The 134,507-nt window shown below is 34.5% G+C and overlaps 2 protein-coding genes across 2 annotated transcripts; both read right to left on the bottom strand.

Annotated features, from left to right (window-relative positions):
* Positions 1–32,590: 32,590 nt before the first annotated feature.
* LOC125809061 (uncharacterized) lies at positions 32,591–33,851 on the bottom strand. The gene is made up of 4 exons (XM_049488732.1): positions 33,347–33,851; positions 33,081–33,274; positions 32,810–32,954; positions 32,591–32,709 (listed from the first exon to the last, which is right to left on the bottom strand). Exons 1-4 carry the CDS (start codon positions 33,849–33,851, stop codon positions 32,591–32,593), a joined length of 963 nt encoding a protein of 320 aa, XP_049344689.1.
* A 30,938-nt stretch (positions 33,852–64,789) lies between these two features.
* On the bottom strand, positions 64,790–108,858 carry LOC125809027 (E3 ubiquitin-protein ligase UPL6). Its single transcript, XM_049488700.1, has 26 exons — positions 108,505–108,858; positions 102,456–102,553; positions 102,133–102,260; positions 101,208–101,319; positions 99,074–99,254; positions 94,888–95,067; positions 94,460–94,639; positions 90,802–90,883; positions 90,534–90,643; positions 90,092–90,396; positions 89,877–89,973; positions 88,562–88,705; positions 88,347–88,430; positions 88,174–88,260; positions 87,463–87,603; positions 87,191–87,316; positions 79,759–79,857; positions 78,926–78,993; positions 77,847–77,913; positions 76,205–76,375; positions 75,978–76,067; positions 69,827–69,907; positions 67,546–67,619; positions 65,742–65,813; positions 65,558–65,647; positions 64,790–65,345 (listed from the first exon to the last, which is right to left on the bottom strand). Exons 1-26 carry the CDS (start codon positions 108,661–108,663, stop codon positions 65,279–65,281), a joined length of 3,093 nt encoding a protein of 1,030 aa, XP_049344657.1. The 5' UTR covers positions 108,664–108,858; the 3' UTR covers positions 64,790–65,278.
* Between the last annotated feature and the right edge of the window lie 25,649 nt (positions 108,859–134,507).

Here is a 134,507-nt window from a genome sequence, read left to right as displayed (position 1 = left end):
GAAAAATAATGTATCTTTACTGCTAATGTATCAATTTATTTCGACATAAACATACTAAAATGCCATATCAAACACAAAAGGTCAAAAAAGATACGAAAACACATACTTTGGATAGTAAAGATCGGGAAATTACAGGTGCTGCTTTTCTTCCCCTTTTTTGGAATTTTTTTTGCTACATTTGATTTTGGAGAAGAAGGAACTTCCTTTTTCGAGTTGTCATTACTCTAATTCTTCATTGCTAATGTGTCATGCAAAAGTTTGGATTTGTTTTTAGCCCAATTTTCATCATCAGAATCATATATACAATTAGTATTACAAGAATTTAGTTGAGTAACACCAATACTAATGAAGGAGTCTGATCCATATGTATCATGAAAAAAAAAACTGAAAAATAAAATAAAATTGAAGAAGACAACAATGGCGACTAAAAATTCTACCTATTCAGATGTTTGAAATTGTTTTGATTTGAGAGAGAATATGTAATGACCCTAAAGGTCATTTTTGGAAATTTTCATAAAATGACCGTTTTACCCCTCCCGATAGTTGCCCCGAGCCCTAATTGTTGTATTTTCGAAGTTGCTTTGGAGGAAAATTGATGAAAAGTTGAGTTTTTGGAAAGTTGAGTTTTTAAGAGTTAAAGTTTGGTTAAAAGTGCTATTTCGAGTCATTTGGAGTTTCGAGACTCGAATCGGATTTCCGTCGATTTCAGCAGTTTTAGAATGTCGAAACGGGTCTATAAAAATTTATGGAGTCGAATTTGGAGTTAAAACGAAGATTTGAGGTCCTAAGTTGCTATAATTGTGAAATTTTGATCAAGAGTTGACTTTGGTCAACAAACGAGGTTTCGGTGCTCGAAATGGAATTTCGAGGGCATTGTTGGATTCAGGGGTGATTCTAAGTCTAGAATGAGTCTTGGTTGAATTTTTAGAGGCCCCGAGTGCGTTTCGAGTTTTTGAGCCTAAAGTTAGTTTCTTGACGCCTTATCGGATACCGGGTCAAGGAGACCTCAAATTCAAATTCCGACGATTTCATTTAGTCCGAAATGTCCTTTTCAAGCTAGTAGCATATTTGGTTTGTGTTCGGGAAGTGCCAAATGAGTTTTGAATGAGCTTTTAAGCTTCTTGGATGCTTTGACACTATTTCAGCAAATTGTGGCAACTAAAGGGTTCATTACTAGTTTTAAAGGTCCAAAAATTATTCCGAAGGTTTTGAAACTTTGAGCATGAATTATAGGACTTATCTACAAATTTTGGTGCATTTTCGCTAACCCGAGATTGGAATTTTATCGCAAATAAGAAATAATTGTTTACCGAGTAGAAATTATATTTGACTGGGCAAACGAGCATGAAATTGAGCTCCAATTGAACGAGCAGGTCCGTATCATTATTTAAGACATTTACAAAAAAGAATCGGGTCATTTCACTATCGTATGAGGAAATTACGGTCTTTTTAGTGAAAGATTAACTGCTGTTTTTCTGGTGCATAACAGTCATGCACTGTTATAAAAATCTCAGACTGTGTTCATTTGGTATTTTGAGCATATCGGGAATTCTAGAGATCGGAATGGAGTGATTCTTACGGGTTTCTTCTTGAATTAATATGAGGGTTAGTATTCAATCTTCAATTCGACATTTTCTCATAATTTCTTTATCTGGTTTTTTTTCCCTATCCGTAAACCTCTTGGGAAAAATTGGAGTTTTATCGATTTGGACTCCCTTTTTGATGAAAAAGGTATATTTACGATCCTTATGTTATGGGTAAATTGATTTTAACATAAAATTATTGATTCATCGATTATTTTCATCATATTAACTGCGTACAATTTGGACTTTCCCGGTAAAGTTAAAGTTTGATAAATTGAGAATTTCAAGGTCGATCTTAACTCCATTTTTGATGAAATTTCATATCTGAACTTATCTAAGCATGGGTAAGATGTTTTTCAAGAGATATCTCATTTTCGAGTCGGGGTTTCGGATCCGAATATTTTAGGCTTCTTCAAGAACGTGGATTTTCCTTCAAATTGAGTTTGTGAATTGATTTCAACTCCGTTTTCAAATTGGCTTTCACCATTAGCTTCCAAATACTTTAAGGATCATTTTACATCAAAATTTTTTAGATTTGGGTATTATTTTTCGGTATGAGACTTTTGGACCGTTTTGCCCTTTTCCCTAAATTTCTTGATTTTGTTGTCATTGGACTCGAATTGTGATTGTGAATAATTGTTTGAATAGATTATCGTGATTCGGATTATACTCGGAAAGGAAAGGCTCAAGTCAAGTAACTTTTGGAGTTCGTTTTAAAGCAAGTGGCTTCCAAACTTTGTAAAACTCTTAGACTACGCATGACTACTTTCCTAATTGTGTTGGGGAGTAATGGGGATTGAGGATGGGTTTTATTTGTTGATTGAAATTGTTGTAAATGAAAGATGGGGAATAAAACGAGCTAAATGTGTTATATGTGACTTGAATTTGTTGAATAAGTCATGTGATAACTGATATTAAGGGGATAGAAGAGCATGAGTAGGCTATGATTGATACATACATTGATGTTGAGACAGATGATGTGTAATACTATGATGTGGTCGTGATATGGTTGTGATTGAGACAGGTGATGTGTAATACTATGATGTGGTCGTGATATGTGATATGGTTGTGATTGAGACAGGTGATGTGTAATACTATGATGTGGTCGTGATATGGTTGTGATTGAGACAGATGATATGTAATACTATGATGTGATCGTGATATGATTGTGATTGATGACATGTGCATATTCATTATTCATCCCATGTGTGAACTATCTGTTGCATGAGTTCTGAGACACTGATATGAGGATGGATGGATATGAGACACAGTTGAGACTAGCTCCGGCTAGAGATATATGAGATGGACTAGCTCCGGCTAGCGATTTGGATGCCGATGGGATCTGGTTCCGGCGATGATAGATGGTCCATGTGTGGCCCCCATGGGTTATGATTTGAGTATTCAGCACAGACTGATTACGTCAACAGATGTGTATCGTAGGACAGACATGCATCACGACTACATGACATCATTATTGCATTTTGCATCGCATTTGCCTTATCTTTGTCTGTGATGTGTGGATTGTATCGGTTTACCCTTCTTATGTGGAATTTGATCTACTTGCTCTTATTTGTTGATCTGAGGTTGATGAGAATATACTGTTGGTTCTGCCTGTTGAATATGATATGTTTAGTATAGGTTGGTTGGTTTGCTGCTAGATTGAAGTTTCGGTGGTTCGGTTGGGATTGAAAGAAGTTGTTTGTAGCTGCTAGTTTTGCTTAGTTTAGAGTTACTTGCGAGTACCTGTGGTTTTCGGTACTCACCCTTGCTTCTACACAATTGTGTAGGTTGACAGCTCTCTCTCAGATTCGGCTTAGTAGTTTCTTTAGCAGATTGAGCTTCGGGACATACTCGAGAGGTAGCGGTTCATTCTAGACGTGCCATTGAGTTATCTTTACTTTCAGTTTTGTTCTATTCGAGAACTATACTCTGAGACTTGTATATTTTTATTCGAATTCTGTATTTAGAGGTTTGTACATGTGACAACAAAATTCTGGGTAGTGTTGAGTCTTAATTAAAGTCTTCCGCTTATTTATTATCTTTTATTCTCGTATTTCTACTTCTCTATCGTTGTGGTTGGGTTAGGCTGACGTGTCCGGTGGGAAATGGACACGTGCCATCACATCCGGATTTGGGGTGTGACAGAATATCGGTTGAAAATTAAATTGATTTGAAAACTGTAACTGCTACGAATGTGGAGTGGATTTAGGGAGAGAAAAGAGGAGTGAAAAGAGGAGTGGATAAACATGAGTTTTGGCTGACGGATTTTATGTATATGGAAGTTACAAGAATTGGGAGAAATAAGGGATTTATGAAATATTTTAAAAAGGTAGGGAAAAATGAAAAATAAGATAAATAAAGGTGTGTATATAAGTAATTTATCCTTAATTAAATTAATTTTAAAAAGAAAATAATTTTAAGGAGTGCAATCTTAAGAGAGTTGCCATTTAATTTTAGGATAATTAGAAAATCAATTAATAAAAAATGTCTAAGAAATCAATAGATTCTAGGTAAGGATTCAAGTGATCTCGAAGAGAAGTTATTAGCATCTCTCAAAATCCATAACTATGGGTCCCGATTAAACTCATTTATTCAAATTGAGAAGGAGATAAAAATAATGTACAAGTATAATAAACATGAAATATAAAAAAATAATAAATTAAAACAATAATGTGAGTAACTGCCTAATGTTTGTCTAACGACAATAATATATACAATAATGAATCAAAAAAAAATTATTCGAACTTCATTCGAATAACTTCCTCAGGAAGCAACTCTGGGCACTATTAGTGATATCTCTTGATTGATATTAGGATATATCTTGATTGATTTTTCATATCTTAGTATCTCATTAGTGATTTAGTTTCTATTATGATTAAGAGAAGATCACAATACTTTATTAGATGAATATTTCCTTATTTGTTGTTTACTCTCTTGTATAAATACTCATACATATTAATAAAATACACACTTCTCTCCGACAGTAAAGTTTATAGGCACCTGTAAAGACACTTAGTAAAAATATTACTAGTGGATAAATATGAACCAAAATAAATGAAAGAAGTAATTGCTCAAACATAAAATCCGTCTTATTAACATGGGAGGCCTTGACAATCGACCGTAATTTCTTCATCTGCCAATTTAAATTATAATTAACGTATATGAACTTAGACTAAAATTTTCATCTTTTAAAATGGGAAGACCTCAAAAATCGACGAAAAAATTCTTTCATTGATAAATTTAATATATCATTATAAACCCAAGAAACTATAAGACAAAGAACGAAATTGTCCAAAACAAACACAAATGACAAACTAAACAATAGCATAAAACTGAAACAATCATCATTCCAATATAATTAACAATATCAAATCCAATAAAAAATGTCAAACATTGATGAATGGTTATTGAATAAATTAATAAAAACAACAGTTACAACATAATCAAATGGGCAAACAAATTAATAACAAAATTAAATAATATAAACTACTCTCTTCCTTCCATTTTGTGTGGCACTTTTCGAATTTCGAGATTCAAACAAGTCTATTATTTACTGTAAGTTTTTCATAGATCTTTTAAACATAGATTGTGACTTATAATACTTTTTACGTAGTTTACAAATATATAAATTTCATTTCAAAAAAATTGAAGATTTCATGCGCAAATTTTCGGTCAAACTTAAATTGTTTGACTCTCGAAAAACGAAAAGTGTCACATAAATTGGAACATAGGGAGTATGTTACAAATCCATTTAATGGTGGATGTTTCTCTTGATCTATTCCTAACGTAATGTATCTATTTATTATATTAATTAAATATTATACTAACGTATTTGTCAACTGTTGTAAAAGGATGGCTTGAATATCCTATAAAAGGGTAGTCTTTCACCCTTGTGAAATACAACTTGAAGAGATAAAATAATAATCTCTACTCTATACTTTTCTATTCCTTACTTGTTTAATATTATTATATTTTGCTCTCATTTTACAACACGTTATCAACACGAGTCTCTAACCAATTAAGACCTACTTAATTCGGGATTATCTTTTTTCCAAAAAGTTAATCAATTTTCTTTCCGAGTCAGGTATACATTTATATTTTATATCATATCTAATAGGACTTACATAAGTCTTTGATCAATGATTTAATTACTGCATACATAACTTGCTTTAGGTATTTGTATGATACTTTACTAGGTATAATAATCAATATGTTTCAGGTTTATATTTGTATGTTGTTGATATGCTAGTAACTTATAACTCTAAATTAAATACTAGGGCATATGATAACATGCTAGTTAGAATAATCGTAAGTATTTTCTTGTCATAAATTTATGATAAATATTGGTGTGTCATAAAGAAAAATATTATTGTATTAAATATGACTTGAAACTCATAAAAAATGGCGTTAATATCTACTTTAACTTATAATAAATATTGTAAAACAATTTAAATTACATATTAAATCTACTGTTTCAATACTTCATGAATTTACATGTTTTTAAAACATTCCATATGCATGCATATTAATTTATAATCATATTATATTTTATTATTTGAACATTAATTAACCATTCATTATAAAGAAACCAACATCATAATATTAACTCAGCTATTTTATGATAGTTTTCATCATGTCGAATTTGTCAAAGCTTGAATTTATGGCACTTGACATTTTTGGAAAGATCTATTTGTCATGGGTACTTGATGCTGAAATTCACCTTACCGCTAAGGGTCTTGGTGATAGTATAATCGAAGGAAATAAGGCATTAAGTCAGGATAAAGCGAAAATTATGATTTTCCTTCGTCATCATCTTGATGAAAGCCTGAAGGTTGAACACTTAACATTGAAAGATCCACTTGAATTGTGGATAGGTTTGAAAGGGAGGTATGACCACCTCAAGGCAACAATATTGCCAAGGGCTCGTTATGAGTGAATGCATTTACGATTTCAAGAGTATAAAATCGGAATTGAGTATAACTCTGTTGTATTTAGAATCACTTCCCAATTAAAATTATGTGGGGAAACTATAAAAGATGAGGATATGTTAGAAAAGACACTAACTACTTTCCATGCCTCCAATATGATATTACAACAACAATATCGTGAAAAGGGTTTTAAAAAATACTTTGAATTAATCTCATGCTTTCTGATGGCTGTTGACACCTAATTTTGGCTCTCCACAATTGTATTTAACTAAAGTTTTAATAATAATAATAAAAATAAAATAAAATATATATACGTTATGAAATTTTTGTAGGTATACGAAAGGATTTTTAATTATTTTTTTTATTTGATAAATTTATTTCATAAATATTATTTTTATAAAAATTAAATATATTATATAAATATTACTACTTATTTTCTCATTTTTAGATTTCACGTCAAATGAATATTTTTTCTTAACGGTCAGCTCGATTTTTCCAATTAAATATAATTTATATTATTGCGATGAGTATTTTTCGACATTTTTCAAATTAGGAAGACTTAATTAATTATTGAGTTACTAATTTATATTAATTTTATTTTTTAAAATGACTAATTTTATCAAATAAGCTAGTTTTGCAAAATAAATATTTTTAATTTAATAAATTTTGGTTATTTAATAAAGAAGAGGTTATAATTTAAATAGATTTAATTTGAGGAAAACTTGGCAATCCAAGTCTTTTTAATTCAGCCAATCCGCGTGTGACACGTAGGAAGCACATGGATTGTGTTTTTTCAACTTAAATCTTGACCATCCGATTTAATACGACGGCTTTAATTAATTCATCTTTTTTTAATATTTATATATATATATATATATATATATATATATATATATATATATATATATATATTATTAATTATTTTTAAACCCTTTATTTAATTAACCGTCCGATCAAACGATCGAACTATACTCTGTTTCCCAAAAAACTCATGTTCTTCTTCCCCATCACCGCCCATGGCCACCCACCTTCTTCCTCAGACTACCTATGCTAGCTAGCTTTCCCTACAGACACCTATGGCCGCCCCAGGCTCCTCTCCCATCACTGCCCCACGTGATCCCCCATCCCCTTCGTTAGAGAAACGACTCTGAGCCGCCGAAAATTGCCCCATCAGTCACTCAGTCTCTCAAATAGACCTGAAAAGGTTGATTTTTGAGAGATTTTTTTGCTCCTTCATGATTTTTTTGTTTCTTCCTCTAAGATTGGCGTATCCAAGAATTCAAAATTTGAATTCTTGGAGCCTAAATCAACTATAAAAGAAGGACTCTGGTTCTCAACGAAAATGATCCATCAACATCCATGAACGAGTAAGAACATCCAAGAATTGACGAAAAAAATAATCCAAGAATCGATTGAAAAAAAATCCAAAAACAATCCAGCGAGTCTGTTTTTAATGTTGAATTCGAGTTGAAGGAAGTTCTAAGTTGAATTCTTTACGTCGAAGCTCTTGTTTGCTGCCTTATACAAGGTCAGTAGTCATCATTATCTTTTTTATATATTTTAACTTTTGGTTTCTCAAACTTTATGGCCGCTTGAATATCCTCACTTCATATAATCTTGTATTTCTAAATGTTTCCCAGAATCTGCCTCATGTAGCTTTGATTAAAAGCATCCTGTAAGTAGTATGTATAAAGTTATGATGTTCATATCTTGTTAGAATTGTGAATTCGAGAATGACTAATGGTCTGTCTTTCACTCCATTAACGATCAGTACACAAATGAGTTAACATGAAACTATTCCCTTTTGAGAAGACTATATGAAGTGTTAAAATAAAACCATACAGACTTGGACATAGCTGTCTTGAAATTAAGTGTTAATACCGTAAGAAATTTATCTTTACATGAGCTTTGTTGGTGAATAAGCATTTCTTTATGTCGGTAAAGTATTGCTCTCGAATCTACTTCAAGCTATAATTAAGTAGGCGTGAAAACTTTCTCCCTTGAGATGATTGTTGCTTGAATTGGAGTATGTCTGAAATCATTGCAAAGTTCGATTGGGGAGCATAGTCTTTTGTATTTTCAGTCGTCTCGACTTACTGTTTCACTTGTGTATGGCTTGTTAAGTAATGTTGTTCATAGACTTCTACAATTTGTGGTTGTTCTACCTAATTACACTATAAGCATAACTATTATGTTCTAAAGTTTACAACGATAATAGAGGAGGTGTCTGGTTAGTATTTGTTACTTGTTGTTTATCTTATTCTTAACTGATAGTTAAACGCTAGTTTATATCTCTGCCTCTCTAGGTATTTGTGTTGGTTCTATTAATTGCTGCAAATAATTAGTAACTTCATATGAAATCATGTGTCTCTGAAATCATCTATTTGCCGTCAACAAGAGTTGGTTCAAGACTAAGTTGTGAGGTTCAATAAAAAGTCATTGTCTAATGGGGCTGCAAAACTTGTTAAAATGATCAATTCTAACTTGTTTCCTCCTCGTTTTTGTCAAGCATATTGCATGCTTAGCTTCAAATTAATCTAGTTTTGGATTAGCTATTCTCCAAAAAATCAAATTTAAGAGCTTTGCATTGGCTGTCTGGTTGTTCTTTTAATTTCCTGAAAAACTTCCTCCATTTTTCTGAATGAAATTTTTATAAGTTTCTCCCTTTGTTCTCACATCTCGACAAAGTGATTAGAAAAATTCTACGATAGCTTTGTAATATGAAGGATTAGATGGCTGCATTTTTCTTTCTTTTCCTCTCAGAAGTGTTGACACATTATAAATTTGCCTTTTGTTTACGTAAAATCAAGGACGTTAAATAAACATTCACTTATTAACTTGAGGCGGACTGAACTAACTAGAGTATACTTAATCTTGATCTATTTCCCTTCTAGTATTTCATTTCTCTGGTGATACTCTGTTTTTGCTTTATAACGTGGTTAATAAGGTCATTACTCACATTCTTTATTTTGGCTACTCTAACACAAAACAAATTTTTTTCAAAAATCAGAGTGTCAGTCATATTATGTTGTGAACTGTTTCGGCCAGCTCGAAATAGGGGTGCGGCGGTGGCTGAGCAGCATAATGACCTTTTAATGAAAAATCATGAAGCCCGTCCTGCTAGAAGTGCTCCATTATCGGAGGCACACGGGGCTGAAGCATACGGCCAGTCTGAAATAAGACAAAATAATCGGGGCCATGATACGTGTGTGGGCGTGGCAAGAGCAAAAGACAATATAATAATCGTCGAGGTGGTGGTCATAACAAAAGGGAGAACAATATGGGTTCTCAAAATAATCCTTCTAAAGGAAAGGGTAATCACTGTCATCGTTGTGGCCTTAAAGGTCACTGAAAAAATGAATGTCGAGCACCTGAGCATTTTTTCAGGCTGTATCAAAATTCTTTCAAAAGGAAAGGAAATAAAAGTGGTGCCTCCTTTTCTAATGCCCGAGTAGAGTTACATTTTACTCTCAAAGATAATGCTCAGACAGGGTCTTCTCAAAAATATGATGAGAATATTGAGGCAAATTTAGCATTGAAAGATGATGCTTTTGATGGGATCGATGATATCACTCATCTGGAAGCTGAAGACTTCTTTGGGGATCACAATTGAAGATTGATAATTGAACTGGGAAATGAATAATGTTGTTTTGTGTTTTAAAGTCTTACTTAAAGTTCATGTACTTAAATTTTCTTTTGTTAAGTTTCGTACTTCTTATTATGTGTTTTTATTTTTTATGAAGATAAATAAAATTTCTCAATCTTCAGTTGGATCCAAGATGTGTAATGAAAATATGTGCCTTCTGGACAGTGCCACAACTCATACAATACTAAGAGAAAAGAAATATTTCTCTCATTTGATTATGAAAAAGACATATGTTAATACAATATCCGGTTGTACAAAGTTGATTGAGGGCTTAGGAAGAGTGGCCTTATTACTACTTGGAGGAACATTATTGGAAATTAATAATGCATTGTATTGTAGTAAGTCTCAAAGAAACTTGTTAAGTTTCAAGGTTATTCGCCAAAATGACTATCATATTGAGACTGCAAATAAAGAAAAGGTGGAATACCTTTATATTACTACGATAAATGCAGAGAAGAAAACTGTGCATGAAAAATTGTCTGCACTTTCATCTGGGTTGTACCATACAAATATTGGTACGGTTGAATCACATGCCATAGTAAACAAAAAGTTTACTGGTTCTAATGATTTTATCATTTGGCATGACCGATTGGGCCATCCCGATTATAATATGATGTGCAAAATAATTGAGAATTCACATGAGCATACTTTTAAGAACCAAAACGTTCTTCAATCAAAGGAATTCTCTTGTGCTGCTTGTTCACATGTAAATTTGGTTATCAAACCATCAACGACTAAGGTTGGAGTGGAATCTCTCGCATTTTTGGAACGAATACAGGGTGATATATGTGGGCCTATTCACCCTGCCTGTGGACCATTTAAATATTATATGGTCTTAATAGATGCATCTACAAGATAGTCTCATGTGTGTTTATTATCAATTCGCAATATGGATTTTGCGAGGTTGTTGACTCAAATAATAAGGTTAAAAACACAATTTTCAGATTATGCAATAAAAATAATTTGTCTTGATAATGCTGGTGAGTTTACATCTCAGGCATTTAATGATTATTGTTTGTCCACTGGAATAACAGTTGAACATCTTGTTGCACATGTTCAAACTCAAAATGGTTTAGCAGAGTCATTGATTAAACGTCTTCAATTGATAGCTAGACCATTGTTGATGAGGATAAAGTTGCCTATTTCGATTTGGGGGCATGCTATTTTGCATGCATCGGCAATTATGCGTATAAGGCCAACCAATTATCATGACATCTCCCAATTACATTTGGTTTTTGGTCAGGAGCCAAACATTTTCCATCTTAGAATCTTTGGTTGTGCGGTATATGTTCCAATTGATCCACCACAACACACAAAGATGGGTCCCCAAATAAGATAAGGGATATATATTGGGTATGAATCTCGTTCTATTATAAAATATTTGAAACCTAGAACTGGAGATTTATTTACGACAAGATTTGGTGATTGTCATTTTGATGAATCAGTATACCCAACATTAGGGGGAGAACAAAAGTAGTTGGGAATTGAGATAGATTGGAATGCACTTTCACTGTCCCATTTAGACCCTCGAACAAATAAATGTGAACAAGAAGTTCAAAACATAATTTATTCGTAGAATATTGCAAATCAACTGTCGGATGCATTTTGCTAACCTTCCACGGGTTACTAAATCATATATCCCAACTGCTAATGCTCAAGTTCGAGTTGATGTCCCTATAGGACAAAATATTAAGGCAAATGAGTCTGGATCACGCTTAAAACGTGGTAGACCAATTGGTTCCAAAGATAAAAATCCTCAAAAAAGAAAAAGAATAAATGATCGAGATGATCATAATATGGAGGCAATTGCTCATGAAGAGCTCCGAGACATAATAAATGATGACACCACAGAGGAGGTCCATGTACCTGAAAATAATGAGAATGCGAAAATCTCTATAAATTATGTCTCGACGAGAAAAAAGTGGAATCAAAATAATATTGTGGTGGATAATATTTTTGCATATAATGTTGCAGTTGAAATAATGCAACAAGATGAAGATTTAGAACCAAGATCTGTCAATGAGTGTAGACAGAGAAATGATTGGTCAAAATAGAAAGAAGCAATTCAAACAGAATTGGCTTCACTTGAAAAACATGAAGTTTTTGGACCAATAGTTCTAACACTTGAAGGTGCAAGCCAGTGGGGGCACAAATGGGTTTTTGTGCGAAAACACAATGAAAATGATAAAGTCATAAGATATAAAGCACGACTTATGGCACAATAATTTTTGCAAAGGTCTGACATTGATTATGAGGAGACGTATTCTCATATGGCAGATACAATTACCTTTAGTTACCTAATAAATATGACAGTCCATGAAAAACTTGAAATGTATCTAATGAACATTGTTCAACCTATTTATATGGCTCACTAGACCACAATATTTTTATGAAAATTCCTAAAGCACTCAAAGTGCCTGGAGCATATAAAAATTCAAAAGAAAGTTATTCAATAAAGCTTCAGAAATCCTTATATGGATTGAAACAATCAGGGCGAATGTGGTATAATCGTCTTAGCGAATATTTGCTAAATGAAGGGTATAAGAATGACCCTATTTATCCTTGTATTTTTATACGAAAGTCAAAATCTGAATTTGTAATAATATATGTTTATGTTGATGACTTGAACATCATTGGAGCTCCTAAAGAGCTTTCAACAGTTGTTAAGTGTTTGAAGAAAGAATTTGAAATGAAAGATCTTGGCAAGACAAAATTTTGCCTTGGCCTTCAGATTGAACATTTGAAAAATGGAATATTTATCCATCAATCAATATATACTGAAAAGTTTTTTAGGCGATTTTACATGGATAAATCACACCCATTGAGTACCCCGATGGTTGTGAGATCTCTTGATATAAATAAAGATTCATTTCGACCTCAAGAAAATGATGAAGAGATTCTTGGTGATGAAACACCATATCTCGGTGCTATTGGGGCACTAATGTACCTTGCCAACAATACCCGACTAGATATTTGTCTCGCAGTAAATTTATTAACGAGATTCAGCTCATGTCCAATAAGAAGACATTGGAAATGTGTTAAGAATATATTCATATATCTTCAAGAAACAATTGATATGGGATTGTTGTATTCTAATGCATCCAAGTCAGAATTGATCGGTTATGCAGATGCGAGATATTTGTTTGACTCATATAAAGCTAGATCTCAGACATGCTATTTATTCAAATATGGAGGTACAGCTATATCATGGTGTTCGATGAAGCAAACAATAGTTGATACTGAGATAATAGTCATTCATGAACTCAGTCGAGAGTGTATGGTTGAGATCAATGACTCAACACATTTTGCAATTATGCGGTCTTTTTGTGCAAACAAAGACTCCAGCAATATTGTATGAAGATAGTGATGCTTGCATAGTTCAATTAAAGGGAGAATATATCAAAGGAGATCGAACAAATCATATTTCACCTAAATTCTTTTTCACACATGATCTTCAACAAAATGGTGATATAAATATTCAACAGATTCGTTCGAGTGATAATCTTGCAGATTTATTCACTAAGGCATTGCCAACGTTAATATTTGAGAAGCTAAGATATAAGATTGGAATGCGTCGTCTCCAAAATATCAAATGAGTTTTTCATCAGGGGGAGTAAATACGCGTTGTATTCTTTTTTCCTTAACCAAGGTTTTGTCCCATTGGGTTTTCCTGATAAGATTTTTAATGAGGCAGCACTCAAGGCGTATTACAAGATGTGTGTACTCTTTTTTCTTCACTAGGCTTTTTCCCACTGAGTTTTTCCTACTAAGATTTTAACGAGACACATTATCTATAAACATCCAAGGGGAAGTGTTACAAATCCATTTAATGGTGGATGTTTCTTTTGACCTATTCCTAACGTAATGTATCTATTTATTATATTAATTAAATACTATACTAACATATTTGTCAAATGCTATAAAAGAATGGCTTGAATTTTCTATAAAAGGATAGTCTTTCACCCTTGTGAAATACAACTTGAAGAAATAAAAAAATAATCTCTACTCTATACTTTCCATCACAATTTTGTCTTCCTTACTTGTTTAGTATTATTATATTTTGCTCTAATTTTATAACAAACTACCCATTATAGATAAGAACAAAGCAATAATCAAAACACTTTCTAATTATAAATCTTCTTCCGTGACATAAACATATCCAAACAAATAAGTGCAAAACTCAACATAACTGGTTAAAGAAAACAAACTTTACCAAAGAAAAATGAAAATGGAAATAACATTGGCCGGAGTTTGAACCCCTCCGGCCATATCTGAAAAAAATAACGAAGTAAAAGAGGGATTGTTTTTATACCGAAGCTAGAGAGAGATCGATGGTTTGGAGCTTTGGCTCACTGACGGTGATCTGATTCGCGATGGTCGGCGTTCTGATTTTGAAGGAATTAGAGTTGGGGTCTGATTTGACTCGCGAGATCGCCGGGATTTGCAACTTGGTGGAGCTGTTTGGACTCGCCGGTTGCAGTAATGGAGTTGCCGACTTCTAATTCGTCGGGTTTATCGCGATTTTGGAGCTGATGGTGTTGCTCACGACTGGAGCTCTTGTGGGGTTGTTTGGCTATTGTTGTTGATCGGTTTAAGTGGGGTTTTGGGTCTGGTCGGAGATGGCTAATAGAAGAGGGAACAGTGATGGTAGGCTTCTAATTTCACCGGAGAAAGTAGGGAACGGAGGTTGTTATTTGGGGGGAGATCTGGTTCGCCGAAGAGGTAAGCCGGCTTGTTTATATAATTCACGGATTTGTATAATTCGCGTGTATATTTATATAATTCAGTTATTTTTGTATAAATTTAAAATAACGAATTTATACAATTACAAACATCAAAAGTGTAAACAGTTATACAAATTATATTATATAAATTTTGAATTATACAAAAGTTATACACATTATATTATACAAATTTTAAATTATACAAACGTGCGAATTATACAAAACTAAAAAGTTGAGTTAGGCTTCTTTAGCCGCTTCGATTGTTAGAGCTCACTTCACACCAACAGAATCATAAGCTTTCTTCTCCGACGTAATTATATTTAAAAGTGGATCAAAATTGTAATTAAGACTAACTATAATTATATTAACTAATTAACTATATGTTTACTTATATGCATAATTTTTCCTTTTTTAAAATACTATTACTAAACTTAGTGACGCTTTACTCGATTGTAAAACATCAAAATTAACAAAATATCTCAATCATAAGTTTATCCAATATATAAGAGAGATTTTATATCTATGCATTCCAAGTTGATTGTATAAATTACTAAGAAAATGGTCTGAAAAATGCTTTAATTTTAGTCAAAATTGTTGTTACGATATCAAATTTTATAGAGGATCTTTCACCCCTTACACTATTTAATAGTGTACTTTAAAGGTATATATGTGCTCACGTGAACACATTACTATTTATAATGATATAATATTTTATGATGTCCACGTGGACACATATATACATTTAACATATACTAGTATTAAATAGTGCATAGATAAAATGTTCTTTCCAAAGGTCGGTATTGTTACAACAATTTCGATCAAAATTCGAATATATTTTAGACTTTTCCCCCTAAATTAATTAGATTACATATATTTATTTTCATTTAGAATCTTTGTTATATAATATTTATCTATTTTAATTTATGTGATATTTTTTTCTATTGAAATTCGATTTGAATCATTTTTAAATTTATTTGAATTAGATTAATTTAATATTTTAAAATAAAATATTAATAAATTATGTGAAAGTACTATAAGTGCAATTTTTTCATTGCTAATGACATATAATGAAAAATACATCCAAAATATTTATCAAAAGTTTACCTAGTTTATCTCGAAAAACAAAAAGTAAAATATATATTTGAATAAAAAGAGTACCCCGACAGTACCAATATTCCGAAGTATAAATTTTTAAAATTTATTCAACAGTAGTAGTACTTTTTAAGCATCCAATCATATTTTTATTAATATGAAATTTGTATAGATATTTCTAAATAAAAGATCAATTAATGAACTAAAAAGTAAGAAAAAAAACTGAAAAAGAAAATGATAGAACGAAATTATCAAATCAAATCTTCACATTATAATTTATTTCTTTACATTTTTTCTTTATACCTTTGTTTTCTAGTTCTTGTTCCATTTTCCTTTATTTCTCCTACGTTAATTCTACATATTCCTTATTTATACTACAATCAATACAATTGAAAAAGAAATTAACTAAAATTTTCTCCCGGAAAATAATTTCCTCCTTTTCTCCTTTTTAAGAATCTTTAAGTAATTTCTCTTACCATTTTAACAATTCGTCACTATTTTATATATTTGAAGAAACTAAATATGGAACGCATTGAATGAATCATTGTTTTCAATTTAAATTTAAATTTCAGTGATATTTTATGGCATCTTTTTCTTCTTAATATTCTCTCTTTTCTTTTACTTACTCATCTATATTTCTTTTCATTTTCCTTCCATCACTGTAGTCGCTATATATTGCTCACTCCACTCAAACTACTATCTATATATATATATATATATATTTAAACTAGGGTTAATGAAGTACACATTACACAATTTCACCTCAATCTCAAATTACTTTGGTTCGGCTATACTTATCATCAATTATCGATTTCATTTCATCTGCCCGTTAAAATAAGCTATCGGAAACTGCACAATCAATTATAAAATTGATAAAGAAGAACGAAACCATAAAATCGCGTTTTCAGCTATTTCTCTATGATTTTTCAAATATAAAGTGAAATTTTGGGATCTGAAACATACCCTTTTCCAGTGATTTTATTAGTTTTTTCTCCGGTGATGATCGGAAAATCATGTCCGGTGATTTTGAGTCGGAGCTCCCAATTTCGAATTGGGAATAGTGAAAAAAAAGGAAAAATTTGAAGTCTTATCGCAAATAAAATGCTTTTACGACTCGGAATGGCGCCGTTGAAGTGTGGGTCAGTGAGTCCCCTTTCCCCTTTTCCTTTTTTTCTTCCTTTGATATTTCAAATTTAAATATTCGTTTAGCCGTAGTTGAATTAGAGGATCAGTATGACAATAGCCAAAAACGAAAATAATTTATTTGATATTATGGATGATTGGTAGTAGAGTGATAGGTATCAATATCTAGATAAAATAACACGCACGAAGTAATATTTATATCTAAATCTAAAAATTTATAATTATAATTTAAAAAAATTTCATACAAGATTAAAAATTCACAATATATATAAATTAGAGCTTAGGATTAGGAATTTAAAATTTAATATTTATACTACAAATATTAAAATTTGGACTTTTACCTTCAAGAAGAAAATTGATGGATTAAAATGTAGTAATTTTTCGTCCACTTTTACTTGTTATATTTGTACTTAATACACTTATTAAGGAATTAATAATTGATTTAACTATTTTATAACACTATTTTTATTATTTGATGTTTAGTAAGAACTCTGGGCTTGAGAAATAATTTGTAAAATAAGTAATTAATACTAAGGATAAATAATTAATTTTTTTCTTAAAATATTAAAAGTAACAAGTAAAACTGAAAATCTATTTTTAAAATAATGTTCAAATAAAAATGATCAGGCAAGTTGTAGCTAGGTGCATTTAATTTCACAATTTTAATTCATTATTGAAAGACACACGGAGTCACTAATTTTGAAAGAAAAGTTAATTATTAAATTATCATTATTTTTCATATAAATTACAATTAAGCACACATGTTGATACCACACATCACTCACTCACTCACTCTTTCTAATTCTAATTATCAGATGGTATAAGCCCGTGCAAGCACGGGCCCCATGGTGTAAAAATATACTATGCTATTAGCATTTGCAGAATAGATTTGTACTTTATATCGTATTTTATTGTTCCATAATCAAAATGAGTTTCGTGTTATATATGTGTCACGATACATTATATTGACTAATGATGAACCACTATTATATTGTTATTTTAAATTTTTAATACAAAATAAAAGTTTTGCATGAAAATGATTATAATGGTGAATACACCCTCATGACTTCCAATTTTTCTTTCTTTTGGGTTGTTTTGAAAGTAAATTTTAATTTCTTTGCCAATCTGGCACTACAATTAACTCAAGTTGGCCAGGAAAGCAAAAAATCATCCAACCTTGTGCAAATTACTATATATATGTAGAATAAATATACATAATTCCAATGACCAGTTAATAATAACGGGAGGGGAAAAACAGAAAACAATTTTTTTTATTCCCATGCCACTATTAAGCTATTACTTAGCTTCATGGACAATAAGTTAGTAGTATTCATAATTATTTGTACTATAATTGTCCTTAATTAGTACAATTCCTTAGATCTATAGTAGTTAATGATTTATCGTCGTCTCTAAAGCAACTTCAAGAACTAAACTGTATAGGTAGTTGTGATGAAGTTTGTAACATAGATCAAGCTTATCATCAGTTGCCATAATATACTTTTCTATATTGTTAAATGAAGTTACAGTTGATGGCTACAATGACACCAACATAAAAAGAAAAAGAAAATAGAATTGCAAATTGGAGCAAGTTCTTTACCTTATAAATAATGAAATTAAATGCTCAAATAATCACTTCTACCACTTCAAAGAATTTGCATTTCCAATCTTGAAACAATGTTCTAGAGTCAAGGGAGTATATATCAATTGAGACAATTTGTAGTTGCGAGTTGGTTATTCAATAACTAAAATAAATTTCCAACAACAGAGTAGCAATAAGCTGAATATGGAAGAATGAAAAACTTAAAGATTAGATTTTTGTCACACCACTTCAAACTTCCTACCCTTGTAAAAAAAAAAAGAGTATCCCTCTTAATTCCATACATCCTAAAAGAGTATCCCTCTTAATTCCATACATCCTAATGCAAATAAAGTGAACTTGTTACCATCCAAATAAAAAAATTTAGACACAATATTATTTTTTATGATTAGGAAAATTCGCGGCCGCTATCCTTTGAGTGCGCACAGGATAAAACTCTGCTCCTATGGAATAGCTTAGAAACATATGGATATGAAAATAATTCAAGTGCAAGCTAATGAGGATAAAACTTCCTCTCTTCCTTTTTTTCTGTGCTAAACTGAAAGATAATCCAAAAAGCTAATTCAGTTCTTTATAAACTTAATGGTCTTAAAATCGAGTAATATACCATAATCTAATTTGTTGGATCCGTGATTAATTTTCCAATCTTTATTACCAAATCTCCATAAGCAACCATATATTATATTGAAGTTTGGTTCGTTTTATTTTTTTTGTGATTGATTTATTTTTTTCTTTTCGAAAAGGGCAAAAAATATCCTTGAATTATAGGAAAAAGGTCTAAAAATACCCTTCATTCATCTTTTGGTTTAAAAATACCCTTCTATTTATCTTTTTTGGTTTAAAAATACTCTTCCATTCATATTTTGGCTCACTTATACCTTTGAAGCTAACAATCCTCTCTTTATTTAATTTTTTAAAAAGTATTTATTATGTGTCATTTTCTTATTGGATGTAATAAAACCCCACCTCTGCTAGATTTTTTATCATAATTCATCCAAGCCAAAATAATATACCTCTTCAAGACCCAAAAAAATAATTATTAATCTAGTAGTTTTTTTTATATTTGCTATAATTTTTTAAAGTTAGTTTTATGGTCACGAAGAAGGATATTATTTTGACTTGGATAAATTATGAGGAAAAAATAAAAAGATATTTTGAAAAAACTAATTGTTTTATGTAGTTGTTGTAGCTTATTTTTTTGGACGACATGAATGTCACGACCCAATTCACTGGGCCGTGCGGACACCCACTCTGACACCTAAGTAGGAGAACCTTCATATTCCAAAGGATAAAACGTGCGAAAAGTTTACGAAATACGAAATTAAATGAGAAACACAAATCCTTTTTAAATAAAATCTCTTGAAATAATTACTAGTTAGTACTTGTAAAGTAAATAACACCCCCAAGAATCTAGTCTAAACAGGTACAAGAGCTACTAAGAGTACAATTTGGACAATATAATAATCGACACAACTCCCACCATGCAGAAGGAAAAGTAGAAGCTGTTGGAGATTTCTTTGCCTTCACCTAAGGAAACATCACTGATCCTGCAACCAGACTATGTCAAAGGACATAGCAAGAGTAGTATTAGTACAAAACACACGTACTGGTAGGCATCATCGGTCAATTCGATGCCCACCACATAATATAAGAAATTCAACAATAAGAACATGCTATAACACCCCTCGCTTCTCCACCCTTACTCTCTCTCGAAAATACCTCCAAATTCCACTAGCACTGCAACTACTAACCACTTACCAACCAACCTACATTCGTCGCACCCTTACTACCCCTTCATAATTTCCAGACTTGGCCACATAATACATCACGTCAAGCTTTCTACTAACCACAACACCTTTATCTCCCCAAAGTGAATTCCACCTAAGTAGTTACGTCACGAACACTAATCCCACTCCTTGTCAATACTACACATGACACCTTTTTACCCAGTTATTAACAATTCTTGCAACCTTCACTTCCCACTTACCGTACTACGTCTTGATTTGGGTGTTCCCCTTTCGGATCACCCGACATCAAGGTACATATCCCGTTACTCAACATATAATACCCACCAAGCACAAGACTTCATAACTATACAACAACTTCGGTAAATACAATATCAATTATCACATGCATGGATTTGAACATATAAGATATTAACAACATGCTCAACAATATACAACTTCACATTCCTTAACCTATCACAATTATATCACGTCGTTGGTCCTCTCATGGAATCCAAACCCAAACAATTAGCATACTGAAACGTGGTACCCGACCCAATAAGTTATGCCGGAACGTGGCAACCGATCCATTCAAAACACCACAATCACAATCACAAGTATATCCTCATGATCATACATTTAAGTCATGATTTCATGGCATTCATCAATTATCTATCTCATTTACAGCAAGTGTGATCAACATTGCAACATTCATACATATACAAGTATCATAATGAAGCAAGAACAAGCATACATCACACAATCATAGAATCACAACCATCACCTACGGATTATTCATCAACACGCCTCATGCAAACCCTAATTCAGCCATACTCAGCCCTAATTCATCATCTAAGGCTTCTTTCTAGGGTTTGGAATCATAAATCATTCGATGCCCGAAGGTCTACGCATAAATCCTACCATTGATTTACATATATTACATGGTGAGCACAGATTTAAACTACTCAATTCATAAAACCTAGCCTACCTGGGCACCAAGCAGCTGTACGGAGGAATTGGCTTCGCTTCGGGTTTTTCGGGCTTCGCGATGGTGGATTTGTCCAAGAATCCGCAAGATTTCCCCATCCTCACGCTAGAAATCTCCTTCTCCTTCCTTCCCAAGCTTAGAGTAGCTTTTTTGAGGTTTTTAGGGTGTTTTACGACTTAATTAGGTATTTTAGGAAGATGGAGAAAATAAGATTCCTCGTAATTTACGTTTTGCCTCGCCTATCCCGCTATGGCGCCAACTTATCCCGCCCTAGCGCCGCCGCCCTAGCGGCATCATGCACGCTGTGGCGAGACAGTGGCCCAAATTTTTTTCAAATTTTTATTTCTCCTAATTAACGACGGTTCGGGTCGTTACAGTATATTATTTTGAATTGGATCAATTATGGAGAAAAATATACAAAGAAATTTTTAAAAAAATCTAAAGTTACAACAAAACATATTTCGATAATTTTAAGAATATTGCTGCACATACTTATATTCCATTTAGACAAAAAGAAAATCAATCTTGTAAGAATCAAAGTGATCTTTTTAATACCGTATTAGCTTTATTTAATTTTCATTTCATGAAATTTGAATAGTTTTCTTTATTTTTACCATAACATTAATTTACAGAAAGGAAAGTGCAAAAAAAATATTATATTTACTTAAAAAGCTTTTATAGATTTTTCTCCTAATTTGTTCAAACCAAAATAATATATCTTCTTCATGACCCTAAAAAAATTAAAAAGAAAAAGCTATAGCAAATAAAAAAATTACTAGTTTTTTTTTGAATTTTTTAAATTATGGGAAAAAAATCTAATAGAGATGGGGAATTTATTTCATCGAATAAGAAAATGAAACATAATAACATTTAAAAAAAGAAAAAAAAAGAAAGGGTTGCTAGTTTCAAGAAAAAAAAGAAAGGGTTGCTAGTTTCAAGGGTATGGGTGAGCTAAAAAGGTGAATAAAATGATATTTTTAGATAAAAATAGATGATTAGAAGGGTACTTTTAGATCAAAAAGTGGATGAAGGGTTTTTTTAGACCTTTTCCTATAGTTCAGGGGTATTTTGACCCTTTTCCGTTTGCTTTTTAATGGGTCTTCGAATATTCATTATGTCATATTGGATTCTTCTCATATATCAAACTACATCAACTCATAATTGAAGCCAACAAGAAAACCAAGAAAAATGACATGAAAATGAGAAATTCAAACAAGGGATTGAAGTGAGCCATAATAGGAGCACCCATACTATCTCTGACAACACAACCTTATACGCTTTCATGACAATGAAAAAAAGCAAACAATAACTAAGATATATTTTAATTCATATGTGCATAGATATTCTTAAAGTTATTTAGTTTAAACCCTAATTGTAAGGAGATTATTATTTTATAACTAGTATACGTGTCCGCGCATAGTGCAGAGATTATTAAAAAATATTTAATTATTTGAATGCACTACACTGTTTTGATTTTATAAAAATATAATCACCCTCTTATTTTCAATGCAATGTGCTTAATAACATACATTTTATATAAGCAAAGGAACAAGTCACATAAATGCATACACACGATCATCAAATAACATTTTTTATAAAAATAAATACTATAAGTATATATTTCTTATACAAACATTCCAAAAATATTCCTTGGTTAAAAATAAATAATAAGAATATATTAATTAAGAAAATGTGTGTGTAACTCTCTCTCAAATTAAAATATGAAAAATATATATATTTATTTTTCTTTCAATGGAGAGAGTTCGAGTAAACTAAATAATTTCTTCATTTTTTATTTTTTCTTAGATATTTTTAAAATATTTATCTTAATAATGATTCCTTATGTTAATGGTTAATTAAAAGTTGAGTACAACAATATATCGCAACTCTTTGTTCATTTCAAATTGATCAAGTTTCTAGAACTCTTCTATAGTTCTACCTCTCTAATTGTTATATAGATAAAGCTAAACATAAAAAATATAGTTTTTTGAAAACAGTTATAAACTCCACTCTTGCATCTAACATTGGATGTACATGCAATTTCTCTTGCAAGACCATCAAAAGCTATTTTTATTTGTTTAAACAATTGTTAGTCCTCGCATATCATATGACATGAACACTCATTATATAATTATTATAGGAATTGAGCTTGAACTAATATTTTTTTAGTCATCTTACAGTTTTACAATTTTAAGTTATTATTAGTTATTGTCATATTTACTGGCCTTTTTAGCTATTTAGTCAGTCTGAAATATATTTTTAAAAATCATAATAAAAAAATTATGGTAAAAGCATAACTAATAAATAATTTTAATAATAATGATATTTTTAATATCTCATGTCTCTTAAAAAATATTTTACTTCAAATTCTAACCTTCAAATATTTAGGATGTGGATAAGGATAAAAATTGAAAAGATATTTACTTTTGAATTAATAAGGATAAAGGTGATGAAAAATTATAACGATAAAAACTTGAAATTCTCCTCTTGTAGTATTCACTTGCCCAATAACAATAATTAATAACTCTTTCTTAAATTGGAATTATTAAAAGTATTTATTTTTTTATTAATCGGGTCCAAAATATGTATTAAACAGAAGTGAAGAAGTAACATTTGAATAAGATTTGACATGCATCTACATTTTACAAAAGCACGTTATTTTAACCCAAAATATGTTGTAATTACATTCCATCTCTGTTAGTTTGAATATTTTCTTCATCTTATTTTTTTAACATGATATGATTTTTGTTTCTTGTTAAAATTTCAAAAGAATCAAAATCTTAATGTTGAAAAGTTCTATTAATAGATTTATATCCTCAACAATAAGATTTGACATGCATCTACATTTTACAAAAGCACGTTATTTTAACCCAAAATATGTTGTAATTACATTCCATCTCTGTTAGTTTGAATATTTTCTTCATCTTATTTTTTTAACATGATATGATTTTTGTGTCTTGTTAAAATTTCAAAAGAATCAAAATCTTAATGTTGAAAAGTTCTATTAATAGATTTATATCCTCAACAATAAAATGTTGTTTCAAATTTGAATTTTACGTCTATCTTGTTGGAATGTATGCATCCACTAGTCTAGATGGGACCAGGTCCTCAGCACATTTACAATAACAGAAAATAAACAAAGTGCTGAAAGTAAAGATTACACAATAACTTTACGTGGAAACCTCCTTGCTCAAGGGAGTAAAACAACGACCTGGCCTGCCAGGACTTTTCAAAAACTGCTTTCACTAATCTTCTCAAGCAAAAGTAAAAGCAAATTTACAAACTGAGATTAGCCTACTAATCCCAACTCTAAGCAGTACCTCCTATTACTCAGATGAGCCAGAGCAGATACAACACTGCCCACTAAGCTATCACCCCTTGATAACTTAGACTTTGCTAAGCGGATACCACACCGCCCACTAAATCAACTAGCTCCTAGATGATTTAGACTTTGACTAAGCAGATACAACACTGCCCACTATACTAATCTTGACCGATTAATATAGACTTTAGAGTAAGACCCTAAGTTACCCTTAACCTAGTTCTTACAATGATTCACACAAGTTTGAAACGTTTCTTTCACAAGCGAAACGATTCCTACAATGTAAGCACGATTACAAGCAAACAAAATTAACAGCTGGTACAGGAAGCACTTGAAGCAATTGATCAGGTCCCTGCTGTTTTTGAAGCTTGAAAAATCTCTTTTGAATGAATGAATAATTTGTTGTTTGTTCTTGGATATATATTTAGACATGAAAAGTTATTATCCAATGAACAAGCAACCTCGTCGCTTCTGATTGGTGGAGTACGCTGCATTCACCATCTTTCTGACGCAGATAGCTTTCCAGTTGTTCAACACTTTGACCATTGGACGAGTATGTTATCTCCTGTATTCAGGTTAGTCAAAAATACAGAAACAGAAAAAGATGAAATTGACAGAATAATTTTTAATCCGAGTCCACAGAAATCACTGTGTTTCCTTAAGAAATTTAATCCCCTCACTGTACCCGAGGTTGCAGATTAATTCTGTAATGACCCGGAAAATGATAGAGTGAAACTAGAGCCTCACATGTGAGTTTGGAGTCGAGAACTTAATGAAATGATTATATTTGAATTTGACCCAAAAAGTTCTTAAAAATGTGCTTCAGAAGTTACCGGAAACTTGTTTAGCTGTATATAAAAAGATTCGTTTCGTTTTTCAAAAATCCGACTTCATATTCTTGTTTAGGGGGTCAAATTGAGTGGGAAATGGGTCTAACCCAAATTTTAGAGCAACCGTATCAAAATCCAAAATTTCCAAGTGAAGCCTTTTTCGAGGGTCTACTTTGGAGGGTCATATATCCTAGCACACAAATTATTTGGGTGGCAAATAATATATCCATGGAAAGCCCTTTGAGTTAGCTACCTAACGCACTTCGTTTCATCTCATTCGGAGTTCGGACGAAGAAGTTATGCCCATTTTCGTAAAATCTGTTCGGCCGGAAAAAGGCAATTTCCAGTAGGCGTGGTTACTGTTCACCCGCCTCATTTTTTTTCTAAGTGTTGGACCATTCTTCCAAAGGACATATATTATTTCCTAGATACCATTAGTTCAATTCTCATCCCTAAAACATTTCCCTCTCTACAATCCTCCATTAAGAAGAAGAAGAAGTGGGAGCTAGGGCTTTGGATTCAAGGCTTTCTTCATCAAATTTCGTGGGAGATCATAGCAAAGGTATGGTGACCCTTGATCCTTGATTATCTTTCCTTCAAGGAGTCCATTAAAAAGGGTTTCAAAAGTCTTCAAAGAACAAAACTTCTATTTTCCATTCTAGGTATGGGTTCATGGGTAAAATGTTTTCAAAGTCATTATTGGTGAATTGAAGTTGTATTTATGATTTTAAGATGATTTTATATGAAACTTCTTCAAGAACCCATGTTTTCATTAAAAGCCTCGAATTTGCTTATGAAGTGGGTTTAATGCCTATGATTTAATGTTGATGAAATTGTGTTTAGATCGGATTGTATTGTTGATTTATATGGTTTTGTATATCTATTTATGATGAATTGTTGGTATATGGATGAATTGAGGATTGTGGACTTATGGGCAAATTATGGGTGAATCACCTTGTGGTGATAGAATTGTTGGGAATTGAGTAATGGTTATTATGGCTTTGGAGGATGGTAAGTTGGCTTAATCTCATATTATGGATAAAAATTGTTCTTGCTTGGTTTGATCCACTTATGGTGGAGGTGTTTAATTATGGAATGTATTGTGACCATGGCCTTAAAGGTATAGTATGAGAAATTGGAGTGTTATCATGACATTATATGAATGAGAATTCAATGAAGATAATGTGATCATGTTATGAATGTAAAGGTGTTGCTATTGAAAGATTATTTCTCAATTTGACACTCATGAATGTTGATGATAGAATATGAAGGATTCTTCAATATAAAGTATACCTTGAATTGGTAGGGCTTATGCATCATTTTCTTGTATAAATGATTATATTGTTGATTGTTGAATCCTCGGATCGGTAGGCTAGTGGCACCCTTCCACACGAGCTTATAATGAACCTTGGAATCGGTAGGCCTATGACACTTTTCCATGAAGGTTAATGATGAGACTTGAACCGGTAGGCCCATGACACCCTTTCAAGAGGAGTTAATGAGCTTTCCTAAATGAACCTTGAAACGGTAGGCTTAAAACACCCTTTCACGTGTTAATAAATGTAATTTGGAGTTGGTAGGCCAATGGTACCTCTCATATGTGATAATGTCAAGGTAACGAACTATTCTATGGGAATGTAGGCTAAGCACCGAGTGAATTTGGTTAGATGGAAACTCCCCCAATGGTTAGGCATGCGTTTCAATGATCGTCTACCTTATCCCATAAACTATGTGCCCGCATAGGTAGCTAGTGGATCCATTAAGCTATATACCGGTCTTTCTTAGGCAAGTAGACCACCTCTTTACGGTGTGGGGACTTATGACACCGGATTCCATGACAAGCTTTCATGGTCTATGTCGGTTAAACGCTTACTTCCCATCATGCGATATTTCATTATGGTTTCTTGATAGGTTCTACAAAGTGTAGGTAGTAGTATGGGATGCTACCTATACATTGCACGAGTAGGCTTGGAGAGGGTCATAGTGAGTTTCTCTAAATCCTAATGTATGTGATACAATTGTGGCCTAAATGAGGTTATTAAAGAATGTTGGCTCTCAAATGCTTAATATGAGATGCATGCTATACTTGAGTTATATTACGAGTTATTTTCCCTTGTCATGTCTTAATTAATGATATACCTCTTATGTATGAATATGGTGCAAAGGTGAAAGAAAGGAATGATAAGTTACCTTAAGTGACCTTAATATGGTGCCTTAGTATGGATGGGGGTATGGGACGCCATCCATACATTGCACGAGGTATAGCATAAGGGTTTCTTGAGGTGAAGGTCCAAGGTAAAGGTTTTCATGTTGAAATTGTTTAAAGGTAATATTATGACTTACTTGATGTTTATGCTTGTATTGTACGTCTTTTATGCAACTATTCATGGTACTTCAAAAAGTGGCATAATGCATGGTTTCTAGCCAAAATGTCCCTTTTAAAGCATGTTTTGCATGGTCATCATACTTAGTACATTTTGTGTACTAACCCATATTCTTCATATTTTTACTATAAATGTAGGTTCCGGCAAGTGATCCCTCCTAGCTAGTTTGAAGTGTTGGATTGCTTCCTCCAAGACTTGGTATGTCCTCATGGATTCGAGGATAAGACTTTTAAGTTCTTTTGTTCATGTAATAGACTTAATAGACTTCTTTTGATTGTAAAGGGTCGTGTCCCTACTTATGTTTTGTGACTGTGTCTAAGATGGCCATGTGAGACTTAGACTTCCGCTGTGTGTTTTTAAAGTTGCTTTAATGAAGTTTAAATGTGTGGATGTAAATAAGTTTTTTTTTTATTCCGCACTATTTTCATTATTGAATGCAATGAATGACTATGTGGCTCGTATAAGACCCCTTCGGGGTCGAATACGCCATGTTACGACTAGGGGGTACTCTCGGGTCTTGACAAATTCCTCCCAAGATAAAACAGATTTACCTGTTAAAGAAGTAGCGGTACCTCAAACTTCAATAACTTCAGCGAATGCAAGAACAGCAACAAGAGCACACACAGACTCAGTCGATCGACAATTTTATTTATGTAAGAAAATGTATGCAGAGAGGAAAAATTTCAGTGTTTGAAAAAATGAAAAAGACCTTATTTATAGCCATTTGCAGCAAGGAACGTGTCTGTTCAGAAAATCTGTTCAGACCCATTTTTTCCAGAACATTGTGTCCTTTTGGGAAAAGTAACGACTTTTCGGAAGGAATACCGTTTGGAAAAAGAAACGACTTTTTGAAAGGATTACCGTTACACGTGAATTTCAAATAAATTCAGTTGCCCCAAATTAATTCTGTTATTTAATTAACACTCTGAATTAATTTTTAAGAGAAAGGAAATGATTTAACAAGATTGATTAAATAAATTTTGTCCAAAAATATTATCAATCAATCACATCATTTGCCAAATCCAAATCCAAATCCAAATCCAAAGCCAAAGCCAAAGCTGAGGCCGAGCAAGCGAGCGACGACGACGGCGCGAGGGGCACCTTCTTCTTAACCCTTTAAGAACTAAAGGAAGTGTTTCCTAATATAAGGACAACAATTTCCTTTCTTCTACCGATATGGTAAAAATGACCTTTCATTTGCACTTTTGCAATGATGACTTTTCATTTTCCCTCCAAAATTGGTTCCCCCACTTTCATTGGTTCTTCCACTTTCCATTTTCTCTTTTTTTATTTCCCATTCACACCTTGCTAAACCCAACAATCCCCCACATGAATGGGGAATGGCTATTGTTAAAACATATGCATGAAAAGTGTGTCTTGTAAGTAAGGGTTAATCGCATCTGGATAAGTAGGTTTCCCTTTAAACTTTCCGTAGTGAACATATATCGGATATACTCGGTCAATCGGTAGATTTGATATCTTTGAACCGTCGAGCTTTAGTGTATACCTAGACAACATAAGTCACACAATCAACCCTTAAACTGTTTTTAGTTCTCATTGTTTTGTTCGTTTCAGCCATGAACACATCTCGGTTAATAAGTGCTTAGAGAACTGGCCTTACCGGATTCTCCTTGAAGCGGCTTACACTTCACACTTACATAAGTGATTTCTAATTGTGTTATCCCGTAGATACACTATTTGATATACCTTGTATCAAACTTAGAAACCACTAAAAAGTCCTTATGCCTTTATCCTGGTTACTGAACATTGTCTCATCATGAGAATGGACCATCAAATATGTTTTGACAATGTTGAACCGTCATCTATGACTTTGTTTTATCTCCTTGAACCTAGATCTTGGGATCTCCAGTCTTCTAGGTAGAGTTACCGCCACGATGACTTGTTCTCGGCCATAGTCCCATTCCCGTCGATGATCTCTCAACTCCCTCTCTAGTTAGGCCTTTTGTAAGTGGATCCAACACATTATCCTTTGACTTTACATAGTCAATTGTGATAATTCCACTAGAGAGTAGTTGTCTAACAGAGTTATGTCTTCGTCTTATGTGACGAGACTTCCCGTTATACATAACGCTTCCAGCCCTTCCTATTGCAGCTTGACTATCGCAGTGTATGCATATAGGGGCCATTGGTTTGGGCCAAAACGGAATATCTTCTAAGAAATTCCGGAGCCATTCAGCTTCTTCACCTGCCTTGTCTAAGGCGATGAATTCTGACTCCATTGTAGAGCGAGCTATACATGTTTGTTTGGATGATTTCCAAGAAATTGCTCCTCCACCAATAGTGAAAACATATCCACTCGTGGATTTCGTTTCAGTTGACCCAGTAATCCAATTTGCATCACTATATCCTTCAAGAACTACTGGATATTTGTTGTAATGCAAAGCATAGTTTTGAGTATCTTCTAAGTACCCCAAAACTCTCTTCATTGCCAACCAATGATTTTGATTGGGATTACTTGTGTATCGACTCAGTTTACTTATAGCGCAGGCTATGTCTGGTCGTGTACAATTCATGACATACATCAAGCTTTCTAATACTCTGGCGTAATCCAATTGAGATTGACTCTCACCTTTATTCTTAGCAAGATTAAGGTTCACATCAATTGGGGTCTTTGCCTTTTTGAAATTCAAATACTTGAACTTTTCAAGTACCTTTTGAATATAATGAGATTGAGACAATGCTAGACCGTTAGGAGTTTTGTGAATCTTTATTCCCAATATCAAATCGGCTACTCCTAGATCTTTCATATCAAACTTACTAGCAAGCATACGCTTAGTAGCTTTTATATTGGTAATGTCCTTGCTCATTATCAGCATGTCATCCACATATAGGCATACAATGACTTCCTGACCCGTAGTGTCTTTAATGTAAACACATTTATCACACTCATTGATCTTAAATCCATTTGACAACATGGTTTGATCAAACTTTGCATGCTATTGTTTCGGTGCTTGTTTTAGTCCATAAAGTGACTTAACAAGTTTGCATACTTTCTTTTCTTTGCCGGGAACTACGAAGCCCTCAGGCTGTTCCATGTATATTTCTTCCTCCAACCCTCCATTTAAGAATGCGGTTTTCACATCCATTTGATGGATTTCAAGACCGTATACTGCAGTTAGGGAAATTAACATCCGAATTGATATAATCCTAGTCACTGGCGAGTATGTGTCAAAATAATCAAGACCTTCTTTCTGTCTAAAGCCTTTGACAACAAGTCTTGCTTTATATTTGTCAATAGTTCCATCATCTTTCATCTTCTTTTTGAAGATCCATTTAGAACCCAAAGGTTTGTTCCCTGGAGGAAGATCAACCAACTCCCAGGTATGATTGCTTAAGATTGATTCAATCTCACTATTGACAGCCTCCTTCCAAGAGGTTGAGTCGCTAGACAACATCGCTTCCTTGAATGTTTGAGGCTCACTTTCAAGAAGGAATGTTACAAAATCAGATCCAAATGAAGTAGCTGTCCTTTGACGTTTACTGCGCCTTGGACTCTCTTCATTGGTTTCATTCTCTTTTGGTTCTTTTCGAGGTTGTTTAGACCCCCCACTAGATGACTCAAGTCTAGTTTTATACGGATAGATATGTTCAAAAAATTTAGCATTATCTGATTCCATTACCGTATTATCATGAATTTCCGGATGTTCGAACTTATGAACTAAAAATCGACATGCCTTACTATTTGTGGCATATCCAATGAATACACAATCCACAGTCTTAGGCCCTATTTTCACCCTCTTAGGTATAGGAACCTGGACCTTGGCAAGACACCCCCACACTTTGAAATATTTCAAGTTGGGTTTTCTACCTTTCCATTTCTCATATGGACTAACATGTGTCTTCGTATGAGGCACTCTATTGAGTATTCGATTTGCTGTAAGGATTGCCTCCCCCCACAAGTTTTGTGGTAAACCTGAACTTATAAGTAAGACATTCATCATTTCCTTTAAAGTTTGGTTTTTTCTTTCTGCAATTCCATTAGATTGTGGAGAGTAAGGAGCAGTAGTTTGATGGATTATTCCATTTTCCAAACATATTTCTGCAAATGGAGATTCATATTCTCCACCTCTATCACTTCTGATCATTTTGATCTTTCTATCAAACTGATTTTCAACTTCAGTCTTATATTGCCTAAATGCATCTATTGCTTCATCCTTACCATTTAGCAAATAGACATAACAATATTTAGTACAATCGTCAATAAAAGTTATGAAATACTTTTTCCCACCACGTGTTGGTGTTGACTTCATGTCACAAATGTCAGTGTGAATCAGTTCTAAGGGATATGAACTCCTTGCAACAGATTTATAAGGATGCTTAGCATACTTAGATTCAACGCAAACTTGACATTTTGATTTATTGCACTCAAATTTAGGCAAAACATTTAAGGTAATCAGTTTTCGCAAGGTTTTGTTATTAACGTGTCCCAAACGTTCATGCCATAAACATTTAGACTCAAGCAAGTAAGAAGAAGCATAATCTTTATTCATATCAACTGCAATTACATTGAGTTTTAAAAGGCCCTCAGTGAGGTAACCTTTTCCTACATACATCTCATTCTTACTTACTACAACTTTATCAGAAACAAATACACATTTGAATCCATTCTTAGTCAGAACTGGTATAGAAACTAGGTTCTTTCGCAATCCCGGAACATACGAGACCCTGTTCAAAGTCACCACCTTGCCTGATGTCATCTTTAGGAGGATCTTGCCAGTTCCTTCCACCTTTGCAACAACGGAATTTGCCATAAAAGACTTCTCGTCTGTAGGTGCTGGAGTATATGATGAAATAATTCTTTGTTGGCACAAACATGGCATGAGGCACCAGAATCTATCCACCATTCTCTTGGATTTCCAACCAAGTTGCATTCTGAAAGCATTGCACAAAGATCGTCCATCTCTGCTTTAGATTCAGCCAAATTTGCTTGATCCTTCTTCTTGTCCTTCTTGGGACCCCTACATTCAGTAGCCTTATGACCACGTTTGCCACAGTTGAAGCAGCTTTCATTGAATTTCTTCTTAGGAGGATTGCTCTTTGGACGAGATGCTTTCTTTCTTTTATTTGATTTTGTGGGATCTTCTTCAACAATATTTACTCCAGATATTGCTGAATTACCACGCGATCTCTTTTCTGCTGCCTTGTTATCTTCTTCGATTCTCAGCCTTACCATGAGATCTTCAACAGTCATCTCCTTGCGTTTATGTTTCAAGTAGTTTTTGAAGTCCTTCCACAATGGAGGTAACTTCTCAATAATTGCAGCCACTTGAAACGCATCATTCACAACCAATCCTACATTAAAGATTATGTGAGTATTAAGAATAAGCTTAATATTTCCAACATAGGTATTAGATAAATTTATACCTTCAGCAAGGAGATCATAAATTATGACATGCAATTCTTGAACTTGGGTGACGACGGTCTTACTGTCTATCATCTTATAGTCCAGAAACTTTGCCACAATAAACTTCTTCATTCCGGCATCCTCTGTTTTGTACTTCTTTTCTAAAGCATCCCAGAGTTCTTTTGAGGTTTTCATATTACTGTACACATTGTACAAATCATCCTGCAGGCCACTCGGAATATAATTTTTACACAAAAAATCAAAATGTGTCCATGCTTCTGTTACCAAGAATCGTTCTTCAGGCGGAGTTTCATCCGACATAACAGGAACGTTCTCATTAATGAACCTCTGCAGACTCAACGTAGTCAGATAGAAAAACATCTTTTGCTGCCATCTCTTGTAGTCGACTCCAGAAAACTTTGCAGGTTTCTCAGCCGGTGCTAGGGCATCATTTGAACGATTGTGTGCAACCGATGTTGTTGCAGCACTTACTGTTCCAGCATTTACTTGACTTGAATTAGTCATTTTTCTACAATTTAGTATGTGAAATACTACCAGTAAAGACTAAATCCTTATACAGACTGTTTCTGATTTAACGATAAAGTTTTTATGTTCTTTTAATCGTTAACCGAATGAATTTTAAAAATTCAAACAGAGTAGAAAACCATAAAGGTTTTAATCTCCAGAAACCTCAAATACAGAAACTATTAAATTTCTTAAGATTGTTATCTCCTGTATTCAGGTTAGTCAAAAATACAGAAACAGAAAAAGATGAAATTGACAGAATGATTTTTAATTCGAGTCCACAGAAACCACTGTGTTTCCTTAAGAAATTTAATCCCCTCATTGTACCCGAGGTTGCAGATTAATTCCTCCCAAGATAAAACGGATTAACCTGTTAAAGAAGTAGCGGTACCTCAAATTTCAATAACTTCAGCGAACGCAAGAACAGCAACAAGAGCACACAGACTCATTCGATTGACAATTTTATTTATGTAAGAAAATCTATGCAGAGAGGAAAAATTTCAGTGTTTGAAAAAACGAAAAAGACCTCTTATTTATAGCCATTTGCAGCAAGGAACGCGTCTGTTCAGAAAATCTGTTCAGACCCGTTTTTTCCAGAACATTGTGTCCGTTGGGAAAAGTAACGACTTTTCGGAAGGAATACCGTTTGGGAAAAGAAACGACTTTTTGAAAGGATTACCGTTACACGTTAATTTCAAATAAATTCAGTTGCCCCAAATTAATTCTGTTATTTAATTAACATTCTGAATTAATGTTTAAGAGAAAGGAAATGATTTAACAAGATTGATTAAATAAATTTTGTCCAAAAAATATTATCAATCAATCACATCATTTGCCAAATCCGAAGCCGAAGCCGAAGCCGTAGCCGAGGCCGAGCAAGCGAGCGACGACGACGGCGCGAGGGGCACCTTCTTCTTAACTCTTTAAGAACTAAAGGAAGTGTTTCCTAATATAAGGACAACAATTTCTTTTCTTCTACCGATATGGTAAAAATGACCTTTCATTTGCATTTTTTCAATGATGACTTTTCATTTCCCTCCAAAATTGGTTCCCCCACTTTCATTGGTTCTTCCACTTTCCATTTTTTCTTTTTTTATTTCCCATTCACACCTTGCTAAACCCAACAGAGTATTCATACTCTGCAGAGGACCAGATTCCTGCACTTGAGAGGAGATCATCAAAACATCAAGGAGCATAAGCAATTATCATATCTATATATTATATAATAGGAGAAGAGAAAAAGTGACACATGTCAAATCCAAATAAATTCTAACTTTTCACGTCTATCTATTATAACTTCTCAACTGATTACAACTTTTAAGTTCTACATCATGATTTTATGACAATTACAATTATTAATAACTTTTCAAATCCAAATAAATTAATATATAAATAATAAATAAAGTTAATATATAGTTTATGAATATAGTTAATGATTTTAGCCTTTTGTAATAGATGTTCCTTCTCCCTATATTCCTTTTAATTAGTTGATGGTTTGATATTAATTTCATACTTTATTTAAAGAAGGTGGACGGAGAGTTTTTAGCTATTCAACATAATGAGACTTCGACATTCATCTTAAGATTGCAACGACATAAATTTAAAATTAATGAGATTGGACAGACACTTCTAAAAGGAAAACGACTATTTCTTATTTTCTTGAATTGAAAGTAGTTAAGGTAGTTTATATAAATATATATAAATTTTGAATTAAAAGTTGTTAATGTAATTATTTATCCATTTGCATTGACATGTATTATTTAAAAAAATTCACTTTGAGTCAATTCAATTTTACCTATATTTTGGGTAAAACATTATTTAAATGATAAAAATAAATTGTGGCTTATTTAAACATGCTTTTTTAAATAAATTTTCATCTTCAACCTTTCTAAACAAAATTATCATAAAAGTTGTCTCCAAAGACATAACGTCGGTCAAAATAGAAAGAAGTCTTATTGACTCTAATAACATGATTTAGTCCCATTCAAAACATATTTTTTTATACGTCCTATAGTTGAAATAATGTCACGACATGTCACGACCTGAGCCTACACCTTGGACATGGCCGACACTCGAGAACCATTACTGGTCCCCAAGCGAACCCTCATCATGGTTGACTTCAAGCGGAAGACTAACTCAAGCATACAAAGCTTAAAAACTGAATAAATATTCAAGAAACTTAAATAGAAAGCTTTAACTCAAAAGAAAACTCCGAATAAAACAAATTATTCTACTCGCCACAAAATAGGCAACTTAAGTCTTTAAAACATTTAATAAAATAAATGAACAGACTTCTGAAACTCTACTGTCTATCTATGAAGCCTCTAAATGACAATGATGGAAGTCGGGACAAGACCCACGACCTCCTAACAACTGAAAGTAAATGAAATCCTCTGGAAACAAGGAGGCTCACCATAGCTAACTCGAACTCCCGGATGTATCAACGAAGCTCCTATTGATGATCTTGAATACCATTGTCTGCATCATGAGAAGATGCAGGCCAAATGGCTCAGTACGTGGAATGTATGAGCGTGTAAGGGGAATTCTAAAGCATAACATAAGCTTGAACTTGATAAAAAGGAAACATACTTACCTCCTTTCAAACTCACTCAACTCAACTCAACTTAAGAATAAGATACTCAACTCAAGGATTAGATACTCAACTTCAAAGATATGATACTCGACTCAATGAAGCACAAATCAACTCAAGATACTCAACTTAAGGTACTCAACTCGAAATACTCAACATAACTGGACTCATTTCAATATAAAACAGTTTAAAGACATGTGCAATATAAAGAAAAGCTGTTTAAAACATGGTTTTTTTTAACTCTGTGTATTTATAAATACAATGATAACTCTGTATGTATGCAACGATACAATATGAACTCTGAGATGTATGTAAAAATTCAAAATAAACTGATGTATATAAAATACAATAACTTATGTGGGAGTTTCTCTAACCGACAACCATCACATAAGAGCTATTGTGATGATACAACGATCTTCCTCACACTGCCAGCGCATCCTATACCCGGCCAAAGGTATAGTACCTGAACTACTAAGTGGATCCACTAGTCTATTGTGAAAATGATTCATCTAAAAAGTATGACCCTTTTCTACCCATGGTGGCTACATGGTTTATGGGGGCTGTGAGTTGTCTGAATTCTCCCCCATATCGGTGCTCAATACTACTCCCAAAAATATACTAGCTCTTATGTTTTAAAAACATACTTCTTTCTGTGATTTGAGATTAGTGCTAAAATACTTAGCTCAAAGGCTATCTTGGAAATCAAAGTTTCCTCTCTTGCTTAATTGTGAAATCATTTACTCTTTAACTGAAAACTAGCCCAAAGGCTCTTGACTAAAAAACTAGCTCAAAGGCTCTTTATTGAAACACTAGCTCAAAGGCTGAAAATCCCAGTTTTCCATTCTTATTTAAATGTGAAAACATTTTAAACACTTTTTGGAATACATAATCCCTATATACCTTAGAAGAAATGAACTTCAACTTTACTCTTTACTGAACTCAAAACTTAAGTCTTCAAACAAAGTTAAAACACTTGTAAAAGACTTTTTAAAATATGGTTCATGCCGAATTATTGACGTGAACGACTCGATGCAAGGTTTTCAATAACCATAGATAGATCTCAATACTTGGAATTCAAGAACTTCACTAATACTACTCATTTCAAGAATGCTCAACTCAGAGGGCTCATGCAGAATTATGATCATGAACTACTCACTCATGGACTCAAATATACTTCTCATCTCAAGACTGTTCGACTTACAAGGTTCATGCAAAATTATGGGCATGAATAATTCAACTCAAGGACTCCATGGGTAACATGTAATAGTGTCATGATTATAAATATAATCTCATAAGGGATTATGAACTCAATACTTAAAACTTGGAGATACTACTCCTCTCGAAGGTACTCAACTGATGAAGTTCATGCGGAAGTTATGGACATGAACGACTCGACTCAAGGGTCAAAATATCAATAAGGAACTCATGTATACGACTCTTCTCATTCTTATACTTACTTCCTCAAATCGATGATGGATCTCAAAGGATTAACAATTGAACTCAAAGAATTTCTTGAAGTTTACTCTTAACTCTCTCTTGAATGTGAATTATGAATTCAAGAATTATGGTTCATGGTAGGAAGGATATCGTGATGATAAAGTGGACTCATGAATACATTCTCCTCATTCTCATACTCACTTGCTCGAGTCTTGAAACAAGTTATTTGAGTTTGTAGAAGGTTCTTCAAAGAAAACTCAAAGGGACTATCTCAAAATGATCGAAAAAAACTCTCAAGACTTAACTCTTAACTCTACCTTGAATTTGGATTTATGGATTCAAGGTTACGATTCATATTCATGGATGATTTCTAGATGTTTAGAAGTCATTTAGAGTAGTTAGAATCATTGGAAAGTGTTAGGACACTTTAGAATAACTTAAATAGGCTAAACGATGAAAAACTTGTGAAAAACACCGATCTGAGCGCGTCCCTGGCGCGGCGCGCCAGGCCTCAATTTACTAGGGCTCATTTATGGTGCATTGCTGGCGCGTCACCCCAGCCTTCCTGAAGCAACGGGGGCGCGTCGCACCAGCATTGCCCCAGGCAAAACTGACGAACTTTTCCTCTCGTTTTCTGACCTTAAATCGCTTTAAATCAATTTTTTTTCTCAAGTTTTCCTTAGATTCAATTACCCAACCGTAGTACACACTAATCTACTAAAAAAAACACTCAAAACAAGCACTTTTATCTCGAGAAATCATCAAAACCCCAACAAAACAAGATTAAGGATGAACTTCAAGAACACCTATCAAGAACTTAAATCCTTCAACTTTTGAGAATGAGTTTACACTGAAAATAACATGTTTGGCGTGTGGGTGAACTAACCCAACACTATGGAAGCTTACATACCTCTTAGGGATCAAACCTATGGCGACAATCCACAACAACTCTCAAGAATTTCGACGAACGCTTCGATCCTTTCTCTTTTCTCCTCTTCTCTCTTCTTCTTTTCTCTACTTGAACTCTCAACTAAAAACCTAGGTGTAAACTAGGATTATAAAACTAAACCTAATCAGATTATACCCCTAAAATATTACTAAAAATGAATTCAATTTTATTGGGTAAGGAAAAGACCAAAATACCTCTCTAAAATCCGGATTTGACTTTCCTTATCTAGACAGCCCAACTTCGAATGGACATATCTCTCTCATACGATATCGAAACTTAGAAAAATCGGTGGCGTTGGAAAGATAATTCAAAGATCTTCCCTACGGTATATGGTAGAACACCTAAATCATTCTGAGCTATGAGTTATCATCGTTTGAAGTTGACCCAATACTCATACTTAGCTTAACTTGCAAAATTTCAGATTTTGCTATTTCCAATTTAGTTCTTTTTTGAACTCAAGGTTCTACATCTAGTGACCTGAACTTAATACCAAAGAAATTTTAAATTCCTTGGTAAAATCTCACTCACTACGAAGAACGGTTCGAGTCTTAGTTCAAAATTTTTTCTGGGGTGTTACAATATCTCTTCTTGGGATCATTCGTCCTCGAATGACGACTGGTCTGGGTATGGAATGGGGTTAATCTTACTAAGGTTTGAGTCTAATGGTATGCTCTTACTATATTCAAGCGTAACCCAAATCCTTAGGTTCGAGTTCTATACCTCTCTATAGGAAATCTCATCCCAAGACTATTACTCTTTAACACCACATTCAAGCTTAGTATTCTAACAACTCCATGGACTCCTTCTAACTAACTCCTTCGGAACCAACTAAGGGCTCTCATTTAACTATTTCTCATAGCAAAATCTCATATTCTTCTTCCTCCTCATTAATAACATTTGACAGAATTATCACACCATCATTATCACGATAGGATCATCAACCTCCTCTTTCTAACATCACTTAATTACTAAAAGGACCTCTAAAAAGATATCCCCCAAACTCTTTGGAATTCATTACCATCTCAAACACTTGACTCGATTTCTCATCTTGCTATCTCCCCTTAGATCTAAAGCTGACACTTGAAAGCTATGGACACATTCTATCATCTCTAACTGGTCTACATCTTCTTTTACTCTAACACTCGGGAGAAGTTTATCTCATGACTACCGAACTCTCAATAAGCAGGTACTAAGACTTATTTCTAAGGTGTTTACATACCCTCTCAGTACACCTCGTAACGCTCTTATTACTCTTGTGACTTAGCCACACTTCACTGCCCTTATCTAAAGGTTAGGGTCTCTCACTTGTACCACTCATATCTATTGCAGCTAATCACCTCAATTTCTTCAAGTCTTCTAGATCAAATCTTAAGACTAACATCATCACCCTCATGTTGCCGTTCCTTTTATCATGACACTCATCTCAAATTCAAGCTTAATGTTTATGACTAAACCCGAATATTAACATGATTTCTCTCTTACTATACTAACTTACAACTACTAGATACAAATTCAGAAGCACTCGTCCACTAGGACCTTATGACAAATAGGCAATCGTCACCTCTTAGTCTTCACACTTACAATTACTATCACCTTCGACTTCACAACATAAGTACTATTCACTCATTCACTATATATCAATGCCTAATTAGTTCTATTACACTTTGAATATTATGGGCTTTCCCTCAAAATCATAAGCCTAGCTTAGATCTATAAACTCATGAATACTCTTTGCTTCTATTCAACACATGAATTTAGTCTACTCTAATACGATGGCACATCGACATCACTGGTAACAAACATATACTCTATCTCATCTTGACTAGAAACTCTTACTCTACCCGTAACGAAAAGCTCCTCATCAATAACTTACGGGGTGCATGACTATAGTAATATCGCTCTTCAAAACACTATATTCCTTTCTTAAATCACTAAACCTCTGCATACTTTCCTCTAACTTTGGGCTCTATCACTACTACTTCTCATGATCTCGTCGCTCATGCTACCTTTTCGGGTGAAAATACTACCCAAGCTCTAAACATACCACCTCATAAGGATCTCAGTTGAAATAAGGCTTAGGGAAAAGAGTACAACTCACTATCAGCTCAAACGCACGATTCATATAATTATAGGGGAATTCCTCTGAAACTGTACACTTAACTTACTCTTGGGCTTCGCTCAAGCCCCTTTGGAGTCTCATGACTTTCTCAAGACTGCTAAGAACAACTCATCGACAAAGAACTGACTCTATTTTTCAACCACCTCTAGTATGATGGGTAGTCAAATGATTCTGAGAAACGCACGAGTTACAATAAGTCTCTATGACATAGCTCTATTGCACGATTAAGAATTTAAAATAAGGGAAACTTTTCTAAAAAATGTCTGTACTCCCTCATTTATAGAAGTGGGGCCCTCACAACCATAAATAAAATCCTACTTGACAGGGCTTCATAGACACCCTAGGACACTTGAACTATGTGCTCTGATACCAAGTTTGTCACGACCGAGCCTACACCCTGGACGTGGCCGGCACTCAAGAACCATTGCTGGTCCCCAAGAGAACTCTCATCCTAGCTGACTTCAAGCGGAAGACTAACTCAAACATACAAAGCTTAAAAACTAAATACATATTCATGAAACTTAAATAGAAAGCTTTAACTCAAAAGAAAATTCCGAATAAAATAAATTATTTAACTCGCCACAAAATAGGCAACTTAAGTCTTTAAAACATTTAATAAAATAAATGAACAGACTTCTAAAACTCTATTGTCTATCTATGAAGACTCTAAATGACAATGGTGGAAGTCGGGACAAGACCCATGACCTCCTAACAACTGAAAGTAAATGAAATCCTCCGGAAACAAGGTGGCTCACCATAGCTAACTCGAACTCCTGGATGTATCAACGAAGCTCCTATTGATGATCCTGAATACCTGTGTCTGCATCATGAGAAGATGCAGGCCAAATGGCTCAATACGTGGAATGTATGAGCATGTAAGGGGAATTCTAAGGCATAACATAAGCTTGAACTTGATAAAAAGGAAACATACGTACCTCCTTTCAAACTCACTCAACTCAACTCAACTTTAGAATAAGATACTCAACTTCAAAGATATGATGCTCGACTCAATGAAGCACAAATCAACTCAAGATACTCAACTTAAGGTACTCAACTCGAAATACTCAACATAACTGGACTCATTTCAATATAAAGCAGTTTAAAGACATGTGCAATATAAAGAAAAGCTATATAAAACATGGTTTTTTTTACTCTGTGTATTTATAAATACAATGATAACTCTGTATGTATACAATGATACAATATGAACTCTGAGATGTATGTAAAAATTCAAAATAAACTGATGTATATAAAATACAATAACTTCTATGGGAGTTTCTCTAACCGATAACCATCACATAAGAGCTATTATGATGATACAACGATCTTCCTCACACTGCCAGCGCATCCTATACCCGGCCAAAGGTATAGGATCTGAACTACTAAGTGGATCCACTAGTCTATTATGAAAATGATTCATCTAAAAAGTATGACCCTTTTCACCATAGCTAACTCAAACTCCATGTGGTATCAACGAAGCTCTTGTTGATGATCCTGAATACCTGGATATGCATCATGAACAGATGCATGCTAAATGGCTCAGTACGTGGAATGTACGAGTATGTAATGGGAATTCTAAAGCGTAGCATAATCTTCAAACTTGATAAAAAGGGAAACGTACTTACCTCTTCTCAAACTTAATCAACTCAAGGAATACTCAAGGATAATCAAAACTACTCAAACTTAGTCAACTCAGAAGTACTCAAGGATAATATACTCAATTCAATAATAAGGTTCTCAACTCAGTGAAATGGGGCTCAACTCAACAATAAGGTACTTGACTCAATGAAGCACAATTCAACTCAACATACTCAACTCATGATACTCAAGGATAAAACAATAGTAAAAGATGTAATATATATGGAAAATTGTAAAACTGTAGATAGCAACTAAATGTATTGAAAAATACAATAATACTCAATGTGTATATAAAAATACAATAAAACTCTATGAGAGTTTCTCTAACCGACAACCACCACTATGAGTCTAAGTGATGATACAACGTCTTGCCCATGCTGCCAAAACTGTCCTATACTTTGCCGTCATATAGAACGCCTTAACTAAGTGGATCCACTAGTCTATGCTGAAAAGCGCTAAGGAGTCATCTAAAAAGTATGATCCTTTCTACCCATGATGGATACATGGTTTATAGAGACTTGAGTTATTATGAACTCGCGTCCCCATATTGGTGCTCAATATTTCTCCCAAAATATACTCAGCTCATTTGTTTTAAAACATAACTCTTTATCTGGTTTGAGATAATTGCTCAAACTACCTTCTTAAAAGAGGTAATTGCTCTTGAAAATTCTTTCCCAAAAACATATCAAAATCATATTTTAATATGAGCATTGATGACTCGGAAAGTCATAATATATAAACATTGATGGGATATCTAGATATCATACTGCTTAAACATTGATGACATACTCGATTGTTATACTAATCATGTTTTAGAAACTCTTCTCAAAACTCATTTTTTTCTTAAAAGTGGTGGTACTCAAACTACTCAAAACTCTTTGGGAAATATCAGTTTCCTCTCATCTTAAATGTGAAAAAATTTCTCTTGGGAATACTTAGTTCCAATATATAATTTAAAAGAAAATGAACTAAATTCTACTCTTTCTCAACTCAGTGTTCAAGTCTTTAAAATATGTTTTAAAACAATTTGTAAAAAGCCTTCTTAAAATAGGGTTCATGCCGAATTATGGATGTGAATGACTCAATTCAAGGTTTTCAATAACTATGCATTGAACTAAACAACTCCATAACTTAAGGAGTCAATGATACTACTCATTTCAAGAATACTCAACTCAGAGGGTTCATGCGAAATTATGAGCATGAACTACTCAACTCAAGGACTCGTAGATACTTCTCATCTCAAGACTGTTCGACTTATAGGGTTCATGCAAAATTATGGGCATGAACAATTCAACTCAAGGACTTCATGGGTAACATGTAATAGTCCCATGATTAGAACTATAATCTCAGAGGGTATTAGGAACTCAAAACTTAAGACTTAGAACTTGAAGATACTACTCCTCTCAAAGGTACTCAACTGATGGAGTTCATGCGAAAGTTATGGGCATGAACGACTCGACTCAAGGGTCAAAATATCAATAAGGAACTCATTTATGAGACTCTTCTCATTCTCATACTTACTTACTCAAAACTTAGCTCAAATCGATGATGGATCTCAAATGATTCACAATTGAACTCAAAGGCTTTTTTGAACTCTACTCTTAACTCTCTCTTGAATGTGAATTATGAATTATGAATTCAAGAGTTATGGTTCATGATATTAACGATATCGTGATGACAAAGTAGACTCATGAATACATTCTCCTCACTCTCATGCTCACTTAATTGAGTCTTGAAACAAGTTACTAGAAGTTGTAGAAGACTCCACAAAAGGACTCAAGGGACTTTCTTAGAATGTTCGAAAGAATTCTCAAAACTTAACTCTTAACTCTACATTGAATTTGAATTATGAATTCAAGGTTATGATTCATGTTATGAATGATTTCTAGGTGTTTATAAGTAGTTTAAAGTGTTTAGAATCACAAGAAAGTAAAGGTACCCTTTGAAATAACTCAAACGAATGAAACTATGAAAACGGGTGGGGGTAAGCGACCCTAGCGCTCTGAGTGGAGCGGGGCGCGAGAAAACTTCAGAGAAGTGGTTGGGGCGCTTTGGCTAGCGTGGGGAACCATGCCCAACCCATAAAACTTCGACAACTTTCTTTGCTCGTTTTCTCACCTTAACTCGCCTAGAATCGAACGATTTCTTCCCCAATCACTTGGATTCGATTACTTAACATAATTAAACTCTAATGTACTCAAAAAACACTCAAATCACTAAATTTCTTCTTAAGAAATCATCAAAATCCCAACACAACAAGATTTAGAATGAACTTCAAGAACACCTATCAAGAACTCTTCAAGAACTCTAATCTTTCAACTTCAAAAATGAAATTTCACTGAAAATAACATAATTGGTGTGTGAATGAACTAACCCAACACTATGGAAGCTTACATACCTCTTAGGGATTAAACCCATGGCGAAAATCCGCAACAAAATGCAAGACTCTCAATGAACCTCTCTTCTCCTCTTTTCTCTTCTTGAGCTCTCAACTAAAACCCTAGACGTATATTAGGATTATAAAACTGAACCTAATAGGATTAGACCCATAAAAAATTACTAAAAATTAATTAAATCAGATTGGGTAAGGAAAAGACAAAAATACCCCTTATTATTTTCGGGTAACTTTCCTTAACTGGACAACCTGTCTTCAAAAGATCATATCTCACTCATCCCACCTTGAAACTTAGCAAACTCGGTGGCATTGGAAAGATAATTTAAAGACCTTTCATTGGGTACCTTGTAGCCCACCTAACTCATTATGTACTGAAAGTTATGGTTGTTTGAAGTTGACCAAAACTTAAAGGAAATTAGGAATGACTTACATCTAGTGACCTTAACACTCAAGAAATTTTAATTTCCTCGATAAAATCCTACTCGCAATGAAGGAAGGTTCGAGTCTCAATTTGAAATTTTTTTGGGGCATTACATACAAATAATGAAGCCATAACTTAAGTATAAAGACCACAACTGCCAACTCTAAATCATGAGTAGGTTGGTTCTTCTCATGGGCCTTCAACTGCCTAGAAGCATAAGCAATCACCTTCCCCTTTTGCATTAATACACCACCCAAACTGACTCTTGAAGAATCACAATAAACAATAAAGTCCACACCCTCCTTAGGTAGAGTCAACACAGGGGCCGAAGTCAACAACGTCTTGATCTTTTGAAGCTCTCCTCACTTTCATCAGACCTCTAAAAAGCCACACCATGTCGAGTCAATCTAGTCAATGGAGCTGCAATGGTAGAGAAACTCTGGACAAATCATTGATGACAGCCTGCCAATCCCATAAAACTCTGAATCTCAGTAGGAGAAGTATGTCGCGTCCAGCCTCTAACTGCCTCAATCTTGGCTGGATATACTCTAATACCTTCCTTGGACACCACATGTCGCAAGAATGCTATAGAATTAAGCCAGAACTCGCACTTTGAGAGCTTGGCATACAACTTCTCTTTCCTGAACCTTTGAAGTACAATCCTCAACTGTCGACATGGTCCTCCTTAGTCCTGGAGTAAACCAAAATATCATCGATGAAAACAATCACAAAAGAATCAAGGTATGGTTGAAACACTCCGTTCATCAACTTCTAAATGCTGCAGTGGCGCTAGTCAACCCAAAGGACATCACTAAGAACTCATAATTTCCATATTGAGTTCGAAAATGTGATGCCCTAATCTTCAATTGATGATACCCAGACCTCAAATCAATCTTAGAGAACAACGATGCTCCGTGTATCTGATCAAATATATCATCAATATGCGGAAGATGATACTTATTATTCACTGTTACCTTGTTCAACTGTCTGTAATGAATACGCATCCTCATAGTCCCATCTTTCTTCTTCATAGACAATATAGGGGAACCCCAAGGTGACACACTAGGGCGAATAAACCCCTTACTCAACAAATCCTGCAACTCTTTCAACCATGCTGGAGCCATACGGTAGGGAGTAATAGAAATGAGCTTAGTGTTTGGCTCTAAATCAATAGCAAAATCAATATCTTTATCGGGGGTACGCCTTGAAGATCAGAAGGGAATACATCGAGAAACTCCTGGACCACGGGAACGGAATCCATGGGAGGTGGTTCAATCCTAGTGTCCCGAATGAAGGCTAAGCAAGACAAACACCATCTCTCCACCAATCTCTCAGGACGGATGAATGAGATGACCTTGCTAGGATAGAGCCACTAGCACCCTTCGACTCAACCCTCGGAACACCAGGCATTACTAAGGTCACAGTCTTAACATTACAATCAAGAATATCATGATAAGGAGAAAGTCAATTCATACCCAAGATAACATCAAAGTCTACCATCCCCAGAATGATTAAGTCTACCTAAGTTTTCATACCCCGCCAGAGAAACAAGTCTTGATCGATACACTCGATAAGGGCTCACCCACAGGTGTAGAAACACGAATAGGTACAAGCATGCTATCACACATCATATCAAATTTCAGCAGCAAGATAGGTAGACACATAAGATAATGTAGACCCCTGGTCAAACACTACAAACACAGATTGATGTCATACTGGGATGATACCTGTAATAACAACATCAGAAGTCTCCGCCTCAGGTGTCCTTGGGAAAGCATAACAATGGCCCCCTCTGCCACTCCCAGCCTAGGTGGTACCTCTACCCCTACTCTGCTGAGCTATAGTACCACTACCTGAAGCTCTATTGCCTTTACCTGGTTGAAATCTGCCTCAGCCTTTACACTATGGTATTAGTGGTCTAGTCTAAAATGAAGAATTAGGCAGGGGTCCTCCAGGACCCTTCTAGAAGGTACACTTTTGCATCAAGTGATCGGGATCTCCACAACTAAAGCAAAACCTATAATTCGGGAACTGCTGTGTGGATCCTGAAAATCCACTATAATTGCCTCTCCCTGTAGGTCGCTGCTGTGAATCGTATGAGCCCTGACCTGCGCTATAAGAACCCCAAGTATCTGACCACCCTCAGATGTTGGCATAGATGCATGAATGGGTCTCTCATGCTGAAAATAACCACTCTATCTGTGTGATCCCCTGCCTCTTGATACGTCCAAACTTACACCTCAATTAAGAAGTATATACTGTCGAAGTCAATTTTATAGAACTCAACGTGAGTTAAGGTCGATCCTACTGAGAATTTCTTTACATAAATGATTTCACTGTTGCGTTTACCCAAATGTTGTTATTATTTCCTAGAGAAAATAATTACAGAATATAACATGGGTTTAGCTGTAAAGTTCTAGTAACCAAGGTTGTTAAATAAGATTCAGTTTAACAATTAATAGAGTGTTGATTTTAAAGTTGTTTTGATAGTTAAATGAAACTAGGATTGTGTTCCCAATAACGTTGCATCTAGTGTTCTTTCGTAAATAAGTTTCAGGGAATTCATCTCTACAAAGTACAGGAGAGTCAGATATATCTAACACTTCTCAGTCTAGTTAGATAATCTTCACTCAAGTCCTCTCTGTCCTAGAGAGTTAACATGTTTTACTCTCACTTATAATGGTGTTAAATTCCTCTTCTCACGAACTTGAACTTTGACTCCATTTCATCAGGATAATTCAGCTTTTTCCTAACTATCACTTTTCTCTCGAACAATTGACAAGTATAGGGTAACTCTAATACGTGCACTCATTAGAATACATGAATAACAAAAACTGAATTATGATTTGCAAAAATAAATCGCCTTCTACTCGTCTTATGAAATTACACTTAGATTTTCGTCATAGATTCCACAATCCCAGTTGTGGTATTTAGCCACTCATGATTTCAAGTAAACACACAGAAGTATGTAATGAAAACATGATGAGATAGTACTTACGAAAATATGCAAAATCAATAAGCACTTGATAATTCAAAACCAAAAATCCAACTTCGCAACTTGATTCAATGTTAATCGTTCAAAACCAAAACTAAGAATATTTGAAACTTCGTCGCTCGTTCCAGATATCACGAGATAAAAATGAAAAAATGACCTAATTAATTCAAATAAAGTGTCCAAGAAAAGAGTCCTACTCGAAGTAGGACTAATCGATCGCGCAGCTTCACGAGTGCTTTGACGGTCCATCAAGGGATTCACGGTCCGTGAAGCCCTTTGTGGTCTTTACTTGGCACTTCTCCAAACTTGGGTCTTCAAGGCCTGCACCCTAGAAAGTCACCATGGACAACACCACGAATCGTGACAATGACCACGGTCTGTATAGGTGCCTGTAGTCTTCACTTGGCCAATTCACTCTCCAAGTTTTTTATGCATATTCACTGGATCTCCTTCACGGGCTCCATGACGATTCGTGACATGGACCACAGACCATCAAAGGCGTCGTGGTCTTTACTTAATACTTTTGGTCTGCAACCTCAAAAACTCTATGCACACTCTTTCATCACCACGAGCATCTTCACGGCTCGTCAGGAGGACCATGACCCGTCTAGGGCCCCGTGGTCTTCACTTGGACATCAGAATCCCAAATTCCAGCTTGCATTTTCTTCTTTTCTTTTCTCTTTCACGTCCAACTGCTTTACCTATACAAACATCACCAAACACATCATATCCACATAAATACACTCGATTATCGCGATAATCCTTAGTTTTGAGCATCAAATGTGCTAAGATCTCATGCCACATCAACACCCTCAACTTAGAACCATTACTTGTCCTTAAGTGATGAGAAAAGCAATACATTTAGCAATAAAACCTTCAAAACCTTTTGAAACTATGAAGCACCCATCTCAACCACAATTTGTATCCAAAGGATCAATATATTACATCCCATTACTCACAGTCGATCATGCTTATGCATGTGCTCTATTAGCTAACACAATTTAACTATCAAATGCAATCACTGTGTCCTCACACCAAAGAAGTCCCCCACTCATGGTAATTGGGACTAAGTTCTACGCTCACACTCTCAAAGAACTTCTAACACTAACAACAAAAGACCACAGACTTGCCCTTGATTTCTACGCTCTATCTTTCAAACAATCAGAATAGGATCATTGTAGGACTTTATCAGCTTGTAACATAGGCTCAGGCTAGGGAATGGAGTTTTGGTTTCGTGAGTGACTAGAACCTTGGTTCTCCAAAGTTTTGTTTGCACACAACTTTTTCTGAGTGATTCCCTATTTTTTTTCATTTTAGTACATCCCAGCGACAATTCTTTTTTGTTTTATTGCACATTTTGTGCTTTCAAGCTAACTAAATGAACCTTCTTTTTCACCTTTTCTTTCTGCTCGGGTTGTAATCACCCTCAACTTAGGCTTTTGGCCTGAGTTGTGGCATCGTATCTTCGGAGACTCAAGGATATGATATCAAGTGGGTAAGAACAAAATTAGTTATCAGGCTCAAATCGAGTTCAAGTGGTATGCTTGCTATTTGGTTGTTTTATTTTTGGTTTTTAAATGGGTTATTCTCAAATTTAAGCAAGACTACTCGGGCAAGTTCTAGTTTTTGCTCATAGCGTTAGACTACAAGCAAACCTCACACACACATGACACAAGACTATATTTTCTAGTTTATTAGTTCACCAATTTATTTTCCAGACTAGCAATGTTCAACATGTAAGTACCTAAGATGTCATCTAAAGAGCCTAACAGTCAAACTTCAGATCAAGGTCATCATTTCAAACAGACTAGCTGTTGCACAACCCAACGATACATACCCCCTGTCTCTCAAGTATAGTGATGCATGTATGACCTAACGATACATACCCGCTGTCTCTCAGTCCGGGACCCATAAGGGACATATCTGTCTATGCATCCGTCGCAGTGTGCGATATGACCCTTGATAATAAAATCTATCGCGGCGTGCGACACGTCCCTCGATAATGAAATCTGCCGCGATGTGTGACATGTTCCTCAAAATATAGTATCTGTCGTGGCGCGCGATATGTCCCTCGAAATGGTACATCCTATTTAACATCTTACTCTTACTCAATCCACATAACACTTATCAGAACCATGTCTCCGAACCAATGCAAATGACAAGTTCACACAAATAATGAAGAGATGGCCATTTTCATAACAATGCACAATTCACAACAACACAATCGTGATACAACATCAACAATGAATCAATAAGTCTTTGAAACCATTCTCAACATATCACACACCAATAATTAATAACATAATTAATTACATTGCCTTTTATCACCTCTTTTTTATCATTAGAATCATTCAATATGTACAATTCAACCCATAACCAAGTCCCATTACTCCCAAAGACATACTACAAGGAAATACACGATTCTATAGACTTAACAAGGGTTTAGAAATCCACTTGCCTATAACAATCGAATAATTACTCCGGAACTTTAGTCTTCCCCTTTCGTTGGGCTTCCAAATCAATGCAATCTATTCATGTAAATAATCACAGTAAGATTTCTAACCCAACAACACCCATATTATAATATATCTAGAATAGACCCAAAAATATCACCCAAATCTATAATCAAGTTCTTAATCTTGATACCAATTAACATGTCACCTCTCATATTTTCAAATTTTAAGCCTAGGGTTATGTCTTAATTCTTCTCAATACCATAAAATTTAATAATATTCATATAATTTAATACCCTTATGTGAATTTAGCTTAATACTTAAGTCATCATTATACTATAATATTCCACTGTTCCTTGTCCCCTAAATTTTGAAAGCCGCCAAAATGATGCAACAACTAGGGGTGTACAGACCAATCCGTAAAGTCAAATTGATACGATGAACCAATTCAAACCGAAAAAAAAACCGACTTATGGTTTGGTTTGATTGGTTTGGCGTTGAAAAAAAACTGACCACTTTTTGTTTGGTTTGGTATCAATAAAAAAAAGTCAAATCAAATCCAACTCAAACCTACATAATAAATATGTAATTTTAACTTTATATACATAAAATATATTCATATAATCTATTTTGTAAATATTTTAAAATTAGTTTTATTAATTTTCAATATGTACAAATTAGATATATATTCAGATTTGGGCTTATAACTTGTAAGTTATAATATATACTTGTCCATTAATTGGTTAAATGATCCAAGCCCAATATAAACTTAAAAGTTAAAACCCTAGAAACTAGTCACTATTCTCACTTTCCACTTTCCAATCTTTCAACTTTCCAGAGAGCTCCTCAATCCTCATCTTCTCATTCTGCTCATTGATCAGCTCATCTATTTGGTGATAGTCAGGTTTGTTTTCCTCTTTTTTTTTTCTTGCAAATGTAAATTTATAAATGAAAATCGTCAATTACAATATCTTCAAACAAGGCATACTATTTCACAAAGAGTAACCTTATTTTGAACGGTTGATGGTTGCTACTACGATAAGTCTTAATTTTTTATGTTTCACTTTCTTAGATGGAGACTACGACTGGAGTAGATGTAGGAACGATTATTGACAGTCCTCCGGTTGTATCTATACCTCAAAAGAAAGGTAAAAACACTCTTCATCTCCACACTCCTCCTAAAAAGTAAAAAAGAACAACCCCGATAGATTCCAATCCCACAGATGGTAATACTGAAAGAGAACGTCACAGGTCTGGGATCACTTTGCTAAATTTATTGCTAAATGAGGTAAACGAAGAGCAAAATGTAACTATTGTGTAAAACACTTTGCTACTGAGACAAAAACAAATAGAACTTTTGTATTGTGGTCACATTTAAATGACAAATGTCTCAAAAGAAGGAAAACAACTTAAAAATCTGTACCTTTCAAAGTAGGGTATAAGAAAATGGAACAAGTTCTATTGAAAAGGTTGTGTACAATATGGAGGATATCAGGAGAGCCATCGCCAACTTTATCATTATTTATGAACAACCATTTAAAGTTGTTGAAGGGGAAAGTTTTAAAAAATTGATGGCCAAAGCTTTGCCTAATTTTGAATTACCTTCACAGGTAACTGTGGCTAGACATTGTTTGAAGAATTATCAAGAAGAGAAAGAGAAGCTTAAAAAACTTGTCAAGAATCAACATATATGTATTACTAGTGATACATGGAAATCACTTCAAAATTTGACTTTTATGATTGTGACTGCTCATTGGATTGATAATGAATGGAACTTACAGAAGTAGATTCTTAATTTTTTCCAAATTCCGGATCACAAGGGTGAGGCTATAGCTAAATGTATTGAAGCATGTTTGTTGGATTGGGAAATTGAAAATTTGTTTACAATGACTATGGATAATGCATCTGCCAATGATACTGCCATTAAGCATTTGAAGGCACGTATTGATGATTGAAAAAGGTTCATATTGAGAGATGAGTTTTTAAATGTTAGATGTAACGCTCATATTTTGAACATAATTGTAAAAGAAGGTTTAGATGAACAAATTGACCAATTTCTCGCATAAGGAATGCAGTGATATGTCAAGTCTTCTGCCTCTAGGTTTGCCTCTTTCAAGTCAAATGTTGAGAAGGCTAAGCTAGACACTCATGGTCTCTTAAGTCTTGATGTTAAAACTAGGTGGAATTCTACATATACGATGTTAGAAATTGTTGTAAATTTTGAAAAGGCCTTTGCAAGAATGTACGTGAATGATCATAACTATCGAAAGTATTATCTTCAAAGTGAATTGAAAGGACATCCAACTACAGATGATTGGAAATTTGTGAAAGGTTTTATAAAGTTCCTTAAAATCTTCTATCAGTCTACTTTAAAATTTTCAGGGAGCTTATATGATATCTCAAATTTATTCTTCCATGAATTTTTTAATGTTCGAAGTTTTGTACTGAAATACTCTTGTAGTGAAGATCTTATTTTGATTGACATGGCTGAAAGTATGAAGGTTAAGTTTGATAAATATTGGGAGAATATTGAGAAACCAGAGAATTTGAACATGTTGTTGTTCATCACTATTGTGTTGGATCCTAGGTATAAGATGCGATATGTCAATTTTATTCTTAGCAAATCATATGGCTCTTTACTGGGAAAATTAAAGGTAGACAATGTGGAAGGTATCTTGAAACACTTGTATAATCACTATAATGATTCTTCGACTGAAACTTTATTGGAGGTGACACTAACATGATGGGTGAAGTTGATGATATATTGCATTCTCAATCGGAGAAACATTTAGAAGATGAGGTTAACATTGGAAAAAAACTGAGCTTGATCAATATTTGATGGATAATGTAGAGAAGCCAAAAGATTTGAATATCTTGACTTGGTGGAAAGCTTCATTGAGTAGATATCCAACTATTTAGAAAATGACAAGGGATGTTCTTTCTATTACCGTGTCCACTGTTGCATCTGAATCAACTTTCAATACAGGTGATCGTATTCTTGATTCATATCGGAGTTCTTTATCACCAAAGACAGTAGAAGCTCTTATTTGCACTCAACAATGGATATAGTCACCTTCTAAAGAATGGAAGGTTCAAGATTATTTGGAGGAAGTTCAGAAAATTGAGGAAGTTGAAAAAGGTAATTTACTAATTTAATTCTTAATTTTTTATTTTTGCTATTAATTTTCTACTTTGAAAACAACTTTATGCTAGTTGCTATCTAACAAAGTTTATTTGACAAGTGATTCAATATCTAATTACTCATTTATGTGCTAATAATTCTTTTCCTTTCAGAATGTCCAGGTGCTCCTTTGAGTATCGATTTGTTTAATGAAATAGCATTTTGCATTTCTTTTGATATATAGGTATTTCGTTCCCCTTTATTCAAATAGCGTTTTACAGTTCTTTATTATCTAACAAAGTTAATTTTACAAGTCTAGTTACTTGTTCACGTACTGATAATTTTTTTTTTCCAGAATGTATGTCTATGTGAACTTTTGAGTATATATTAGTTTCGATGAAGAAAATATGCATCTGCATCATAGTGATTGAAGTTATTGGAGTAACTTTGTAGTTCTTTTGTTGGTAGGATTTTTTACAAACATGATGTGAACTTTTTAATTTTCAATGCTAAATAGACTTGTTTTTGATAAAAAAATTTGCTCATACTGATCATGTGAGGATCTTGATAATCAAAACTTGTAGAAATCAGATTGAAATGAAATGGTTATTGAGAAGTTGTCAGGATGTTGGGTTATGGAGGTACAAAGCTTGTTCATTTGTACACTCCTAAGTCCTAATAAACATATTGCAGATGGGTAGATAAACATATTGCTACATTGAGTGCAAGTCATATACTATGATAGTTGTCCAAATGTAGAATAAAGTCAATTCCATATACTAAAAACACAAGATGGATAGATGAATATTGACTTCTCCTATCGTAAAACTTATATATTTTTTAAAAAAAATGAGAAAACCAAAAAATTGATAAAAAATCAAAAGAACCAACTAAAATTGAAAAAAAAAACCAAATTTATTTTGATTTGATTTGGTTTATAAATTTAATAAACTGACATAATTAATTTGATTTTTTTAATAAAAAATTAAATCAACTCGACCTATGTACACCCCTAGCAGCAACAAGATGTGGTTTCACAATTGCCAAACTTTAATTTAATATACCCATTATATTAATAAAATAATAATAATAATAATAATTGATCGCCTCAACTAAGCCCCAAAAACCCATGAATCACTATAATGGTCAACAAATGAAGAAAACCCAATTCCTATGCTAATTAATTTCATATAGAATTGAATTTAACTATATATATATATATATATATATATAAAAGAAAATCCTTGGTCCGCCTACGTGGCGCCACCACAAATCGGATTCCCTTTTATTTAATTTTATTTCCAAAACTAGTCTTCCCCTTTCATGAAAAGTTGTGACTTTTATGAAGATTTGTCACTTTTATGAAAATTTGTGACTTTTACGAAAGGTTGTGACCTTTTCTGAAGGGTTGTAACTTTTTCAAAGAGTGGTAACTTTCCGATAAGACACAATAACTATTTGTTCATACTACCATTTGTTGTCTATAAATAGAGGAGTTTTCTCTCATTTTAAAACAACAAAAATTTTGAACTTCTTCTTCTTCGTCTAGACTATTAAATATTTGTGTATTTTGCTCCTGTTGAATGGCTCATAGACATCATTTGTTTTGTATCAATACACTGGTGAATCGAATTGTTCTATCTTGAGATGATCTATTCCTTTAAACACCGGGTACTAGAGGGGGATAATTTCCTTAAGGGGACACTGTGCATTCAATGAGCTCAATTTTTTCCGTTCCGTTTCATTCTATTTTTGAAGATCCTGGTATGTTTTTTTACATTCATTAATTTATGCTTATACTATTAATTGTTGTTTTTGAATACATGCTTTAAAACTTTGTTGTTTATGTTTATGCAAAGTTATTGTTAGTACAAATTAAATAACAACCGTTAATTGAGTATTCAAGAAAGTTTTCTCTACTAAAATTGTTGAAGGTACAATAAAAAAAAACCCTTACAAATCTCTAATTTCATCATCAACAACGTTATTCCTTCAAATACAAGGATGCGATGTTGTGTTCTTTAGAAAATCCTCTGAGAGTTAATAACTTTGCATGCCCGTATTTTTTGTTTTTAAGTTGTTATCTATTTTTACTAAATTTTATCATTGGATATTATGAGTACTTTAAGGATTGAAAGTTGATTGAAGTGTTAGTAAATTTTTTGAGGTATGTTATTTCAAAAGATAGGAACCTTTCTGGTTAGAATGATTTGTTATCATCACTGAATATCTCATACTTCCTTTAATGTATGTTTTTTCTCACTATTTTGTTGTTTCCTTAAAATTATATTAATTATTTTTCGTTTGGTATCTATATGATCTCACTTGAACAAAGCTTTTCGTCCTTTTAATGTTTTTCTTTTTTTCCTTCTCATTCTGCCTTCTAAATATTTTTTTGTGTGAGTTATGAATATTTTCGGCAAACTTAATTTGAACAATATGAAACAAAACCTACTCTAAATAAAAGTAATATCTTAAACTACAAAAGATATGTCTATTAACATAGATTTGTTGTCCTTCATGTCCCAAGTCATTGCTGAGCGTTTGAGTTATCCAGGTTAGACTCATTTTTAATTTTTTAATGTTCGAGAATATTTCTTTAACATGAGTCTATAATCCAACATTTTGATCTACATGTCCTTTCATAATGCAACAATTATACATACATATTTCTGAAAAAATCATAAAGTTGCATTGATGAAGCATTTACAAGGGCCTTCAGAGCAGCAGTTTAATGAAAAATGAATTTCTAAAAGGGTCAATAATATTATTTTGCTATTGCTTCAAATTTATTTTCTCTTTCTATAAATTTTGTTACAGTAACAAAGTAACAATAACGAAAAGTGGTGAACCGTTGACCTCAAACAAGTAGATTGTCTCTAAAAAAAAATTATGTTGTTGTGGTGTACATATTTTAACGGTCTTAACTTATTTATAACTAATATTGATTATCAAAAAGTTTCACATGAGTTTTTTTCACAAGGAGTTATTCGAACCATAAAATTATCAGATTCTATATTTTTCATATACAAAAAATAGAAAAAGTGATGTTTAATCACTACATAAAAACATCACTCAATTTTAACAATACAATTATATCATCAAACATATATTATGATAAATTATGTAAAAGATAAAAATGATTAGATATCAAGATTTCTTTAATCATTAATTATATATTTACAATTCTTGAGATATGTGATAATGTCAAATCATTTAATTTCTTTTGAGATGTTCTAAAAACCAACTAAAATTTACTTTTTTTCTTCTTATAACAATCGATTATTGGATAGGTTGTTCAAAAGCATAAAAAGATTATTTATGCCCACGCGAAGCGCGAGTAAATTACCTAATTGAAAACTGATGGTTGCAAGTGTAGAGTTAAACTCAATTACAATAAAAAAATTGCTTACTTGAATGGTGGCGCCGATCTATGTGTTCGTGCTCGCCGTAGGCACATATGGATTTATTTTTTCTCTTTATTCTCTTCTAAATTAATTATTATTAAAAGTAATAATTTCTACTAACTTATTTTAATATTTCAGATTTGGCCCATTATTATTAACAATAAAAAAATTACCCGTAAATTAATTAACTATAGTTAAATGACTATTCAAAAATATCAAAAATGACCTTTCGGGTTCAGGTCATTACACAATTTTTTTTCCGCAAATACTCACGATGCATTCAAATCAATAGACTTATTATTTATTAACAAAGAGACAATTGATGAGAAGATTGCAACAATGATATAATTTTACTTACGTCGACACTCAAAAAACTTATTGTCTAATTAAATTCAAAGTACAGTAATTCTACTATACTTATATTAAAAATTTATATCTTTGCTTGAAATATATAACGAGTATCGATTATGTATTTTTAATAAGCAAGAAGACTACAAATAATATAATGAGACTACTAACAAAATCAAAATTATGTTATGCTCCTTTGTGACTATTGTATTTTCAAGTAATATTTTCTTATGATAAATTAATAGTTACTATTTTTTGCGCAATACGCGAATATAAATACTAGTTGTATAATAAAAGAGCTTCATGAAATGCACTAATGAAAAGTAGGGAAAATGTAGTACTCTATTATATTATTAGTGAACAGGAGAGTCAGGTTTATGATAGGGTCTTCTTTAATTTTGTTTTGTTTGTGGAATTTATATTTTCACGACATAAAAAATTAATTTATTTATCACGTTAGATATTTCTTATATAAATTTGATCGAGTGATTTTATAAGAAAAAGGAACTAAGTTGAGTGGCTTTATTGTTACATAATTTTTCATAATTGAATAACCTTTTGAGTTAATTACTCTTATTTGAGATCTAGAAGAAGGAAATAACTCAATTTCAAATAAAAAATACAAAACGTTCAACCAAAAGAGGTCCTAATTAAAACAACAAAAAATAACTTTATATGTTAACCTTACATAGTGTTCGTAATGATATCATTTTGAAGAACCAATTTGAAAAAGAAGTAAGTTTTAAGCCCATACACACACAAAATCAAACTGAAGTACAATGTACTATACCTTGGACACCAATTTAGATCGTCACAATTTCTCTTCTTGTCTTGTACTGTAAAATTTTAGAATGAAAACATATAGTCGAAATAGGATACAAACATGAGAGGATGTTTAAATTCTTTTGAATTAGCAGTTTTTTAGTCTAATATGATGTTTCGATTTTTTTTAAAAATATATTTTTAAAATGAAAAAATAGTAAGGAAGTTAAAATTCTTACCAATTTCAAAAATATATGTTACAGTAAATAATATTGCTTATTTAAGCGAAGATTTGAATAATAAGCTTAGCAAAAAATAATATTGCAAATTCTTTTGTGAATGTTCAATGTAGATCGTCATATATATATCTCTTATTCACGCAAACCTATGAAGATGGTCAATGAAAATTTTTATTAGTTAAATGCAATTATGTATATATTTATTTGAATTTGATGAGGTTCAATCATGTAATTAGTCTTATCTCACTAATATTTACCTTATAGACAATATTTGTTTTGTATTTTTGTTATTATCTAACCAGTTGTGCTTTGCATGTTAAATTTTTTAGATGTAATATGAACATGTGAAGAGAACAACTACATTTTATATATTCACATATTTTCACATTTGCTATGAGTATTTTTTTAAAAAAGAACTCGGAACATTTTAAAATAATACATTTTGAAGTTGGAAGATCTCGACTTGATAATACATTTGTGACATATATAATACTTTGATTTAAATACAAATACCTACCCAAATATAAATAAATATTTGCATTAATGAAAATATTTATCTCATAAAATTAGCTATTAAATAAATAATAAAAATTAAACTAATACAAACTTCAACTGGTGTTATTACAAGTTATGTGAACTTTTCTTCGTCTAAAATACTTAAATATTAAGAAATAGTAAATAAGTAAAACAAAAGGGCAATATTTATATAGTAATAACAATTTTGAAGCAAACTTCCGAGAGTCTATATCACATAAGTAATATTGATAAATAAAGTCACTCTTTTGTCTTAACCATCAAAAACAAATCGTGACAATTCTCTAAATTTGAAAAAAAGATATTCAGAAGCATATATCTACATCACAAGAGGAATTGTTAACAAAAACAAATAAATTTAGACTACATCATGTTAACTTCATATATTGGAACATTACATACTAATCATATATATATAAAAGAGAACCCTAGATCCGCCTACGTGGCGCCACCACAAACCAGGATTCCTTTTTAATTTATTTATTTCTAAAATTAGCCTTTCCTTTCATGAAAAATTGTGATTTTTATGAAAAGTTGTGACTTTTACGAAAAGTTGCGACTTTTATGAAGAGTTGTAACTTTTATGAAGAGTTGTGACTTTTATGAAAAGTTGCGACTTTTATGAAAAGTTGTGACTTTTATGAAAGGTTGTGACTTTTCCAAAGAGTTGTGACTTTTCCGACAAGGCACAATAAGCATTTATTCACACTTCCCTTTGTTGTCTATAAATAGAGGGATTTCCTCACATTTTAAAACAACGAAAATTCTGAACTTCTTCTTCTTCTTCTGCACAATGAAATATTCGTGTACTTTGCTCCTGTTGAGTGACTCACTGACACCATTGTTTTTGTATCAATACACTGGTGAATAGAATCATGGGGTACTAGAGGAGAATAATTTTCTTAAGGGGATAATGTGCATTCAGTGGGCTCGAGTTTTTCCTATCTGTTTCATTCTATTGTTACCGATCCTAATATGTTTTTTTACAGTCATTAATTTATGCTTATGTTATTAATTATTATTTTTGAGTACATGTTTTAAACTTTGTTGTTTATGTTTATGCTTTTGATCATTATGTTGAAGTAAATATATGTTAATCAAGAGTTTGATGTAATCATTAGACTATTGGTGTCATGTAGATTAGAATTCTTAAACTTGTAAAATAAATGACATTGATCTTTATAGAGTTTTCAATGGCTAAAAGATCCATGGAATGTCCAAGAAGGGACTTTTGAGTGTTCAGAAGTTATGGTGGTTCCACACTACCTTGAAGTTTTAGTTATTTAACTTTCTATCTTATAGAGGCATTCAATTGATTAGTGACATGCAAAAAATAAAGGAATATGAGATGGTAAGTATTTTACTCAACCTTAATCAAAAGTTTGGAGTTCACATGTTGGATTGGAGTCAATGAATTACCCCTCAAAGTAGGATGAATCCATATTAATCAAATATTAAAGAAATAATTATCTCCTTATAAACATTAGATTAAAAGTCGCAAAAAAAATAATTATGTTTTAACCAATTGATCGAAACATAAATAACAAAATATGCCTTTTGGCTATCAAAGTAGTGTCATCGACTGCGAATAATTTTGAATAAGGGACTTGCCAAGACATCATTTAATCCAAATTATTTGAGCAACATACGTTATTCCATTGAACTCCAAGAGATGTGTTTTTAAATTTTAATCAACTTACCAAGTACACAACTAATTATATAAGATGTATAATAGTTAGATTCTGTATGTAGAGGCCTTGAATAGGAATAAAACTCTCGTGATGAATAACTACAATTAGGAGTTCATGCTTTTAAGGTAACTAGTTTCATGGCACGTGCGTTGCACGTGTATATGTATATATAGTATACGATGTTGTAAAATAGAACTAATATTACTAAATTAAATATTTTTAGTAAATAATTATAGTTTAAAGAGCATATGACAAGTGCTCTTAAATGATTAACACAAACTGTCATAGAGTTACTTGTATTTTGAGATCAAAATGATCATATATCATTGAAACATTTCAAAATACATTCAAAGTTTAAATATGGGAGAAAGTGACATTTCTTTAGTATTATTATTTTTTACTTTACTAAATTTTGTAAGCAAATCTAACCAACAAAAATTTTAAAAAATATCAATACAAAAAATGTCACCAATAGTCTTTCCTCTTGAGGTTATAAACATAAATTATGGACACAATTTAAGTATAATTTTTCTCTTAAATATTCATACTTGAAATTTAGTATATCTTTTACTTGTTGTCTAATGAAAGTATCTAATATCTTATAGAAGTTGTATCGTGATATAAAATATTAAACTTTTAAATTATAAAAATTAATAATAAAATTTAAAGTCTTGTTTATAGAATCTTTAATTTGATTTAAGATCACTATTTTCTTATCTATTTTATATAGCTAGCAAGGAGTGTATCTTGTGACATACTATTTTCTCAAATTAAAATGAACACAAAATAATAGGAAATTCATACTTAAAAAATTTCATACTCAATATAAATATTAAAAAAAACTGGAACGATACATAGCCAATGAAAAAGGAAGACGAAATTATATGTTCATGCTATATTCACTAGTGTTCCATTTGATTAAAATCTCTTGCCACCACTACTTTACTTTCTCCGTTCATTTTTACTTACATATCTATTAAAAAATAATTATTATCATGACTATATTATCATATTATAAGTAAAAGTGAAAATCTATTTTTGAAATAGTGGAATTAACATCAAAACTAAAGATTCAATAGACTACATTGATGCCCGTTGTTTTAGCAAAATTAGAAAGAAACTCCTTCATTGGAGGGTAAAAAAATAATTAAAAAAACAAAGAAGAAATATCTTACCCAAATCATGTGATTATTATTGTCTTTCCCACAAATTTTCGTCACTGTTAACTCATGAAAATTGTAAGAAAAATACGAGTGTGAATTTATGAATGATTTGCTATAATTTGTTCACCAACTCTTTCTTATGTGGTACCTCGAATTTTGTTGAACTTTGACTTAATCAACTGTTGCAAATAACCCTGAGATTATTTAAGAAGAAGAGTAGAAAACTTAAAAAAAATCGTAGTTTAAAAGTGAGAGGAAGACCCTCAATTTTTAGCTAACAAATAGTATTATGAATAGGTGTTAATTGTGCCTTATCAGAAAAGTTACAACCTTTCTAAAAAGTCACTGCTCACCGAAAAAGTCAAAACCTTTTGCAAAAGTCACAACTCATCGGAAAAGGCACAACCCTTTGAAAAAGTCATAACCCTTTGAAAAAATCACAACCCTTCAGAAAAGTCACAACTCATCGAAAATGTCCAAACCGGTCAAAAAAGTCACAACCCTTCAGAAAAGTCACAACTCATCGAAAATGTCAAAATCTGTCAAAAGAGTCACAACCCTTTAGAAAAGTCACAACTCATCGAAAATGTCAAAACCCGTCAAAAAAGTTACAACCCTTTGAAAAATTCACAACTCTTTAATATGAAAGGGTATCTACTTTTAATATAATACAAATAATTAAATTAATAAATAAAATAAATTAACTATTTTTAATTAGGGATATTATAGTAATTTAACATTCAATTTAGGAGTTCATGTTTTTAAGGTAGTATAGATATAGATATAGATATAGATATGTAAATAAAAATGTAAGTAGTGAGGTCAAATTTAATAGTTTTTATTATATAACTTGATAATATTGAGGACAAAATACTGGGACATGAAAAATAAATAAAAAGGACATGACTTCTAGACATTGCATATTATTTTAGAGATTATCATCTGTCTCGATGCGATTGTTGTTGTTGTTTATGTGTACTCGTTTCACACATGGTTGGTTCGTATGACCTTGTTGGTCTTCGAGGGTTGTTAATGTTCTGCAACATTAAATTTATTTTTGTTAATTGTTTTAGTATTTTAAAAATGTGAATATTGAACTTTAGTCTATTAAAAACATCACAACATACATATTGTTGTGATGATTCATCTTCATCATCATTTTGACTTTGAGACATATCATGCTGCAAATAAGACATAAAATTATTATCACATAATTTAATATAATTAAATATTTCAACAACCATTTAAAGAATATATTACTTACCATCGAAAACTTCAATCTCCTAGCACCAAATGATGAGTTTTGAAATTCATTTTGGTAGGTATTTTGTCAAATAATTCCACCGCTAAAATTGCTCTAAACCCAGAATTTTAATATTAGGAGTTTGAAAGTCACTACCTTCTTTTTGCATGTAGTTGAGCTCACTCGTAGATGCTCAAGCTTAGTTTGTCAAGTATAGGGGTATTTTTCAGCCTATCAATAGTTCGGAGATGAAACCAATTATCCGCGCCAAGTTTGCGGGTGTTTTTAATACTTCTCTCTATTAATTATGTAAAATTATTAAAATACAATCAAACACCGTATAAAATTAATACATGAACTTTTATATAACATTACCAACCAAACATTATATAAAATTAATACATGAATCATTTTTTCTATTTATAAACTATTCAATTTTTAATACATAAACAACCAAGTTATTCATGTATTAGGCTAAACCTTAACCAACTACCAAATGCCGTCAAGTCTAACAGAAAAGTGACCTAGATCACTAATAGCGAAAATGCCTGCTTAACTTAAGCATTTAGTCCCTCTGTCCTATAATATTTGCCCATTACCGACTTTGCACAATTCTTAAGAAACTATAAATAAAAAAGTAATTTTACTATATCACCCATTTGAATATAACAAGTACAATGTTTTGAAAAATGTAATAGAAAAATGACTATAATTAATGATAAGGATAAATTATGAACTAAGGTGTTGTTTGGTATAGTGTATAAAAATAATGCTCAATAGAGTATATTAGTAATGCATGTGTTGTTTCGTTTGGTGTATTAAAAATAGTATGCATTGTATAAAAAAATTATTTATAAAAAATATTCTCTACAATTATGGTGGAAAAAATGTAAAAGTACTTTTGAGGAGCAATTGGGTCTTTAACCATGCTAATGCATGAATTACATTCCTATGCATTACTAATAGCTAGAAATCCATTGTATTAGTAATACTCTTAAATACAACAATAGAGTGGCCTTAGTTATACATAGCATTATAAAGTGTATCAAACAAGGTACTCTACTATTACACATACTTAATGCATGCATTATTTTTGCAAATACACTCTACCAAACGACCCCTAAGTGTGAAATTATTAAAGTAAACAAGTATTGTTTGATATTCCAAAATAATATAGTTAACAACTATTATTGGACAAAAGGAATAGTATTATTTATGAGGTAAACAAAAAACCCCAACCAAACATTATATTAACTAATGCTGATATTTATGTCCTCAAATTCCAACCAATCATTGTACAAGTTGGTACTGATTTTTATGTGTATTAGCTCTAACTCAAACCAAATAAATCATTAATGGACTAAAATCTAAATGATTCCAGATCCATTCGTCAACAAGGTACAACACATCATAGTACAGATATATATATATATATATATATATATATATATTAAGTATGCAAGCTATCCGTTCAAGGATATTACAACTAGCAGCAGTTGGGCACCTCGTTAAAGAGATGCATAAACTTGTACAATGAATACAAATGGTTGACAACTTCCGGTGACTATGATCATCCTAACATATAAGCTTCCACAGGTTTCAAACTAATTTTTAACTACAACCTCGCTTTTCAACGAGCTTGAAATGTCTAGCACGCGCGCCATTCACTTCCCAAAGGATGATATACATTGCACCTGGGGTATGTATGCACATCTAGTCAAGGGGCAGGTAATGGGTTCTTATTTACACGTGCTTCTTGACCATCTGTTGACTGTTTAGCAATTAGCAGTTCCTTTCCAGTATGCTCCCATGGTGGTGCACAGATCATACCATTTCATGTGTTTTCCTTTATGCCAATGAAGAACACAAGCTGCTTCAGATAGAAAGCGGATACTCCAAAATTGCATGCACAGATAATTCCATCAGCTTAAATCGAAACCAGCATCAGCATTTATGGCGTATAACAATTTCTGCTCCATCTGCTCTTTGCTGCAGCATAAAAGGAAATTACAGTTACTAGCACTTCTTTGTAGTGATAAAGGAAAGCAAAGGATGTACAATAATTTAGAAGCACCATATAAAAGAAACTACTTTTTTGAAATTGACCACTCCAACTGCATAGCTATGTCTTTTGGTTTTGAAGTTTAAAGTTTGTATCATATAATTGTAACAATAATACATATCACTGGAACAGAGCAAACCTTCTGTATGGTGGAAATTTTAAAAGATTCATGCAAGTAGCTGATGTCGGCAGACGATCAAGAGCTTCATCAGAAGCATGCCCACCCGCTCTAATCAGAAGGCAAAAACCAAAATAATAAAAATAAAATTGTATACCAAATCAAATGCTTCAACAAAAGACATCATATAAAGAGTTAGACTAACCTCTGTATGCAGAACAACGGCTCCAAATATTTAAATCCGAGTAAGGGTCCTCGTGAACACCCAGTCACAAACCTGGCACCGAAAAGGAAAAAGTGACGAGGTTGATTTAACTCCTACTGAACATTAGAATCAACACGAATAAAATGTCTGCATAACTATCTACAATAAGTAATATTCATTTCATGTACAAACTGTCCATCAACATTCCATATTGAGTGTTGTAAATTTCTAAATACAATTTGAACACCTCGTTTTACCATAAGGGGTCCAAAGACCAGCTACAACATAGATATATATAAGTCATTTTCATACATATCCGCTTTTTCTCTCTAGGAGATGTTCAATACCAGGACGTAGGATCAACACATTTAAGTGGAAAACTGTAGTTTTAACCTAAAGGAGACACAGGATGGTTAAATGCACTAAAGATCATTTAAGCAGGTGCTCCTTTTATGACGTAGAGTAAATCTATGGACATCCAGGAAGATGAAAAACAAAAAAAAAATACTAAAGAAGGTTATTTTAGGCCAGACCGACCACCATATTATCAGTAACAACAGTTGCTTAATCCTTGGAATGCTATTCAGAAAAAAAGATCATTCATAAGATATGATGAGAAATAAGAGAATCTCATAGAGGATGACATAGTGGTGTCTTTAACTCATTTCTTTTACAGTGCTATAGCTTAGGACTCTGCCAAATGCCAGATCTTATCTATACTACTCTCTTCCTATTTTCTGTTTGAACGAAACCCTACTTGTTTGCAGGCATATTCTAGTGTCCAGGAAACAGTCTGTATCTTCAGTGCTGAAGCATTAATAGTTTCCACAGACTTCACCCAAAGAGTGAGTAAAAAGAAGGGATTCCTAGAAATCCACATGGACCTCTATACAGAGCACAGAACAGACACCCCTAGCACTAATTACTTAAAGATTTGGACTTAGTTTTGGATGATTAAATGTTTTTCACTCAAGAAAGGTGCTCAATGAGAGTAAGTTGCTTTCTTGTCAACTTTCCAGCATTTGGTAGACACTGGCAGAAATATTTCTTAATTATTTTTCAAACCCAATTGGATTCACTGTTAACACAATAAAATCAGCTTTTCCTATGAATTACTTCACCTCAAAACTTAAATAAATCAAACTTCCGTACCTGCACCTAGCTATTCAACAGGACATATGGAGACAAAAAAAATTACACTGCAGACAGTTTACTTGGGACAAAAAACAAAACAAGAAAATCAGGGAGAACATTATAAGATGGAAAAAACAAAAAAACAATAGAACCTCAGATTTCCCCTTCCACCCCTTTCCCGCTAACATGTTAAGCTATATTAATTAAGGACGTTCCAAAGTAAACAATAATGGCTATACAGTGGTTGATCTCAGAAAAAATAGGCAAACCTTTTCAAACTTCCGAGTTAAAGATCCATTGATTGAAAAACTTAAACACGATACTCAAATGTACCAAAGAACCGCCAAAATACAGAAGTTAAACAGACCTTTTCAGACCTCAGAGTCAGAAATCCATCGGATGAAGCTAACTGAAAGCAATTTACTCGGTGAAAATGAAATACCAAATCACTTCCCAAACTCATTTTCACCATGTAGCGTAAGCATAATTTATCAGAACATCATGTTTAAAGATGGAAGAAAAGAAGCACCAAGTCTCAGTCATCTATTGCATCCTAAGATCAAGTTACTTCAATTACATCCTATGGACCATTTAAACCAGAATAGCTTTAGCAGTTCCCTATTTCTGAACAAGAATGAATCAAGAAACATATGAGAAGGGTAAAACTTACTTCAGAAATTTTCTCTGATTTTCCAAAGAAAAGTTTTTCACAACCTCCCAAATCATATCGATAACATAGTGTTCCTGTGAGAAGTACTTCAGTTAATTATGCACAGTTAAAGGACGTATTCAAACTAATAGAAAATCAGAAAGCATTTATTTGATGAAACCACAATGTAACTCATTAACTTAAATGACTGTCATATATGCTCAGCTTCTAGATAATTAGAGTCTAGCTTTAATCCAAGGTACATGAGCGGTTTAATACCCATGACTACTATACATATAAAGAAAAATACCTATTACTATAGTCAAGAAGACCTACTAATCCATAAGCTTTAACATTTCATCATCTATAAGAAGAGAAGGATACACATCAAATTTTTTGCATTACTTTTCCGCAAGTGATCTGTCACAAACAAATATATGGACTGTTTTGAGGAGTTTTTTATTGCACCATCTGAAACTGGTGAGTTTCTAAGTTCTGACCATCATTTATTGATTTTGTTCCCGACTCATGGCAATGATGGCAACATTCTACAGGGGGGCTTTATTGGTTTTGCTACAGTAGAATGTTCAAGATTGTTCTCTTTCAGAATACCATATATGGGACACATTTTCTTGTCCTCTATGTTGTGTTAGGTTATAGACTTCATGATTAGACTTATCCAGTAAGTTGGAAAAAACTATGGCTTTGGTTGCCTTCGGATTGGAAAATGTTCCATGTCTAGTTTGGTTTGGGGAGAACAGGTTTTTCTGTTTCTTATGAATTTTTATTGCAAGCAGCATGGTGAGTGTTTCAAGTTGGTTCAAGTTTACTTTGAAGGAAAGTCTTGGTTTGGTGTTTCTGGAAGGAAGCAGTGTAGCTATTTAACAACCTTTCAGAAGCTTTTATATGGATAAAATTAACAGATTAAAACAGACTTAAACATTTTTACTGGCTACCAAACCATGTTTTTTAATAGAGTTTGTTTGTCAAAGGAAAACTTCTTTCTAAAACGGTGGGAGATCCAGACCAGCTTGCGTGTATCTTGACTATTCCACTGAGTCCCACCAGCACATTTACCAGATAACTTCGCTCACCAAGACTTAGGCATATGGGAAGAGAGAAAACATGTGAAGAGAGGGAAAAGAAAAGTGGGGGCTACCAATGAAAAGAAAAAGAGCAAGGGCAAAGTGCAGATTGTTAAACTGAAAACATTATGGATTCATGCTGTTTGATGTACAAGGACAAATAATACCAGCATATAGCTTTACATTATTAATATTACAACTGATTTCTATTTTAAAACTTTGCATTATTTGCGTTCCTAATACAGCGCATAACTTCAGCAATAAAACTCAGAATAACTAATATCTGCTTAACTTCTTGTAGGAAATCTTTCTATGATTTTATATGGGACAGAAGATTAAATAAAGATACATGTATTAGAAACATTAGGATTAAGACAAGTTTCCACTTTGGTATCATAGTCATAACAATCTATGCATTATTTATTTGGTGTGCACCAAACCAAAGTATTATCCACTACATAACAATGCCCACATACTATGTGTGAACCAAATAGTTCCTAACTGTAGAATTTCCAGGGTGTGGCCCCATGCAAGACGTACACTTTTTTGGTTCAGAAAAATCTTGGAGGTGATATTTAATTTTGGTGTGGCCTCCAGTTATCTTTTGAAAAAACAGAGGAATCAATCAATCAGACAAGCAGTTTTTTCCAGTAGCACCCACGAAAGATTGTTGGGATTAATTTTTTCAGAACATCAACTTGGTTTCTCCTTAGAAGATGTCACCAGATCATGTTTGATTTAAAGCAAACATTACCCTTAGAGGATGTTTGGATTGGCTTATTTTAAGTGCATTTGGCTTTTAAGCTCCTTTTCTATTTTTTGTCGTGTTTGGGAAAGATAAAAAGTGCTTTTAAGAACTTACTTTTAGACCAAAAAAGTACAAAAATAAGCTAAAAGCTAAAAGTTTATAAGCTTTTCTTTTTATTAAAATCCAATACAAACACCCTCTTAGCCTATTCTAACCTGATGCACATTGTGCTCTTCCAAACCTTCTATCATTCTACTACAACTTATTTTTAAAAAATAAATGAACTTAAAGATATATACTTCTGCTATTAGTTTTAGAGAAACACACGCAATATAATTTCTTGAGGCATTTCCCTCACGAAAATGAGGGATACAATCCTCTGCAGACATGTCCAATTCAATCAAACAGGAAACCATTTTCAAGAGAAACCTTTAGAGAAGAAACTGAAGAAAATTGCAGAAGCAGTTACCTTATGGTAACCTCCTGTATAATTGGTATGAGCTCGAAGGTCATCAATATCAATGCCATCAAGTGATCCAGAAATAAGAAGCTGAAAATAGGGCCAAAAAGTGAGACACAGAAAACTAGACCTCTTACTAATTAAGAACATAACAATTATAAGACATCTAGACTAGAAGAACACAAAACAATTCTCGCCCATTGGATAATTTTCCAGCGTACAAGTAATTTTATCTTGTCCAGGCTTCTATTGACTTTCTTCTTCGCGATTCTCGTTTTCTTTTTTTTTATCTTCTTTAGGCAGCATATGACAGCTAGTTCTCAATAAGTTGGTGCTTGAAATTTAAGTCATTCAGGCTTCACGCAAATCCTTCTTTTTCTAATCTTGTTCTTTCATAATTGCTCAGGTTTTATATTCAAATCATATATCTCAGCAAAATATCTTGACAGATTAAGGCATTACTAGCTCTTTGTAAATGGCTAGGCGGATCTCAATAACTTACTACAGATAAAAAGCCTTACAAGTAGCTTCATCCAGAGTAGTCTATCATGCCTCAGAGAAGTTAGGAGAGTGACTCGGTTTACTTTGTTAAGATGTGCAGTTGAGATGGAAGGGATAGGCAACTTTCCTGAATTTCAAGTGCTGCCAGGATATAGCCTATCTCGGGATATGTTTTAGACAGGCTTGCCTGTCATTTACCTTCCTTTCTTCTAATAAAATGATACTACCTCTGTCTGAAAAGGAATGGCACTTCTATATATTTGGAAACAATTTAACTTTGAACTTCCCATTTACCTTTAGGGGTCGTTTGGTAGAGTGTATTAGGAAAAATAATGCATGTATTAGGTGTGTGTATTAGTAATACATTGTTTGGTACACCTTTTTATGTCATGTATAACTAATGCAAGCATTAGTTATACACTATATTGTGTATTAAGTTGTGTATTACTAATACCAAGAAATTCTAGGTATTAGTAATACATAGCACTTTAACACTTGCATTATATTATATAATTACAAAACTACCCTCAAAGCCTTTTAAAAAAACATTTTCCATTGTACTTGTTTTAGTAACTTTTTCATCTACTCTGTACTTTGTCAATGGAAAGTCAAGGCTGAGTTTCTTCTTCCTTCTGCTCAATCAAACATTATTTGCTCATCTCCAAAAGGTTAGTACTCTTATCTTTCATTATTATTTGATTTTTCTACCTCTATTTCACAATTTGGGTATAATTCTTTCTCTATCAAAATCAACGATTTAGATTTTGCCAACCATTTTGGAATGCAATCAAAGTGTTTTGTTAATTTTAAGTTAGCAAATAGTTGTGAAAAAGTCAGTCGTCCAAAGTTAATAGATCTGATGATGATATTTAGGTTTAGCTTGTTTTTTAATATGCTTTGAGTTCATCTATTTCACTTTTTATATGGTCGAAAATTATAAATTTATGCACATAGCTACTTATTTAAAAGCTTTATATGTGTTCATTTTTATTTTTATGACAAATATAGGTGTTATTATGGATCTTCAACCATTAGCAGGTATTGAATATATTATTCTTATGGAGATATTGTTTCAGCAAGTTCTTGTTCTCCTTATTTGTCTTTTCATGGCTAGTTATAGTCATTCTCTAAGAAGACAATGTCAAAACAGACGTGAAGTTAGGTATCGTATGAGTGTTCGAGTTCCGAAAATCATTTCTCACTTACACTATATCATAAATGATAATGGTAGTGTATGTATCGATAAGTTAAGAATGGATAGAAATGCCTTTCACACTTTAGTTCTCTTAACTAAGGATATTGGAGGTCTGACTGATAGTAAAAGTATGTCAAGCAGCGAAAAATTAGCAATGTTTTTAAATATCTTGGCTCATCATGAGAAAAATAGATCCATCAAGGTTGATTATATTAGATCAGGATGGAGCGTAAGTCAGGCTTTCAATGAATGCTTGAGTGCTATTCTCAAACTAGCTCCATTGCTACTTGTTAATCCTAAACCGGTACTTGAGGATGAGATTGAAGATCGATGGAAATGGTTTGAGGTAGGTGAAATTGTCGTTTAGCATCTTTTAACTAATATACAAAATATGCAGTTTTAACAGTTTATGAAAAATATTATATATTTTGAGATAACACTATAATTTATCTTAAAGGGTTGTTTAGGTGCACTAGATGGTACTTACATTCCCATTAGAGTTCCAATCCAACACAAACCAAGATATAGAACAAGAAAAGGAGAGATAGCAACTAATGTTTTGGGAGTTTGTGATAGAAATCTCAATTTTACTTATGTATTACCTGGATGGGAAGGTTCAGCTGCCGATGGTCGTGTATTACGAGATGCTATAGTACGAAGGAATGGTTTGAAAATTCATGAGGGTAGGCCTTTTATATGCTTTCAAGTTACATTATAGAATGAATGGTACTAGTAACTAAATTATATGTTTATATTATAGGTAACTATTATTTGTGTGATGGAGGATATACGAATGGAAAAGGATTTCTTTCACCTTATCGAGGTTATAGATATTGGTTAAAGGATTGGCGTGGCGATAATCCATTGCCTCGATGTAAAGAAGAGCTTTTCAACATGAGGCATGCTAGAGCTCGTAATGTAATTGAAAGGGCATTTGGTTTGTTGAAAGGACGTTGGGGAATTCTTAGAAGTTCTTCATGGTACTCGGTTAAGATTCATAGCAGGATCATTAGTGCTTGTTGCTTGATTCATAATTTCATTCGTAGAGAGATGGAAGTGGATCCCTTAGACATTGATATAGAAGAACAAATGGAGTATCAACATGAGAATATTGATGTTATTGAATCGTCGGAGGAGTGGACCACTTGGAGGGATGAGTTGGCTCAATCAATGTGGAATGCAAGATTTAACAATTGACATATTGCTACATTTTGAACTATATTGCTACTTATTAGCTATAGAACCTTTTTGGACTTCATTTGCTCTTTAGAACTGGCCTAGTATAAATAGTTTAACTGCCAGAAACTTCTGATTTTTGTGACCTTAATTGCACACCCTTATGTACTCTTCACATCTCTTTTGTTGTATGTTTTAGTTTATAGTGAATCTTATGATATTTGGTTCTTTATGATTTTTTTGATAATCTGCCGCACAAGTTCTTACAGGCGAAATGAATAGTCAAACATCATCAAATAAGAAATCAAAAAAATCAAGCAACACAACACCTTCAACACGAAGGACATGGATTCCAGAAGAAGAACAAACTCTTTTAGATGGGCTTAAAGAGTTGTGTGCTAATGGTTGGAGAGGTGATAATGGAACCTTTAGACCAGGGCACTTGATGGAGTTAGAGCGTTATATACACAAATATCATCCTAGAAGTGGATTGAAAGGTGAACCACACATCAGAAATAAAATGAGATATTGGAAAAGATGCTATGGAAGTATAGCTTTGTTGAAGACTCGAAGTGGTTTGGGATTTCAATATAGTGATGGAACTATAATAGTTGACGATCCAAAACATTGGATTGACTTTATAAAGGTAATTAATATGTTTTTGTTATTTCATATGGTACTTTCCTTGTTAGTTACTTTAATTATTCATAGTTGACGTGCCTTTAAACTAGTGATCAAGTAAATTGTTATCATCACATATACAGTAGCATCTAGCCTCTCTTTAGATCCTTTTACAATTAATTAATATCATATTGTTCTATTTTATTTTTTAATTTTCTAGATTGATCCACTAGCCAAGAAAATGAATACTAAGAAATGGCCACTGTTTAAGGATTGGGAAGAAATCTTTGGTAAGGATAGAGCAACAGGAGAGTTCGCTGAAGGGCCGCTAGATGCTACCGAAGAAATTCAAAAGAGTCAAGCTCCACAACATTCTAATGACATGAGTTTGGGATTTCTTATTGATGTTGATCTTGATGATGATGAAGAAGAAGAAGAAAATGTTTACCATAACTCTAAAATTGGTACTGAAGAAGCTGAAAATGCCACTGAACAAGATGAATTTGCTACAGCTGAAGATTTCACCAAACCTAGTTCATTTACTGGAGCTGAAAATGTCACTGGACCTAGCGTATTTAATGAAGGAGAAAATGTTGCTGGTTCTGAAAATGAACATGATGGATCCCGAAAAGGTCATAAACAAGGTGAGTATTCTAAAAGATCATCTTCTAACGTTAACGAGAAAGAGAAAAGCAAGAAAAGGAAAAAAATAGTAGAGGATGATAGTGAGACATTTCTTAAGGGTATGATGGAAGTTATGAAAAACTTTACTGAAAGTCAAGACAAAAGAATTGGTTCCTTGATTGAAAAGATGGGGGATCGTGATCGATCTGATGTTCGTGGTCAAGTTTATTCTATCCTTGAATCTCCTGCATTTGAGTTGTACACCACTGAGCAACGTATAAAAGCTGCAATGATTCTCTGTAAAGACGACAAAAAGATGGAATTATTTTTACGTATGGGTGAACATGATCGTCAGACAATGATGTGGATGGCTGTCCATGATAAACTTTGAAGTACGGTGAACTTATGATATAAGTGGCTACACTAGTTTAGTAATTTTTGCTTGAAATCACTTCAAAGTGTGACAACAGTGGCTTTTTTTTACACCTCTGATTTTTAATGTGCGCATGAGCATGTTAAATCTTTTTGTGTAACTAAGTTTTATCAAAATATCTCAACTCTTGTGTCAATGCTAAGTGCAGATGTAATTATATAGTCGTCATTACAGCTCTTCAAATTCTCGTGTAGCCATTTAATTTTGAGATTCTGAAATGCAATTATATAGCTGTTATGATAGTTGTTTAATCTGTCTTATATTTCTCTGTCTGGTCTCTGTTTTTTATTGTTAATTTATATATGAGTTGATGAATGTGTGTGATAGAAGAGGTGAATTCTATATTGCATGGGGATGGAATAATCACGATTGCATATTTATGTTTACATTGATCTCTGCTCAATTAAATGAACAAATAATCACTTCTACCACTTCAATTTGCATTTCCCTTGAAACAGTGTTCTAGAATCAAAAGACCATATATCAATTGAAACAATTTGAAGTTGCAAGATGATTCTTCAATAACTAAAACAGAACTCCAATAACAGAGGATTGTAATAAGCTGAATGCGGAAGAATAAGAAACTTAAATATTAGATTTTTGTTACACCAATTCAAACTTCCTACCCTTGTAAAAAAAAAAGAATGTCCCCCTTAATTCCATACTTCCTAAACTGCAGATAAAGTGAACTTACAATTCAAATAACAAATTTTAGACACAATATTTTATAACAACATTGTAAATTCTTGAAACAATTCGTAGTAGATAATTCTTCAAAGAACATTATAGACATGAAAAAAATTCAAGTGCAAGCTGATGGACAAGACTCTCTTTTCCTTCTTTTCCCTTTTGCTTATTATAACAATAATTTTTTCACATAGGAATTGATTAAAATACAAAAAGAAGAAAAGAGGAATGGAAAAGGAAATGCATGAAAGCCACCTGTTATAATGTGGTGGCAATCAAAAACAGATGGCACAATATTGAGAATTGAATAGTTAATGGAAATGACGACAGTATCCTTTCTAAATTGAAATTTGACAAAAAACACACATGTTGATACCAATAGGGACTGACTCTTCTAATATAGTAGAAAATCTTATTTCAATATTGTAACAACTATTTAATTTTATATTTGAAAAAAAATAAAAGAATAGGAGTAAATAATGTTTTAGCAAAGAACCTTGTTGTAAAGGAAGTGTACAAAGAAATAAAGTGTGAAGGGTATTTTTGTAAACATACATTTTTTTAATAGAAATTATGTCAGATTTGTTATTTCTAATACATCAAACCAAACAGTGTATAAGAAATAATACAGCATAACTAATGCAAGCATTACTAATGCAAGCACTACTAATGCAAGCATTACTAATACACCTTATTTTGTATTGTTCTTATACACTCTACCAAACGACCCCTTAATGACATGATTTTATAGCCACAGAAATCTCTATGGGATGTTTTCACAGCAAGTTTCAGAAGTCTTTCTTTCTTCCTTAAAACTATATTCCCAGTCAAACATCACATAAAATGGGACTGAGGGAGTATAATAGGTAAACCAACAATGTTTCTGATGTAAAAAAGTGTAACAGAGGTATAAATACTAGCACCTGAAGTTCATGTTCATTAAACATGTCAATCCACTCCTTTTGTATTAGCTGTTGGAAACCCCTCAGAAAATGAGAACTTTGTTGACGGATCTACATCATCACAAGATAGACTAAGCAACAACTATGAAATGGATATGCATCTCACAAGGATAAAAAATCTTGACAGAAATATTGTGACATTGCAATAAGCAGTAGGTTGGAAAAGAACAGAGTGAAGGGTAAATAACCTGAAAGTTCAAACGATGGTTAGCAACAAGATGAATAAAGGTGATGACATTTTCATTAGTAACACGTGTGCTTTTACCACCAGGAAGCAGCTCTTCTTCAGTTTGCTCTCCATATTCATTGTTGAGAATGACAAAGTATAACTCAAGATCTGAAACATCACCTTCGTAATGCTGAAATTTGAGAAAAAGTCAAAGAATGAGCTAATAAAATGAGTAAAAGTAGAAGAGAAAAGTGATTTTCAAGAGATGAAGAAGACACCATGTCAATAGCACATGGTTAAAATCAACATGTATGCCCCCCACCATATTCTTTTCTAAATTTTCTTCATAAGGCTCGCCTACTATTTTACAGGGCCTGGGATTTTCCCCCTCTATAAGACTTTGACTAACAGAAGTAAAAGAAACGAGGAGCATATTCAAATCCCTCATCCCTCACAGGCTCAGAACACTACAAAAGGAAAGATATGTCAGTTTGATTTTATGCCTTAGCAAGTAACGCAGATAATAATAACATTTTTTATATATTTTTTTTTACCCTCCCCTAGGAGCTCCCACCCCTTTTACTCCCTTGGTGACTTGAACTCGCAACCTTCGGGTTGGAAGTGAGGGGTGCTTACCATCCGAGCAACTCCCTCTCGTCAGATAATAATAACATAATTTTCATTTTCGAAGGAAAAAAAAATAGTCATTAGTGTTAGTGAACCCCTAGTTAGTCTTGAAAGACAAATTACGGATATTGGACTGTAGTGGTTTTAACTGGCACGAAATGGATATTGAGGATTCTTGTGGACCCCACCTAGTTTGGCATTGATCATAATATTTGTGGCTGTTAACTTCCAAATTTCTAACACAAACAACCAAATTTCTTACACAAACGATTTGTTTGTGGTCTTTCGTGTAGTTATGGATCCCAACCTATTTTCTGACCTGCAATACTCATGTGATTTGGACTACAATGAATTATCTCTACCATCTATTCTAACTATTTTGGCTTAGCCAGGGGGCTAAAAGACCCTTCAAAAAGTTGACCAAACAAAAAAACAGAAAGCAGGGAAGGATCAAGGCCGAAAAAAACAAAGGAACATGAATGCCTCAAAATCTTTATCAGTCAATACCACTCTTAGACATGGTAAGATTTTTTTGATAGTTCTTAGACATTGTAAGATCTTATAACAAGATTCCTTGATAACTCTAGTTTACCAATTCAAGGAAAAGGCGCATGTACTATAAAAGTATAAACAGAAGATGGAAATATGGGATAAGAAGTGGCAAGAGCCTGAAACACTCTGTTTTTTAACAATATAAAAATTGTTTCTCACCGTGAGCTTACAGGGATATTGTCACTCCCAATTACAACTTCCTTCGCAAACTTTTGCCTTGAAACAAAGCACTCATGGTTTTCCAATTTGCATAGTATAAGAAAACTAAAGCAGAGGAAAGAAAGAAAAACAGGGGAAAGGGAAATAAATTTAAAAAAGAACTTCACAAAACAAATTGTTATTTCTCAAAATTATAAGTTGCATTGCTACTTATCCACAGAGTGCAACCGAAATAAATTTAACCATCTTTACCATACAGAATGCATCAAACATAAATATAAGAACCGACACTAGTATAAATAAAGGATATTAAGAAACATCACCTTCAGGAAGATGAGATGGCGATACAATTCTGGATCCAAGGAAGGAAGATCATTCAAATAGTTATACCTGAGGAGCAAAGTTACGAGAATGAACCAAGTGAGTGAGGCCAAATATGCATGTCACAATAAGTTATTGAAGAAATGGCATATGGTTTTTCTTTTTGTGACCAACAAGGTAGAAATGTGGAACTGTTAGACATGAGAATGCCCTTGAAAAGATGCACTCCAAGTTGACATAAAGATCTCTATCCGATTAGGTCAATATATCAATCTTTCAATTACATACCCTTCCACAGCCATCACTGTCTACACCCTACAGTATTTTCAGTTAAAATATTGTTCAACATGTGTCTATTGTCTATTAATATGCATGTGCATATTGCATGTCACTCTTACCCAGAAAAGCATTATGGACTTACCTACTATAAGATTCAGTTGCTTTAAGATCCTCAATATAATGATTGCTTTCTTTTAGCTAATTACTACTATGCAACACCCAAAGATTGCTAAGTGTTCAATAAAACTAAAGGCAGTAATAAAATAATGATAAAACAAAGTTTCTACATATTATCTCAGTTAAAATAGGCAACCTCATTTGAATAGCATGGCGATTTAGAGAAACTAAGTTTACATGAGTTATTGTATTTAACTATTATATATTTATTTCTAATTGGACATTAGGCCAAGCAAAGTGACACAGTGAAGGCTATGTCATAATTTTCTTCAAGGTCTGTTCATAAAATACCAACTCCTTAGTTCCATCGACGGAACTATTAAATGGCATATTGAAAGAAAGAATTTTCTGGATCCACAGAGAACATAGACATTATTTTGTGTCAATTGCATGATCTGTTGCATGAATTTAGTTACTTCCTGGAGAAAGCAGCTGGTCTCTTTTAAAAGTAAGGCATCATTATCTACTTCCTTTTTGAGTTTCCAGTTATCTTTCTAGGAAGGTTTTATGTGTCAATTCTTCCAGAAAATTTGCACAAAACCTTCATCATGCATTCTCTACATCATAAGGATCCAGACAACTATAAAATAAATTAGATTGCAAAAGACTTCTTCTATTAGCTTACTTTTGCTTCAACTTGCTCAAAAAGAATGTTGCAAATGGAATATCAACAAGGATGCCTTCAAACATTGCCTACAACATCACGAAAGGAAAAAAGACAAAGCATTTACTGTAAAGATAAAATACTTAAGGCACAAAATGGAAATGCCTTGAGAGGAGTAGATCTAATGAACAATGTCCTAGCTTAAAACCCATAAGCTAAAAAATAATAGGATATAAGTGCTGCTAACAAGAAATTAATAAATCATTCCATTCAAAATGATCTCTCTTGATAAGGTGCATTGATATATCTCAAAACATTATCTAGTTAACTTTATTGTAAAAGATAATGCAGAGCTGAAGCGGATCCACTAGGCACACTTTACACTTTACCTTTCTTGGGTTCTGCAAGTTGAGCTGAACTTTGTTTAATGATGTTAAATGAAGAAATGTACTATCATATGTCATCATCAACAAACTTTGAATTCAAAATAAGTGCTAAACAAGCAGAACTTCCGTTCCATCATCAAAGAAAAGGTATTCACGCAGAAAGTCAGAAACAGTTTCCCAGATAAATCACACAACTGCTGTTTTTCTTCCTTTTGATCCGTTAAATCACACAACCGGTTTCCAGTTCAAAACGAGAAGCTTTAACTAATGAAATGCATATTTATATCAAGATGATAATGACTTGATAAATGAGACATATTTCAAGATGATAATACCTCCTAGGAGTAATTTTCACCAATGCATGTGTTTTGTTTAGTTTAAAAAGAATATACAACAGCATATGAGAAGATTAGTCAATCACCGATCTTCAGAGGTCATGTCGAACAAGCATTACAGAAGTGCCAATACCTTAGCAAGAACTGTCCCCAGAAAATGAAAATACTGGAGGTGTTGATCATGAACCATCCCAGATCCAGGATTCGGATAGAGTAGATGATCCACAGTTTCCTAAATACACAAGGAGAGGCAAGATAAGTGGAAGTTATTGAACAAAACAATAACATGAGTGTAAATCAAAGATTTATTGTCAACTCAAATTTAAAGCGATTTATTCTCCCCTTCTTTTTTAATTTCAAATAGTGAGCCCGAGAGATTTTACCACCCAGCTATCCACGCTAGCGGCTAGCCTAGGTTAAAGACATGTATTAAAAAGATGGGAATTGGAGCTATTGATCAGGAAAGACGAGATGGATTTGCTAGAGTCTTTGACGCACTGAAAGCCCTAAGATTGATCTGATTCCTCCCAACGAACGGGAATGTCTTAAAGACTTCCTTTTTGCTCTAAGATGACTAACACTAGAGGATCCAAGTGGTAAATGTTTCAGTGACGTCAACTCAAGGAACATTCGAGAAGGCTGATGCCTGATTTTCTGACTCATTACTCATACCTCCTAACTCAACAGGAATTGCAATATCAAGAGAGGGAGCAACAATTGACCACCAATAATAGGTAATATGGGTAGGTTACTACAACAGATAGTCTCGGATAGATCATAATACAATGAATATTCCCTTTAAGTTCAAAAACAACTGATGTCCTACTTGCAAGAAGATGGAGAATGGCAAAGCTACCCTTCCCCATTCTAATGCCAGATGGGAAAATCCAAATGAATTTGACAATAATGAGGCTCAACAAATTTTTCCATGAGACGAGAAAAACTCGGAAAAAATATAAAAAACATGTAAAATGCTTCCAAATGATTATTCTAGGAGGTATTACATATCATTGGTGAAATATATCTGCAGTAGAAATTCTAATTTCAGAAAAGTATCTGCAGTAGAAATTTATTGCAGCAGGCAGAAATTGGGGTCTCATCAATGAACTGGATCTCAAATTCTCAATAACCCTCTAAAAGCAAAACCATTCAATGTCAATTTATATAGGACAAAATTGCATGTTGTCTTTTCGTGCAAACCGAAAAATCAAGGAAAAGATGGATCAGTTGAAATGATAACAGTAAACGGTCGTGACCTTAGCAAAACACAAAATCTTGGCAGCAAACACTTTTACGACTAAGACAAGAGAATAGAAAAGGATAGGAACCAAATTACCAAAGTAAATAGGCTTACACTTTATTTTCTTTTTCTGAAAGTAAGCGTTGCAATTAACAAGGTCAGGCCAGAGACAAATTTATCTAGCATCCAATCAGGCTAGATGACAAACTCCGCAATCAAATGAAGTCTCTCTCTCTCTCTCTCTTCCCTCCTCAGTGTTATTGAAGGCAAAACGATTTAAGGTCTTTTGAGGCTTTTACCGCAAATAAATTGTGGGCTTTATTGAAGAAAGGCACAAATGGAGAAAAAAATACAAACATGTATGTGTAGTGCAAACAAAACTAAAAATTATAAGCATGAGCAAAAAATGTATGGATATAGAATTTTAAAAAATAATTACGATAAAGTGAATTATCAATTCTTTAGTGTCGCCTCTTCAAGATTACACCCATCATATAGGAAATGCCTTAGAGCCTTGGTGGCGACATTGAAGCACCCGATAAGCGAGATGAAGCGCTCAACATGTTTTGCACCTCGCGCGTCTATGACCACATTGTTCTCCTCCCCCTCTTTATTTTTTGTTGGATATATTTTAATGGTTTTTCAATTTCATTTTATTTAGAGAAGAGAATAGACAAAAGAAAAAGATGAACAACATAAGGAAGTTCGAAGGGGGACACAGAAAGGGAGATTCTTCACTTGTACAGCAGCAAAAGTAAGGAAAGCGGTCCTTCATATAACATGGACTAAAGCGAAAACCTAATAAGAGATAGGAGTATATGCTCAATCACTAATTCTTTTTTAAGAAATAAAAGAAAAATCAGTGTTTGAATGTATATTCCCTATTTGCCAACCAAAAAGGTGCTCATTACAGCAAACTTCAAATAAACATTCATGTTCTCAAAATAAATCAACCACAAGCAAGAAATGGTAGATAGAAGGGTGGGGGCAAATAGGTCTCATTTTACCGTCATTGATGGGAAGAGAAATACTAGTTTGTGCTTTTTGACATAAATGTAGTTACTTAGTACGATAAGATGTCATCTTCCTTTAGTAGAACTCCTACAGTAAGCAGGTAGCATTACATAATTTCAATATCCATAGGCTTTCGACAATCCAAAATGAAGGTGAAGCAGTAAGCATCTACAACGAAGAGGAAGTCAGTTGTGATAACGATATAGAGACTACATCTTTTAGGTACAAAGTTTCTGAGACTTCTGCAATTTACAAGCTGCTAGAAAGTTACTAGAACATTCTCTATTGTAATCATTATATCTCTGTTACTGTTTATACTTTCCAATATGTTTAAATAAGCAACTGGTAGTCTCCTACAAGACTCAATAAATAGCATGTATCTTTGTTTTTTATCAGACATCAGATCCAAGTATTATTGTGAACCTCACCACTAGAATCCAGTTTTTAACCCCATTGCACTTGACATCATTTATTTATTTATTTATTTTTATTTTTTTTGAAATTGGTAAATTGTATTCTTCAGCATAAGGGTATGCTGGCCACCTCCAAAAGAGAGCAATTACAAGCTTCCTATCAAATCTACAATCTGATCTACATCTTCTATACAAAGTAGTTTACCCTTTACACCAAAGAAGTAAAGCTTCAATACAATTCCATTTTACTTTATGTATGGAATTGGACCTATCTTTAAAGCATCTCCATTTCTTTCCTTCCATATGGACCACCTTAAACATGATGGTATTAATCTCCACCATCTCTTTTGACTTTTACTTCCTCCCCTCCTAATCCAGCAACTCAAAAGATCCGATGTGTGCTCTGGCATTGTCCAACTAGTGCTTGTAATGTTGAGGAAAAGGTTCCATAGCTGAGTGGTGAACTTGCAATGTAAAAATAGATGCTTATTGGTTTCCCCTATTATGTTGCAAAGAAAACACCTAGAAATAGTTGTCTACCTTTCTTTTGTAAGACTTCTTGAGTAAGACAAGCTCTCCTAATCACTAACCAAGTAAAACCTTTCACTTTGGCGTGCATGACGCTATTGCAGAAGTACCTCCAAGGATATTGTGTTCCGCTAGTCATCTCATGTAGTCCGCTCTTATATGCACTTTTGACTGAGAAAACCCCATCCCTGCTGAGTTTCCACAAGACCCTATCAGTAGCTGTTGGGATAATGGAAATTCCACCTAATGTTCCCAGCAGAGCTGCCACCCCCTCTATTTCCCAATCATTAAGCCTTCTCCTAAATGATATGTTCCATCCCTGCTCTGTCCAACAAACACACACTCTATCTTTAGGATTCTCACAAATGAGAAACAGATTTGGGAAAAGATTCTTGAGAGAGGTTTGATTAACCCATCCATCCTTCCAAAATTTTGTTTTGTTTCCATTCCCCACTTTGAGATATAAATTTGCTTCCATCTGTGGCCAAAGATTTCTGATTGTTCTCCACACACCCACACCATAAGGTTCAGAAACATTTTCTATACACCAGGGGTTTAATTCACCGTACTTCGCTACTATGATCTCCTTCCATAGAGCTCTTTCCTCACCAGTGTATCTCCACAGCCACTTCATCAGTAGACTCTCATTTTGCAACCTCAGATTTCTGATTCCCAGACCACCTATTTCTTTACTGAGAAGCACAGTCTTCCAGTTTACCAAACAATAACCTTTCCCTTCTTTATTTCCATGCCACAGAAAGCTCCTCCTTAGCCTGTCTAACTTTTCCACAACTTTTGCTGGGATTGGAAATAAAGACATCGCATAGGTGGGTAAGGAATCTAGAATAGAATTTATTAAGACCAGTCTTCCACCTAAAGATAAATACTGAGCTTTCCACCTAGTTAATTTCCTTTCATTCTTTTCCAGGATACCATCCCAGATTATCCAATGCCTTGTGATTGCTACCCAGAGGCATGCCCAAGTAAGTGGTAGGCATTTGATCAACTCTACATCCCAAAATATTAGCCAAGTTTTGAATCTGCTGGTTTCCCCAATTTACTCTCAACCCTGATACAGCTTCAAATAGAACCAGAATCACTCTAATGTAGCTAATTTGTTCAGCTACTGGCTCACAGAAAATGAGAGTGTCATCTGCATATAGCAATTGACCGATTTCCTTCTCCTCCCCCACTCTTCCTCCAACTTGGAATCCTCTGATCCACCTTTTTTGTGATGCAATCCTCATCATGCTATCAAAACCTTCCATTGCTAGAATGAAAAGAAAAGGAGAAAGTGGATCACACTGTCTCACCCCTCTTTCTGATGTACAAAAACCAACAGAGAACCTGACTATTTTAATATAATATTCAATCCACTTCACCCATTTACTACCAAATCCCATTTGTTGGGAGAGTATTCAAAAGGAATGTCCAATTAACATGGTCATACGCTTTCTGTATATCCATCTTACACATTATACCAGGTGTTCCTCCTTTCGTTCTTGAATCAATGCATTCACTAGCTATGAGTGTTGCATCCATGATTTGCCTCCCTTTTAAAAAGCCATTTGGTGCTTGTTGATCAATTTACTTACAACCTTTTTCAGCCTTTCTGCCAACAATCTGGCAATAATTTTGTATACTCCTCCTACCAAACTAATTGGTCAGAAATCTTTCTACTCTGAGGCTCCTGGTTTCTTAGGAATCAAGACAATGAAAGTCGCATTAAAACTTTTCTCAAAAGTTTGCTTGGAATGGAAAACCTTAGTGGTGTTAATGATGTCTTCCTTCAGAATACCCCGAATGTCTGAAAGAATACCATAGGAAAAACATCTGGACCTGGTGCCTTCTCCATAGCATATTGGTTAAGGCATTCCATAATCTCTTCTTCGTCAAAAGGCCTCTCAAGCCATATTTGTTCTTCTTCAGTAATCCTTGATACATCATGAAGTCTCAAACCAGGCCTCCATTGCTCAGTCTCCTTATAAAGGCCTTCATAAAATTTCTGCACTGCATCCTTAATATAATCGGGATCTTTGATGGTAGCTCCATCCACCTCCAACTGTTCCAAGGAATTGAACCTCTTGTGAGAAGCTGCAATTCTATGGAAATTTTTTGTGTTTTTGTCCCCATGTTTTAGCCATTGGATCCTTGATCTGTTTCCAGGCTATCTCTTCTTTTTTAGCTACCTCTTCAAATTCCGCCAGATGAGTCTTTTGGATCAGCTCATCATCTGTGAGTGGTCTCTGTTCTTGGATTGTTTCCCATCTTGAAATCTGGTTAAAAATGTCCTCTTTCCTTTGTTTCCAATTCCCTCTATTGACTTTGCTCCACTCCCTGAGCTTTACTTTAAGCATTTTAGTTTCTCGCCAAAATATAGCCTGGCCTGCCATTCACTTGGAGGGATGCCCACCACTCTTTCACCCTATCTTTGAAACCCTCCACTTCAAGCCACCATATCTCAAATTTAAAATAGGATTTCTTCCACTCTTCACCTCCACAGGACAAGATAATAGGATTGTGATCTGATGCCATTTTGGGACGGCAACTTTGTTTGATGTGGGGGAAATTATCCCCCCACTCCGCACAACGCAAAATTCTGTCAATCCTAGATGCACAACTATGATCCTCCCCTCTTCTCCACGTAAAAGATCCTCCCAATAAAGGAGGATCCACCAGCTCTAGTTCTTCTATACATGATGAAAATTCATCCATAGCACCACTCAGTTTGTGACAATTTGTTCTCTCCGATGGGTATCTGGTGATATTGAAATCACCACACACTACCCATGGCCCATTGAGACTGTTTTTCAATACTAACAGTTCCTGCCATAATGCTCTCCTAGCCACTCTGTTACAATCTGCATAAATTGCGCTAAGATGCCAACAGAAGTCCTCATTTACTCCTGAAAATCTTCCTGTTATACATTGCTCTCCATTCAACACCAACTCCCCATTCCAAACTCTTTTGTCCCATAGAACTAGTATCCCCACACTGCTCCCCTGAGCTTCTTTTTGAATTACCCTCATCCATCTGTTGCTCCATATGCTCTGCAATATGTTATCGACTGATCCCTTGAGTTTTGTCTCAACTAAAACTATGACATCAGCCCCCCATTGATTTAGTAATTTTCTGACAATCTCCTTTTTACTACCCTCATTTAACCCCCTTACATTCCAAGAGAGAATCTTAACTCTCATTGATGACTAAGAGATAGAATTCTCCCGCTGGATCTTAGTTCTCTATCCTTGAAATTCATGTCGAAAAATAAGTTTCTGACCTCTTTCGCAACCATATTGCTTGTATTTATGACCATCTGGTTCTCCCCCAATCTCTTATCCTTTTCTCTTCTCTGGTCTAGCTTCATCAACAAAGTATAAGCTTCCTTTTTGCATCCCTTGAGATCAACTCCGAAGTGCTGACTCAATTTCACCATGTTCGATTGGACCCATACAGTTGCACTTGCTGTTAAACTTTCCTCATGTGAACTGCTGTCAATCTGTAAAGGTACTGGATCCACCTCAGAGTACATCACTGCTAATGTATCTGAAAAATCTTCTTCCTCCTCTGTCCTGTGTTTTTGTCTGAATCAAGTTGCTCAATTGCCAGAATTTCTCCTTGCCTTCGCTTCTCTGACTGAACAACACCTATTTGCTTTCCCCGTCATCGCCTTCCTTCCCTTTTCCTCCCGATGCAAAGCTCGATCTCCTTGTCATCATTTATTACCTTGGGCCTTAGTTCCAATTTAGAAATACTTGAGGTTATTGTGAAAATTGCATAGTCTATTCTCAACTCTTCATCTTCTCTTCTGAAACTTTAACATGCCCTGTTACATTACTAATGGCCTCACCAAATTGATCAGTTAAGAAGTTTCAGTCAGTTCTCTCTAAGTTTGCTACCAATTGGAGGCTATGTTATATACACCCTTCAATTTCCTTGACATATTTGAACGTATAACATATGGGTATGGGTACTTAATGCAAGTCCTAAATTCCAAAGAGTTGGCATACCCATATCATTTACTAACGTAGACTCCTATTAAGTACATCATCATACCCAACTCCATGCAACAAATCATAAGCCCTTTGTCATACATTGAGGAATCTTTAGCACTAAATATTGTAACTCTTCCTATTACATTTTGTGTTCCATTTCTCATCTGGTGAAAAGTACTCTACTTCCTTCTACAGTTCCAGACATCTCCAGACGTACTTCATCAACTGCTAGATTCATGAACAGTTCCCTCTGCTGCAAGAGTGAATATCTCAAAATATACAGTTCCAGGATATTAAAATAACTGGAACCTCAACTAGTTATGGGGCAAGTTGGTCTAACCAATAATATGTAATAACAATAGTGAAAGTAGTACCTTAAATAATCCATATTGTACATCAAAAGCTGCTCGAGTAATATTCTCCATGAAATCCTTGAATATCCCACCACCATCTATACCAGCTTCCTCAACTCCAAGTTCGTTGACAAAAGTCACGCGTATCTGGTTACACAAAGTTAACCACAGGAGTAGAAATTATCTTATTCCTGAGAGAAGTGTCCTCACACACACGCATACTTGTACATATGCATGCACGTATGTAATAAAATAGAAAGCAAACATAATCACACAGAGAGCAAATTTATCACCAGCCCACGGAGATCCTCCTCCGACAATGCATTCAATTGGTTAAAAGCATCTTCCAGAATATGGTCTCTTCTAATTCTGAATCTATGCCTAGCAAAGAGACCCTGGCTCCCATTCCTTTGTCTTGCTTCAGCGAGTTGTGACTGCCAGATGATTAAAACTCTATTGGTTAGTGGTAGCTGAATGACATGCTATACAAGAAACTGGCTGACTATAGTGGCTTAATGTGTAAACTCGTATCTTAAGCAAAACTAAACAAAAGCACAAAATTAATAAAAGGGGAATGAAGCCACTCATTTTTGTGGAATGGATATAAAGGCCCGAAATAAAAGAGTGAAGGGAGTAAAAGGGCAAGCAAAAAAATGAGATGGCAAGACTTCTTTTTATCAAGTAAATGTTGTATTTCTCATTCATAAACATTGGCAAAATGACCATATACAAGGGGATATACCAAAAGGTAAGGAATTTTTTTTTTTATAAAGATATGATTCTCTACAAACTCTGCCCAATCATTTATACAACAATGAACTTTCTATTTACACATAAAGAAAATAAGGGAACGGGAACTACTCCTCAACTGAGAGAACTCGACTCTACTCCATCAAAAATTCTCGTCTGTCAACAATAGAACCCACCTCAAGTTTTTGAGATGCCAATTGCCAAGACTTAAAAAAAGAAATTTAAAGAAAAGTTGTGCAGATTTAATTACTCACAGTAAATATTTTGGCTCGGCTAGTAAATGGCACCAGGAATGGAGCTTGCTTTAGTATATCGTTGGCTCTAGTATTCTCCATCATTGCCTAGAAGAGACTTCCAATTACCGAGACAAATTTATAAAACAAAAATCAAACTAACAGAAACATAAGTTGCAATTGACAGCTATTACCTGAGATATGAAATATTCATTTACACCATCAGCATGAAATTCACTAGGAGGTGTAAATTGCCGTCTGTTGTTCCAATCTTGTAACTACAATAACCCTATGTTAGAACAGTAATTCAATATAATCTTTATAGCTCAAACTTCAGTTCTAAAATAATTCAACTACAAGACAAGATCTTGCAAGAATTGTGTTTGAAGGAGAGGGACTGTGTATCTACCTGTGATAGGAGTTCAGATGCTACAACACAGACCCTGTGCTGAAGGAACTCTAACGGATGCTTCTTCATAGCAAAAATAGCAGTTGTTGATTTACCACAGTTAGCAGGCACTGTAGGGTTCAACCAGAGGAGCTGCCACAAGGCCTAAGTATTCAAAGCATAGATGCATTAGGCACGAAAGAAGTCCTGATACTATATAACACAAGCCATTATAGTGGGATTTTTGGGTTTTTGCAATTTTACACTTAGCACTCTCCAAGTATAAGAAAAGTGGGATATTTGGTTTACGCAAGACTTCAAAAGCTAAATATCTGCTCCAAAGAGCAATACATCTGGTAGTTTTAAGGAATGAAATTTCATGTATCTATATATATTTTTTTGAAACTATGTATCAGTATATGGTTGCTAAGGAACCTCCCCTGTTAGATCAGATCAGAGAAATTGTTTCATTATATACCCTTGTGTTCATCACAGAACATAGTTCAACTAATCCAAAAAATAGAGAGCATATTTAGAAAATCACAAGAACTAATATGGGCACTTCCAGTTACACTTATGTCTTATTTCAGTTCTGTGGATTGTAACACCAGATTTTGTTTATACAATAGTTTCTACGCACTAACTCCAGATTATAGGCAGTCCACAATCGAAATAAAGGAGAAGGATTGCACTAGGTTTATAAAGAAGAATAAAAATAGTAAAGAATCATCATAGAAATGAATGTGTTCGGTCTCACTATCCTACCCGTTACATTGACACCCAGGTGTAGCACTAAACAGAAAAAAGGTACCATCAGATAATCTCTAGATGTTTTGATCTGTTGCTTCCAGATTCTTTACTTTATGAACAAACGTTTCTCAAGTTATAACCAAGGATACAAGGAGTAACTTTAATTATCAGTAACTTCTTGTGGAGGTCTTGAAAAAACACCCATATGATCATGCCTCTAAGTCACAAGGCTTTGCAGATCATTACCACACATAAAGGAGAGTGGAGAACATCCGTTCTTGTCCTTGGTTCAGATGGTAGATTACCAGCCTACGATTGCAAGCAAATACACTTTTTCACAGTATCAATTGAGGCTTCTTTTAGGTATTCATCAATCACAATGGTAATCAATCTCCACTCGTGACTCTTACACTGGCCGACCTGCGGTGGCCAGAAGCTAATCCTATCACTGTAATGCTTCCTCTAACCATCACCAGTATTTTCCAAGGCCAGGATGAAGAGATAACAACTTTAAAAGTTCTTTCCAATCAGTACAATTTTTTAAAGTCCTTTGTTACCAGTTTATTGAACCCTTACAAGGCTATACCTGTCTAAGGATAACAATCAAACATCTGATATCCTTCAGAGATAATGGCTTCTCCTGTTCATAGAACTCCTCATTATCAACAATCATAAGCATGTGCCTGTTTCACCATAGAGAAGATGTGTTATTTACTCGTGTGCAGTCACACGATACAAGACAACCCTAGAATATTCCCTCAAATGATACAGGCTGAATATATTATAGCCATAGGCTCTTACTTATAAACAGGGCAGAAAACAGATAAAGGTAGCAGCCATCCAGGAGCATCTGCTGGCAAATATGGTGATTGTTCTGACAAGGATGACCATTTCTGATTTTCATGGCATTGTTTCATGAAGTTCCAAAGGACAGGAACTAGTTCTGTCCGATAGGCTAGTACAGTCATAATACGTTCAAGCGGTAAAATGTTGAAAGTCGCATGAAGGAAAGCACAAACTGCAGTAACAGCTGCTATATGATTTTCTTCAAGCTGGCCACTATGTGAACCATTGAGAGGTGAAAACCCACCAAGTAACACAGTAGTCTGTTCATTAAATATAAAACATTATTCATCATTCAAAGGGAAAAAACCTTGATTAAACTAACAGTGAACCATAGTCAGTACTGTGAAAATTATGACTGCATAGCATAGTCAGTACTGTGAAAATTATGACTACAAACCAGCTGTAGGAGAAAACGTGGATCTATAGCATTGGTTATCTGTTGCTCCAAACCCAAATTCAGAACTTTTTCTGTTTGTTCATCATCAATGACCATTTCATCCTCAGAAACTGAAGAATTTGAAGAAAGTGTAATCAGCTCGCAATATAATTAAGAAAATGTTGTTTACATTTTTTTTCCTTCTAAAATCTCAAATATGTGTGTGAATTAGAACATCAACTGAAGTAACTGCATGCAGGTATAACACAAATCCAATACAAGGACATACTTTCTCTACTTCCCATATTTGATGATTGGAGAGAAGGGAGTGCTTCCAACAAAAATGTCGCAACAGTAGCAAAATCAACAGCCTGTGAACAAGTATTGGAGATGTTACTGTGATCGCGGAAGAAAATAAGAGAAGAAAACGTGGATCTATAAACAATAGTTTAGCAAGAAACATTCTCTTTTAAAATATCAGATTCCGCATAGAACAACTAATAAGCGAAATCCAAATTTCCTTCTCCTTATATGTGGCATTACATCAATCAAAATCAAGTATATACCCTGTAATCTGTCTCATTTCAACCAGGAATAAACTATGCCATGAATTTGCGTATAATAGCATGAAAAGACAAGGTGGATATAACAATACTAAAGGTTAACTAAATGAAACCTTCGGCCTAACTCAACCCCAAAAGTAAGCTAATGATGTGAGTATTGCCAAAGAAAGGAGACACATTCCTCATTCTCTCAACCAATGTTGGCAATTAACATCCACTTCTTACACACCTAGAAATGGACATCCGAAGTTTGGACAACATCACATTGGGGGGCCAACACCGGGTAAACCAACAATTGAGATGAATTTGGCACTTATACCATGCGAAGAAAATAGGACTTGGACCTAACTTAAACCCAAGACTTCGCATATGAGGTGAGAATTGTCCAAGACCATATAAAAAGACAACTCGTTCACTTTATGAATGTGGAACACCTAACAACTACAAACAAGGTGTGGCCTAGTGGTCAATGAAGTGGGTTGACCATCATGAGGTTTCGGTTCAAATTCCAGCAGAGACAAAACATTAGGTGATCTCTTCCCTGGCAGGGGCAATTACCATGTTATTAACCGATCGAAACTTTAATACAACCTTTTCTGATCCCGCTGGAGGGGGAGACCCCATATTATACCAGCATCTCTTTTGGTTATCTATTCTAGCCGGTGGACAGAATTACCTAATACATGTTGTTGGTGGGAGATGGTAGGTATCCTGTGTAATTAGATGAGGTGCGTGCAAGTTGATCCGGACACCACGGTTATCAACAAAAATAACTATGAACAATAATTTTTTTCTCTTTCCAAGAATACAATTAATACTCTGCCTCAATCTCAAAGTAGTTCGAGTGGCAATATCATTCCTTTATATATCTTGCTCAATTCAAGCCTATTTCAGTCGACACAGGTAAGTTTTTTGCATTTTAAGGCAAATTAGCACTTCTCTAAACTGAAGTTCAATAAATCTCACATTTGTTCCTATTTGGACTCAACGTATGAGTAACAACAATAACTAAGTCTTAATTCCAACCAGTTGACATAGCTTACATGGATCTTTTGCTCAAGTTATATTCTATTTTTAGTTACATCTGCATTGACCTTGAGAATCTGAGATAGCAAGTCTTTTGAGGTAACTCCTTTCCATTTAATTTTAGGTCTAACTTACCCTTTTTAGCACCTTCAATCAACACAATTTTGCATGCAGAAAAAGGTGTGTTTAGAGATCTTTATAGGATATCTCTAAGTCATTCCATGGCCCTCTTGTTTTATCATCCATATCGCAACTCAATATGTTGTGATAACTTTTAATCTTTTTGATCATTTCAAAGTTTATATAACTACACATCCATCCCATATGTCATCGTTAGTCAGCCAACCATTTTGCAGGACTTTTCTTTTAAACTAGGAACACTATATGGGAGTGAATGGTGAGCTTCTAAGGCAATCTTAAGTTATTTTGCAAAAGTTTAGCGTGGAAATAGAGATTCTTACGAACACAACATTCAGTCATCCTTAAACAATAAAAATGATTTGTTAAATGCTCGGTCTGCAATAGCATGTGGCTTGAAACTGATACAGAAACATTGACCCGTATAGAAACTCTCGACTATTTCACTATACTCCCTCTGCTACAATTTATTTGTCCATCTTTCCCTTTAAATCCATTCGATGAAGATTGAACCACTTTGACTGAGTGTGTACAATATTTACTTGACCCGAAGTTTCGCATTCACCAGCCCACCTTACCTTGTTGGCATTGACATGAAATTTATCCCCAAACCCCAACATCTCAAAAATTAAAAATTAAAACTTTGCCATGTTCCCTTCGCAGACAAACTACCGCGTTTCTTAGAACTATTACTTCACTAACTCAACTTTTTACAAATAGGCTACTCTACCCCAACCTTTGACATTACTTTCTATGTTTAAGTAGAGAATCTAAAAATAAATAAAAAGTTCAGGAGTTCTCTATATTAATCCTCGCTGACCATGTTCCCATTTAAATTCAGTCAGGCCGACATAATACAAAATAAAATAAGAATGAAAAGTACTAGAAGTTCTATATTTTCTATTGGCATAAGAATCATTGATAAGGTCAAAAGACTCCTTGAAAGCACAGGACATAAAGTAAACTACAAACATGGCTGAAATATATTCACTAATGGGTATGACCTATATAAATGTTTTTCTTCCATTGTGCCCACTCTTTTGTCGAGTCTGCAATGAATCCAAAAGTTTCTAAGTCTTTTGAGATACCTTCCATCCATGTAAATTTAGGTTTAACTCAATCCTTTTCAACATGTTCACTCACTACAGAGTACAGATAGGTGCATCTGAAGGTTGACGCAGGACATGACTAAACCCTCTCAAGAGACCTTCTCATTGTATCTTTAATGTGTGTTACTTGCACCTTTTGGCGAATGTGTTCATTTTTAAAACTTGTCTAATTTTGTATGACCAGAGTAGTCAAAAACGAAAAGCGCAAAAAAGCACTAAACTTTGTTAATGAAGAGAAGAGTCAATGAAGACAAAACAAAAAATATAGAAATATAATTCAAAAAGTGTAACTATAAACATAAACAATAATTTTTGGACAGAAGAATGAATTTTATATACACAAAAAAAAAAAAATGTTGCTGTGCTCTTAAGTAGAATCCATCAGTGAAGGGGCACATGGCTTAGCACCTTGACACCCACACTAAAGCACCGATGAAGCGAGGCGAAGCACACAACTTTTGCTTCACCCAGCTTCAGAGCTTAATAGTCCTTTAATTTAAAAACCTACCTTTTGTTTTGGTAGCCATTCTCTAGTCATATAACACTCCAGTAGTACTTTTCATTTCAAGTATCGGATCTTGATTCTTAACATCATAATCTATCATTCATTATCTTGGAACAATGAGCCTATATATCTGGTTTGTTTAAATTAAGACACCACAATCTCATCTAATCTTAATCTCAACTACTACTGCTGTTCTAGTTTCAGAGTCATATATTTAGAAAACCTTCTACTTATCCTGAAACTACTAGTCTCTAGATTGTTTCTCCATTGTTCAAGCTTATAGTTGATACCCTTGTTTATTTCATTAATTAATACAATATCGTTAGCATATAGCATACACCATGAAACCTCTTTTTGTGTTGTGCTGGTTAACTCATTCATAATTAGGGTAAACAAGAACCTGCTCAAGTCAATACCTCTCGTAAACCACGGTTGTGGGAAACTTCTCTGTATCTACTACTATTATTCTCATGCTAGTGACGACTCCTTCATACATGTCCTTATAACATAGGTTCCAAACATAAATGACAGTAATTATAAAACTTGTACCACAAAAAAAAAAATCTTTTATTTGAGTAAAGCTAATGGTATGTCTTTAGTCTTTACCATAGTGAATGATTCTGGCTGAGCAAAAGCAAGCCCGGCAACTTCCAATAGATTCCCAAGAAGGCAAGCATAACCAGGAAGATCAATCGCTATATCAGGAGGGAGGACATTAATATGGTCTTTCATGCATAATTTCATCTGATGAAAATAATGACGACTCACTGATGGACTTGCAAAGATCTGCATAATGAAATGAAACCAGCTGAACATAAACTTCACAGAAGCATAAATCTGAACTTCCACATGAAGATGAACAACTATATGGCACAAATATGAGACATGAGCTGATAATTCATGCAGATAATCCTAAAGATCATTTTACATGAGCTAGCATAGAGCAACTTGATACTTGGTTGGCAAAGGATTATCCCTTAATCTGATCCTCCATTGAAACAGCAATGTTCTGGTGGAACATTGTAACCAATTACCTCTTTCAGGTGAGGGAAAAACCGCCATAAAAATGGAATTGTAAGAATCTGGGAGGGAAAGAAACATTGTGGATCAACAATTGGGCAAGTACAAGTGCCTTGACCAATATGAGATGTAATTAGTCCAAGCACGCGCTCGAATGAAGATACAACCCTGTTGGAAGCTGGAAAGCTTCTATCCTGCAAAAATTAAGCTGCATCATGTCACTCTTCAAACTTAAACAAACACCTAGGTAAGGAGAAATTTGGATTCTTGAGATACTAGTACACCAAAACCGAAAAACAAATAAATAATGCACACTTAAAAATAAGGTTGTCTACTTGTCTTGTTTAATATTATTTCCCATCCAAAGAAATATTACATTCATGTATATTGTCCAAAGCATTTGTTGAAGGTCCTAAGCACAAGATAATTGTCCAGAGCGTTCCCCCCATATCTTCTCTTCACTCATTTCTCACATCATATCAAAGTTACAGTCTCGATAGATATTCAAGTCTTTTCTGCTTACCACTGGCGGCTTCTTTTTTTTTATTTATAAGTAAAACTAATAACGAACCAAGAAGGTGCCAAAAGTAGTCTATATCTTTTGCAGAGAATGCTTAAAGTTGTGCAGAATGAGAAAAGAAGAGAGATGTTGGGGAATAAATTGTTTGATTATATCGTCAAGCATGTTAGGGCTTAAATAGTGTTCACAAGTAACTCTAAAAAGAAAAGTAACCTTAACGAGGACATGATAGTAATTTTTATTAAGAAATGAGATCTTGCCACATTTATAATTTGCTAATTCTTAACATTTGCCCTCAGGTTGGAGCGTACATATTATATTCTCCTAACTTGCCCCAAATATACTCAATTCTGGAGCCACAAATATACTCAACCTCATCTGATGAGTGCTTGACGGAAGCAGTAGATGTTGTCAGAGCAGGCAATGAGTCACACTTTGTGTACAAGGTTGAGCTTGCAGCTGTAGATGAGATGATAATGTTGCTTTGCACCTACCGAAGATGAAGATAGTCCTCATAATCACCACAAATCAAGGTAATAGAATGAGGTATTTGATCCCTCTTGCATCCCGTGAAGGTAGGATTCCAGTTCCATTAGTCTAAACAACCATTTTAATATAGGAATAAGAACAAGAAATTTTTCTTTGCTTTTGTGAGATTAAGAAGAAAAAGAAGATTGGTTTGGAAGGAAATAGTCATTATGTTTTAATTGAACTAGAGAAATTGAAGGAAATTTTGGATGAGAGAAATTTTTTTAACCAGAAAAAGAATTAGAGAAAGTAGTACTCGAAGAGCGAGAGAAAGAATTCTCAAAATATGTAGAAAGAAATCTAAGAGTAAAGCAAAACCCTTGGCTTTGATTTCAGAGTAGGAACTCAAACTTGCCTCAAGTAAAAGAATTTTCAGATAGGGACTCAAACTCTTGGCTCTAATAGAAATTCAAGATCAGAGGAGGGTGTTGGTCACATAGAAAGTAGCAGTGCGGGTCACCAAAGTGATAGTGGCACCATAATGGTCGTCCAAGAGATGAACGATGCTAGAACGGAGAGAGGAACACCGATTGCTGGAGAGAGGAGTTGTGCTAGATACATGGAAAAAGAAAATCATTGGCGGCACATCTTGGCCGGCATTGCCTGCCGTTAGCGAAAGCTATTTGAATTTCTACCAAGATCTTATAGGCTCAGATACCATGTAAAATATCATAAAACAAAGAAAAATATTGAGAAGAAAAATATTGAGAATGAAGTACTTGCTTATTCCCTCAAATATGTTGGGGTTTAAGTAGTGTTTACAAGTAAAATCCTTAATCATATATATGTCTGGGTTTTGCTAACCTACTATATGAAGGTAGTATGTTAGCATTGTACCCACTTTTAAATTACCCAAAAGATCCCTATTACTATTCTAAATATTTCTTTAGCAGTAACGACAGTTTCGTCTTTTGATACACCAGCATGACCTAGATTCTTACCATCCCTCTTCGTCAAGTTCATCTCTCATTCTATCATGGATCATCTCGGTTCAGCAAACCCCCATTCTTTTAGCCAATTTTTTTTTTTTTTTTTTGAAACTGGTAAGAATCCGAATCTTACAAAAGTTGTTGTAGCCCCATATTTACAAAGTACTACCTACATCTATGATTCTATGATCCTATGTCTATAATGAGTCTAAAACATCAATAATAGAGACGGGATGATTTAAAAGTAACTGATTACACCAAAAACACAGTAGCAAGATGCAAGTGAGCTTAATCTGTTGCATATTGTTCTTTATGCTCTCAAAATACCTAGAATTCCTCTCCTTCCATATTGTCCACCAAATGCTTGCTGGGACTATCCTCCACCTGCCTCTATTCTTGCCCAACAACCCAGCTTGTTAAGGCCTCTGTAATTTTCCCAAGTATGCTCTATGCTATTCCTCTGAGGTTCAAAAACAATCTCCATAGTTGTCCTATGGTTCTACAATGTAGGAATAGATGATTCACAGTCTCTGCCTGCTCCCCGCACAAGAAGCACCTGGGGTTTCAAATTATCCCTCTTTTCATTAGATTCTCTTGGGTAAGCATTGCCTCCTTTGCCAGAAGCCACACAAAGCATGCCACTTTATATGGTATTTTGGTTTTCCAAATGTTCTTCCATGGCCAACTGCTTGGCTGCTGGTTGTGTTTCATTTTCCTGTACGCTTTGCTCACTTTGTATGTGCCTTTCTCATCTCCCTTCCACCATAGTTCATCTTCATCTGTTCCCAACCCACTGAATTGCTCCATCTTGTTGATGAAATTTGCCATTCTTGGTATTTCCCAATATTTTAGCCAATTCCTAGTCCCATTTTAGGGGAAAAGTGACATTTTACACACACTAATTAACATGTGTTCTTAACCCACCTATCTTCTCTTTTTTCTCTACAAAACCATTTCATTTAGAGAATAATGGTAGAAGACCCATTTCCCTCCGCCTGAATTTTGATTACAGAAATTAAATGTTGGGTTTGTTACATGTCTTTTATACTCATCAATATTGACAATAAATCTTAAGAATGCAAACAACTCACAAATATTTAAAGGAGATCATGGTTTAATTTATGGGGAGACTATCAAAATTAAGAAGAGAAAGAGAATGATAGAAAGCAAAAGAATAAAACAAAACAGATGCCTCAAGCTTCGCAGATGAAGAGAATAAAATGTAAGAGAAAGGGGGAAAACAGGAATTGGCTTTAGTTTTTGGTAGCAAGACAAAGATATCCCTCTCAGTTTGTGCATTGATAATATTTTTTTATTTTTTTTTTGATGACAAGGAAAACCCGCAGCCGCTACCCTTTGGGTGCGCACAGAGTAAAACCTCCGCTCCTATGCAATTGCTCGCAAACCACATAGGAGAGGTATGTGCATTGATAATATTTTGCTAGGAACTTTTAAGGAAATTAAAAAATTGGCACCATGCTAATCTACTACCTTCAATGTAGTAGGTTAGCAAAGCCCTATATATAATATACATCATTACATATTCAGTAATGTATCCCCTGTTGTAAATATTTACGACATCTCTTGGTGAGATTAATCAATACTTTTAACAATCAAAATAAAATCCTAAAAAGAGAGAGAAAATAATCCCAAAACAGGAAGGAAAGTAATTTCTCTTTCTTACAACACAACTATAAGGACTCTAAACGTTTCCTATATATATATACGCACACACACACACACAAATATATTTAAATAATGAAAGGAATCTTATCATATTAATAATTTACTAGTTACCTTTTCTCAAAAAAAAAAAATTAATAATTTACTAATTCTTAAGAAGTGTATCGGAAACATAGGATTGAATAGAGTTGTATGAAAGCCCTGCAATTCAACATTAGTCCAGATTATTAGAAATCTCCATGAATAATTACAAGCTTGTCACACATTCCATCACCTTTTGCTACCTACTTTCTAGCTCCCAATAGTAGAGCACTTTAAGCAATAAAGCTAGCTAGAAAAATGTGAAATTAATCCATAACTACAAACTACTTGGACTCCCTGAAAAATATACTTAAAAACTCATCATTAAGGATTACATATGCTGAGGCAAGTAGTAAAATAATTTAACTATATAGCTCTTGTACTTGTAATAGCAGTCAGAAAATATACATTATAGAGGAAAGGAAGTATCAGCTGAATTCATGTTGATGTATATTATACCTTGCCAATCAGAACAATTTCCCGAAATAAGGAATATATATTTCTTTGAAGAAGATAGGTGACAGTGCTGCAAGCCCAAGGAAGCCCTAAATCAATCAACAATGTTACTGCATCCAACAAGAGGATTGCTGATGTACAGGACTTCTTAGATTCCATAAATAGTTGATCTCTCAACTTATTCCTGCACGAGCATGGCTCATATAAGTAAAATAAAGACATGAAAGCACTTGTTTAGCATTCCAATTGGATTTAAGACCTAAAAAACTGGTGTCCTACAGATGTCAAATAAAATAGCTTATTTCAGAAAATGACACTACAGTTGAGTAAAAACATAGATCAATAACTAGTATAGTAGCACTATCAAAATAAATGCCTACCACATGCAATTTCATCAAAGCTAATTAAATTTCAAGGTTTAGAAGGGTAAGACTTCTGCTCCCACCGCCCCCCCTAAACTCACTCTCCTTTCTGTAAAGAATTCTAAGCAACCAGTTATAAAGCTTGTCATTGAAGTGTTGAAATAATGGAACGATAAAAGACATCGTAAAATAGCATAGTATGTAGCTATAGAAAACAAGTGGTGTTTCAGAGCTTTCCTCCTATAATAGCTATTAACTATGTTAGGGAAGAAGAGAAAGTTGCAAGATAATAAATGTACAAAAGGGACCATAGTTCTTAAATGAAAAAGAGGACTGGGATATCGTGTTGGGGGAGTTGGAGCATTTTGAGGGTCGTCGAGATTTTGGGTATCGTAGGTGCATAAAGGTTGCGGAGGTTAAGGGGCTATTTGTTAGATGAGAAGGGGAAGAGCGACCGGGCAAGACGAAATCACGGTGGATTTTTGGAAGAACACAGGCCAGGTCAATATAGTGTTATCACAAGCAAAAAGCGCAAAAAAGCTCTAAGGTCTGTTGGGGCTATGAGTGCAAACCGAAAATAAAGCATGGGCTTAAATGAAAAAAGGCACAGAAGGAGAAAAATACGAATATATATATATATATATATATATATATATATAGAGAGAGAGAGAGAGGGGCCAAGACTAATAATTATAAATATGAATAACAAATATATGAAAAAAGAATTATGATAAAATGAAATATCAATTGTTTAGTGTCGCCTCTTCAGAAAGGCTCATTGGCAAGAGAAAGTATGCCATGAAAAATTGATGACGACTATGAAGCTCACATTAAGCAAGGCAAAACGGTCAACACGTTTTGATCCTCATTTCAGAGCTTAAGCGTGCCTTTGACAATACCGAATTGGAGTGGCTGACTGGGTTGATTAGTGTCATATTTAGGACAGCTAAAATGTCAAAGGAATGGAGGTTGAGTGCAATGGTTCTGTTGTACAAGAATAAGGGTGATATTCATAATTGCAACTCTATACGGGTACCAAGTTGCTATATTGTGAGGTAAGGTCCGTGTACACTCTTCCCTTCTCCAGACCCCACTTTGTGAGATTTCACTGGTATAATGTTGTTGTTTTGTAGTGAAGTGAAGCTCCAAGTGGTCATTCAACAGAACACCCATAGCACAAAAAGAATAGAATGAAATGCCAAACACTGAAGACTGAACGATAGCAATATAAAGATCTGGAGTTCAGGTCCAATACGTTCCAAAAAAAATTAAAAGGAAAGAATTTATTAAAAGACTAAAAACATGAAAGAATAGATTTATCTCCTTTTCGAAACTATTAACGACTGTATATATATATATATATATATATTTATAAAGTTGCACCATAATAGTGCAAAAAGACTTTACAAAATCCCAACCAAGCTTAGGCTACTGCTTCACAAGGATCCTATCATATCAACTAGTGATTGCATAGCTTTCTTAACACCAAATATTAAACAAAAATATACAGCTCATCTTCATTTTCTACACAAAATGGTATTTGTCTTCAAAAGCTCTATAGTTAATCTCCTTCCAAAAGAATAAATTTATCCCCTTTTTCTTGAACATAATATGTTCTCTACACAAATAGCTTGGTTTTAAACTTTAAAGATAATAAGGTCAAATAAATCTCTTTCTCTGTGTTCGACAGAGAAAAAAGTAACACTAACCAAATGAAGTTCAGGTGCTTCATATGGGAAAGTAAATCAAGAAGAAATGAAGGTATTGAGTTAAACCTGTTTCCATAAACAGCCCGAATACAAGCATGAGTGAATTTCTTCACTCTGTATCTCACCAAGGCAGCTTTGGAAGCATATTCCGTACCAGCAAAGAGGCTAACAACATCCCCTGTAAAATTCCTGCACACTGTTAATGCTAATGAAAAGCTTCTAGCATGCAAACCCAAGAGGCTAATAACAGAGAAACAAGGTAATAACATGTAATGATGACCAAAAAAAATTCAATTAGAGAACAAAGAACTAGTTTTTGTAACGCAGTTAAACTTGAACACGAAGATGCTATGCACAAAACATGCACTTAAAGAAACAAGGTCAGTTGTGTAATTTAGATTTTAGAAGTATCTCATAAGTGATAATCAGCATAAAATAATCAGTTTAGACAGGGCACCACACTCTATAAAAGCTGGGTAAAGAAAAATTAACTTAAACCATTAAACATACACTTGATTTTTGTCATACAACAATACATCAATTATTTAGGAAGGGAACACCGAAAGATATCAAGAATACACAGATATACCTAATAATACAATACAGTGTCATTTTAGTGGACTTCCATTGAAAAGTAACTTAAGTTTCACAGATTACTAAAACCATGGCACCAACACAAGGAGACATGATTCAACACTCCATCAAAGACCAAAACATTTTCAAGCAAGCATTTGTTTGACGTGATGCAACATGCTGCTTGACTTCTAAGGCTTTAAGATAGTCATCAATTCATGAGTTCCATAGATAGTTTAACCCATATAACGTAGATAATATTTTCTGCTTAGAATAAAGCTACCATTAATCATCTCTATTGGTAGATGAAACCAAAATCAAACAGAAATACACAGCTCCACCAACTCCAAATAGATGAAGGCACTCCATATGAGTCACATAAATTGTCCACATAAAGTTAGACAGAGATGAAACAAACCGTTATCTCGAACAAACTCTAGAAGCGATCGGCATGTCTCCACAAGGACAGAAACATCAGTAGTGTATGTTGGATTGAAAAAGAAAAGTAGGTGACGCAGAAAATCTGAATCTGGACTGAAGCACTGCCTGAATACACATGGGAAAAAGAGAAAATATAAGCTAATCATCACAGATTCTAGAAAAAAGCTCATACAACTTCATGGGCTAAGAGCAAAGAAAAGGAAACACCATCAGAGCACCCAATTACATGACCCAACAGGGGGGAGGGAATTGCATCTAAAGCAACATATTAAAGAGAACATAGAAGCCATATAAGCAAACCTGTCAACAGTGTGGCAGCGTTCCCCATGAGTTTTCAAGAAATTCTCGCGAACTTTAGAACGTTCAGTTTCAACCTCCTTTCTACCTCTGAAGCATTTCTGTATTCAGTACTTATTCAAGTTAAGAAAAAAGTAACAAGTCCTAGCTGATTCTAGCATGAGAGGATCCACACATAACCCAAAAAATATATACTCAAATAAAGCCAAAATAGAAGAGACGTGCATAGGAAGATAAGGAAAGTGCAAGACACAACGTGAACTTGCGAAATGTCATGTCAGATGGTCCTTGAAAAATATTTTCTCGTTTCTATTGGCAAGAGCAACTAAGATCCAAATGTGGTCACTGAAAAGTTGGAAAAGATTCAGAGGAATTTTCTTTGGGATGCGGTGGATGGGGCAAGAAAATTTCACTTGGAGCAGTGGGAGACTGTCACATCTCCTTAAAAATATGGAGGCCTTGAAATTAAACATTTAAAAGTCTTTAATAAAGCTTGATTGGGCAAATGGTTATGGAAGTGTGGGGTGTAGATACAAGCTTTATGGGGGGGATAGTTGATAGGTACGGGATCACGAAAGGAGGTTGAAAAACTAGATATAACATTTTGTCTTTTGGGTGTGGTTTGCGGAGGATTATCATGAAGGGACGGGCATATTTTGAGGAAAATATGTCATTCAAGGATAGAGATGGAGGAGAGGTTTTTTTTTTTGTGTGTGTGTGGGGGGGGGGGGGAAGGGGGGGGGGGGTGGACATGGACAAAATATCTATATCTTGTCAAAGAGATGCTAATTCAACAAATTAGGGGGCACAAGGTGGAGAGACTTTTTGGGCGTTGAGATTTGGAAGAGATTTTCAGGATTGAGAAGTGAGTAAGCTTCAAAGATTGTTAGCCTTATTTATAGGCAAGTCAATCTGATAAATCATCCCGATGTTTAGTGGTGGGGATTGGAAAACAATAGAGTGTTTTCCGTGAAGTCTTTTTATAAGAAACTATTAGTTAGGGAGGATATTAAATTCCCATGTAAAGCAATATGAGTTCCAATGGTGCCTTGGAAAAAGGTGTGTTTTTTCACTTGGCTTAGCCACTAGGGGGGTGGATCTTGATAACGGAAAATCTTAGAAAGCAAAAAGTTGTTTGTGTCAGTTGGTGTTACATGTGTAAGGAGGCAGGTGAGGACGTGAATCATCTTTTACTTCATTGCGGGCTAACCATGAGACTATGGTGGGATATGCTAGGTGGTTTGGCACTCTTTGGGCAATGCCAAAAATGGTGAAATATTTGATGTTCAACTAAGAAGAGTGGGAGAAGGAAATGAAGGCCTAGGAACGTGGTTTCACTTGCGTTAGTGTGGGTGGCGTGGAGAGAGAAATAAGAGAGCTTTTGCAGGTGTAGTCGAGTTTCTCTCTGTTGAGGAGTAGTCTTCGTTCCCTTATTTTCTTTGTAATAAGAAAATTCCCTGTTATATAGAGGATTGGATGGAATTTGTAGAGATCATAATTTGTATATTCTTTACTTTTTGGTATATCACTTGTATACAACCAATTTGGCCATGCTTATGAATGAAAATACTTTTACTTGATCAAAAAAGGAACCCAAAATTTAAGAACAGACATGCCCTCATGCATTTGATAATTTGTCTAGTGTAAGAAAAAGTTCTTGTGTAGATATATACTTTCCTACAAAGGATTTGTGTACATCTGAGAATAGTCTTCTGTTTTACGGGTTGTTTGACAGAGTGTATAAGAATTATGCAAAATAGGGTGAATTAGTAATACTTGCATTAATTATACATGGATTATTTTATGCACTGTTTAGTTTGGTGCATTTAAAACAGTATGCATTGCCTAAAAATATTTACGGGTCATTTGATAGAGCGTATAGAAATAATATTAAATAGAGTGTATTAACAATGCATGCATTAGTAATGCTTATATTATTTATGTTTGCATTAGTTATACATAAATTATTTCTTATGCATTGTTTGGTTTGGCGTATTAAAAATAGAATGTATTGTATAAAAATATTTATTTACAAAAATATCCTCCACAATTATAGTAAAAAAGATGTAAAAGGGGTTTTGAGGGGTAATTGGGTTTTTGACAATGTTAATGCATGCATTAAATCCCTTTGCATTACTAATACCTAGAAATACATGGTATTAGTAATACCCCAATACACAATAAAGTGTATAACTAATTATACATAGCATGAAAAAGTGCACCAAACAAGATATTACTAATACATAGAGCTAATGCATGCATTATTTTGCTAATGCACTCTACCAAACGACCCCTTAGTGTTTTTTTTTGTGCACCATGAATTCCTATTAGTACAACAGGATAGCCATCTTTTGTTTAGAATCATATCTTTATGTTGATTCTCTACTTTTTAGTATAACTCTTGTACAACACGAGGGCTTTCTCAGTATCAACAAAATTATATTTGATAGAGAAAAGGGGGATAAATTCTATAATTTGTGATTGTATATAATGATTTCAAATACAACGACACGAACTGGGGGAAAGGAGACTGAACTGAGAAGAGTCTTCAACCTGAATTGTGAGTCTGAAATTCTCTCCTTTCTAAAGCTATGGAGGTAAAGAAAAGGAAGGATCCAGGGAAGGATGAGGATGCAGTTTACATAAAACCTCCCCAACATACCAATGGAAATCAAAATCTGGAACATGAGAGGTTAAAATGACCATGGAAAATGTGGTAGTGAAGGATATGCTGAAACCTAGAGCAAACTTTATGTGTCTACAGGGGACCAAAATGTCAGAAATGCTAAATACAATAGTTCTTCATTATTGGAGGCCAATTATATTAAACAAAAGGATGTTAGAAGTTATGGAAATGCTTCACAGATACTCGGATATGTACGTTTCAGCATGACACCAAGAGTTATATCCAGGTGTTGAGGTGCATCATTAATGACCTCCAACATAGGCAATAACATGGAGTTCAACTCAATTAGATATGTAGATAAAAGAACAAAAAGGGAAATGGAGAAACTCCAAGTGACCTTTTCTTAATAATGGTAGCATATTATGCATAAACACAGAGGTAGTGTTGGCCACGGTAGAACAGAAAGTAAAAGGCCTGTGTACATTTCACAAGGCTTCCAAGATTCTAGTATGGAGTCGGCCTCCTCTATACAAAATTCTTTCACAGATCTTCTCAGCTACTGTAAGAGGACTTATTTGAAAATTGACAACCACCAGTTTCCCATCTGCCCCGAGTCATTAGGAGCCACACCTTCTACCATCCAACTACCTCCTCTTCTTCCAAAAGAAGGTCCTTAGTGGCTTCTCTAATTTCAAAGTAACTGAAGATGGAATCTAGAACAAAAACATACAATATTTTTGGCAATGTTGGATAGGATATACTTGGTAAGAATTAACTTTGCCTCCTTACGAGAAGTATGTCCCTCACATTTGTTGGCATAGGGAACAGGACATCATGTAGGTAAACAATGCATCTAAGACATTGTTGATGAGTGCAACTCTACCACCCGGGGATAGATACTGCCTTTTCCACTTGACTAGATTCTTCTCACATTTCGTTGAGAACCCTGAGGTCTTAGGTTCAAAACTCAGCGAAGACAACAAAACACTAGGTGATTCTTCCCATCTATCCTAGCTTTGGTGGACAAAGTTACTTGGCAAGTGTTGCTGGCAGGAGGTGGCACGTATCCCGTGGAATTAGTCGAAGTGCGCAAAAGGTCGGACACCACGGTCATAACAAAAGACTCTTCTAACATTTCTCTGATACATTTTCCAGATGCCCTTTGATATGATCTTGTCTCCTATAGGCATACCAAGATACATTGTAGACAACTCTCCTATTATTTTCAAAATGGATGTTGGCCAAACTGGCAATCCTAGGTACCTCATTAATTGGGTAGATAAAGCTTTTGAACTAGTTGAAGTGTAAACCTGAGATTGCTTCAAATAAAATGAGAATGACTCTAGATCAAAGGCGATTAGTTCCTTGTTGGTTAATTGTAATTAGGAGTCAATTTGAAGCTTGACCTCAACCAGAGCTGAGGAGATGAGGGAGAAATTGATGGTGATGGGGGTTTGGGGTAGTACTGTGGATGCAAATTGTATGTGGTATAGGACAACTAAGTGCATTAAAGAAGTAGCTAGAGAGGATTAGGGTCCTGAGGGGTAACGTTGGTAGACATTGAGGGGATTAGTGGTAGAATGGAGCAGTTCAAGGGAAAGTGAAGACCAGAAAGGTTGCGTCTAAGGAGTTGGTGGAGGGTAAAAATGAGAATGAAAAGAGGGCAAATAGAGAGAGGTATAAGGTGGCAAAGAAGGAAGAGAAGTTAGTTGTTACAACGACGTATGAACGCCTATATGAAAAACAATATGACAAAAGCGAGGATGAAGTTGTATAGGCTTGCCAAGGCGAGAGAGGAGGGTCAAGACGTAGACCAGGTGAAGTGTGAAGTGCATCAGAGACAAGGAAGACAAAGTATTGGTGGTAGAGGCACATGCTAGACAAATTAAAGAGGTTATCGTAAAATGAGAATGGGGAGGGCGATCAAGCTAGAAGGGATGCTCACAAAATTTTGGAAGAGTGCATGTATAGAGAGGCTAACTGAGTTGTTTAACATTACTTTAAAGACATCTAAAATGCCCAGAGCATGGAGGTGGAGTACAATGATCCCAATGTTCAAAACAAGAGTGATATTCAGAATTGTAACAACTATAGGGCATCAAGTGGTTGAGTCACAATATGAAAGTTTGGGAAAGGAAAGGGGAGAAGAGGGTAAGAAAGAGCGTATCTATTACTGAGAACCAATTTGGATTCATGTCGGGGCATTCAACTACATATGTCATCTATCTAATGAGATTGATGGAGTAGTATAGGGAGGAAGAGAGACTTGAATATGGTGTCCATTGATATCAAACAAGCATATGACAAAGTCTCTAGTGTGTAACTATGATTATGTTTAGAGGCTAGAGGGGCACTTGTAGCTTAAATTAGGACAATTAAGGACAAGTATGATTGAGACAAGACTCGAGTGAGGACAGTGGGAGGAGACTCAGAACACTTCCTAGACGTGATGGAGTTGCATCAGCGATCAACTCTTTCCCTGTCTCTTTTTGCCTTAGTGATGGATGAACTAACGTTGCATATCCAAGGAGAGGTATCGTAGTGGATGGTATTTGCAAATGGCATGATACTGATTGACAAGACTTGCAACGAAGTTAACGATAGACTGGAGGTTTGGAGACAGACCTTGGAACTCAAAGGGTTCAAGTTGAGCAGTACCAAGACTGAGTACTTATTGTGCAACTTCAATTACGTAACTCACGAGCTAGATGTGGAAGTGAGGATTGATACACAAGTCATTTCAAGAATAGACTTTAGGGATTGCACTGGTTTTGTTGTTGTTGTAGGAGTCAATTTGAAGAATATACTTATTTTCAAGTTTTTTTATCATTCTTGAACTTGTTTATCTGTTCTTTAAATTCAAGAATCACTCTTTAAAATTTGTTCTATCTTTATTTTCAGTTTATTTTGGAATAAAAAATAGCCTGTCTCACAAATGTAGGGGTAAGGTCTACATATATCTAACACTCACCAGACCCCACTTGTAGTATTACACCGGATATGTTGTTGTTGTTGTATATTTCTTTTTAGCTTCCACCTGTTTCTTGATTTTTTTGAATTTTCTTTCTCAAGTTCTTAGATCCCTAACCTGATTTTTATCAAATAATACATAATTCAATTCCACAAAGCCATCTCACTAATACTCAAACTCCAGCCTAAGTAAGACTAAACTAATTGGTTATCAATATTATTGACATCTGTCCCGAATTAGTTGAGTTGGGCATGAAATATCAATCAATCAACTGTGTTTCAATCCTGAACTAGTTGATAAACGTTAAGTATTGGGTAAAACAGTCATTTTAGCTGCCAACACCCAAATTAAAATTTTTCTCTAACCCAATAAGGGTAAAACCATTGTGACAAAATTGAGCAAGAAAACATGAATTATAGCAAAGCAACAAAAGAAATGAAAGCAAAAAAAGAAACCTGAATTTTGAGGGCAGCAGAGTTCTGCTGACGCAACCAGAGGCGACGATTCCGCTCTAAACGAGTCTGCTCTAGAAGCTTCTGTCGGTCACGTTCCTTGGAGCTGCGGCCACCCAAATCGACTCGCTTCCTCGTCGAAGGATCACCGGAGAAAAACATACTTGAAAAATCACAATAATTCTTCCCTGTCGCCGATGATTGATAAATCTAGATTTTGTTGAATTGATCGGAAAATAGTAGTAGCAACAAAAGGAGGACTCGGGAAGAAAAAGGGTGTATAATTTACTGTTAGGTTCTTTTCTTTAAACTTGTTATTAATAAGAGAATTTCCTAATTATAATAAGCCAAAACGGACTTAGAATAACCTTTGGCATTTCAAGTGGTCTTTTTGTTATTCTACCTGTAAAAAATAATAATTGGGTTTATTGCTTTATTCGTCTGCATTATTTATACTTCTGGTAATAGTACTACTCTAATTATGTAAATATTATTAGATGTTGTATTTGAGTTAATTAAATAATAAAAAAGGAAAAGTTAAATAAAAAAATCATGAAAAAAAAGAATCTTTTAACCTTTAAAGATCCGTCAATGAAAAGATTGGCCACATATTTCTTACAAAATTTTTTTAAAAAAAAAACAGTGTGTAAAGTCTAAACTTAGAATGCAAAAAAGGAATATAGTGTGGCATTGTCATTTGTTGAGCTGAACGTAAAAAACGATAATTAATTTTATAATACATTTTGTCTTCAATATTTCATCTTCATTGCGTTAAATTTGTATGCAAATCTTAATCAACTTCACGTTTAATACTATATTATTTATCAATTTTCTTTATTTTTTATTCCTTTCATCGTTAATGCTCTTTTTACGAAAATAATATATCATACTTAAGGAGTTTTTTCAGCTAGGCAAATAGTTTTACTTATATTATAAAATTATGAAAAGAATTGAACTGTGATGATTTGCTAATAGTTAATTCAATTATTTAATTTGTTTCTTGATATTAAATAAAATATTTTTGGTTTTATTTATTCAAGTTCTTTCTATTAGCTCATCTCATCTGAATGTTTTAAAATATAAATGTAATGAAAAATAGCCAAATGTCCCCCGATCCCAATCTATTAATCGATTCTCAACTACACACCACTATTTTACGAGGTCATATTACCATGTTGAATCTTTTATTTTTGATATTTTGTAACCCTTAAACGTTGAGCTTTTGTCATTAACCAAATATATACATGTGTTTGTATACATGTGGTGGGCCCACTTCCTTCATTTTTTCCTCTTTATTTCTAATCTAGTGGACCTCGCTTTCTTTACTTATCTCTTTTAATTAAGTTAAGCTTGTTGAACTGTGTAATCATTCGATTTTCCAGGATTGGCAACTATGTTGCTATTGCATTGATTTCATAAGCATCTAGCATATTTGCGACATTTTCACCATAGCTCTCAATCTATCATCTTTTTAAGTCTGAGCTATCTTGTGAGATTTTATTTAGAAGCATATATAGCTCATCATACATCTTTTCCAAACCTTGAATACCTGTTGCAGAATCTAACAATATCTTTGTATGTGGTTTTAGAGTTTCGATAAATGTATGAATTAATACCTTAATCATTTAAAATGATGATGCAGATAATCTCTGAAGACATATTTGAACCTTTTCAGTAAAGATTCTCGCTCTCTTTTTATGCATGAATTGAAGAAATTGCACGTTTCTAAGATGAATTCCCATGAATACATATGAAATTCATGTTTTTTAAAAAAAAAAATTGATCATATGATGAAGCTTTTGAATCATGAAAGATGAGTTACTGAAGATATGTTCTTTATGAAATTGATGAAAATGATTTAAGTTGCTTTGAGAGTAAAGCATCCATGTTGTTGTTGTTGTTGTTGTGAAAGGATTTCTCACATGCACATGAAAGCATGATTGTGAAAGGGTTTTCTCACATAAAGAATTCTTAAAGTTGAAAGGTTTTGTCAACTAAACTTTGAATCAAGATTTAGGAGATATTCTAATGAAACCTAGCTTGGATTGGCTACTTAATGTGTCTTCCATGGATGATAAGGCAAGTGGCAATTACACATGCCTCTTAATGATAAGACAAGTTAAGATAATGACTATTTTGTGGGATTTACGCTTAGTACCGAGAGGATAATAAGATGGAAGCTCTCTCGTATCTTGAGGTCGGGTTTCTAGTAGCAATCTCCTTATCACGTACCTATGTGCCCCCATAGGATGATTTGCTTAGATAGAAAGTTCATGGTCTTACCTTGGCAAGTACGACACTCCTTTTCGGTGTGGGGTAGACACCGGATTCCATGTTAATAACTCACATTGTCTCTATGTCGGCTAAAGGTAAATCTCCCATAATAATGAACTAAAGTTACTTTAGAAGTATCTCATGAATGTTTTAAAGAAGTTAGGTTGGATTGACCATGTTTTTATGATTTACATTTTCTAACCTTTTTATCTCATGATTTAGCTTGGTCATTGCATGTCACAAAAAGTCTTTTTAACATGATTTCAACTTTTATGCATGACTATCATACTTGGTACATTCATTGTACTAACGCATACTCTTGCCTATATTATTTCCATATGTAGGGTCCGACGCTCCAGTTTCGCATCTCCGTGACTAGGGAACATTTAGAAGATATTGAAGATTGGTGAGTCCTCATGTTCCAAGGACCGAGCCATTTATTGCTTGTGTCTTTACTTTCTGTATTGTATGTGATTTATGGGTTACGTCCCGATCACTCTTGATGTACTAGATGGCTTTGAGACTATGTTAGACTTCCGCTACATTTTATAAACTTTTACATTTTGAAATTGACTTTTTAAACTCTCTTAATTTTCTATTATCTTGTATGATGTACGCTAAGTGGCTTGTGTAGGGCCTCTTAGGGTCCTATACGCCATGGTACGCCTAGGGTATGCTTTGGGTCGTGACACCGCTAAGCTGTCCAATTATATGCAATAGTTGTAGCATATTATGTTTAAGCTCGAATCTATTTGGTGCCTCTGGTCTACAGATTCTAGAAGTGACATTTCCTTCGAGTGGTATTGCCATGTTGCGTGCTGCCATATGGGTAATACCATATCTGCGAGATTAGCTCCATGTTTGCACTTTCTAGATTTGACTTAAGTATAACTATCGCAGAACAATTTCTTTCTTTATCTAGTGAAGTAGTTTTTACCGGTCAAGATGTGAGTTGACTACTTCTTTATTGTGTGCCAATGTATTTGCAACTAGAACATGGACCTGTAGGAACAAAAACTAAGATCAAGTTATTAATACTTGAGCAAAGAAATAGTAAAAGAAAAATTAGACAAATTGCTAATTTTTAAGTTCCTGACAATGACACCAAAAACTTGTTCACTTCCAACAATCACACAAGTGTATATGATTGTACAAGTAATATAGATGCTCAAACATTGTTGAATATTTATCTTGCAAGGACTTGTGATTTAGCAATAATATAGTTATTCTAATAATACAGTTTTACGCAAGTGTTTTAAATGACCAAAGAGAGTATGATTATTTATTAGGCAGAATGGTCTGGTGGACCCTTGTACTTGTATCTGTTTGCATTGTGAACCCTTCTACTTACCCTTTTGTCATCTGGACCCCTGAACCCATCCAAACCCAACATTTTAAACACTTTTTTTGATGTGGCATCCTATGTGGAAAGACTCCACATGGAGCGTGTGATACACACAAGGTAAGAGCGTGAGAAGCCTTAAAAAGGCACTAACGGTCAGATTTTGACCTTTAAAGGCCATCTTTCTTCTTTATTTTCACTCAAACACCATTGTTGGACAAATTTGAGCTTTTTTCTCCTCTTTTTCTCGATTTTGTCTCTTCAAATTTTTTTCTCTTTTATTTTTGGTGCCTTTATTTTTTCCTTCGATCTACTCATCTTTTTTTTGTGTGTGATTCTATTGTATTTTTGTTTCATCTTTTTTTTTTTGTGTGGTTCTATTGTATTTTTGTTGGTTTGATTTTGTTGGTCTTCACAATGACGGTTCGATGTTGCTACTATGGAATATATGTTGAACTAAAGACATCAAGAACACCAACTAATCCTGGAAGAATGTTTTGGGGTTGCCAAAAATATTCATCCGGTAATGGGTGTGGATTCTTCCGATGGGCTGATGCAAATGATTCAACATGCCAAAAACAATTCAACATTAAGAATCCATCAACGAGTTCAGGGCAAGGAAGACAAGGAAGACATAGAAGACAAGGAAGGCAAGGAAGATAAGGATCAAACACTAGTATTGATATCACTGTTATTGTGATTGTTGTTATTTGGTTTGTAGCCGTTATTCTTAAGATATATTAATTTGTACTAGGTGTTATTTGATAATGAAATGGACTGCATTTGCTTCAGAAATCTAAATAGCAACTTCATTCAAACACAAATTCATACAGAAAAACAAAGTCTTCCTAATAGCAACATAACACAAATTCATGTAGGCGCCATTCATATACAAAAACAAAGTCTTCCTAATAGCATAACCAAAACAATTGGGATCAAGTCATTAATCAAAATAAAGTTAGTTGGGATCAAGTCATTAAGCTAAACCAAGTGAAATCTAATGTGTACCTTGAGTGCCTTGAGTGCTTGGTGTGCCTTGAGTGCTTCTGTAACTCTCCTCCCGTAGCTGCCTTTGAGTAGTTGCAGCTCTTCCCTTCCACCTTAGTCCATTGGGTTTGTAACCAAGATCAATATTGGTAGGAGTTGAACTTGACAATGTAGCACTATGTAATACCCTATCAGTATTTTCAGACTGAGAGAACAACAAAAATCTTAACTTAAAGATGAACTAATATCAATTAAAGCAATTTAATGTGTTTAAATGATAAAATACATACCCTCGCAGTTACACTACCACTTGATCCAAATAAGAGACCATAACCAGCCGTCTTTGCTTTTTTTGGTCTTGGTTTCTTATATGCAAGAGTTGCACCACCTCTCAAAGTTGTGCTAGTCTTTCTTTTTTGGCCACCTGCACTAGAAGTTGATTGTTGAGCACTAATTAGACATGCACTTGGAGTGCAACCTGCACTTGGACCTGCATTTGGAGTGCAACCTGCACTTGGAGTGCAACCTGCACTTGGACATGCACTTGGACCTACACTTGGACCTGCACTTGGACATGCACTTGGACCTGCACTTGGAGTGCAACCTGCACTTGGACCTGCATTTACACTTGACTGGCTTCCAGCACTTGCAACACTTGTTCCAGCAGCAACATTTGAAGTTGCATCACTTGTTCCAGCAGCAATATTTTTCTACAAACATATTTTAAAGTCAAAAGTATAACCAGAGTAAAATTCAGTAACAAAGAGAAATCAAAGCACAATTTACCAGAGTTGGACATCCTTTCTTGTTATGTCCAAAAGTCTTACACACAGAACATTTCATTTTTCTTCCCTTCTTGTAGCCTTTCCAAACTTCTTCTTAAGTGGCTCATCACTATCTTTTCTCCTATTTTTTCCTAGTCTTCCTGGCATAGCTATAATTTCAGGTGGTTCAATGACTGATCTATCACTTTTTGGCCACATCTTCATGTTTGTCATAGGTTGAATAAACCTATTATATGCTTTCAGGTATTCTTCCTTCTTATACCAGTGATCAACAAATGTATCAACAACCCAATCCTTATAATGAATTGTTGTAAGTGCATGGCCACAAGAAATTCCCTTTAATTGCCATGACCTACAACTACACACCTTCTTTCTTAGGTCAACAACATGTTTATATGGTGGATCATGAATCTCAAAGCCAAGATCACCATTAAACTTTACCTCACAATTATCTGCAATTTCAGCATTTTTTCTAAGAATATCCATAGCCATTGGTGCTACATCAGTAATCCATTTTTCTGAAAATTCTCTCATGTGATTCATTCTTTCCATAACTTTGACTCTTATTTCCTCTAGCATAATGATTATTTATTTGAACCTAGCACCTAAAATCCAACTGTTGAAAGTCTCACACATGTTGTTCTCAACCACATCACACTTGCTATGTTCTTTAAAATATGCCCTACACCATGCTTCTTTGTTATACTTTAACAAAGCTTATACAATGCCTACTCCTAACTCACTCAAGTCATCAAGTTTGGACTGTAAAAGTACCTCAAATGATGCCCTGGCAACCTGCCAAAATTTTCTTCTCCTTTCTTCATCCCTCCAGTCTTTCTTCCAGTTTGCCCATATATGCCTAGCACACAATCTAATTTCAGCATTTGGCAATACATCAATAAGTGCAAGATGAAGACCCTGTCAAACAAAGAACATTTGACATACAACAATGTTAAATATTAATTACTCCAAAAATAAAGAAATAAATTTAACAAATAATATAGTAATACCTTTTGCATATCAGACATCACTGTTAGTCCTTCACCTTCTGTAAGCTTCAAATCATGTTTGATGCACTTGAGAAACCAAGACCATGTGTCCTTGGTTTCTTTATCAACTACTGCCCATGCTATAGGGTACATCTGATTATTTCCATCTTTGGAAATGCAAGATAACAATTCACCTTTACATACACTTTTAAGAAATGCACCATCTAAACCAATAATCCTTCTACACCCTTCTTTCCATCCAATTTTTAAGGAACCAAGACAAATATAGATGCTCATAAACACCTATTTTCCTGGAATTGTGTTCTTGGATGTCCTAATAGATACAGTAGTTCCAGGATTTGTGGTCTTTAATTGCTCAGCATAATCATACAACCTAGCAAACTCCTCTCTGAAATCTCCCATATGTTCATTTATAACTCTCAGTTTTGCCTTTCTACAACTTGTCTTACTAACATACAAACCATATTGCTTTTGTATCAAAGACTGAATCTGATGTAGTTTGATGGTAGGCTCACTCATAATCCTCTCCTTGTAATGTTTACTAATCCAAATGGGGGTACACAATTTGTTTCTTGTTCTTTTAAAAAACTTATGGACATGAAAATATGTTTTAACACTGAAATTTCCAGTGTTACCATCAATACTTCCAAGAATATGCCAAGGACAACCTTTTTTATTACACTTTGCCCTTATCCTTTCCTTCTCATTAGGTTTCAACTTAATATTAACACCCTTCTGAATAGAGTAAGTTTGCAGTGCCTCCCTGAACTCTATGTGATTCAAAAATACCATATACAGTTGAAATAAAACCTTTTTAGCAGTTGGATCAAAGTAGATCTTTGTACTTTCCTTCCTAGGTGCTGGATCTACCACTTCATCATTCTCAACAGGATCCCCTTCATCTTCACTAATGTCACTACCAGGATCTGAGCTATCAAAATAAGGGTCATCACCACCCAAATTGCCTTCAAATCTCCTCATCTTCTCCTTATAAATATCTTCAAAACCAGCATCTATACCTATAGGACCAGATGGTATCTCATCTAAATTTACTCTAGCAGTCTTTTCTTTAACTTGTTCTTGAATATTAGACTGTCTAGCTTGAAGCAACTCCTCATCCAAATCATCAATATTTTCATCAATATCATAGAGTGAATCAGAATCAGAATATTCTTCAACTCTAGGGGCAGGGGCTTGTTCTTCAACTAAAGGGGACTGCTCTTCAACTAAAGAGGGCTGATTTTGGTTCAAATCCCTATTTTCATTTTCATCAAATGGTTGAGATGAAGACACATCAGCCCTATCTATTTGTGGGGAGGAGGACACATCAGCATTATCTTGTTGTGGAGATGAGGACACATCAACATTAGTGCTAGGCAATACAAGTATCTCCTCTACAACTAAAGGTATACTAATGGGATGTACAACATATACATCAACAAAATCAGCATCATTCAAACCATTCAGAAAGTTTAAAACATCAGAATCAGTATTTAACATGTAAAAAGTACCCTTCTTGTTGACTCTACATCCAAATGTCTCAATATTTTCAATACCCAATTCCATTGCTATTTTATGAAACAACATAATATGCAACTCATCTACACCTATATTAATCTTTTCAACACTATTGATTCCATTGACATACCTTAAAGTAGGATTAGATACAAAACAACCCCCATGGTGAAATTGAAGTGTCACTATAGTTAAAGCCATTACCTTACGATGCCTGTAAAGTCAAAAAAAAATAACTATAGTTAAACCATAAATTTACCATGACTGTAACACAAAAATCCCTAATTTTTTTAAGGAAATAATGAATTGTTGTAACAGTTAAAGCCATTAACTTACCATGACTGTAATTGCTGTAATAATGCTCCACTAACACTATCAATACCCAAGACAATTGACCAAAAATAAAATATTAATTTTAGTCGAAATTGGGATTTTACGAATAAACCCTAGAATCTACTTGAATTCACGAAATATGCCATTGAAGTCACTCAAAGTCATACATCAACTAAGAAAGCATATTACAATAATATTACATCCAAACCAAAGTAAAATCCCCAAAAAATTTCAGAAAATTGAATGACAATCGACCCTAAAATCAAACAGATACGCGCGAGGAAATGAAAAAGATCAGAACTAACGCAAAAGGCAAGAACTTACAACGAAAATCGAAGTGGAACTGAGCTTCAACTGAGCAAAGGTTTGGAAAATCACAGACGAACGTCGCGAAGAGGAGAAGAGAAGAGGAGAAAAGGAGAAGAGTAAAAGTCGCGAAGGTTTGAAAAATTTCGCCGGAGTTAGGACTATTCTTAGTTTAAGGTGAGTCATTTGCCACATGGAATATAATATCATATGTGGATTATTATTTTTTTCTTTTTGGCCAACGTGTACGTGTTTGTGCAACATGCTCCATACCACATCAAAAAAAGTGTTTAAAATGTTGGGTTTGGATGGGTTCAGGGGTCCAGATGACAAAAGGGTAAGTACAAGGGTTCACAATACAAACAGATACAAGTACAAGGGTCCACCAGACCATTCTGCCTATTTATTATAACTACTTTAATTAAAATACTGAAAGCAAGTAAAATTGGTTGAAATTACCGATTGAGAGATATTGTGCGGTTACGATTCTACTAATTAAGTATTCATATATAATATATGATTTCATTGACTTAGTTTAGTTATTTAGGTGTTGATTTACAGGATTAATAATATGATCATGGTCTTCTATCCTCTAATTTTTTATCATTGACTTCACAACTATATTGTAGAACTATCTATCTTCCCATTTGATAACCCAAAATGGGGATATATATCTATCTTCCCTTTTTGTAACCAAGTAGGGTTTTAGGTACATTCCGGTTCTAAATGCAAATCAATTCTTTATTTATCGAAGTAGAAATCTTTCTCCCTATATTCTTCGGTCTATCTCAATAATTCTTCTTCAAATTCACCAAGATATTATCCATTTATTTTTATGGTACCTAAGCATTAAAATAACAAGTACAAGAATATAGGAATAACTAATAATAATAAATAACTTCTAAATCATCTAATAAAAACCATGTTATGGTCGTAACCCCAGAATAAGGATGGTTAGACACTCATGCTTTGATTAATACTAAAAATAATGTATATATTTATATAAAATATGGCTAATAGAATTAAGTAAAAGAGAAACCTAATGATAGAACTTCCTTCCGCAAAATGCTTGGTCAATAGTGATCAACAACCCTTAAAAATGTCTTAGGATTATATTAAGAGTAGTGGAAAATGACTCCCAATCTTTGTTAGTCTTGGACTTGCAGAAAATTCATCCCAGACAACATATGGTGCAACGTTCCATTTGTAGCCTTAGTTAGGCTGATGTGATACACCAATACTATTAATTTTGCTCTCTAAAGTTAGGTCTTGAGCTTGGAACATCAATCAATACGCTTGGACTATGGATTTTTTTTGAAGTTTGGGCAGTGGTGCGAGGCACCATCCATAGCCCCAAGGTGCTTTTTCTAAATTTCTTCTCAATTTCGATCATAAATTCTGGCTTTGCGACTTTTAACTCTTTTGGGGGTGTTTTTCTCCATTTTTTTTCAACGTGAAATGTATTTAATCACATATTTAGCTAATTATCAAGAATACTATTAATATGCATAAAATACAGGGTTATTAAACAATTATCTTCCTCAAAATAAAGTAAAAAATAGGTAAAAACTGACAAAATAACCATACAAATTAACTAGATCAACCATACTTTCAGGAGGTGCTATACTTTAAGGCGAATCAAAGTCGAAAGTCATACTTTAAGGATTCCTATTTCATCAAAATTATTAACTTGTAGAGGTCAATTATCCTATGGACTGACACAACTTGCTCAAAAGTGATTCATTAGAATCCATAATGGCTAATCATCATGTAGTATATCACAACTTTCCATACAAGTCAAACACAAATAATAGAAAATCATGGATCATTAGCCAAAACTCTTTCAAAATCTTCATTTATCATGATCCGAAATTGGATTATGATGACGCCTACCATAAACCAGTAGGCAAACCAAACCCAACATATGATAAATAATTAAAACTAAAAATAACTAAAGCATAAGTTATAATAAACAATTTGTTCAAACAACTCTTATATACGCGCTATTTCATATACACTTGCAGCCGCATATCGCTTCTCATCCTTCTTTTGAAGTTCAATGTCGAATATTGTATTCCCATCCTAGCTAAAGCGAGGCAAAACTTTTCTCTTGAAGTAAAGTGTCCCTTGCTTGCACAAGCCTGATTTATATATGTGACCCCTTATGATTCACTTTAGAACTCAAAATGAGAAAGGGCCCCTAGAATAGATATGTACAAAATGATACATAATATAAAGAAAGAGCCCAAAAGAGATTGAGAACGACAAATATACAAAGAACCAAACCACTGACACTATGGTCACCGACATAAGAACATCTAAATTACGGGAATAAAGATATTCAAAATATCATATATATATACATAAGGAAAAGCAGAAAACCTCTAGACGCCAAGAAATCACCACAATCCAACAATAGAATGGCATCGAACGAGTGAAGATCATCGAGGATGACTCGTACTAGGCGTTGCATCAGGAAAAAAAGATGTAGAAGTTCAAAATGAGTACTAAAACATGGGGTCCCTAGTAGACATTATAGAGCGACCAAACTCAGAATATAGTATATAATATATGAAGCATGATAACGATAGTACTATAAATCAAAAAACAATATTATGGAGCCATATTTATAATAAATAATGACGAAGATTATAATAATAAGAGAAATCATACTTCATGTTTACATATAAAGAATGTCATGCATTACAGAATGGTGCAATGCATATGTGGCCAATATAGAAAAGTACAAATGTCCAAAAATCCCCTTGATGGTCACTCGTAGGCTACCTAAGAAATTCCATAGATCCGTTAGAGCTCAACTACATATGCAATAAAAGTAGAATCAAAATGATCCCTCTAGCCGTTTGGAATGAACCTCAAACTCATAACAAAAAAGTAAAACCTAGAATAATCCCTCGGGTTGTCCGGAATGCACCTCGGACTCATCAATGAATGCAATGCAGGAAGTAAGACTCAGAATGATTCCTTAAGTTGTCCAAAATGCGCCTCAGACTAATAATAGAAAGTAAATGGAGAAAGAGTCCCTAGAGCATCACTGTGGACCGTAAATAATTGTAGTATATATTTCAAAATTAGAAAACTCGTAATTTAAAGATAAAAATCTCTTCAAAAGTTGAAATTCATAAAAAAATGGTACATCCTTTCATAAAACCCCATTTCCATTAAATGAGTAGTAAACATTCTAAACTCGTGTTGCATACCTTAGAAAAAAATCACTAGTACACTCTTTTATAGCTCAAATAAGTAAAAACAGAGGCATATTAGTTTAGAAACCAAAAATCAATGTTTCTCTTGCTTAACTCGTTTTATATCCAATGTGAGTGCAATGTGCATAAATGAATGTCAAACACAAGTATACAACGAATCATATACAAATTATACAAATGAGAATAAAACACTCTCCACAGTACAATCGTACCAACCTAAAACTCTGCTAGTCCAAATCCAAGGCCATATGTCCATAATCTCAACAATGGAGATAAACAATCAACTAGAAGGCAAAATAATGCAATAATACTAATCAAACAACTAAAACCTACAAACACTAAGTTTAAATCACCTAAATCATTCAAAGGATTTTATCCTTATCAGATCAAGCTAAGAACAACCTAAACTAAAGCTTAAGGCTAAATTACAATTCTATAATTCTGAAAATATTCAATTTGTAAATAACAATCCAAGCCTAAATCCATCCTAAAATCAATCCCAACGGTCATGAAACATATAGAATATAAACTCTAACTAAGCTAAGTCTAAAGAAAGGAAGTCATAACCTACCTAAAATTTAAAACTGCAAACACGAATAGTCACTCAGAAGCTTTCCCTTTCTGAAGAATTTGAGATCACTGCCACACTATCAAAAAATAATCTACACATTAATACAAGACTAATAACATCCAGATTGATGAAAAGAAATTTATACCAAAAATAAGGTAAAAATTGACCATTGGGCATAGTAACTAAATAAAAACTAACTCCCCTATTATGTTCCCCCCGCAGTGAATAGCACATGCCCCAAAATTAGTGAAGAAGGGAATGAATTCAGACATCAAATGGTCCTAAAATCTCATTTTAAAGAAGGAATGTCATGAGTCAAAGTACACCCTAGACATGACATGGCGAATAGGATTCCGTGAGGCCCTAAACCATCCACTTGACATAAACATGACACTATGAATATCAAATAAAGAGAATACAATATAAGAACGAGATATGAGTCTGACAACTCTTTCAACTTATAAAGAAAATATCAAGAGTTACATCACTGAAATAATGCAGAAATCAACTATGTCTAACAAAGCCTTCTACTACTTTAAATGTGGTTAGGAAAAACCCCTAAAACCACGTATAACGTCTAAATAAAGAAATGCCACCAGAACAATAAAGGTATATGGTGGCAAGGTCCTTGAATCATGAGAAATCACCAAAACTCTAAAGGTGCTGAGAAATTCAACCTAGCCACGGCTGGACGTCAGATCGTATATTATAATACAATACAGGCACAATATATGCATCAGTACTTTGAATGTACCGAGTTTGAGGAAAATGCATAAAACATAAACATGCTAACATATGAAGTTGAAAATATGAAATGCATGACCAAGTTAAACATGTCAAAGCTTAATAAGGTAAATCATAAATCATAGACAAGGTCAATGCAACATTTTTAAAAAATCATAAGAAAAGCTTAAATCATAATCATTGAGTAAGTCATAAAACCTTTGAAGAAAATCATAGTTCTTTGTGAGATATTTATCATTAACCGACATAGACCATGTGAGCTATATCATGGAATTCAGTGTCTTTCCCATACCGAATAAAGATTGTCCTTCTTGCCAAGGTAAGAACCACACATTTTAGCTTTGGTGGATCAACTAGCTATGTCTTTCTAAGACAAATCCTTAGGGGGCAGGTAGTTAGGTACAAGGGAATCGCTTCTAGAGACCCAACCTCTACTAACAGTTTAGCCTCCATTCCAAAGTCCTCTCGGAGTATTTAAAAAGGTAAGAATCTAGTACTACCAATCCAATCCTAGACTTTGTATCCTAGAATAACGCACACTCATTTCAAAATTATGATTTCATAAATTATTCATAAAGACACTTATCCATGATCATATTTCATAGTGAGAAAACCTTTCACAAATCATTTTGATACTTTATCTAAATGATCCTTTATTCATAAACCCCTCAATTTCATGATGCATGCATAATTTCATAATCATAATTCATAATCATAATATAGACATATAGCATGGGTTCATATGAAATTCGTTGGAAACATGTAATTGAATCAAATCATTCATAATAAGATCAAATATAAACAATTGAATCATAATAAATTGAACCTCTGAAGAATAACATGAAACCCTAGAAATTTGGGTAGAATTCAAAGGAGAAATTAAGTTTGTTTTGGGACTCAATGGATGAAAATGATCCATTGATAAAGTTCCCACATACGGTGGGTAATCAATGCCCTAGAGATAGAAGAAAAAAACCTTGAAATTTGAAGAAACCCTAGAACCTTCCTTGAGCTTTGAGAGAGAATTGGAAAAGAAGACCTTTGAGAGAATTTTGAGGGTTTGAGTGATTTGGGAGGGAATGGGTAGATTTTTAAGAGTAAAAGTAATTATAGGACTTATTTATAGGGTCAAAACGATGTAGAAATAGCCCTGAAATAAAACTAGCAAATAGTTTCTACGGATCGACCTACGGTCTGTACAACTTTCTACAGACCGTACTAGTTGTCTGTAGAACCAAGTACTGGAGACCAAAATTTCAACCATTTTCCATGAGCCCTGCTACGGTACGTCGAAACTTCAACGAACCATAGTCCCATTCATAGAACATAGATCTATAAATTCCAAGTCTTAAATCAATTCCCACGAGTTGGGTCTACGATCCTTCGAACTTACCATGTTTGTGAAACCATCCGTAGACCCAAAGTTACTCTAATTTCACTAAGTACGAATTGCTTCTACAGACTATCCTATGACCAGACAAACCTTCTGCGGAACGTCCTGATGGTCTGTAGGAACCTCTTATGAGACTTGACATTTTCCAATTTTCTCATCTCACTTCTACGACTAGGCTCTACGGACCATAAAACCTTGTACGGGTCGTGGTTCCGTTCTTAGACCAGTTGCACCAACAACTTTTCTAAAACTTTCTTTCCCAACTCAACTTACCATTTCCTGAGGTGTTACAATATCTATCCCTTTAGAAAATTTATCCTCAAATGAGATTCAACTAGCACGATCAGAGTAAGGAGAGAGATCTAACCACCCAATATGAATGCATATCACATAAAAATGCACATAAACAAAGAGCAATCACCCCAAGTTAAATCATAACTCAAAAATCAAGTTTTCATGAACATGCATGCATATGGAAACATGAGAATAGCTAAAACGCATGAATCAAAATGAGTAAACATGAAAAACTAATGCCTCAAGCTAGAATTGGAGCGGAGGGAAAGAAATGAGGATACTTTGACATTATATCGGCTTCGGCCTCCCAAGCAGCACCCTCAACTAATTGATTCCTCCAAAGAATGGATACGTCCAAACTTACACTTCAATTAAGAATTGCAAACAGTCGATGTTAATTTATAGAACTCGACGTGAGTTGAGGTCGATTCCACAGAGAATTTATGTACATAAATAGTTTCATTGTCGCTTTTATTCAACTGTTGTTATTATTTCCTAAGGAACCACAACACAAACCGTCAAGGGGACCACGCTCCGTCTGGGTGTCTATAGTCCTTACTTAGCTATACCAAACATAATTCCTCAAGGCCTTCACACTGGTTCACCTTGACGAGCTGCAACACAAACCGTCATGAGGGTCACGACCCGTCTGGGTGTCCGTGGTCCTTAGCTATACCAAAACGTAGCTCCTCAAAGCCTGAACATTGGAACTCCTTCACGAACTTCAGGACGGACCGTGAAAGATACCACGGTCCATCATAGTCTTTGTGGTCTTTACTTGATCAAATTCAGCTTGCCTTGTTGACTCTGCTTCAACTTCACGAGCCTCCAGACGGCTCGCATTAATGATCATGGCTTGTCTGGGCTCTGTGGTGCACATTACAGAATCATTTCCTTTTTCTTTCTATCTCCCGCGTCCAAGTGTTTTACCTGTTCAAACATTACCAAACACATCATATCCACATAAAAACACTCGAGTTCTAGCGTTAATCCTTAGTTTTGAGCGTCAAATGTACCAAGATTTCACGGCACATCAAGAACCTTCACAGAAGCAACTTATTTATTTCTCAACTTCCGGACTAGACGATCCAAGATTTCAATTGGAACCTCTTCATAAGATAGACTTTCCAACACTCTCCAATGGCACAATAGATGTAGGGTCATAAACACACTTTTTAAATAAGAAAACATTGAACACTAGATGCACCGATGCCAAATCAGAAGGGAAATCCAATTCATAGGTTACCTTGCCAAAATGCCTCAAAATATGATATGTGCATACTTTATGGGGACTAAGCTTCGCTTTTTTGCCCAATCTCATCATATCCTTCATAGGTGGGATTTTCAAGTAAACCCAATCATCAACATCAAATTAAAGCTCTCTTCTTCTAACATCGGCATAAGACTTTTATCGACTTTGAGCCGTTTTCAACCTTTCTTCTCTAACCAGTTGAACCTTCTACAAAGCCTCATTAATCAACTCCGACCCTATCAAAGTAACCTCACCAACTTCAAAACGACAAATAAGACACCTACACCTCCTACATAGAGAGCCTCAATTAGAGACATTTGGATACTTGAGTGATAATTATTATTATAAGAAAACTCAATCAAAGGCAAGTGATCATCCCAATTACCCTTTAAGTCAATCACATAAGCTCTTTACATATCTTCCAAAGTTTAAATAGTATGCATAGCTTGACCATCAAATTGAGGATGAAAAGTCGTTCTAAGCTTCACTTGAGTACCAAGACCTTTCTGAAACGACCTCCAAAATTGAGATGTAAATTGAGTATCCCTATCAGAGATCATGGATAAAGGCATTCCATGCAACTTTACCATTTCCCCAATATATAAAGCCTAGCATAGTCTTCGGCTGAGAATAAAGTCTTCACCAAAAGAAAATGAGATGACTTGGTCATTCGGTCCACAATAACCCAAATCGAATCAAGTTGACGCCGAATACGAGGTAAACCCATAGTGAAGTCCATATTAAAATCTTGTGACTTCCAAGTAGGAATGCTAATATCTTAAGCCAAACCTCAACTTTCTGATGCTCAACTATTACTTGTTGTTAATTAAGATACTTAGCCACAAATTCTATGATATCTTTCTTCATCACATTCCACCAATAAACTCCCAAAAATCATGAATTATCTTCGTGGCTCCTGGGTGAATAGAATACCGAGAACTGATAGCTTCAACCAACATTTGATTCCTCAAACTCATCAACATTCAGGACACACAACCGACCTTGGTAACCAAGTATACCACCCCCCCTTAGGAGAAAGCCTTAATGATGTTTTTAAAAAAACTGACTTCTTTAACTCAACCATAATAGTATCAAGATCTTGCTTATAAACAAGAGACAATTCTGAGCCATTCTAAACAATGACACCACCATCCCCAGAATCAACCAAGCAAACACCCAATAGAGCTAGTCTATGAACATCACAAACTAAATCCTTCTTACCATCCTCAATATGAGCAACACTACCCATCACTTATTATCTAAGAGCATCGATAACCACATTCGCCTTACTAGGATGATAAAGGATACTCAGATCGTAATCTTTCAACAACTTAAGTCAACTCCTTTGGTGAAGATTCAAATTCTTTTGCTTAAACACGTATTGTAAACTCTTATGATTGGTGAATCATCCACATGAACACCGTTAAGATAATGCTCCAAATCTTCAAGGCAAACACCACGCCACTAACTCCATATCATGAGTCAGATAATTTTTTTATGCACCTTCAGTTGCCTCGAAGCATAAGCAACAACCTTCCCATGTTGCATCAAAACACAACCAAGACCAATCAGTGAAACATCACAATAAACCATAAAACCATTTGATCCTTCCGGTAAGGTCAAAATAGGGGTTGAAGTTAGTCTATCTTTCAACTCTTGGAAACTTTTCTCATAAGCTTCCGAACATTGGAATTCTACCTTATTTTGAGTTAACATAGTCAAAGGCAAAGAAATAGAGTAAAATACATCCATAAACCTTTTATAATGACAAGCCAAACCCAAGTAACGCCGAATATCTAAACCGGAAAAAGGTGTAGGTGAGTTCTTAACTAGCTTGGTCTTCTTAGTATCTACCTGAATACCATCACCGGAAACAATATAGACAAGGAAAACAATAAACCTCAACTAAAACTCACACTTGCTAAAATTTAGCAAACAATTGTTGGTCCTTGAGAATTTGTAAAACTATTCTAAAATGATCAACATGCTCATCCTCACTCTGTGAGTGAATCAAAATATCACAATAAACACAATCACAAACAAATCAAGATATTTCTTTAACACTCTATTCATAAGATTCATGAACACCGTCGGGGCATTAGTCAACCCAAATGACATCATAAGAAACTCATAGGGACCATATCGAGTTGAATTGCACCATAACAACAATTACATCAGTCTTAAAGGGGCTTAGGATGAATGAATCCATTTATAACAAACTACAACTGCAGTTGTTAAAGGTAAGCATTATGACTTAGCTAAACATTTGCATGCACTTTTAACCACTAGCCAAACAAAACGGCACACATTTAGACCCTCCAAATGTATTTCCAAGGTGACAACACTGTCACTAAAGCACAATGGTTTATATACACACAACATATATATGACTAATTAGCTAGTTTGTGTTGTTCCATCTTTGCAGTTTGAATATTCGTCATACTAAAAGTGGTTATCACTTATAAACCAATATATAATCGAATCTTTGTCATCTCTACTCATATGACCATTTCTAATTATATTTATGTTACTATTTTAAAGTTCTTGTAAAGTATTTTTATCATATTCTGATTTACATTGCAACATATTTCTTATAATATCTTGAACAAGCTTACGAAAGTAACCTGGCAGCAAAGAATACTTAACCAGTACTCAGAATCCCAATTAAATATGTGTTTTTATTACAGTTGAAAACAAACTCTCAAGGCACATCACGATATTCAGCTTCTCCTGAGCCTAGAGTCACCAATGATAATCTTCAAATCAGTTTGACACTCATTTTATTACCTGCTATGGCGATCTCAAATGGAGCAATTGATTCAATGTTTAGAAATGAAAGATCTTTTCATCGAATGCAGTGAGCCAGCAAAGGAGACAACCAAAGATGAAGAAAAAGTTGGGCCAAACCAAAATTATATTCTCTGTGCAAAAAATGATGGCCTATTAAAGGCATGGCTGCTAAGGAACATTGAAACAAGTATTGATTTCCCTAGAAAATATCACCTCTTCTCACAAGGTATCGATCAAAAAATAAATTTTGTGTTAGTCTTGGAGCAATCAAGAAACCAGTAATGAAACAAAAAAAGGAGTTTCAGTTGGCTAGTCTCAGACCGAGATACCAGGACTTTCGAAATGCTACGCTAACCAAACCATCTTATCCCACTTATCATTAGTTTGTTTTGTCATTGCAAGCCTATGAACAAATGCTTATTAGCAGCAATGAATGATATGGATGTTTAACTGTTCTAACTTCAGTGTTGTCAAAGGCTAGCTTAAGCCTTGAAGCCCAGATTTTTTGATACCCTTCACTTAATCAGCAAAACTTCAAGCTTTTCAGGCGCGCTCAGCTTCACTGATAGATTTTGTCTTTGAGAACATATACCCTGTTCTTACTGTGCTCTGCCCCAGTAAGTACCTATTCATATAAAACACCGGAACTTTACTAAACAAGCAAGAATGGCTCAGCTTAGGAAGAATCAACAATTGACATGACGATAGGCCCTAGCAAATCACGTGTCAAGAAACAAATATACCTATTATATACCTACCTTCTTCACTAAATTTCTACATGTGGTTTACATACTACACATTTGTTTTTATATGTATTTCAGGGTAGAGATGAGATATATGTTGCCTTTGAAAACATATACCATGTTCTTACTCAGTTCAGGAAAAATCTGCAATGATATATATGACGATATAGCATTGTATAACGTATCCTCATCTTCATATTATTGTTGGTTGATTCCAGAGTTGATAGAATATTGTTTCATGTAGTGGAGTGATCAGTCCACAATTTGGACTCATTTAGGGCTATAATTTGATAGAATAGTAAACCTTTAAGTTTCAGGTATTTGGATTGAGAGACAAAGCATGGACGTTATCAAGCACAAAGGAACAAAGTGGCTGAAAGAAAGGAGAAAAGACGCCCTGAGGATCGCCTAATCCATTAGGCGTGTCGCCGAAAGGCCCTAAATCTCACCAAATGTTCCAGTGTGCTGAGCCTTGAAGGAGAAGGTCAAGTCAACGATGAAAAAGAGTATTCGACACGTCAATGAGCAGTTCTGCGAAGCAGCACTCTATTGCCCAACGCCTCAAAATGCTAGAATGCTGAAGGCAAAAAAAGAAAGGCGATAAACCAGACCAAAGGGCGAATCGCCGAGTGTGTCGGCGATCCCGACTAATTGCACCGACTGATCCTCCGCAGCCTAAATTTTCAAACACTATAAATACTTGTTTAATTTGTTAGCTTAGTATCAGACTTTAGAGAGAAATTTTATTTTGGAGACTTAGAATATTTCAGTTATAGTTCTTAGAGTTTTTGGAGACATTGTGCTTGAACTTGAAGATTTGAAGATTTTCAATTCCAAGAAATTGGAAGTGGTTCATGAAAATCTTCATCTTTGATGTGTTTAAAGACTTATTCATCGTACCCACTTGATAGAAACACTCGTTGTTATCGATTTCTATCTCTTTTTCATGTCTAGCTAAAACCCTAATTCTCGGGGTGTGATTTTGTGAGTATGAGTTAAATTTACTGTTGGGTGTTGCTTATTGTTGGTATATTCATAGTTTAAATGTGATTTCGTTTAGTAGTTGTGTTTCAACTTAATGAGATTGTAGTTACAAATACGATTTCATCTTAGTGTTTTTGGCTTGCTCGAGAGAGAATTTACCCCACTAAAGTCTAGCCTAGTTACAATATTCAGCGATGTACTATCAATAACATCTACCCAGTAGTGTCTTTTATCCCATATTCGTATCACATCCCAAGAATCTCGTCTCCCTATCTCGTTTCCTTATATTTTTCTCATTTTTGTTGATTAGTTAATACAAACCCCCCATTGATCATTGACGCTTGCGTCACCCCTTAGATTTAATATGTTTGTATTTGATAATGTTTATAGTTATGACTGATTAGAACTTAATTTTATTTTTCTATTAATTCTTGAAACCCTTCCATGTGGGAACGATCCCAACCCTTGGTTGGGTTATATCACTATACGCGATCGTTGGCACTTGAACCGAAGTAGTGTCCTGATACGTGAAGTCAAAATGGGACCGCTACCGTGGAGTGGTGTTATTTGAAAATTTGTAGTTAAGTATGATTTTTGTTCTTCTTAGTCGTAGTTTACTTACTTAATTTTTAGTTTAGTTTTTTTTGTTTGTGTAAATATTTCAGGAAGTTTGAGTGTGAACGATAGGAATGGTAGCCAAATAGGCCATCAAGACGACATCGGAAACCTTAACGATGTAAATGAGCCTCATGTTAATGACCCCCATTTCATGGCCGGTATTGGTGCCATTCGCTTTCCTCCGACCAAAGGGAATCCTGTATTTCACATCACGAGTACCATGTTGCAACTCTTGCAATTAAAGGGGATTTTCAGTGGATTGGATCATGAAGACCCTCATGAGCACATTCAAAATTTCATAGATGTGTGCAGACCATTCTCTTTCAAAAATATATCCCAAGAGTCGGTTCGTTTACGATTTTTCCCATTCTCTTTGATGGAAGAAGTATGCAAGTGGCTAGATGAATTGCCACACGACTCAATCACTTTGTGGGAGGAGTTGGTCACCGCATTTAATGTGCGATTTTTCCCTCCCTCGAAGATGATGACTCTTCGGGATAGTATCCAAAGCTTTAAGCGTTTGGAAGGCGAGCCAATTCATGAGACGTGGCTGCGATTCAAGAAATTGGTGCTCCAATGCCCAACTCATGGCTTGCCTGACAACATATTGCTGCAATATTTCTACCGGAGCCTAGACTCGGTGAACAAGGGCGTTGCTGACCAACTTTCTCCAGGAGGTTTGATGCAACAACCTTATGTGATAGCAGCTCAACTATTGTATGGCATGACCATGATAAATCGGGCTTGGTAGATCAAATCTCCCCTCTCACATTCAAGCTATCTAAGGAGCATATAGAGAAAGATCATGACACAATTTGACATTTTATCCCAAAATGTCATGGGGGTTGGTGCCCGTGGTGTCAATGTCGTGGGGGTCGGGTGTGCAAATCCTGAGGAAACGAAGTTTGAAGCCTTGTATAATGAGGAGGTAAATTTGCTAGTCAACCAAGGCGGTGGTTATCGTTCAAATTACCCGAGGCATGGTGGTAACCAAGGCTGGGCTAGAGAGGATGGTTGGTAGGATCACGACAGAGAATGGAGGGATCGAAATCCTAACTGGAAGGATGGGGAGAAGGACAGGTATGTGCCTTCCCATGAGCGCCAAAAGCCGAAGAATTCGAAAGTTGGTAGGTCTGAGGATATGCTCTCTCGTATCCTCAACAAAGTTGAAGGGTCAGATAAAATTTTGAAAGAAATAAAAGAAGATGTGTCCATTCTTAGCCAGACTGTCACCTCTCATTCAATGTCGATAAAGCAGTTGGAAGCCCAGATGGGTCAGATGTCATCTCACCTAAATTTGAGACAAAAAGGGGGGTTGCCTAGTGAAACTATGGTCAACCCCAAGAATGAGGTTTGAAGGTGGACTTGCGTCGTGCCATGACGTTAACTAAGGCGTTGTTTGGGAGGCAACCCAAAACCTTTTAGTGCTTTAATTTTTTTTTGCTTTGGTAAATAATAGTGTGTTGATTTGTGCGGTTTAAGTAAAGGGAGTGTTTGAAAAATGGAGGATTGGCGAACAAATGATCTAGTCGGCACATCGCCGAAGAGGTCGACGAGCCCGACCTAATCTACCGTTTGACTCAAGACATCTTGAAATTGGAGTATGTAAAACTCGGCGAGCCTAGGAAATTATTGGTGAGTTGCCGACCATGTCGGCGATCTTGATGGAGACCGCCGTTGGGATTCCCACTCTCTGGAGGTTCTGAAAATTTTGGCGAGGAAAATGAACACTCAACGTGTCACCGAGTGGATAGGCGAGCTCGACTAATGTCGCCGAATGGGCGATGAACTGGACGGTTTTGCCGGTCAAAGGTTTAAAAGTTTTAATTCATTCACTTTCCCGCACTTTTTATCTTCCCAAACTCACACCCGCACGCTAGTTCCTATATTTTCACATTTTTAGTGTTGATTTGTGCTCGGAGTTAGATTACATTGCCGCCTAGCGTTTCAATCTTCTCTTAATCGACACCAAAGGTTGGTTTTTTATTCCCTGAGTTTGTTTTATAAAAAAATATACTCATTTGCAATAGCCTGATCTTGTTGAAGTGTTCTGATCCTGCCTGATAGGATTAGATTGCTTACATGCATGATTTAATTTGATAATCTTGCTAGAGTAGCTTTGACTGTTGAATTCCTGTAATTGTATGCCTTAAACTGGAATTAAAATTCGAAGGGTTGTGTTTGGGTGTTATGGGTCCTGCCTTAATTGTACTAGTGCATGCTTTGATTTTATTTTCGGGGGTTGCGGGGTTGAATTCGAGAAGTCGGGTGAAAATAGGCACGTTGAGCCATTTGGCTAGCTGGGTCGAGCTCGCCGAACCACTCGGCGGCTCGCCTAATGTCCCCAATCTCACCCTTGATTTCATGCCTTATTTGATTATTGATTATGTAACTTTCAGAGAGAAGCTTGATATCGCCAAAAGCACTCGGCGACTCATCGAAAGGTCTTTTCTTTCACCCTTTGTCTGCACCCCTAAACCTTTATGCACTGGAACTTTCGGCAGGCCTGTCCTTTTTCGCTGAAAGCTATCGGCGACACACCGAGTGGTTCCCCCATCACCTACTTGCTGCAATTTTAGAGCTAATTCCTTCAGCGAGCTCAATCTAGCTCTCCCAAGAAATTCAGCATTTTGCCCTCTAGTTTGGCAAGTCTGTCTGAAATTGTTCTGATGTGCTTTGTTTAAGTTTTTCTAACTTCTCTTCGAAATTTTGCAAACATGACTAAATCAAAAGTTGCTGAAAGAATAACACCAGCCCAAGAGAAGTCCAAATGGATTGTGATAAAGGAGTATGCTGCTATGACAAAAGGCAAAGCTAGGAAACTACCCACAAATAATGGGAAAGACAAGGGCAAAAGGCCCACTTCTGCCAGGAAGACCATTACCCTAGACCCTAATATTTCTTCATGGGCCCAGGGATTCTACAGAGCGGTGCATGTCTTTCTGGCGGAATCACACTCAACAGACCTTTTGTGAATTTGGCACTGTTGTTCCCCATGAGGTGACCTCGGGCACTGATGCACAGACAGATGGAGCGACTGTGTAGACAGGACCCCCTCTTTACCTCCCTATTTGTTTTGCTTTATTTCACTAGTGGATAATTTTTATTTGCATTTGAGGACAAATGTTTTTATTTGTGGTGGGGTGAGGCCCACCTTTGTGTGTTGATTATGACTCTTGTTTCGTTTATATATTGGGTTTTTTTAGCCTAAATTGTGTTGACGTTGTTCTTTGTGGAAGGTTTGAGCTTGTGGCTCCTTGATTTTAAATTGAAAATGATTTCTCCTTGAATTTAAATTGAAAATGATTTTTTGACCCTTTCAAAAAAAATTTGCCACCCCTTCTGTGTTGAATATGGTTGCTCTCTTACAAATTTGAGTCTCGGTTTTGATCAATATCAATGACTCAAATAGTGCTCACAATCGAACGAACATGAATGTGCGGCTATGATGAGACCAAGTGAAGTTACATAGTTAATATGTGAACTCTTTGCATCTCGTTGTGACTAGCCAATTATCGAATTGATTCTCTTGTGATGAACGTTGCACACTAGCGAAAGTGTGGAGTCTTGTTTGACTTTGGTTTCGATGCCTTGTGTGATGAGATTACTGTGAACCATGCATGATAACACCTAAAATTTGCCCAGTTGGTCCGATCGACTAAGTAAGGCTATCTCATGAGATGATCTTAGGCAACTTTAAAGAGTGGGATCTAATTTGACATATACCTCTCTTGTGGCCTACCTTGTGAGTGTGTGAACCTCTTTTGAACACCCCTTGAGCCTTACCTTTCTTTGGGAAGAAACTTGATGAAAACATGACCTTTCTTAAATCCACTACCCATAATCCTCGTGATTGTGGTTGATTGAATAGCCAACTTAGGCCAAAAGCCTAAGTTGGGGTGTGGTGAAAAGAGAAGGCAAGTCAAGAAGTGCAAGAAATGGGGTTGCGAACAATCCATGGAAAGTGAATAATGGGATGACTTATGAGCACTAAAGAAAATGATGAAAGAAGAGAAAAGGGAGTGTTGTGAGCACCACATTTCATAAGGATAAAAGTCACAGAGCCTAGATGATCATACCTTTGCACTCAACCCAGTTACAAGCCTTGAAAATACCTTTTTGATCTTGAGTGAACTGAAGAAAATATCGATTGGAAAATACGGAAAAACCTATGGGTGAAAGCATGCATTGTGTTCTTTTTTGTGAGAGTGAGCGTTGCATTTGATTCCGTAACTTTAAATGATTAAACCATTGTGTGTGAGTATGGAATCATTCTTTGCGTGAGGGCATTTGAACACTTTAGTTGAGCTTGAACTTGCATTTGAAGCAAGTATTGTGAGCTTGAGAATCTTTGATAATGGTGTGTCACAACTTGAGAGTCTTTTAGTATACAATTGATCCTTGCATGAGTAAGTTAAGCCTTGTTGTGTACATTCATGATTGAGTCTTCTGTATCACTGGTTGAGACACCCTTTTTGAACAGCCGAACTTGAGTTTTACTTGATGAAAAGCAAAAGTTTAAGTTGGGAGTGTTGATGAGTACATAATTTGGACTCATTTAGGGCTATATTTTGATAGAATTAGTGTCCTCAAATGCATATTGTGTCTCAATAATTGATGTAAACCCTTAAGTTTCAGGTATTTGGATTGAGAGACAAAGCATGGACACTATCAAGTAAAAAGGAACAAAGCGGCTGAAAGAACGAAGAAAGGATCCTTGAGGATCGCCTAATCCATTAGGCGTGTCGCCGAAAGGCCCTAAATCCCGTCGAATGTTCCAGTGTGTTGAGCCCCTAAAGGAGAAGGTCAAGTCTGCGATGAAAAAGAGCAGTCGACGT

The sequence above is a fragment of the Solanum verrucosum genome, unplaced genomic scaffold (assembly GCF_900185275.1).
Source record: "Solanum verrucosum unplaced genomic scaffold, falcon-dt-bn FXZP01000296.1, whole genome shotgun sequence".
Taxonomy (NCBI): domain Eukaryota; kingdom Viridiplantae; phylum Streptophyta; class Magnoliopsida; order Solanales; family Solanaceae; genus Solanum; species Solanum verrucosum.
Note: the sequence above shows the minus strand (reverse complement) of the source record. Positions and strands in the feature narration are given on the sequence as shown.

Bases quoted from the DNA above. Each gene is read 5' to 3' on its own strand.
- LOC125809061 (XM_049488732.1), bottom strand. From the start codon at position 33,851: ATGACTAATTCAAGTCAAGTAAATGCTGGAACAGTAAGTGCTGCAACA. The intron at 33,275-33,346 runs GTATAAATTTAT...TCTTTAATGTAG, and splicing joins TTATGATCTCCTTGCTGAAG to GATTGGTTGTGAATGATGCG. The intron at 32,955-33,080 runs GTAAATATTGTT...CGTGGTCATAAG, and splicing joins GTAATTCAGCAATATCTGGA to GCTACTGAATGTAGGGGTCC.
- LOC125809027 (XM_049488700.1), bottom strand. From the start codon at position 108,663: ATGTTTTTCTCCGGTGATCCTTCGACGAGGAAGCGAGTCGATTTGGGT. The intron at 94,640-94,887 runs GTAATTGGTTAC...TTCATTATGCAG, and splicing joins TTTTCCCTCACCTGAAAGAG to ATCTTTGCAAGTCCATCAGT. The intron at 78,994-79,758 runs GTATTGGCACTT...GTGATGTTGTAG, and splicing joins TGGGGACAGTTCTTGCTAAG to GCAATGTTTGAAGGCATCCT.